Here is a 121,896-nt window from a genome sequence, read left to right as displayed (position 1 = left end):
CATTTGAATCAAGATAAATTTTGAGAGTATAGTGTGGTAGCCTAGTGGCTAAAGTCCTCACCTTGCACAAGCTGGGATCCCATATGGGTGTTAGTTCTAATCCTGGTGGCTCTATTTCCCATCCAGCTCCCTGCTTGTTGCCTGAGAAGGCCATCAAGGAGTTCCCTGAACCCACCTGGGAGACCTGGAAGAAGCTCCTGGCTCTTGGTTTCAGATTGGCTCAGCTCTGGCTATTGTGCCCACTTGGGGAGTGAATCAATAGATGGACTATCTTCTTCTCTGTCTCTCCTCCTCTCTGTATATCTGGCTTTCCAATAAAAATAAATAAAATCTTTTTTTTTTTTAATATCAAAAGATAAATCTTGAAGCAGCAGAAGGTTCTCCGGGAGTCTGTGAGCCTCAGGAGGGAGCTCTGCAGGGTGAGCCATTTGCTTTCCAGGCTGACCTGGTCTGTCTGCTGTTACGCCCCCAGGGATGTTCAAACCACAGCTTTCTGGGAGAGAGCTGGCTGGGAACTCCCCAGAGTCCTTCCTGATCCATGTCCAGACAGTGCACTACGCTCACACACCACACATGTGTGTGGATACCATGCACCACCTGCACACACACAAGCTCGCGGGGCAGGTGGATCAAAAGCAGTTCGTGAGTGTGCAGCCCCCAGGGGACTTCTGTGAGTGTCCCCGGGTGCCCTTCCCGCTCTGTGCAGTGGCATCCAATCCAAGGCCAGGGAGCCTGGAGCTGAGCCGCATGCACTGTGGGGAGTGAAAGTCATCCTGCAGCCGTGCCCACCTCTGGGGTCACCTGCAGCTGGGAGGAGGCCCCAGGACTCAGCATCCCGCTTCCGTCCCAGCTGGGGGAAAGGTGGGGCAGAGGGAACAGCCTTCCAGCTTTCTGCTCCAGGGTGGTGTCTGAAGCTGAGGTAGTTCCTCCACCTCCCCTCAAAGCACTGTCCAGGAGCGCCAGAACTCAGGCAGAAGACACCTGCCACCGGGGACCAGCCTTTCACAGGCAGCGTGGTGTGCACCTCAGAAGCTGGGGGATCTGGCTCTGCCTCCCTGACCAGCCCACAGCCCTGACAGTGAGAACACACTGTCTTACAGGTTACTCCTCCACCCAGTCCTGGAAGATCCTTAAGCCACCTGCCTCCAGCTCACTCCTGCTCTGCTTTGGCTGTGATGCACTGAGGGCACACACAGCAGGATGTGTGGTGGTGATGACCCCTTCTCTCCTGTGGGCCAGGCCCTGCAATGGCGGGGGAGGGAATGCCAAGTGCTGGGAGGAGGCTGGCACTGCTAGGGATGGGCAGCAGGAGGGACCAGAGCTCAGGAACACTTTCTTTCTGCTTTGGCAGAATGTCCCAGGGTTCGGGGGTGGGGGGAGGCGGCAGACTGATGTCCCTAATTGCATTTGGCTCAAGCTGGTATTAAGTGTCTGTCTCACGCTCAGAACCCACACCAATGGCAGATGGGGGGTGAGGGAGAACAGTGACTAGAGGCAGGCTGGAGCACGCAGCATGGCAATCTGGGACCTGCCAGAGAGCAAGGTGCACAGGTCTGAGCTGGGGTGCAGGCAGACCAAGGGCACCCTGCGAGTCTGTTCTCTAAGGGCTTCTAGCGGGGTCTAGGCGCTTCGGGGGGGCGCTGGGAAGAGCTGGAGTCCCGTGGTCCTGCCTTGACGCTGACCTTGCCCAAGAACCTACACAGGCTCTTTGAGGGCAGCGCTGGCGCGGGCTTCGCTATAAAAGTAAATGTTGCCTGCTGTGTCCTTGGTGGCATTCAGGACTTGCTGAGTGCCCAGGGGTTCACAGGAAATGACGCCTTCTGCCCTTGCATGTGTGCAGTGGCTAGCTGGCTCCATCCAGTTGGGAAACCCAGGGAAATGAGCCCAGGGAACTGAAGGCAGCGGGAGAGACGGACAGAGGCTGGAGTTGCCCCTGTGAGAATTGGGGTGTATCCAAGGGGATGCCTGAGACTGGGGTACATCTGCTGTTTAAGGGTTAGCAAGGCCAGGAACTCCCCAGCGGGCACTCGCGGAGCCCCAGCTACCCGCCTGCCAAGACAGGTGTGAGGCTGCAGAGTAACAGCAGGTGGAAAGGAGTCCTGGAATCCACCTGCTGTTAAAGCACCGTGCTGTTCCAGTTCTGCCTGGGCCACTGTGGACCAGCATTCAGCCCCTCTGTTCCTCTGAACCGCTTTTGATCCACTCACCAGCCAAGCCCGGGTATAGGGTCAGGGGTTGGGAGGTTGCATTTAGGGTGCGCCACTCTGGTGTGAGGCTCTCATTCACACAGGGGTCTCCTTTCAGGACGCCCTGAGACCTCTTCTGCTAGCGGCCACTTCCTGGTCTCTGCCATTCCGGTTCTGCCCAGGTCCTCCGGAAGGGCAGGCCTTTCTCAGGACGCGAGGTCGCCTTCAGGCGAGGATCCTTCAGGCCCTGGCCACAGGTCCAGGCCAGGGCGTGGCCCAGCCCAGGATGGACTCAGCGCAGGGGGTGCACCTGTATGGTCTCCACCTCCATCTCAGGGCAGCGCACGCACACCTAGAGCAGGGCCCCGCCAGTCCTGATCCCGGATCGCAGCAGGAGTCGCCCCGGGCTGCCTTCGGGGTAGATCTACGAAGTGTTCTCCGGCAGGTAGGGGTGAGTGCCCGGGTCCAAGTCCCGGTCCATTGTCCTCTGTTGCCGCTTCTGTAAATCCCCGTGCGCGGGGCTTAGGGCGAGCGGCTGGCTGCAGGCGCTGGACCTCGAGCAGGGCGCGTAGGCGAGCCCGCCGGGCCACCCGTGCCATGGGGCTACGCGGTGGTGCGACCGGGACTCCGGGATCCGCAGGAGACGAGCCCCTTCGTCCTTCCGTCCCGTGCGCAATTACAAGAACCCATTCCCAGGCCTCTGACCCGGGGTCGCCGCCCCCTCCCTGTGCTTGTGCCGGCAGGTGCCAGACAGCTGAGGACCCGAAAGAGTTAAGGCCACGGGCCCCAGCGCTGCCCTGAGCCCCGGGCGCGGCAGTGGCCGGCTGCTGGCCGTCGAGCGCGGAGGCGCGGGGGCCACGGTGGCGGGCGGGTTGCGCTTCCTCCTCCTCCTCCCTCCGCCTCCGCCTTTGTAACGAGTTCCCGGCCCCTCTCCTCCCCCGCCCCCAGCCCGGGCCCGCTCGCTCCCTCGCTCCCTTTCTTCCTGCCTCGCCTTCCTGCAGCGAAGGAGGCTCATCTATTATAAATGCACAGTCGGGGCTGACATCAGCGGCGACGAGCGGTCCCCGCGCGCTGCCCGCTCGGAGCGCAGCCCCCAGGCTCGGCCCAGCCGCCGGCGGGGCGCAGGGAGCGCGTCAGACCCTTCCCGCCGCCCGCACCGCTGCCCGCTTTCCTGCATGACTGTCACAAAGGTAAGTGCCGCTCGCCCCGGGACCCGCCGGCGCCTGCAGCCGGATGCCTGGGCTGGTGGGGGCGCGGGGGTGTGGGCGCGGGCAGGCGGGGGGTGAGCACCGGCGGGGGCCTGGCGCCCCGCGCATCCCGGGTCGCCCGAGTCCCTCCAGCCCCCAGCACTGCGGAGGCCTCTTAGGCAGCCCTGCGGGTTTGGACCGCGTCCCTCTGCGCCCGGCCCGACCCGGGACTGCATTTTTAACCCTTGTTTAGGATGCTGCAGTTTTAACCCCTGGAGAACTGGGCTGGGCGGGAAGCGCGGGGGGGGGGGCAGTGGCGGGGAGCGTGGCCGCGGACTGGGACCACAAAAGGGGCAGGGTCGGGAGTTGCGAGTGGACAAGGGTTAGCATCCACTAGGACAGAAACCGGGCGTCACCTGCGGGCCTCGGCCGCCCACTCCGGGTCAGAGCGCTCCTCTGTCCCGCGTTGCCGCGCCTCCCCGAGGAACCTGCGCTGCACATCCAGGAGTTGCTTCCCAGGAGAGGGAAGGTTCCGCGGTGACCGGCTTGGCAGGTGGGCATCTCGGCAGCCCTCCCACCCAGTGGCCAGTCCCTCCTGGGAGCCCAGCTTTGTAGGTGAGCTCGCAGCTGCTGTTCTAAGAAGGAAAGTAGCTGGAGCCTTGGCAACAGACGTGGCTCCCACCCCCACCCCCGCCGTCTTCCCCTCCCCCCTCAGCTGTAGCCCGAAGCCATGGGCTGACCTCTGGAGGGGGTCCCTCCTTTGGGGGCTTCAGTTTACTCCCTTGGCCTGGAGGTGGTGGCAGGCAGCAAAGAGCCAGGGAGATGAAGAGAACTCAGATGTTACAGAGAGCTCTGCCCCCATGCAGCACTCACAGCCTGGCCTGGGCCTGGGCAGTCTGTGGTCTCAGGTTCATGCCCCAAGGGCCAGGCCCTGTCCTTTCAGGCTGCCCAGAGTGCTCCTGTGATTAAGGAGTTGGAGGCCAAAGCGGCCCATTTGTGGACAGAGCGTGTAGCCAAATGGAGAGTCAGGGCACAGGGGATGGCGAGGTGGCCTCTTGGCCTCTCTATAGAGGCCGTCAGCTGCGCCTGCCCCTGCAATGTCTGTCCCAGGTCAGCCCAGGCATTTGGGCTCCTTGCTGTGGTTCTGGGACTTGGGGGACACTGTGGAAGATGGGGCTGAGGGATGCACTGCTCACAGCTGGCAGGATGGTTAAGGCTCCGATATAATGCACTTGCTGTTAGGCTGCAAGCGATGGTGCTCTGTAGGGTTACAGACCTGAGGTACAGTGTCCAGGGCAGCCGAGAGGGCAGGGCCTGGCCAGGAAGCAAAGGAGGTGGCGTTTGTCATGGCAGCACCAACGCTGGCCTCCTGTGTGTCTTTACGCAGAGGAAGGCAGGCAGTCTTCCTTCCTGAGGGGCCTGTGAGGAAGGGACATCCAGTCATGGGGAGAAACTTAGGCTCAGAGAGGCAGGGGACTGCCTGGGGTCTCATGGCAGGTGCATGCCCAAGGTTGCCTTCATTCAGCCTTCTCTTTTCTTTCCTCCGAACCTTGGAGACTGGGGAAGTCGCCTGGTTGGGGGCGGGGGCACTTGCCTGGTGGCCTGTCCCAGAGGCAGGTGGGGAAGGCAGTGGACTTGTTAGTTAAGTCCACGGGCAGTCCCACCTCCTGACCACAGGTGATTATTCCCTAACAGTCCCAGCCCCCAACAAGGCTCTCCCCTCCTGCTCTATCCTGTGTGGCTTCTCCTAAGCCAGCTCAAAGGATTACATACCACCTGCACCTTAACCCTCTCTACTTTCCCTTCACCCAGCAGCAGCCTTTCTGTGAGGGCTTTCCTGGCTCGCCCCAGGCCTGGATTCCACCTGCTGCAGACTTGTGACCTGCAGCTGCTGACTCCCCTGGCCCAACTTTTTCTCTGCTCCCCCAACCCACTATCGTCCTCCGTCCTCCGTTCACTGCTTTTCCACCTATGGAAGGCAGGAACTGGTTCCCACGCTTCTGAGGGATCAGCCCTGCTAAGGAGGCCAGTTCCTGCTAAGGAGGGAGACTCCTTTTTTTTTTTTTTTTTTAAAGATTCATTTTATTTTTATTACAAAGTCAGATACACTGAGAGGAGGAGAGACAGAGAGGAAGTGGAGCTGCCGGGATTAGAACCAGCGGCCACATGGGATCAAGGCGAGGACCTTAGCCACTAGGCCACACCACCGACTCCTGCTGCCTTCCCCCCTGGGGGGAAGGGCGCACATCAGCAGGAAACACAATGAATGTCAACCCAGGTCCTCGGGTGGGATGTGGCCGTCTCCAGGGGTGTCTTCATCATGACTCCAAATATCTGCTTCTGATTATCATGTTTTAAAATTGATTTTATGATATGCATTTGAATAAGTTACATTCTGTATGGGAGGGAGAAAAGAGCAAGAAGGAAGGAAGGGCCAACGGGAAGGCTGACTGCTGGCAGAGGTCAAAGTGCAATGCTGCCTTGGTCTCAGCCCAGCAGGCAAGGCAGGGCGGTGAAGTCACTTCCCCAGGACAGGCAGCTCCTTTCACAACGTTCTGTCTCATTGATGCTTCTCCACTGCTGTTTCTAAACTGCTGTCACATGGGCAAGCATGGGGGCAGAATCCTCTAGATGTGTGTGTGTGTGTGTGTGTGTGTGTGTGTGTGTGTGTGTGTAGCCTGTATGTAATGTGGGCCCTGGCAACCCGTGGTTGGCTCTCTGTACCTGGCTGCTATGAGGGCAACAGGTAGCTTGAATAGGATGCATACACCTGTCTTATTGAGGTCTGGACTGGTTTGTTTTTGTAAAGATTTATGTATCTATTTGAAAGACAGATACTCACAGAAAGAGATAATCTACCATCCACTGGTTCACTTCCTGGATGACTACAACATCCAAGGCTGGGCCAGGTTAAAGCCAGGAGCCTGGAATCCCATCTAGTTTTCCCATAGTGTCGGGGTTCAAAACTTGAGCTATCCTCTGCTATTTTTCTCAGGCACTTTAACAGAGAGCTGAATCAGAAGTGGAGCAGCCAGGACATGAACCAGCGCCCACATGGGATTCCGACATTGCAGTTGGTAGCTTAACTTACTGTGCGTAAAGTCAGCCCCTGGCATCTGGGTGTTCCTCTGCTAGGCAGTTTCCACCCTTGGAAAAAAAGTACAGGAGGTCCCAGTACCAGGGAGTTCTGGCTGTACGCGAGGGGCAGCATACTGAAGGAGGACTGCAAGGGACTTGGCTTCTGGTTCCCAGGCCTGGGATCTAACCTGTCCAGAAGATGCCTGCAGCCCAGATGTTCTCCATGCATGCACTGCTAAGCCCTCTGGCTCTTTCACTGGAGGAGTGAGAGAGGCAGCACCTCAGGGCAGCCACAGGTACCAGCCTAGACCCGCCCCCTGACACTGGGATAGGGGCGGGGGAGCTGTTCCTCTGCCCACTCACCATTACACCTCCTCCTCCCTCTCAGTCCTTTGCACACCTGCCATTTCTATACCAGGAGGTGCGTGGCTAATAGCTCATCCTCCTTCCCTCCTCCCCTCCCTTGCTTCCTTTCTTCTTCCCTCCCTCCCTTCCTTCCTTCTTTCCTTCCGCCATCACCTCTGAGCACCGTGTCACACTCCCTGACATCCAGGATGACGCAGATGGCAGGGGCAGTGCTGGGTCTGGAGTGAGGAGGCTGCAGGACCTACAGACACAAGCCAGGCAAGGTCTGCATTGCTGCATGCTGTAAGTGCTCGTTCGGTGCAGGCTCCTTTCTGTCTTCCCTCCAAGCCGTGACCCTCTCCTCTACAAAAGCTCTGTCACTTTTTTTTTTTCTGAAAATTACTCATTCTTATTGGAGAGGCAGATTTACACAGAGGAGAGAAAGAGAAAAATCTTCCATCAGCTGGTTCACTCCGCAGTTGGTCACAGTGGCCAGAGCTGAGCCAGTCTAACGCCAGGAACCAGGATCTGTATCTGGGTCTCAAGGACAGCATAAACCGGCTCCCATTTGGGATGCTGGCGCTTGTAGGTGAAGGATTAGCCAATTGAACAATCTTACTGGCCCCAGCTCTGTCACTTTTTCTTCTGGGTGTATCCTCTTTCTCCAGGGTGTGGGTCACTTTGGGAAGAATTGGGGAGGGGGGCTCCTGAGGTGGAGAAGTGGATGGCCCAGCCTATAATGTCTCTGCAAACTTGAATGTGGCTGCTTGGGGTCCAGGTGCTGACTGGACCCAGGGCCTGGCAGCCTCAGGCCCTGGCAGCTGCGCCACACCATGAGCTGAGTTTTTCCACTCCTCTCCCAAGCTGGGGCAGACGTGGCCCGAGCCGCACAGTCTTGGCTGCTGGCATCGTGGGCCGCCTCAATTCTGACTTGGATGCGCCGGCCCCAGAACTTGTCTGGTGTTCAGGAGACAAGAGAATACACACCACATTCCCCTCTGTGCCGGGGCCCCATCTCCTTCCCTCTACTCCTCTCAACCCTGCAGACTCAGACCCTGGAGTCTGGCACTGCAGCCTGGGCGGTTTGGCCTGGAGCAGCTGGCATGGGGCAGGCCCTGCCAGGGAAGACAGATGCAAATCCAGTGGCAGCCACTTGAAAGGAACTCTTTGGAATGAGCCTCTCCTTTGTGGCCTGGAGTGTGGGACCAGCTGGGAAGGAAGGAGGCTGGAGGCAGGGGGAGGGCGGGGGAGGAGCTGACTGGAGCGCCCTTCCTGCCCCTGCCCCCTCTCTGCTCCCAGCACTCACCCCTGGAGGGGCTTTGTAATTGGTTTCTGGCTGGCACCCTTTTTCCACTTAATTAAGGAAGAGCCTGGGAGGCTCTCCAGACTGCTGGGCTGCTCTGTGCACACACACACACTCACGCACGCACCCACACAAGGGTCCCCACAGGGCTGATCCCTCGCCCTCCACCAACAAGGGCAGGGTCCCCTGTTTGTGAATGAATAAACAGAGCCCTGGAGCGAGAGGACCACACCCTATCTGGAACTCGTGTGTGTTGGAGGAGAACTGTACATCCAGCTCCTCGGATTTGGAGCCAAGCTTTCCAGCCGGACCACAGAGCAGTCTGCCTGCTGAAAGATCAACTCCTTTCCGCCATGCTAATAGTAGATATTAGGCAGGCATGGGGCACATGTGTGTGCTGTGTGCCATCCTGCAAAGTGAAGGCATGGGGATTATGCTATTAACTCCATTTCCCAGAGGAGAAAACCGAGGCTTGTTGATAGAAGGTGTGAACCAGCTGAGGTCACAGATTTTAGTGGGTGGGGAGCAGGGACTTGGGCCTGGGCTGACTCCTGAAAACACACTGGTGTTACTCTCACACTGGCCCTGGCCAGGTCTGTAACCCCATTCTACTTCCCATACCTCCAGGCAGTTTGCTCAAGTCTGTTGTGCCTGTGGCCAGCTTGCCTCCAGGGCTGGGGGGTGTGTGGCCCCAGCTGGAGCAGGGAGCCATGCCCAGAGCTTGAGCAGGTGCTGGTGGGGAGGGGAGGGGAGTGTCCTGCATATGGTGGCTTGAACAGGGCAGAAGCAGAGCCACCTCCACATCTGGGAAGCTGGCCTTGTTCGGGGACTGCTGGCCCCTGGAACGCTCATGCTGCCCTTACCAGGCACACCTTCTCTTGCGGTCCCTGGTAATGGGGTGGGGAGGGGGAAGGGACAACAGTGTCAACAGCGTCTAGGAATCCAGGTTTCACTGCCAGACAGATGGTCCTGAGTCAATGCTTGCTGTGTGTTCCCAGACAAGTTGCCTGGCTTCTCTGAACAATTTTCTCTATTAATTGGGGTTGATTATAGTAGCACTTAAAAGGATAATCATTGGGACTAAGAGAGCTGGTTCCTGTAGTTGCCCTGACCACAGGCCTGGAAGTGAGAGTGAGCTGTTAATACATCAGGAAGATGCAAAGTGAATGAGTGTCCTGGGGGTGAGGAGGTGGGCAGAATTCTGGGGCTGAACCAGCTTCTGTTCTGCCTCCAGCAACACCTTGATCTGGTCTTGGGTGAGGAAACAATGATTTGTTGTTGTTGTTTTGTTTTAAGACTTATTTTTATTGGGAAGTCAGATTTACAGAGAGAAGGAGATATGGAGAGAAAGATCTTTCGTCTATTGGTTTACTTCTAAGGCTGCAATGGCCAGAGCTGAGCTGATCCGAAGCCAAGAGCCAGGAACTTCTTCCGGGTCTCCCACACAGGTGCAGGGTCCCAAGGCTTTGGCTCATCCTCTATTGCTTTCTCAGGCCACAAGCAGGGAGCTGGAAGGGAAGTGGAGTAGCTGGGATTAGAACCAGTTCCCATATAGGATCCTGGCGTGTGCAAGGTGAGGACTTTAGCCACTAGATAACTACTGTGCTGGGCCAGAACCTTTTTATTATTATTATTATTATTATTATTATTATTATTATTACTATTATTATTATTAAGTCAGTAACAGAGGAAGAGAGAGAAAGATCGCTCCCCAAATGGTTCAAGTGGCTGGTACTAATGCTATCCAGTCTCCCTTGTGGGTGCAGGGGCCCAAGTACTTGGGCCATCCTCTGCTCCTTTTCCAGGTCCATTAACGAGAAGCTGGATGGAAAGTGGAGCAGCTGGGACTTGAACCAGTGCCAACTTCATGCACTGTGCCACTGTAGCTGCCCCCAACCACACACCCGCCTGTCCCCCAGCTCTGCCCTCCTGAGCTCACAGAAGGTGGTGGTGTTCACGCTGCAGCCTTACACCTGCTGGCTCCAGCCTGACCCGGAGGGCTGCCTTTGGACACTCTGACCACCAGGAAGGGTGGTGCTCTGCTAACTCCTGCTCCTCTGGCCCAGCCCTCTGCCTCTGCAATCCTCTGGACTTCCTGGGATTGGAAAGCTGACTCCTGGGGGTGGATGGAGATGAGATTCGGGTTTACCACTTCCTGGGTGGGCAGGTGCCAACCTCCCACTACATGCTAGGGCTGCCACAGGGGAAGTGACTGATTCTTTCAGACCTTAATAGTATTAATTCATTTAATCTCTAGGACAGGCTAGGGGGTCCACACTGTTGTTAGTTCTCTTTCTCTAGTTGTAGAAACAGGCCAGGGAAGGAGGAGGGTGGGATCACTTCCCAAAGTCAGAATGACCTTGAAATGTGGTCAGAGCAGGGAACCTGGAAGCTGCAGACCCAGGCTTTGTACTGAAGTCTGCTCCTGGCTGGGTGCCCTGCGATTAGTCCTTGGCCCTTCTGAGCCTCCATTGTCCGTAAGCACAGGACGGGGACTCAGCCTCACGAGGGGTTGTGACGTGTCAGTAGCGTGAATAGATTAACCAAGGAACGTTTTAGACTGTTAGGGTGGGAGATGTTTCTTGTCATATCTAATTGGCACCTGCTGCCCCCAGCCCCCCAGGGTTTTGAAGCCTTCAGGTCAAGAAGCAAGCCAGCCTCCTCCCTTGCTGTAATCATGACTTAAGATTTGAGTCATGCTTTGTGGGTGGAAGAGAAAAATTCATGTCTTTCCAACGGCCTCTGTCTGCTTGGTCCCTGTTGAATGAGTTTGGGAGAGATGAAGCTGTTCTCGTGGGGCTGGTTTCATTGCTGGGGACAAGCTTTCCAGCTGCAGGAGTGAGCTGCCTGCTGGACATAGGCTGGTGCTATCTTGGGAAAATGGACTCCTGTGGCCTTGACTTTTGCTCCTGCCATATCTGCCGCCCCTGGGTGGACGTTCAGCACATTTTCTAGACCTGGGACCGCTGATGGGAGGAGAGTGTTGAAGCAGGTGACACAGGGGTCTTATGCTGAGTGTGGAACTCATGTGGACACCGCCACTCATGGCCTCCAGGTGGAAGATGAGTTTGTGGGAATGCGTGGGGGAGATTTGTGATTCCCAGAAATTTGGGGGGAAGCTGGGACAAAGGAGGTTTCTGCTCACCTGAGGAGTCTTCAGGTGAAGTTCACTGTCACCAGTCTGTCTTGGGAAGGTCCTGAGTGAGGGTGTCTGGGAATTAATCCAGGGTGCAGTGGTGGTTATCAGAGTGGGGGACAGCCAGAGTTGTCCTGTCCAGTTGTCCTGTCCTGTTCCCAAGCCCATATCGCCCTGGCTCAGGGACCTCTGTGGCCAGGTCGTCCCCAGCTGCAGGGAGAGGCCAGGCAGTGTGCTATTTGCTGGCAATTTCATGTGCTTGACCTTTGGCTCCCTCGCTTCCACATGTCTGACTCGAGCCTTTCCAAGGCACCCAGCCAATGGCTGTGCAGGGCAGTGAGCATGCATTCTATGGCAGGTATGATGCCAGCTTTGGCCTGCCCAGGGCTGCCTAGTGACTCTGAGACTGCTGAGCCAGAGGGGATCCTGAAGAGATCAGGACTGCCCCCTCCCCTTGTTTTGCAAGAGGGAAAACCCAGCCTATGGTCAGAGGCAGGCAGGATGTGGCCCAGTAGGGATGGGACTCCCCTCCTCCATGTTCACAGCAGGTTGTATTGGGGAGGGGGATAGTTGATTGTCTGGGCTTCCAGTGCTTGCCTAGGCAGGCCAAAGACTCATTTGAAAGTAGAAGAAAGTGGGAGAAAGTTCCAGAAAGGAGATGCCGGGCATTCAGCCTAGGCAGGAGGGGCCTTCTCACTGCAAGAGGAGTGATCTGGTTTCCAGAGAGCCTGCTTGGTGTGGTGGCAGAGGCAGGAGGGCTCTTCCCAGCTCCCTCTGCTCAGTGCCAGGCGGTGAGTTCTGAGGCCTGGCAGCCTCCAGGCCTACGTGCCCGGCTGCCACCTTAGCACCTGCCGTGGCCTGTGACCCTGCTCTACTTCCTGGCACATGGAACCGCAGGCCATCTCATCTCACTTTGTCTCAGAGAACCAGGTGCAGGGCCACTGCATGGGTTGCTAAGAGCTGTCTGCGGGCCAAGCCTTATCGCAGCTTGTTGCCAAGTTTTTCTGGGACTGCAGCTCACAAGGAGGAGGGGGTGGTTGGGAGCCACAAACAAAGTTGCCTTCTGTGGCAGGCTGACCAGGGACAGGGCCAGAATCACACGGCTGGTGTGGTCGGGGAGCTTGGCTTAGGAATGTGGTGGAAGCTACTGTGCTGTGCTGGTCCTATGCCCCACGTTGTGCAGTGTGCACACGTTGCCTCCTGGAGTCCCTGAAATACCTGCTGTTGTGATCCCCACTGAGGCTCAGAGAAGATGCTACTGTACCCTGGGGGCAGAAGGGAGAGTCACCTGGCAGGGAAGGGGGACCAGGACCCAACTCAGATGTCTGACTGCAGAAGCTGGCAGCCCCTGACTTGAGGGGTGGCACACGATGCTGTGTGGTTAGTCTTTTCCACCATGCCTGCTCTGAGTTTGTGTCCTGCCATGAACTGCCCATGCCTTCACCTGGGTCCATGGATGCTGGATGGCTGGATGCCAGCCAGAAGGGAGTTTTGTGCTTCAGTCTCTGTCTTGAGTATAGTTATGTGTCTCCCACTTCCTGCAGCCTGAGAGCCTTTCTCTGATGAACTTCTTCCCAGTGCTCCTTAGGATGGGTAGCAGAACCTTCTAGAAGGCCAGTGTTGATGTGAATATACACTTGTGCATAGCTGCAGCAGGCTGACCACTTGAAGCTGGTGCAACGTAGGCCTCACATAATCTTTCACTTCCATCTGAAAAGTAGAGAAAAGACGTCTTACAGCTCTCTGACTGAAGCCACCTCTGCTGACACATCCATTCATTCCTTCGTTCTTTCTGCAGGTGTGTATGTGCGTGTATGTACATGTGCTGGAGGCACAGCCCTGGCACGTGACGTGGAGAAGCCCGTCCAGGTGCCACTGACTATGGAACCTTCAGGGCACTCTCACTGCCCAGAATGGGGATTGTCGCCCTGGCTACAGCTGCCCTGGAGGTGTCAGTGCCTATGTGGTCCCTGCGTGTGGCCCAGGGAAGCCTTGCTTTCCTTGCTCTTGTCCCTGGCCTGAATGGGAGATTCAATTGGATGCTCTGGCAGGGGAGGGGCCCAGGCATCTGTATCTCAAATATATATACAATATATATATGTATGTATTGTATATATTGGAAAGGCAGATTTACAGAGAGGAGAGACAGAGAGAAAGATCTATCAGCTGGCTGGCTCACTTCCCAAATGGCTGCAACAGCCAGACCTGAGCCCAGCTGAAGCCAGGAGCTCCCATGTGGGTGCAGGGTCCCAAGGACTTGGGTCATCTTCTGTTGCTTTTCCAGGTCATAAACAGGGAGCTGGATGGAAAGTGGAGCAGCAAAGACTCGAACCGGTTCCCGTATGGGATGCTGGCACCACAGGGTGGAGGATTAGCCTGCTGCGTCACGGCATCAGTTCTACATCAGTATTTCTTTAGAGCTGATCTTCTCTTGGGAGCAGTTGGTGCAGAGGTGGCCCCAGTCCTCAGATGCTTGCTGGAGCCTGGTTTCCTATCTGTCGGTAGCTGAGTTGGAACAGTAGCACCTCTTTTGCGAGAGGTTCCCAAGAGCAGGCCGTGGGCAGTGGGATCAGAGAGCCCAAGGGAGCTCAGGTGGCAAGGGGATGGGCTGGTCAGGGAAGGCTTCCTGGAGGTGTGGCACATGAGCCGTGCCACTGCGCGAAGCACCTGAGATGACCCTCTGAGAGGTCAGATCCACTCAGGCATGGAGACCATTGCAGATAGTCGGAGTGAAACCGAAGTGAGTGTTTGGGGGCTGCTGGGGCTTCCGCCTGTTCCCAGAGGCACCACACCCTCCTTCTCCCAGGCAGTGTCGGCTGTGTGGGAACCTGCACCCCCATCCTACCCCGGCCCCTGGGATTGACGCCCCCAGAAACCACAAACCATTTCCTCTCATTTCTAGGAAAGCCCAGTGGTGGAGGTGGGGTTGGAATGTATGGAATAAAACAAAACACTACAGAAAACATTCCCCCCACCACACTCCCCTCCCAGTTGTCAGCAGGTGCCAGCCTAGGAGTAGGTGCTGTCTGTCCTGGGTATCCCAGGGCCCGAGCAGAGCTGGGACAGAGGGGCTGGGGTGGGAATGGAAGGGGCCTCGCCTGGGAGAGAGTGGCCCTGTTCCCGAATTGGCTGCAGCACATCAAAAGCACTTCCGTCTCCTGTGATATTTGCCGGAAGATGGGAACCAGGCTCTGTTTATGGAGCCGATCCCCTAGGGAGCCCAGATAACGTTTCTGTGGTTGGAGGTCAGCCTGAGTTCGGGCGCTCCTGGGAGGAACAGGGTGCAATTTGTCAGGGGGAAGAGGTGAGGGAGAATGGAACCCCCTCCCAGCCTCCTGACTCCAGCTCCACTTGCTTTCCTGGCTGCTCTGAATGATACCAGTTGACATCCCAGCCTGGTTTCTGTTCCCAGCTCTGCCTTTCATGTGCAGCTGTGTGAACCTGGGAGAGTTGCTTAGCCTCTCTGGGTCTTGGTTAGCAGTTCAGAAGAAGGAGATTTCTGTCCAGACCCCCTGTCCCTTGCAGTGTCTGGAGTTTAGGAAGCACTGCACCTTGCAAGGTTCCCCACCATGTAGCTGCGTTCAAGGCCAGAGAGTTGGCCGAGTGGGTGGCCCTGTCACAGCCTTGGCTGTGCCCTGTGGGTCAGAGCTGAGGGAGTGCCCCTGGACCCAGTCCCCACCCTCTGCCCCAGGGGTTGGGACCAAGGGGCCCTTTTCCCTCTCCCCACCCCCAAAGGAGCCTCCTGTCTCTGGGAATGCTGGCCGGATTTCCTCCCAGGAAGAGGCCGCCGGTGTCCGGTTCTTCTCCCCTGGGAGGCAATGGCACTGAGCAGCTAGTAGCATTTGCCCCTGACAATGGGGTGCACCTTGTCTGCAGGACTGTATGCCGGGCACCGTGCCCCAAGCCACGTGGCAGGCCTGGGATCATCGTCTGTGCACACGTAGGGGCCTGGGACCCTGTGCTCTCGGCTAAGCTCCTTGGGCAGAGCTCCAAGTCAGCTCATTCTTCCTGTTTCCTGTGCGAGGAGCAAAGTGAATGGTAGTTATCAGCACTGGAAGGAGCCCATCTTAATAAAAGTACCATGACCTGGGCATCTGCTCCATGCCCAGCTCTGTGCTGGCTCAGGGCAACCAGAGGAAACCCACTATGAGGATTCCCACAGAGCGACAGTCTGGATAAGGCCCTGGGGAGCTCCAGGGGAAGGCAGGGCTTGAACTTGACTTTGTGCTTGAACTTGAACTTGGAGGGAAGTCAGATTTGAGGAAGGATTGAGGTGGGAGAGGAGGATGGGGGTCGGGAGAACATTATGGGTGAAGGTCGAGATGCCTACAGCCAAGAGGTTTGGGCAGGGGGGCAAGGACAGCAAGGGTGTGGCTGGAGGGGTGGGAAGCGGGGAATCAGGCTGCTAATGCCATGAGTTTGTGGCCTGCACCATCGTGCGCTGTGACAGGGCATGCTCCAGGCCGTGGAACCCTTCAGTGCCAGCAGAACATCAGGGCAGAGAACTCATCCACCACGCTGTCAGGTCCTGGAAATGCTCTCAAGAGAGGTACATAGAGCAGGGCTGGGGCCAGCTGAGATGCAGATGGCGGAGTCCACTGCCTTGGAGGCAAAAGTTTTTGAGTAGAGGTCTAGTTCTGGGGTGAGGGGTTGGGAGGGAGAGGCTGGAGGAAGAGTTGGGCCTGCCTCCATGGAAACTGCATGTACTACCTGCTCGCTAGTGTTTGCTGACTGGCTGAGAACCACCCCCACCAGAAGCCACTGGGAGGACAGAGAGAGGGGAGCTAAGGCTTGATGCCCAACCACCTTGAGCTGATGAGTGCGTGACCCAGCGCAAAGGCAGTTAGTGGGCCCTGGAAGGGTGACTCAGCAGGTGCCCCTGGAGCTCTCCAGGGAGGAGCTGGATCCGTAGGTCTGTGGGGCTGGCTGTGTCCTGTGATGGAGGGGTTCCACACACTGACCTAGGGCCTTCCTCCTGTGCAACCTGAGGCTCCTGCAAACTGGGCCAAGTCCTCCTGCAGGGCCTGCTGGGCTCAGCCCACGTCCTCCATGGCCACCCTCCCCTGCAAACCTCACCTCATTAGTATTTTGAGCAGAAGCAGATTTTTTTTCTCCCCCTGCAGGGAAATGATGCCCTGCTCATTTCAAATTGAGTTAAACCAGTGAGCAATTAAGAGGCGCAGCCTGGTTGGGTCAAGGAGAAGCAGAGAGAGCAGTGGTTTTGTCTCCCACCATGCTGCTGGGCATGGCAGGGACCGGAGACACTGTGGAACTTAAATTCATCCCAATGTGAGGACAGTCCAGTGTCTTGGACACCTTGATCCTGGGGGAACTGGGTTAGATATGGCATGTGGCCCCTGTCATGAGAAAGAGTCAAAGAGAGAGAACATTCAACTGCTGGTTCACTCCCCAAATGGTCACAACAGCTAGACCCTAGCTTCTGGAAAGTATCGCATCTAGCCCACTGTGCCAGAAAGACCAAGCAGAGAGAAGCCTCCCCTGCCTGGGCACACAGGGGCGACCCTGGATTGGCTGTGGTGAGCTGGGGCAAAGGGACAACCTGGGCCCAAGTCCCACCCTGTCCCTCCTCCAGGCACCTGCATGGCCGGAGCAGGTCTGGAGCAGCTGTCCAGGCTAGAAGCCACCGTGGTAGGAGGGCAGGTGCAGGGTGCAGGGTGCAGGGTTTTGAAGGCGAAGAAGGAAATGATTATGGCCCGGAAGTCCGTGGAGGACGTGGTTCCTGGCCACAAGGTCCGGTGTCATGGGCAAACTGGGAGGGAGGGGCGGTGCTGGTACAAACCCGCCCCCTAGCCAGATCTTCTGTCTGCATCCACACTCTCCCCTAGCCAGAAAATCAGGCCTGAGGGGCTGAAGTCCTGTGCCCCAGGCTCCAGGGGCTGCTGCAGGAGCAGGAATTGGCCATGGTGCAGGATCCTGGCTGACCTGATTCCCAGGGGCTTCTGGCCCCACCATGCTCGGTATACAGGATTTGGGGTTTTAGCATCATGGGTTCCCTCCATAACTCAAACCAGAAGTTTTGCCTGCCCTGTTCTTCTGTCATCCATAGGTAAGGCCAGTCGTCCAATTCTCCCCAGAGAGCAGTCTGCTTTCTACAAAGACCTTGACTTTGGAGTAGCTGGGGGTGTTCAGTGTTCCTGGGAGAAGAGTTCCCGGTGCCCAGGCTGCTCCCTGGCCCCAGAGTCTGCCCTCAGCTTTGGTCCCCTAGCCCCGGCATAGCCTACCTCAGCTCCCTGCCTTCTCTTCTCCTTGCCACACCCTTTTCTAGGCACTGAGGGGCTGATGGGTGAATGGGTCTGCGTCTGCATGTGGACATCCGGGAGTGGTGTCTGGATGTGAGCTTCTATCTGGATCATTCGTCTGGAGGCCTGCAAGGGAAGCTGAGGGGAGTGGGGGGATGGAGCTGGACCAGCTGTCCTGGACACAGCCCAAGCAGGCCTGGGCCAGGCCTGCCTTAGGATGGTGGGGCTGGGGCTTGGGGGATCTCCTTAGCTTAATTCTTTGATGCCCTGCTGCTTCAGGCCACTTAACTGGGCATCTGACACCTTCCCTCTTTGGTCAGCCTTTGCCCCCTGCCTTTTCCCAGGCCGAGCAGCAGCCTGCTGGCTACCTCCAAACTTGTTTTTCTGCTCACTTCCAGCTGGCTGGGCATCCTAATTCCTGCTCTCAAAGAATCCCATCAAAGGCCACCTCCTAACTTGATCCCTCATGGTTTCTAACCCCTGTCCTCCTCATGCAATGGGAGTTCTGTCTGAGCTCCACCAATCACCCCTTGCCAGGGGGGAGGAGGGAGGAGCTTTTGCTGCTCCTACTCCCTCTCTGCTCTCCCCCGCCCTTCACTGCTCAGATCCAGGCTGAGTTTCCTTTGAGGGATTCTAGAGCAGGGGAAGTGTTCCCCAGGGACCCTGGCAACCCCTGGGACAGCAGTGCGCCCTCCCTAGGTTGTGTGTTCCCCTGGGAGGTGGCTGGATACTTCTAAACATCTGGGTCTCATTATGTGCCAATTTGAAACCTCTACTTGTGCTCAAGCCCCTACATTCAGACTGTTGGCCAGGCTTTGTGGGCCCAGGGTCTCCATGGCAACAGGAGGATGCGTCTTAATGAACCCCGTTCTTGGAGACCGTCCTTGGAGGATCTTGAATGGTTGCTGGTGTCCATGGCTTCTTGGGAGAGACCTTCCAGAGAGGACTTGGGGCTGGAGACTGGGGTTTGATGGGGGCAGGCTGGAGGGAGCCCCTGTGTGTAACCTGTTGGTCCTGCCTGCAGTGGTAGCAGACACCTGTGATGCCTTCCTCATTGCTTACCCCTTCATGCAAACACCACTTAGCCACTCCACAGCACCCAAGCTCCAGCAGCTGAGCTGGACTTATAGGTAAGGAGCTTGGATGGGCCCTCTGACCCCACCCAAGGGAACAGGTGAACCCAAACCTCAGGAAGGGAAGGAGGGAAGGGAGGAGAAGGGGAGAAGAGTAAGCTGGGCAAGTCTGACCCTGGTCCTTCCCTAGGGGTAGACCATGCAGCAGGCAGCGTGGGAGGAGGGTGGGAGTTAAAGATGCAAACCCAGCAATTCCTGCCCGACCTGCTGACGCCGATACTCTCCACTCTCCCAGTGGCCTGGCCAGAGAGGCAGTGGTGGGGAGGAGACCGCCTGCCTGCCTAGTAATTAAAATGGAAGGAGCGCCTCCCAGACAGGACTCTGGTGAGGGTGTGGGGGCAAGGGTCCCCCGAGGGGCACAGGTGGCAGCCTGCAGGTGAGTGGATGCGGGCACGGCTGAGGAAGATTCCACTGCAAAAGCTGAATTACAGCCCTCTTCCCGCAGCACAACAAACAGTTTTGAGTGGCCCCCTGGCATGGTGGGCTGGCAGGAAGGTGGACACGGAGCATAAGGGGCCTGCTTGTCCCTGGCGGCACTCAGCCGGTGTCTCCTGAGCAATGCCATGTGCCCTGACTATCACTAGGCACTGAGGATAAAAGATCAAAGTCAGCAGAGGACCTGGCCCTGGATGCCCACAGTCTAGGCTGTGCAGGTGGCGACTGTGGGTCCAATACTCCACCCCGTTTACAGCAGTGGTCACAGGGCAGGGTGGAGGTGGAGCTAACAACCCAGGGCACAGATCAGCCTTGTCCTCAGGGGACATCGTATCTAAGCAGAGAGCTGAGGGAAGAGGAGGAAGGTCAGGTAGGGGGAAGCAGGGCCCATAGAAGTTGAGCACAGCAGGGTTGTATTTGGGGTGCAGCCCAAAGCAGGAGGTACGCCTGTGCTGTGAAAGCAAAATGCCTGAAACTGTGCAGTTTATCGTACAATTTGTGGTGTACACAAGGTCTGGAGGTTGGGAAGTTCAAGTTCAAGGCCGCAGAAAGTTTTGTTGTGGAGGGCTGTATGGTGAAAGGGGAAAGACAGGAGACATAGTGCAGCTAAAGCCTCATTTGTGTAAGGGTTTTAACACCACTTGCAAGGGAGGAATCCCCAGGCCTGATCACCTCTTCATGTTCCTCCTTCTCGTGTCTGAGCAGCATCTGAGTTTTGAAAGGACCCCGTTTGGTCTGTGAGGCCCATGCGCAGCTGAGGAAGGACACCAGAGCTGTAAGTTTCAGACTGCTGTGACCTGTCGTGTTTATGATTAAAACTCAAGAATAGTCTCAGGTTTATGATGTGGTTGCCCTTGAAGCTGTGCAAGGGAGGGAGTGTCGCTGGGGCTGAGACTGTGCACCTGCTCAGATTAGGGACCCGTTCTGGATGGACACACACACACACGAGATTGTGCACCTGTACAGATTAGGACACACACACACACACACACAGCGCAGCTGCTCAGATTAGTTACCCATCCTAGATGGATATACACATAGACACACACACATGCACATACACACTGTGTAGCCCCATCCTTGGGGACCATGGCTGCATGGGCTGGATACCATTTGCTTCTCTGAGCAGGAAGGCACCAGAGAGCTCCCTGTTGCAGTTGGGGCTTGAGTGGAGTTGTGGTGCAGCGGAGTAAGGCTTTTTTGGGATGCAGCACCCTGTATGCAAGTGCCTGGGTTCAAGGCCAACAGCTCTACTTCCGAATGAACAGATAAGCCCCGGCAGCAAAGGGTCCCACTCAAAGCTGTGTATCCAGGCAGAGTCACCTGAAGATTTCCCACCGCAGGCAGAGGAGCTGAAGTGCTGGGGGTGTGGTGGGCAGCAGCATTTACCCAGGATTTCTCAGCTCAGTCCAGTGCCAGGAAGAACGGTGCTGTGTCACAGAGGAGCAGCTAAGCCAAAGCCTGATGACAGGTGTAGGGCAAGAGCCTTAACAGGTGTGGCCAACGGAAGGCGCAGGAGCATGCAGGGATCGCCCGTGTCTATTGTCCGAGGGCAGGTGAGAAGAGGCCTTGGCCTCCGATGGAGCCTTTCCTGGATAGGAGTCCATGACCTACAACAGACTGAAGGCTGCGTGGAACACCTACCTCCAGCCTTCCTGTGTCCGGGCACAGGTTCCCATGAGGCTGAGTTGAGTTTATGGTCAGTTGATTTCCTGAAAATAAACATTTTCCATACCTGAAATCTTGGCCCTTGGTCGGGTAGGACTTCTGAGCTGCTTCTGGCCAGAAAGGATCATGCAGAAAACACAATTTGAATACAGAAGCGTGAATACAGAATATTTACAGTTTGAATACAGAAAAGAGAAGGATGTTATGGTAGCTCATGGGAGCAGTAGGGCAGGTTATCTGAAACTGAGAAAGACACAAACACACCTGGAGTGTGCCAGAACATGGCATTACATTTCCTTGGACCTCTCGTTTGCTGTAATGACTCAGGTGGTGGGGTGGGGCAGGGAGGCATTCAAGGGTCATGAGTACAGGAGGCCAGGGGTGGCTGTGGAGGCCTTGGTGTGCATCCCCAGGAGCAGGTGCCACGGAGCCAGCCTGAGGACAGGCTACTGGAAGCAAGCATATCTCAGTTTCTTCCTGGCTCACCAGGGTCAGCAGGATCTCAGACTTGGAAGGAGCATATGGAGGGGGTGGCATGGGATCTCCTGGACTCTGCGGGTCAGACACAGAGCACACTGCTTTCCTCTATCCCACACGGCTGGAACAACTTGATTGACCTGAATGCGGGACAGGCTACAGCCATTTGAAGTTCCTTTGCACTTGTGTGTAGTGCCTGAACTGGGAGGTCTCCAAGCCAGGATGTGACTGAGACTGTCGTCAGGAGTGTATACCTGGGACATCTCTGGGGGAGCTGGGACTGTCTCAGCTCCTGAGCAGGTGCTGCTGCTTGCCACAAGCCAGGGCTTCAGGACCGAGGGTCCTGACAAACAAGGCAGGAAGGTGGAACCAGCCCAGCCATAGAGTATCGCTTGCATAACTTGGGTTCTATGGAGAAGACGAAGAACTTTCTAGAAAGAATTTCTCTACAAAACAAACCTCATCCACATTTACGACTGGCTTTCTTGAGACCAGGGACCCTTTATCATTTTTTTTTTTTGTCAAAATCACTTGCCGCTGGATCGTCTGCAATAGAAGCCTGGGAGTGAAGGGTGCACATGACCTTGGGCTGAGGGGCAGCTCTAGTCCACAGCTCACCCAGGGCAATGTGGACTGGGAAATGCCAACAACATGGCACGGGAGAGTGGGGGTCAAATATGCACTTTTCACTGTGCACTCCCACCCCTGGGGCAGGGTTCCCTTCCATGGGCTCAGGCACCCACAGCAGACCCCCTGTAGGCTCAGAGCCCCAAGTCTGTCTTGCTGTGGCTGACTGCACATGGCCAAGGCTGAGAGGCCTTCTGAGATGAGGGCCAGCAGGGCAGACTGGGCCTCCCCCACTCTGTTCTTGGAGGGCTGCAGGGGGGGCCCCAAGGACGCTCCCCTGGCCAGCCTGCTCAGCACAAGCTGACCTGCACGCTGGACAGGAGCCCAGCTCTCTCTCTCAGGGAGCCTCCAGCCACTTCCTGGCCTGGCCCAGCTGGCTGTGTAAGTGTATACATGTGCATGAGTGTGTGTGTGTGTGTGTCCCAGGAAGCCTCTATGCTGCCAGGCTTGGCTCTGTGCAGCCAGGGGCATGCTGGAGAAGGGAGTGAGGCCCTGGGTCAGGCAACAACCTCCCTCCTCTTCCCAGTCCCCCAACCAGGGAGGGAACCCCTTTTCCCCCACCAACAGAGAACTTGAATTCCTGCTTCCCTAGGGGTTGAGCTTTGTTCTCTGTTCCTCCCCTGAATGCCTGTTCTCACACTTCCAGGCTTCCCAGGCTGGCTTTGGCTTCAATGGGCTCTGAAAGGGCACTTGGCATTCCTCATCCTGGCAGCACCACCCTCCTCCTCCAATCTCTGCTTGTTGTTCCAGCCCTACATTTAGCCATTCAGGTATTCACTGCATCTCCTACACAGTGTCAGAAGTGCAGAGAAAGAGAAAGAGTGTGTGTGTGTGAGAGAGAACCTACTTTCACGGGCAGCCAGGAGGAAGCAGCAGCTGGTTAGGGGGCACAGATGTGAGCAGCAGCATGGACACGGGCCTTGCGAGGACCAGGAGCCTGAGGGGCATGTTTGCTGTGTCAGGGACTTACCCTAACTCCACCGCACCCCCAAATCTGCCCCACCATTTCCCTCTGCACCTGCTGTGGTAGAGACTCTGGACCCTCCTTCTCCTGGTCATGTTTATAAGGTCTGAAGCAGGGGTCTGCTGTGGCCACATCGTCACCTAGGTTTGTGGTCACAAGGCCGTGAACCACATCTGGATCAGTGGAGAGAAAAGGCAAGGCATCCTTTTTCCAGAAGATTCTGTGACTTAATCAAAAACCTTTTTCATAAGAAAGATTTATTTATTTTCATTTATTTGAAAAGGTACAGGGAGGGAGAAAAGAGAAAAACTTCATCTGTTGATTTGCTCTCCAAATGACTGCTGTTATCAAGGTTGAGCTAGGTAGAAGCCAGAACCTGGCACTTCATCCTGGTCTCGCACGTGAGTGCAACAGCTCAAGCTCTTGGACTGTTCTCTGCTGCTTTCCCAGGCACATTTGCAAGGAGCTGGGTGGGAAGTGGAGCAGCCAGGACTAGAACGGATTCCCTTATGGGACGCTGGTGTTGCCGGTGAATGCTTAACCTGCTATGCCACAATGCTGCCCCTCCGCCTTTAAGATTTCTGTTTTCTTAAAAACTACTGAGGCAGCCAAGGTAAGCAGAGTCAGTGAGTGGCAGGGGCTGCAATGGCAGAGCCGGTGAGATTGAAAGAGGGAATGGACATCTGTGCTTCTCAGTGGATCTGCCTGAGTCGTCTGATTGGCCAGCAAGCCCCTTTGTGACCGGTGAAGCCCACCCAGAGGTTCCAGCATGGGGAGCAAAGGGAGGCCGTGATCAGAAAGCAAATAGGATTGTGTTCTTCTCCAGTGGGCACTGAGGGGTGCAGAGGCCTGTGGGCTGTGACTTCTGACCCCAGGGGCTCAACCTCAAGCAGTGGAGACTTGGTCAGTCAGCCTCTGCTGTCCCCCGCTGCAGCAGGTAGCTGAGCCCCTCCCCGCTCCGCAGTGGCGTGCTTCCTTCCAGCCCTGGAGAACAGGGCCACAGCTGGCTCAGAGCCTGGGCGCCACGCTGCCTGCCCCTTGGTTTCACATCTAAGACTCTTTGCTGTCTGTCCCCTCCCCCATCTTCCAGGGTTTGTCTTTCTTTGCAGAGCTCCAGATGCCCTTGTTGCCGAAACAAAGCCCCCTTGGTCTCTACCTCGTGTTTCCTTCCCCCCTCCCCACTGTCCTTGTGCCTGCAGGTGCTGCCTGTGGACATAGGGGCCTCAGACTGACCTGGTGACTTCTACAGCAAAGCATCTATGACCCCCAGCCTCTGATGCCCACTGAATCTGTGTGTTTCAGTCAGTTTTTTAAAAAAGTTCTATTTATTTTTATTGATAGAGAGAAGGAGACAGAGAAAGATCTTTCATCCTCTAATTCACTCTCCAAGTGGCCACAGTGGCCAGAGCTGAGCCGATCTGAAGCTGGGAGCCAGGAGCTTCTTCCAGGTTGCCCACGTGGGCACGGGCCCCAAGGCTTTGGGCTTTTGGGCTTTCCCAGGCCACAAGCAGGGAGCTGGGTGGGAAGTGGAATAGCCGGGATTAGAACAGGAACCCATATGGGATCCTGGAGCTTGTAAGGTGAGGATTTAACCATTGAGCCATCATGCCGGGCCCACATTTCATTCATTAAAATGGCTTTATCACCTTCCTCAAGCTCCTTGGAAGCCCAAGGGAGGAATTTGATTCTCAATATGACATACTGAGGGAGGCCAGCATGGCATCAGGCCAGTGTTGCACACTCAGGGCAAGTGGACCTTGGCTGCCACACTGGTCCTCCGCTCTGGCAGAGCTGTGAGCTGCCACCCAGAGGTGGCACTGTCTACTCCATGGCCTGGGGACAGCCGAGGAGAGAACCTGAGGCGGGAAGGAAGTTCTTGGCATAGAATGCCTTTGCTCACGTTAGCCAAATATCAGGGAACATTCCACATCCTGATGGAGAACCCAGCTAAGGTAACTGTGCTCCCCTGGCTGCCGTGTGGCTCACAGGACTGGCTAGCTCTCTGTACTGTCAGGCCTGTAGGAAGTGACGGGCTAAGAAGGCAGAATCCAGATTAACATGGTCCTCACGATCACAGTTGTTCCCTCACTTGGTTTTTGGTATTTATCTTTGAGATAATGTCTTTTTCAGGTCATAAAAAATGATACATATTCATTCTAGAAAAAACGGAAAGATGCTAAAAATGAAATGAAGTCATGCTTGGAGCAAGCGCTTCGCCCACTCATTGAGTTGCCTCATCCTACATCCGAGTGGGTTCTGCTTCGAGCTCTTCCCCCTGATTCTGCTTCCTTGCTGCTACAGACCCTGGGACGGGCAGCGGTTGGGTCCTTGTCACTTGTGTGGGAGAACTGGCTAGAGTGCTGTGCTCCTTGCTTTGGCCTGGCCCACCCTGGCTGTTGTACGTGTTTAGGGGACGATGAAAGGGTGGGAGCGCTCTCTGCCTCTTTCTGTTGCCAACCCCTACATCTGTCCGCCCTTTGTCCTCAGCTCCCGACACCTGGCATCTGCCTGTTGTTGGGTGGAGATGATGAGTAGGTCATGCTGTGCCTGCCTTTAATATCACCACTTTGTACTGGGGGCACTTCCTCAGGGTGTTGCTTATCCCATATGTCACTGCTTTTGATATTTCACATTTTGGGATCTCCAACATTGGGATATGTCCTCAGTTGATAGCAAATCAGAATTAATCAGAACATGATTTTTCTTCACCAGAGGAACATAAATAATGATCAGCCTTACAACTGATTGAATTAGATGTGATGAAAATAGTATATGCTCCAAAAGCAGCATTTTACTACCTGTGTTTTATCATGGGAATATAACATTGTTATTTATCGACTTATTGAGTTGCTCCGTATTTCTGCCTTCGGAAAAGTTGTTCATCTGTTTGGAAGACAAAGTGGCAGAGAGAGCTAGGGAAAGAGAAAGAGAGACAGAGAGAGGTCAATCTATTCCCTGAGTGACTGTAACAGCCAAAGTTGAGCAGACAAAAGCCAGAATCCAGGAATTCCATCCTGGTCTCACATGTGGGTGGCAGGGGCCAAAGTACTTGGATCGTCATCTGCTGGCTTCCCAGGTGCATTAGCAGGGAGCTGGATCTGAAGTGCAGCAGCCAAGACTTGCACTGGTGCTCATATGGGATGCTGCTGTCACAAGGGGCTGCTTAACCCACTGTGTAAGAATGCCAGCCCCCTCTGTATTTCTACCTTTCTGAAATGTCTCTGTAGGTAGACAAAGCCAGTGAGGGTCTAGGATGCTCTGGCTGCAGATGTGTGTCTTTGTTAAGGGACAGTGTGACCACACAGCAGGGCAAAGCTGAGACCGAGGCTGTTCTATTCTCTATGACTTTCTTTGTGTGTAGACTGGAATCAGTAGCGAATGGCTGCATTCATTAGTGAGGGTATGTGAGAGAGAGAGAGAAAGAGAGAGAGAGAGAGAGAGAGAGCCATGTAGAAGAGCCATCAAGCACTGGAAGGCTTGAGGTGGAAATGCTCCAAGGCCTGGAGTCGGGTAGCGGGCCGAGAGAGCTGCAGATGTGAGAGGCGGATGTCTGGGGGCATACTACACTCCGCTGAGTTCCAGCAGTTGGAACACAAAGTCGAGAGAGCCTCAGCTTGCTGCTGTCTTGCACTGTCAATGGCCATGAGCTCCTGGCTTCCCGCCCTCACACCTGCATCTCCTTTTGAGTAGAAGAGGAAGTGAGACTGGATCATGTGCGGGCATCCTTGTGTTTCGCACATCTGTGACTTGGGCGTCCCCAGTTCTCCTCTGCCTCATAGCTCTTTACTAGCCTTCATACACCCCTCACCCAAATCTGAGTGTCAGATCGTCATCCTGCTGGGTCTGCCCCTGGAGCTAGTATGCTGGGGTGAGCCTGATGGGGGTGGGAGGAAGGGTGTTCCTTCGCCAACCTCACCCAGAATTCTTGCTGGTTCTTCAGAGAAACCTGCTGCTTCCCTGCCTTCCACAGGTGCACGGTTTGGGCGGGGTCTGGGGCAGACTTGTGTGACTTGTGTGCTTTTCAAGGTGATTGGGGCCCAAGTTCCTTCTCTCTTCTTGCTCAAAGTTCCACCTGTGGGAAGGAGGAAGTGGGAGGGCCCCTGCCTCTTTTTACAGATGCAGCTCACATCCTATTGGCCAGAGTTGCATCACAGGCCCGCACTAAGTTGCAAAGGCATCTGGGAATCTCTATTCTAGATGCTGAGCCTCTGATTACTTTGAGAAAGAACAAAACAGAATGGGGGGAGGGGATGAGCAATCTTTGCAGAGACAAAAAAAAATCCAAATTTCAGGATTCCCAATAGCTGTGCGATGTTAGCAGCAGCTTGTGGAGTGCTTGCTCAAAACAGTCACCATCCCCATCTGCTTCTCTCTGTGGGCAGCCAATCTTGAAGGGTCAGCCTTCTGTCCCTAGGTCAGCCTTCTCCCCAGCAGAAGATTTTCCCCACCAGCTTTGCTGGGACACCTGGGATGGCAAGTTCTTCCTGCACTGCACTATTACCCAGCTGTTATTTTAATTGTAAGGAAAAGTTGTTTGCAAACATATTTCCTCCTGAGTTAAATAAAGGTTGCCAGACCAGCAGATCTCTGGAACTGGGGAGGCTTCCGCACCAGTATTCTATGAAGACTCCTGGTGAAGCTCCAATAGTGCGCCCCTGTGTAGGTGGAGGGAACTCCAAAAATTCTAAGCAGAGGCATTTTGCCCTTTACAGCCCCTTGATGTGGCATCCCTATTTTTCTGTTTAAAGTTGCCGAGAGTTTAACTCCGTTATGGCAGAGTGAGTGTCACGGGTAGTTTCGTTGTCCCACCAGTGTGGTATGGTGTGGTACCTATGGAATATGGGAAACCCACACGTTTTCCTTAGCCATCATGTTTTGAAGGTACCCTGGTTGGGTCACCTGCACTGGAATCTCCGGGATGCTGATACAAATGCTCATTCCCAGGTGCCAACCCCTGCCTCCTGCATAGAGTCTCTAGGAAGCCAAAACAGGTGACCCCCTGCCAGGGAGACATTCAGACACCTTCAGTGTGTTTGCTAGGTGGCTCAGGAGACAATCTCAGGCCCTGGCTGAGAAGCCGCTGTCTCCAGGCTCCCTGAATCTGCTTATAGAGACAGGCTGGGCTGCATGTGGCTTTTTCTCCTTAAAATTCTTAGCGAGAGGACCTGGTGTGATGGCTCAATTGGATAATCCTCTCATTTCGAGCACCAACACCTTATCTGGGCACTAGTTCATGTCCCAGCTGCTCTACTTCCTATTCAGCTCCCTTCTTGTGACCTGGAAACACAGAGGAAGATGGCTCAAAGCCTTGGGACTCTTCACCTGCATGGGAGCCCCGGAAGAAAATCCTGGCTTTGAATCGGCTCAGCTCCAACCATTGCAGTAATTTGGGGAGTGAACCTGCAGATAGAGGATCTTCTCTGTCTCTCCTCTCTATAGATCTGCTTTCCAATAAAAATTTTTAAAAATATTTTTTAAAAATGCCTAGCAATAGAAAGGGAAGGGCTCTGTGTGATCTTGTTAGATGGTGCATAGCTTCTTCAGGAAGCATGTGGTCAGGGCTTCATGGTACACCCCCTGCCTGCCCCTTACTCCTCATTGTCCCGCTGGTGCCTGGGCATGGGTTGGAGGAGCCTCAGGGCAAGGCTGAGGTCAGAAACCAACTACTGCCTGAGACAGCGAGGAGCATTCCCGGTTCTGCTGGGGCAGGAACACCTGTGTGAGAGGTGTTTCCAGAAGGCAGGGGGTGGTTAGGAAAAGAAGGGGTCCTGCAGGGCCGTCCCCAGTGTCAGCTGCACAGCGGTGAGCAGCACTTCTGGGCTCCCTCCCTGATGCTGGGCGCCCCCCCAACCCTATGTGCTGTGGGCAGGGCTCTGTCTCCACCTCTCTGGGCTCTGACTAGAGCGCATTGTGTCTCGGCTGGTCCCGCTCTGCCTCTGAGTGACGGGCCTGTTGTCCAAGATGGCCTCGGGGCTGGTCGGGGCCTGGGCCCATGCACTGTGCAGCTGCCCTCAAACAAAGGTCCTGTGTGTGGGAGCAGGCGGGGGGGTGGGGGTGGGGAGCCTGCCGCTCTCACTGAGTCCTGTTTACCAGGCACTGCAAGGCGACAGGGTGGGATGGGGTGCTGGCGTAGAGATGAGTTCGTCCATGAAGCCCTTGAGCTTCATGGGAGGTGATGGTGTCCTGGACATCGTTTGCGGTAGGCCTTCCTGGCTGGTGCAGTGGGGGATGGCTCAGTTCAAGTTCAAGGCAGCCAGAGAAACAGCCCTCCCATCTCTCAGGGCTTCTGGGCCACTGTTTGGTCGTTATGAATCAGCCATAACTCCCTGGGGCATCTGTGGGGAGGCCCTAGGGCCATAGGCACTCAATTGACAGGACCAGTGTCCACTCTGCTTATGCAAGTAGACAGTCAGTCACTCGGCCTGCACAAAAGGCTGCAGCCGGGACTTGCTCTCCTCTGACCTCCTAGCCCTGGGGCCTGGAGTGGGGCTGGCACGCCGTGGCCATCTGCAGGACGCCAGCTGCCTGACTCAGCTTTAGCGCTGAAGCAAATACGTTCTGATGGGAACGTTAGCATTCACCTGTGTTCACCCATGTCCGCCCATGTGCGTGTGTTGAAATCCTCACCCTCAGGATGAGGGAGCAGGGCCGTAATTAGGCTCGTGGGTGGGATGAGTGTCCTAGAAAAGAGACCCCTGAGACACTGTCTCCGTTCCACTACTAGAGGATGCATCTAGAAAGTTCCACCAAGGAGGTGACCTTGGATCTGCCATACCCTGATCCTGATCTTTGCTGGCTTCCAGGATGGTCAGAAACCCCTGTCATTTACTAGCTAAGGGTCCCTGGTGCTTGGTAACGGGCCCAAATGAGAAGGAAGACCCCAGCCCTTCCCTCTGGATCTTTCTGCCCAATGGTGCAGACTTCTTCCAGGTGAGGTGAGCAAACAGGACCATGCCCTCCTCCCAGGGGCCTTAGTCCTAGTTGAGGGGCCTGGCTCGCAATGGTCAGGCCATTGTCCCAGGGCTGACCACAGCCTGCACTTCGATGGTCCACAGTGGAGTGTGGCGACCTGGAGCACATGACTAAACAGCGTTGGCTTGGGCTGCTTGATCGCATTTGAGGTCCTGCCTTTCCCCTGTCCCCTGCGTTCTCACATGGTCTTTTTGGGCGAAGAGGAGTAAGAATCGTGTCCTGAGTGGGTGGAGCTCCATAGAGTATTCTGGCTGTCCTACTTTCTTTCCTAGATGGGTGTGTAGCCTTATTCTTTATCTTATTTATAGCCTGTGGCTGCCACAGAAAGGGAAGGTCTCCTTCAAGGTCAGTCTTGCCCCCCAGGCTCCTTCACTGCCTGACCTATCAGCTTTCCAGCCTAGGCTGCCTTCCCTTTAAGGCAGGTGGGCCGTCTGCTGGGTGCCATGGGCAACTCTGGGTGTCCTGTAGATGGAGAATAATGACCGACAGGCTGTGGGCACGCCGTGGTCAGCTCTGAGGGCTCCCCTGCATCTTGTCCTCCCTCGGGGGTACTCAGTCTCCTGGGGGCCCTTTTCCACAGCATGTTGAATCTTGCTGGGTCCTGAAACCAGACTTCTGTGGTCAGTTTGATTCCAGTCCAGCTGGATGATGTGAACTGTGATTTTGCACGGAGCAGACAGTGTGTGTGTGTGTGCGTGCATGTGTGTGTGTACTGTGCCATCTCACGTGCCATGTAGCTAGTTCCTCAGCTTGACAGCACACAGCACTAGAGGCAGCAGAACAGGGTCCACTGATAAAGGGCTGGGCTGGGGAGTCGGACTTGATTCTCTTAGGGCACCGGAAACTTTGAGGATGGAAGGAAGGATTTTGAGTAAGACAAAGGGAGAGAGCGACAGCACGACCACGCTCTCTAAATACCTCCTGAGCATCTCACCTGCACATCACCCACCTCTCCTTATCCCAAGGTCGTGGGAATAGGGGGTGGGTTCTAGGGGAGGGGATGCAGAGACGGCCCAGCTGCAAACTCTGCTGTGAGGTGACACTTGCTCTCCCGTTGTTAGCAGCAGGACAGGATGCCATGCTTGCCTAGGTGGCTCTGGGGGTGGCAGCTGCGAATGGGTGAGAACTCTGAGTCAGTGGGATGGTGAGAGGCGGTGCTGTGGTAGCCTGTCTCTGCAGATGCTGAACCCAGGCTTGAGCATCACCTCCCATTGCCCGGGTGCACCTCCCAGATGTTTCTAACACTGCTACTGTATCATTTGTCCTCCTGACACTCTTTCTAAATATATTTTCTATATATTTTCTATATATATATATATATATATATTCTATATATTTTTCTAAATATATTTTATATATAATAAATATTTATTTAAAAGGCAGATTTCGGCTCAACATGATGACTCAGTGGCTCAATCCTCACCTTTCAGGTGCTGGGATCCCATGTGGACACGAGATCATGTCCTGGCTACTCCACTTCCCATTCAGTTCCCTACTTGTGGTCTCATAGGAGGACAGAGGAGGATGGCCCAAGGCCTTGAGACCCTGTGCCCATGTGGGAGACCTGGGGGAGGCTCCTGGCTTCAGATCGGCTCAGCTGTGGCAGTTGCATTCATTTGGAAAGTGAACCAGTAGATGGAAAATCTTTCTCTCTGTCCCTTCTTAGATTTGGAAAGGCAGATTTACAGAGCGAAGGAGAGACAGAGAGGGAACGATCTTTCATCTGCTGATTCACTGTCTAAATGACCATAATGGCCAGAGCTGAGCTGAAGTCAGGAGCCAGTAGCTTCTTCTTGGTCTACCACGGAGGTGCGGGGTTGTAAGGATTTGGGCCACCCTCTGCTGCCTTCCAGGACAGAAGCAGGGAGTTGGATGGAAAATACAGCAGCTGGGACATGAGCTGGTACCCAAAAAGGATGCTGGCACTTGAGGGTAGGGGTTAGCCTGCTGAGCCACAGCACTGCCCCTCCTGCTGTTGCTCTTGATCTGGGAGCTGAGAGGCTTGGTTCTGGGACCAGCTCTGCTGTTCACCTGCTCATGCTGGACCCCTGTGTCGATGCCTGCACAATGAAGAGGAGTGCTTGTGTGCGTGCTTGCTTGCATCTGTGTGCATTGCATGTGTATGGGCATAGCTCTATTTGCATGTATGAGTATCAGGGTGCATGTGTATACACACATAATATGCATGTATCCATGTATGTGTATTTATGTGCACATATATGCCTACAAGTGCATGGGGAATACATGTATATATGTATGCATGTGTGTGCATGTATGTGTGTGCTTGTACACGTATTTGCAAGTATGCACACCCATATGCATGCATGTCCATGTGTGTGCTTGTACATTTGCATGTGCTCAGCGTGAACAGTAGGGTCAGAAACACACTGGTCCTACACAGTGTGCCCCCTTGGCGCAGGGGCACAGCACGCTGGCATTCTCATTCCCGTTGTAGAGAAGAAGGAAGTGGAGCCTGAGAGCACCTCTAGGGTAAGCAGGCACCTCCATGGAATCCCCCCACAGTGGTTGTCCCCCACTGGCAGGCCTGGGCCTGTGGGGGACCTTCTGCAGCTGGGACTGAGCGTGGGGGTTGGCGGTTGACTCCCTGCCCCAACACACCCAGCAAGCGCACAGTTCCAGATTCCTGGAGCTGTCCAGTCACAACACAAGGAATAAGTGTTTGTGGAGCTTGCACGGTGCACCAGGTTTTGTAAGGCAGGCCTGTGTACAAAGGAGACCCAGGAGCAGTCCCTGCCCGCAGGATCCCACAGTTAGGGCTGTAGCTTCCACATTCTTTTTGGTTATAACTCCTAGTGAGAAAGTCATTTGATTATGATCCACCAAATGCAAATGCACACAGGTACAAAATGAAATCAGAAGGCATGTCAATCTTTTCTAGTCTTTTCTGTTTTGTTTCATTTTTCTTCTAAATTTTTATTTGAGGAGTAGGAAGACAGAAAGAGGGAGAGAGAGAGAGAAAGCGAGCTACCTGGGTCAGGGCTGAAGCCGGGAGCTAAGAAATCAATCCAGGTTTTGTAGTGTGGGCAGCGGGGGTTCAATTTCTTAAATCCTAATCACTTTCTTCAAGTCTGCATTAGCAGGAGGCTGGAGCCAAAAATTGAACTCAGGTGCTATAATATAGGATGTGGTGTCTTAACCGTCAGACCAAAATCCCACTCAGCTTCAGTTTTGAATTTTTAAAAAAGATTTATTTATTTTTATTGCAAAGTCAGATATATAGAGAGAAGAGGTGAGACAGAGAGGAAGATCTTCCGTCCGCTGATTCACTTCGCAAGTGACCACAATGGCTGGTGCTGCACCATTCCGAAGCTAGGAGCCAGGAACTTCTTCCAGGTCTCCCACATGGGCACAGGGTCACAAGGCTTTGGGCTGTCCTCAACTGCTTTCTCAGGCCACAAGCAGGGAGCAGGATGGGAAGTGGGACTGCCGGGATTAGAACCGGAGTCCATATAAGATCCTGGCATGTTCAAGGTGAGAACTTTAGCTGCTAAGCCACTGCACTGGGCCCCATTTTTGAATTTTTAAAATGTTGAATGGGTCCATTGCTATGGCAACACTGTCATTCCATATAGGCGCCAATTTGAGTCCTGGCTTTGGGTTTAGGCCGTCCCACCATGCTTCACAAAGAAGATTCCTGGAGGTGTGGCCCCCAGGGCACTTGGTGCTGGTTCATCAGGATGTGAGCAGCCAAGCCTGAAAACAGAACAGTGCCTGTGTTTGAGAAAGGGAAGTGAGATGATCCGTGCTTTGTTGTGAGGGGAGGGAGATCTCGGTGATGTGAGCCTAGGAGATGAACTCAGGCAGATGTGTGGTGCTGGCAAGAGTGCGTTGGTTGGTCAGGGTATGGATGAGAACATTTGGGGAACATGGATCCTACTGAGTCTGCTTGGAGAAGTGGTAGATTTGGAGCCTACAGCTCAGAACACTTAGTGGCGAGTCTGTGCAGGAATACAGGAACAGGAGGCCCTTCCCTTCCCAACATGGTTTGAAAGCCTGAGTTTCAGAGGGAGTAGTCACCTGCTCTTCCTCCTACCTTGCACTTCCAAACAGCTCATGATTCCAGAACTTCCTTTTATTATTTTCATCATCATCATCATTATTATTAAAGATACATATTTGTTGGAAAGGGAGAGACGGAGACAGACAAATGTTTTCCAACCACTGGTTCATTTTTTAAATGCCTGCAGCAGCTGAGGCTGGACCAGGCTGAAGCCAGGAGCCTGGAGCTCAATCCAGGTCTTTAGTGTAGGGCACAAAGACCCAAGCACTTGAGCTGTGACTTGCTGCCTCTCAGGGTGCATGCTTGCAGGAAGCTGGAACTGGATGTAGAGCCAGGACTTGAACCAGGCACTGTGGTATGGAGTGCGGGTACCCCAAGTGGCGGCTTAGCCCACTGAGCCAAACACGAATCCCTCACATTTTCTTTACATCTCAGCTCCCCACAAACAGATGTAGTATGGTTATTCTTTTTCCATTCTGTAGATGAATAAACTGAGGCCTGGGGAGAGGCTGGTGTACCTGCCCAGGACTCAGCCAGCCACAGAGGGCCTCAGGTTGAAGGTTCTTGTCCTTCCCCTGGTGTATATGGGACCTGGGAGATAGCAAGCCAGTTTCTGTGATAAAATCCACTGGTAACTGGTGGAGGGCATGTTAGACTGGGGGCAGGACAGCCTGGCAGCCACGCAGTGGGCACTACATGGCTGAGTCCCTGGTGCACATGAACAGGGAGTTAGTTTCACAGATGTTCTCCCGCCTGTGTGACAGCTCAGTGTGCATAGAGGTGCTCAGCCAGGCACTGTCTCAACTCCATGGCTGTGGTTGCCATGGCTGGAGCCCTAAGCATGGAGCCATGGCATTGCCTGGGTGGTATGATATCTTGCGGAGGGAGTAGAGGAAATGGGTGGAAGGTGCCCATGGCTACAGGAAGGGGTACACTCTGCATCTCTGGACCCTGAGAAACATGTAGTAATTGCTAGAATGAAGGCTGGGCTAGAATGAAGAGAGAATTCTTTCTTGGGTCTCAGGGTGAGGGGCAGAGCAGGAGGCCTTTGATCTGTCCCGGGATGCTGGAGGGTGGGGTGGGAGGTGTCAGCAAAGAATGGACATGCCATTCATGACACCATGTGAGCCGGGCCATCCATGCATGTGTCCTGAGGTGCCTGCATGCCTCTGCCTTCACCAGCCCTTCTTTGCACTGAGCGCGCCTCCACCTGGCTGCATTCCCAAGGTGAAAGAAGCCTGGTGAGCTCTGGCAGGGGTTTGCAGGTCTGCGAGGGGAGGCAGTGGGCCCAAGCATGGGCTTGGAGTGAGTCAGACTTGGATTCAAAGTGCAGCTCCCTGTGACCTCAACCAAGTTGTTGCCCCTGCTGAACCTTGCTTTTCTGTCTTTAAAATGGGGATAGTGCACTGAGCTGAGTTGGCTGAGTTGGAGAAGACTCCTTCACCCAAAGCCTGGTGTGCAGGCAGAACTGGAAGCGTTAAGCTGGAGGTGTTGAGCTGGTGGCCGCCGTGCTGTGTGCCTGGTACGGGCCGTGGGCCAGAGCTGGAGCGGAGAGCATCTGTCTGGGCCACGGATGTGAATGTGGTGGGAGGATGACAGGATTGGTTTCCCGCATATTTGAGTGGGCTGTCTGGGCAGGACCTGCCAGGGGAGGATTGTTGGGGCCTGGGGTTGGGGCCTATGGGAGGGGCCAGGTAGGCTGACATTGGTTCTGAGTTGGATGGGAGCCCTGCTGTGTCAATGAGCTCTGCCTGAATACTCCTTGACACCTGCCCAAGGCACCCTCTTCTTTTCTCTGAGTGCCTTCAGCGACAGGGACCTCAAACCTCCACAGAGCATCCCATGTTCCCTTCAGACTCAAGTGTGCACCCTCACTCACTCACCCACTCACCGCTTCATTCATTGGTGCATGCACTTACAGATGTTTGTCAAGCCCCTGTGGTGCCAGACATTCCTCAGTGTTGGGGATACACGGGGTCTGGGGGCAGACAAGCCCTTGGGGGCTTGGGGTTTGCTTGCCTTGTCCCACAGAACCCTATGGGTGAAGGTGGAGAGATGAGTGAAGAGATGTCCCCTGTTGGACAGATGAGGAAGCTGATGGAGATAGTGAGGGGAACAGGTGCTTCAAGTCCTGTCTGGACACCGTCCTCACATTAGCCCTATGGATAGCATCCGCATTTGATACATAAGGAGACAGAGACCCAGAGAGGTGATGTTACTTACTCAGGGTTGCACAGCCAGACCATGGAAGCAGGAAGCTGCTGCCTGGATGGCCTTTTGGATCAAGGCCATGACATGGGCCAGACCTCAGCTGCTGTCCTCAGGGCCATTGTCCTCAGCACCACATTGGAATACAGTGACATCCAGTCCGCCTCACCCCTTCCCCGCCCCACACAGCTGTGTTTACTCCTCCTCCTCTTCTGCACCCGGGCCCATCCCAGAGGGAGGAGTGAGGTCAGCCTGTGCCTCTCCCATCCTGGACATGAGCCGAGCCGCTGGAGAGGAGCAGAGGTCATCTCAGGGCAGATTCCTTTGTCCAGAGTCCTGTCGGGGCCTGTGTCCCAGCATCCAAAGGCCTCCCAGTTGCTCTCGGGTAGATGCCGCCATGCTGGATTCCAGCTCTGACAACATTTCTTTGTAACTCCCGCGAGGTGTGAGATTGGATGCAAGTGTGTTGGAGCAGCCAGGCCCTGCCCTGTGGATGCCAGTCAACCCTGCAGCCTGACGCGGGAGGCATAAACAGGTGTGTTGCCCTGCTCTCTGCCCAGCCCTGCTCAGTTCGGCCGCCATGAGAAGGGGGAGTCCTAGTCCTGACACAGGGCAAGGAGAAGGACTGGGCCATTTCATGCTGCTGCCTTGCCCTCTGCCTCTAATCCAGCTCCTCTTGCATCAGCAGCGGTGACTGCCTGGAGTCGGCAAGGCCGTCCCTGGTCAGGGTGCTCTGGACACTGGACACGCCCTACTGGCTTTAAGGAATTGAGTCAACAGTGAACACAGCTGTGAGCTTGGACAGTCAATAGCGCCTGGTGCGTCAGGGTCTCTAGGAGGAAGTGCTTGACGCTTTCCCCAGGCTGAGAGCAATCTGAGATCACTCTGGGAGGTTTGTGAACAAATGAGACTAAAAGAGAAATTCCGGGTGGCATTCTGTCTAACGGTTGAGATGCCATTTGGGACACCTGCAGTCCAGATCAGACAGCCTGCGTTGGAGTCCTGGCTGTGATCCAGACTCCTGCTGCTTGCTGCCATGCATCCCTGGAGGCAGCAGGTGATGGCTCAAGTACTTGGGTTCCTGTCACCTACATGGACACCTGGATGCAGCTCCTAGCTCCTAGCTCCAATCCCCAGTCCAGGGCTGTTGCAGGCACTTGGAGACTAAACCAATGGATAAGAATCATATCTCTCAAAAACAGGAATAATTTTTTTCGAAGATAAATTCATTTTGGTGCAAAACATACAAGTTTTGAAATCCATGCATTTCCTTCCAGAATCTGCATTTTCCGTTAACTGTTTGGAGACCCTGTGTGTTAGGTGCAGCTGCCTCTTAGAGTCTGAAACCAAACCACGATGCTTCAGCCATGCGCTGGGATCCCTGGAGGGCCTTGAGCCACATCAGAGCCAGGAGGATGCGTGCACCTGCACAGATTCCAGTTCGCATCCAGCTCCCTGCTTGTGGCCTGGGAAAGCAGCAGAGGATGGCCCAAACCCTTGGGCTCCTGCACTTGCGTGGGAGACCTGGAAGAAGCTGCTGGTTTCTCTCTCTCTCTGTCTCTGTAACTCTGCTTTTGACTCTCCTGCCTCCTGTACTGGAGTATCTGAGTTTAATTCCCAGCTCCAGCCTCCCACGCCAACTTTCTGCTCATGCAGATCTCAGGAGGCAGAAATGAGTATGCAGGTGGTTAGGGCCCTGTCACCTGCTTAGGAAACCTCTACTGATTCCCAACTCCTGGCTAAGGTACCTGCTGTGAGACCTTTGCAAACATTTGGTGATTGAGCCAGGCACTAAGAGCTCTCCTATCCCACATCTCAAAAACCTAAAAAACTTATAAAATGAGCTGGTATGTGCCAATGCTCAGGAGAGAGTTCCAGTACCGGCAGGGCTCAAGAGAGGACCCCAGGGGGAGGCGGCTTGAGCGGGACTGGAGTCCCCTACTTCTTTCTGAAAGGCAAAGGTAAGTGCGTGGGCCCACAGTGGATGGATTTTTCTCCTTGCTGGTTTTGTGAAAAAAGAAAGAAATCTGAATTTTTATATAAGTATCCTGATTAAAGAAAAAAAACAAGTGTTGGCAACTGGTGTAGAGTGTTTTAAGTCATGGTGCTGGCCCAGAACCTAGGGCTGCTGGCTAGGTGGCCCCCATATACGGCTATGTGCACAGGGCCAAGTGTTAGGGAGGCAGATGGCCAAGCAGAAACCACTGTGAGACTAGGGACTGGTCAAGTGGGGCTCTATGAGCAAGGTGAGAAGATGCTTAGAAGAAACGGTGATCTTTGTTGGAGCTTGCACTTATCAGGGAGGGCTCCACAGAGGAGGGGGCCCCACAGGGCCCACAGCAGGTGGGTGAGTTTGTGCAGCATGGGCCATGTGCTGTCCAGGAGGTCTGTGATGGGGAGGGGATGTGCGCACAGCAAAGATTGGCTCCCACAGAGAATGTGGGACTCGTTGGTGTGTGTGGGCACACTGGGTTGAGTCCTTGGAAACTGGTTTCACGGACTTAACCCTGGGCTGCTGTATTTCCAGACCAGTAAGTCCAAAGACCCTGGAGTGTAATGCCTGGAGGATTGGCCCTTCTGTGGGCCGCTGTGGCCTTGTTCCTCTCTGTTTTCCCTCTCTAACACCCATGACATACTTGGTGGATGTGAAGGTGCTTGGGACCCCACAATTCCCAGGGGAGGGAGGGTGCTGCTGTGGCCATGGCCAAAACGGCAGTGTTTGCCAGACAGCAGGGGGTGGTGCCTCATATTCTCAATGCAGATGCCCAGGTCTCATCGCCAGTGATCCCATATCATTGGTTGGGGAGAGGCCTGCTACTTAGAGAGGGAAAGCTCGCCGGGTGAATTTAAGGTGGTGCAGGGGAAGGCTCAGGGGTACCTGGGTCAGCCATCTGATAAGTCATGGCTTTGAGGAGCAGGTGGTACTGGGTCACAGGACACACAGCAGGTGCTGCTGAGAGCACAGTGAGCAGTTCTGAGCATGGCCCCTGGAGCCAGTCTCCCATGTTTACCTCCCTGCCCCTAACTGCGGGACCTGGGTGGGGGATTCACAGCCTCAGTATCTACATCTGCGAAATGGGTACAGTCAAGTTGGCCTCATCAGGACAGTGAGGACTCAGTGTTTTCCAAACAGCCTGGCACAAAGCAATAAGTGTTCCGATGCATTATGTTGGCAGCTTTATCTTTACTTCTTTGTTTTATTTGGGGGTGTCTAGGATTCTCTGCACCCTGGGCCAGCCTTTTGAGGGAGCCTCGGGGACAATAACACACAGTCTGGGAGCTGAATTGAGGGGAAGAATGCACAAGTGCAGGTGCACAGGGCTCCCAAGGAGGAAGTGTGCATCGGGAAGGGATGGGTAGGAGGCAGAGAGAAGAGGACAGGTGTCTTGGGAGCAATTGGAGCTGGGGAGGCACAGTGAGCCATGTGCCTGGGACCACGGGGTCAGTCTGCGCACAGCTCCCAGTCTGGGTGAAGAAACCCCACATCCTGGTGAGACCCTAGGGCTAGCCTGTGCTTCCTGCCCAGGCGTCCTGGGGAGAGATGGACAGGAAATGGCACTTGTTCCAGCCTATGGGATCGTGTCTGTTGCATCAGGGATCATTTGTGGAGCTGAGTCAGGCCGGAGCAGCATTGCCTCCCTCTGTCTGCTTTCCATGTCTATGGGGCCCAGGCTCACGGGCCCAGCCTCCTGCATGGCTCCCCACTGTTGCCAGCTCAGCTGGCTGAGCTCCTGGGATGCCAGATGGATGAGGCTCATGCCAAGGGAGTCACTCACGCTCTCTCCTGCGCCCCAGATCCTCCCTCCCTGCCCCCCTGGAAACCCACCATGAAGCATCTACAAAAAAAGTGTTGATGTGGAAGAGGGGCTAGAGCTGTGACTCAGCGGATAAAGCTGGTGCCTGCAGTGCCGCCATTTCAGGGAGTGCCAGTTCAAGTCCCAGCTGTTCCACTTACAGTCCAGATGCTGCTAACGTGCCCTAGAAAGTAGCAGAGAATGGTCCAAGAGCTTGAGCTCTGCACCCACATGGGAGGCCCAGATGGAGCTCCTGGCTTCGGGCTGGCTCAGCCCTGATCATTGTGGCCATTTGCACAGTGAAACAACAGATGGAGGATGTCTCTCTCTCTCTTTCTCTCTCTCTCTCTCTCTCTGGCTTTCAAATAAATAAATAAATCTGTAAAACCAAGTCTTGGAACTCCCCCCCCACCAACTACCACCCAAACCCATGGAGGAAGAAAAGCCTGCTGAATTCAGGCAGACATTAAGCAGATACAAGCACAAAGACTCCACCTTAATGGTCAGGAAACAGAATGACCCTACATTGCAAAGCCTGCTGTGTGCCAAGCACTTGGCATGTGTTAGTCCACTTCTCACAGTGGCTAGGGTACTCACACGCCTTTTGGAGCTCAGGGGTCTGGGTTTGAATCTTTTCTCTGCTCCTTTCTCTCTGGCCGAGTTCCTTAACACCTATGCCTCACTGTCTCCTCCTGCACCAAGGAGATGATGAGGGTACGTCCCACACTGAGGAGTCAGTAGACTCAGAGCAGTCAAGTGTTTAGGACAGGTGGGGCCTCGAGATGCTCATCAGCCGATTCATGAAATTGGTCAGCTCGTAGGAGAGACAGACCTCCAGCCAGGGCTGCCTCCTCTTGTCTGTCCCCTGAACCTGGCCCCAAGGGCTATTTGTCCACCAGACATTGCTCTCCTAGGGATATCCTGGGTTTCCAGTGTGCCTTGGGTCCAGGAGGAGAGATGGGGAGGGAAGCGGATAGGGACCGTGATGGCTGCTGGCATAGCTGCAGGACCGCCCTTTGTGCAGGATGGAGGAGTGGCCTGGAACGGATAGCCAAGGAGCTCTACCTTGCAGCCTTGGAAGTCTGAGTCTGAGGCTGCTGCCCTCTGAGCTGGTCTCCTGTGCATGGTCAGTTCTGGAGTTGCTGAGGTCTGGAAAGGGCCCGGAAAGGTGTGCTGTGCCCAGTGGTGCAGATTGTGCACTGAACAAGACAAGCAGATTGCCAAACTGGGGTTGTAATATAGTCTGCATCCCACACACCAAGCCTGTCTGGAGGGACACTTCTCAGCAGGAATCAGTGTCTTTTCCATCCTGTGGCCTGCAGAGACCTGGACAAGATGAGCATGGAAGTGAATCAATAAGGCTGGGTTGTGCCATCCCTGGGCAGTCGAGAAAACCCAGCTTGGGTTTTTGAAGTGACCAGGAAAGCTCAAAACCAAGATGTAGGCAGACCAGGCACTGGCCCTCTCCTGGGCTTCATAACCAGCTCATGAGACAGACAGGAAACCAGCATAAGTGTGGGCCCCCATGGGGGTACATCAGGAGGGTTTGGAGGAAGCCAAGGAAGGAATTTGGTGGGGAACCCTCACCTTGTGACTGGGGCATCAACCTACTGTGGATTGTCAGGGGATTGTGCCATGAACCTACTGTGTGTGTGTGTGTGCATCCTTGTGTGTATGTGTGTGCATATGCTTGTGTGCATGGATGGATGGATGAATGGTTGGATGCAAGCACTGTATATATGTGTGCACACATGCCTATGCAAGCATTGCATGTGCCCTGAATCTGAGTGAAGGAAAGGTTCCCCTAGAGAGAGCAGTGCAGAAGCTAAGTGTGCAGGAAGAATGGCAGGAGCAACTTGCCAGAGGCACCACCAGCCGCCAGGAGCTGCCCCAGGAGGTGCTTGGACCCTGCATGGAAGGAAAGGGAGGTGCTGGTGCTTGCTGTCCGCACACAGGCGCTGGGCCCAGGGCTTTGCATGTCTTCCCTTGTTCCCCATTGCAGCTTTTCCATGAAGCTTCTGTTGCAATGGCAGCTCACAGTGGAACCAAGGGAAGGAGGGAGAGTCCCATTACAGGCTTCTCAGAATCCCTGCCCTGAGAGGTGCTGTGAGTCCTGGCTCCGTAGCAACCGATGGTAGAAAGATGGCGACCATTTCCTTCCCCAGAGGTCTCTGTTGTCCCTAGAGCTGAGCCACTTTCCCAGGTATTGCAGGGCAGCTGCATGAGTTCAGCCTGGGGTATTGTGCAGTCAATGAGAGGAAAGTTGGGGAGGAAATGGGATGTGGAGGCTGAGCTTCCTGGTCCAGGCAGAGGCCAGCCTGTCAAGCTTGTGTGTGTGGCTTCTTTGGGCCTCCTTAGGATCTGGGGATCATTGCTTGGAAGGCAGGAAGCCCTTCTGGGGACAGGGCAGTGCCCAGAGACTTGAGCACCTACAGTCACAATGCTTTTGGCTGCAAGTAACAAAACAGTAACGGGCATGTTTATGGCTTAGCCGATACCAGGTCTGGAGGGAGGAGCATGCCGGTCCTTAAACAGCTGGCTGATAGCACTGAGTGTGGTTGGTCTGGTCCATCCCAGGGCACCCTCTGGGCACCTACAGCTGACAAACTTATGACCCTGGAGGCAGGGACCCCAACCCCAGCAGGCTGTTTGAACATTAGCAGAGAATTGGATTTTTTTGTTGAAGATTTATTTTATTTGAATTGGAGGAGAGACAGAGAGGAAGATCTTCCATCTGATGATTTACTCTCTAAGTGGCCGCAATGGCTGGAGCTGCACTGAACTGAAACTAGGAGCCTGGAACCTCTTCTGGGACTCCCACATGGGTACAGGATCCCAAGGCTTTGGACTGTCCTTGATTGCTTTCCCAGGTCACAAGCAGGGAGCTGGATGGGAAGCAGGGCTTCTGGGATTAGAGCCAGTGCCCATATTGGATCCCAGTGTGTGCAAGATGAGGACTTTAACCGCTAGGCTACCGCGCTGAGCCCAGGGAGTTGGATTGTAAGTGGAACAGCTAGGATTTGAACCTGTGTTCCCTGAAATGGTGGCACTGCAGGCATCACCTTCACCCGGTGAGTCACAGCTCTAGCCCCTCTTCCACATCAACACATTTTTTTGTAGATGCTTCCTGCTGGGTTTCGGGGGGGGCAGGGAGGGAGGACCTGAGGCGCAGGAGAGAGCGTGAGTGACTCCCTTGGCATAAGCCTCATCCATCTGGCATCCCAGGCGCTCAGCCAGCTGAGCTGGCAACAGTGGGGAGCCATGCAGGAGGCTGGGCTTGGGGGTGCTACTGCTGCACACCTCAGAGGGGACAGACTGCATCAGGGGCAGCCACCAAATACAGGACCCCAAACCGTGGCGAGGCCAGGAGGCCAAGGCGACAACAGCCTCAGGCTGGGCCATTGACCTCTATTACAGAAGAATCTATTCTCATGAACGTCTCAGCCTCGCCTGCTGAGAGCCAGAGACCACAGGGGAGGGCATAGAAGCACAGGCAGTGGGGCCAGCGCCATGGTGTGGTGTGTTAAGTCACAGCGTCCTTCCTATGTGGTCACCGGTTCTAGTCCCGAATGCTCCACTCCTTATCCACCTCCCTGCTAACCTGCCTGAGAAGGTAGGGGAAGATCATCCAAGTCTTTGGGCCCCTGCCACCCACATGGAAGACCTGAACCAAGGGTTTCAGCCTTCTGGTTTTAGCTTGGTCCAACTCCAGCTGCTGTGGCTGTGTAGGGCATGAACCAGCAAATGAAAGGTCTCTCTCCCATTCTCTGTGTCACTCTGCCTTGCAAATAAAATAATCATAATAATAAATCTTTAAAAGTTAAATAATTGTAGTTTTGTAGAGCAGTTTACAAAATGAACACTGTGTTGTTTCACTGGCTCCTCCAACTGTCCCAGGAAATAAATGGGGACTACATCCATGTCACAGATGGAGAAACTGGAAGTCAGGGAAGTCCAGGAATGTGGGAAAGGTCAGAGAGCCAGAGCCTCAGGGGCTCCGTGCCCCTTGCTCAGGGACTGGACTCTGCATTCCAGGACCAGGAGCTTCTGTGTCTTCTGGCAACCTGGGCGAAATGCAGATTCTCAGGCTCCATCCCAGACTTCCTGGGTCCCAGGCGTCATTAGCGGTGCCCAGCCCCTGCTTCTGGCAGGCCTACCCGTGGCTCTGCTGCACACTGAGGATGGAGAAGTGCCGCCCTCGAGCAGCGTCTCTGAGCTTGAGCATCTGAGTGAGGTCTGTCTTCGGCTGATGTTGTCCCAGGGTGGTCTGGCCCCTGGTACCTTAAATCACAAGGATCTCTCAGAAAGGAACCTCCTGGGGAGCTTGGTTAATAAAATACACATTCCTTGGTCCTCTTCCCCAGCCCCCTGAGTGTGATTTTGCAGGCCCGGGACCTAGGAACCTGCATTTGCACAAACATCACAGGTGATTCTCCAGTGCGTGGCTTGAGGTTCACTGTGGATTCCAATTTGCAGGCTACTCCCACTCTGGACCCTCAGCGAGCCTCATTTCCAAAGTTTTGCCCTGAATGTTCCATCTGATCTCCTGTCAGACCCTGGATTAGTGGTTGTGATGGTGGTGGTGTTGGGGTGGGTGTGAGTGGGAGGCCATGTCTGGGCCAGCAGGGCCCTTGGTTGCCCAGAATAGGTGCAGAATCTGGCATAGATCAGGCCCAGTGGCTGCCGATAGAAACCATCTGTGTGGGGCCTGTGCTTTGAGCTGCACCACCCACCCCTGCTGCTGGCTGGAGGAACACAAGAATAGGGATCCCAGAGGAGGTGGGTACTATCTTGGGTGAGGCTGGGGGCTGCTCTGCCACCACCGGTCCAGATGCCGCCACTGGATTGGCCTGCAGGGGACAGGTGTCAGCGTCAAATTTTATCTTCCCTGGGACAGGAGGCTGGCATGTGGATTGGTCATCAGGGGCTCTTGCTGTGTGAGGTGGGCAAATCACTTACCCTGTCTGGGCCTCTGTCTCTCAAATGAGAGGCTGGATTCCTGGGGACTGTGGGGGTGATCCTGTGGCCCCCCAGAGTGTCTGATTGGATCAGGGTCACAGGGAAGACAAGCTGAGCCTAGGGTCAGGCAGGGGAGAGGGCAGGCACTGCCTTCCCTCAGCTCCTTGCCAGGCTGCACACTGTGGGATCCTGTCCCATGGGTAATGGAAGGACAAGGTTTATGTCCCCTAGGTGGGCCAGCCCATTAGCATCTGGGAAGCCAAGGGTGGGTGTGTTTATTCTTTGGGGTCAGGGACTCCAAGAGGTTTTGAGTATGAACTGCTGAGCTCATTGTAAATATTGATACAAGTAATACGAGTGTCAAGCTAGGAGCTGAGGGAGGCCACACAGCACAGCACAGTGGCTGGGGGCTCCGGACGAAAGCCTGGTCCTGGAGTAGTCTCTTTGATGGCTGGTTGTGTGCTGGGAGATGGGCAGGCTACAATATCCCTAGTGGGGTGACCCAAATTCTCCACGAGCAGCCTGTTGAGAAGTTACCCCCAGCCAGGCCTGTTCCCCTGGACTTTGCTCCCTGATAGCTTAAGAGAGGCAGTCCCATTTCACAGATGAGAAGAATGAGGGGTTTAAAGAAGAGGCCCTGTGAGCTGGTGGCAGCTGACCCGGAACTTAGTTTCAGTGAGGGCTGGAGAGATTCAGTGCAGTGATTACAACTGTGGCCCTCCTTGGTCCTTGCACAACCCCAACCAGGCCCTGCTAGGCCTGTGGCCTCCGTGAAGTTCTTTGCCTGTAGGCTCAGAGACTGTTAGGGTGCTGCTGCCACCCGCTTGTGGCTTCCGAGCACTTGAGATGTAGTGTCTAACCCAGGAGCTATTGTGTCACAAGAACTAATTATCTTTTCAAAGATTTATTTATTTTTATTGCAAAGTCAGGTACACAGAGAGGAGGAGAGACAGAGAGGAAGATCTTTCATCTGATGATTCACTCCCCAAGTGACCGCAACAACTGGTGCTGCGCCAATCTGAAGCCAGGAGCCAGGAACTCTTTCAGGTCTCCCATGCAGGTGCAGAGTCCCAAGGCTCTGTGCCGTCCTCGACTGCTTTCCCAGGCCTCAAGCAGGGAGCTGGTTGGGAAGTGGGACAGCTGGAATTAGAACTGGCAGCCATATGGAATCCTGGCGTGTTTAAGGTGAGGACTTCAGCCGCTAGGCCATCGCGCCGGGCCCATGTGAACTAATTTTGATTCATCCAAGTTTAGGGATCCCCTGTGGCTAGCAGCTGCCACAGGGAATGGTACCACGTTAGCCTGCTCTCAGATGCATGTGCTGGGGCAGACACTCTGACATGTGGGCGTCTGTGGATTTCTGCTGTGGTAACGTTCACCACGGGGGGCCTGACGCCTGGCCAGATTTTTGACCAAAGTGCTGGGAGTTGCTGTCCAGAGGACCACACCTAGCCCACCTGTCCTCCGGCCCCGTGCCTCTGTCTGTCATCTCTGTGGCTTCCACCTCCCCTGCTAGCATCTTATGACTGTTCCTGTTTCACGCAGGTCACATTGGCAAGCCTGGAAATGTCATGATAGTAAGAGTTGCACCGGTGACCTTAGCAAACAGCAGCTTGTTGTTCAACATGAAGTAGCACACCACTGCTGCTGCCATGGACTCACTGGGCATCACCTTTGAGTGGGCACCTCAAGCCCACGGCTGTTTGAATCCTTGTGGATACAACAGTGGGCAAGAGGGACAGAAATTGAAGCTGATTCTTTATATATTTGAAAGGCAAAGTTATAAGACCAGTTCACTCTCCAAATGCCCGTAGTAGCCAGAGCTGGGTCTGTCCAGAGCCAGGAGCCTCCTCCAATCTCCCTCATGGGTGCAGGGGCACAAACCCTTGGGTCATCTCCACTGCCCCCCTCAGACCACTAGCAGGGAGCTGGATCAGAAGTAGAGCAGCCAGGACTCGACGGCAGCCCTACCTAGCACTGTGCCGCAGTGCTGGCCTCTGGCACTGACCTGCTAATGGGAGACACTGGATAAGTAGGTGGGCATCTTCTGCTTGATCTTGTGCTTATTTGGGGTGGGTGGGGCGGTGTGCTTGAGGAGCAGTTTAGAGAAGAACCTAAAGGAAGTGAACATAGCAGACACGCATGGGCAGTCCAGGCGTGGGTGGATGGTGGGCCAAGCAATCACAGGATGGCAGGCCGTGCAGTAGTGGGAGGCACAGCCAGGAACGGAGGCTGCCCAGCGCTCTGGCCCCTGATGGTGGTCAGAGTGAGCCCCCTCGCCCTGTACTCTTGCCGTTGGTCGCTGAAAACCCCGAGGATCTCCCCATGGATCCAGAAATCTCACACACGTGGAGACAGAGGGAGTGGCCCAGCTTCCCCTGGCTGGAAGCTTCTTCAATGCCTACAGTTTTTCAGGAGTCCTGGGGCCAGCAAGATCCTAGCATCCTGGGCTAACCCATGCCAAGGTTCATTTGGGTGGGGGTGTCACATGGCCCAAACAAGCAAGGGGGTCTTTTCAGTGAGCCAGCAACCCTGCCTTCTGGGGGGTTCTTAAGGCAGGCCGTGTGCAGCCCCGGGCCCTGGGCTCACAGGTACTTCCACCTTCTTCTGGCTCTGACTTTTCCTGCTGTGCCATCTGGAGTTCTGAATAAGATTTTGTTTGGAGGATGGCTCTGCCTGGGCTCAGAATGTGCTTGCAGCCCTTCATTTTTCCATGAGGAAATGAAAGCTTCCAGTCTACAGGGAGTTGACTGTTCTGCCTGGGACTTTTAGTTGGAACCAGACTGTGCATCTGCTAGAAAAGCAGAGCTGGCTGGGCTGGGGGGCTGCTCCTGCCCACAGATCTGGCGGGCTTCTGGGAAATGGGAACAGGGGTATTGGTGACAGTGTCTTACCCCATCACAGAGTCACCCACATTCCAGCTTCAGGTCTCAGGACCCGGGTGTGGGTGCCTGAGCCTGGCAGAGAAAGGAGGCCACACAGCTGGGCACCACATGGACAGGGCATGGCTCTCTCATGAGTCCTCTTGGGCTGGCCCATGCTCAGTGCACCTGCTCCCCAGCCTTTTGCCACGACTGTAGCAAGAAGTTGCTATCCTTCCCCAAGCCAGAGGCAGGGGAGAGACTTGCGCTTGGTCACTACAGCTCAGTTCACATCATCATCCCCTTGTAGACGGGGCAGCTGCTGGCTACCGTCAGTACTTTTTGCTCTCTCAGGCTAGGAGGTGATGTGCTCCCTGTAGGGTGAGCTCAACAATTGCCTCTGAGGGGGCCACCCAGCTGTTTCCTTCCAGGCCTTTCCCTCTCAGTGGAAGCTACAGGCAGCCCTGAATCTAGAGATGCCAGGGCTGTACACATGTGAAGACCAGAGCCTCGCCCTGAGCCTTGGCCTGGCCCAGCCTCAGCCTTCCTCTCCAAGAACACACCTGATTCCTTGAGGTCAGACTCTGAGCCCGGGAGGAAGGACAGGTGTGAGCTGTGCACATGACACCTGCTGAGCACTTTGCGTGTGCCAATATCCTCATGTCCAGTGAGCTGGGGGACAGTGATCCTTTCTGAATAACTGATCCGAAGTCATACAGCTGACGAGTGGCTGAACCAGACAGGAACCCCTGGATCCCCTAGCCCTCGGACACTGCTGACTGTCAGCTCTTTGTATTTCCACGTAGTTTTCTGTGTCTCTGGAGCAAGTAGAAAGAGGCGAGCATTTGGGTGCAGGGGTTGAGAGAAGATGTGTATTATGTTGGGAAGAACAGGAGATGAACAGTCAGATGTTCTTGGCTGAAATTGGATGTTCATCACCTCTGAGTTGCTTTCTCAGAAATTAATAGCAAAGCAGCTGAATGAGGTGGGGTCTTCAGGGCCTGTCCATGGATGGTGTCCATCCCTTGCTGACACAGTGCTGCCAACAGGACTCTTTCTCTGGCTGGTCCTGGAGAAGGTAGGACCTGTAAACACAGACTTAAGACACATTGGAGCTGCCTAAAGGCGGAACTTTGCATTTGAAATTCACGCATTGGTTTTATTTACTTGAAAGAGAGAAAGAAATTATCCAGTACTTGAGCTATCGTCTGCAGCCTTCCAAGGTGCATTAGCAGGAAGCTGGACCCGAAGCAGAGGCAAGACTTGAACACAGGTACTTGGATATAAAATGTGGGAGTTCCAAGCGTTAGCTTGACTCCCTGCACCACAATGCCTGCCCCCCAGACAGAGCTTTCTCACTGGTTAGGGAAGACGGGGGTGAAATGAAAACTGCCACGGTATGTCATGAACTTCTTGACCCTGCAGGAGGTTCAAGGTTGAGTCAGGTGACTCTGGTCAAGGGCAGTGTGGGACAATGGATGGAATGCCCAGTCCTTAGAGGATAGAGTTCCCCTGTGTCATTCAAGTCATACAGGCTTTTTGTGCTTGAACAGCATACCTGCTTTTGCCACCCCGGCTGGAGACCCTCCCCCATCCGTCCCCTCTTCCTGTGACAGGTCAAGGGTCAGATAGCAGGTCACCTTTTGGCTCCTGCCCTACCACACTGTTTTCTGTGTAACACTTCTTTAACTTGTGTCTGGAGTCCCAGCAGAGACAGCCTCAGAAGGAGACTCTTCTCTCCCTACACACCCTACTCCCTGCCCCCCAAGCCGCCTGTACCTGATGTGAGCCACTTGGAGGTAGGGGATGGAAAGTCAGAGCCCTGGGGTTCACACATGCCAGACCTTAACCCACAGTGTGTGTGTGCACATGTGTGCTGTTGTGTGGGCATGTGTCTGTTGTGTGCATGCATGTGTGTTGTCTGGGAGTGTAGGAGTTGTATGTTTGTGTGTACTTGAGAGCGTGTATGGGCACCTGTTCTGGCTTCTCAGACCCTTAAGCCTCCTGTCCACCACCCAGACCCCCGCTCAGGACAAAGCCTTGACCCCTGGCCTGTCACTGCCCTGGCTCACATGTTCCCTCGGCCTCGCCCCTCTCCTTCCCATCCCTTATCAAAGCCAAGAGACTGATGGAGGAGACATTTCAACTAGAATAAAATCCAGACTAAAGATTGAGAGGCTGGTTTTATAGGGAACCCTGGAATGAGTCTGAGAACAGCATGAGCCTACAGGAGACGGAACACTGGGACACTTTGTGAGGTCTTAGGACTTCAGAGTTGATGCCATCAGCATGTGTGTTACAGGTGAAAAGACACGTGAGAGGTCACAGCCACATACATCACATGGACCTCTCGATAAAATGTCATGGAATAGGTGACCCTTGGGAACTTTGAATGCAGGCAGATGTTAGAGGACATTAGGGAACAGTCTGTTTCTTTACTGATGACAGTGTGTGGCTGTGAGATGCATGCTGGTGGAATAAGCAGGCAGGGGCATGCTTTCGGCAAGGCTGTCCCTGGTAAAAATAAACACCAAAAACTACAGAAGAGAGAAGGCATGGGGAGGAGAGGGCATACAGGAAGGACAGGGACAGCTCAGGGAGGTGACAGGCCCGTTCCAGGGTGAGCAGAGATGTGGAGTGCAGGATGGCAGGCTCCCAGGGTGGTGCCGGGCTAGGAAAGCTTGGTGCAGACTTGTGTGCAGGCTTTGGGATGTGTGGGACCCACTCACCAGCCACTGGGGAACCCTACCCTCCCAGCCACTGTGGAGGGCCAGGCTGGGCCTGCAGCCAGCAAGTCCTGGACACGACACACTCCAGTGTCTCCAGGAAAGAGCTAGGGCCTGCCCAGGTCCATCCTGGGGGACAGATCGGTGAGAGAACATGCCTGCTGAGTGCAGACCCCAAGTCCAGGGAGGCAGCATCGATTTCAGCTAGTGCTGGCTGGGCTGGGGGTTAGGAGATGGCAACAATGAGAGGGTGGCAGAAGAGGCAGGGGAGGCTGGAAGAGGAAGGGGTGGCATCAGAAGGAGACGGGCAGGGTTGAATGTGGGTGCTGTGTATCAGCTTGGCTTGCCACATGCTGGGCACATCACGGGCAGCTTGCATTCATTCCCCCAAGCCCTGGCGGTGGCAGGTGAGTGGTATTAGCTTCTTCATATAGGCGTGGGTGGAGGTGGCACAAAGAGGTGAAGTGATTCGGCGAAGTCAGACTTCATGAGTGGCAAAGGTGGGATGTGCATGTTGGTCCGCCTGGTACCTAATGATACCTGTAAGAGGTCCTGCAGGGCCAGCTGCCCTGGGAGGCTTCAGCTTTAAGTGCTGGGCCACTGGGTCAGCCAACAGGCTCATGCTATCATCCTAAGGATCTAGCCCCTACCTGTGCTTGGGCTGCAGACGGACTTCGCGTCCTTTGTTCACTGGTCTGCACGTGCTTGTCCTGGGGAGGACAGAGTTGTCCTTGTCTATCTCCCCACCAGGTTGGGCTGCCTTTGGGGGTGCTTGGGCTGGCTCAAAAGGAGACTCAAACCATCCTGCAGTTGTGCTGAGCAGGCCCTACCATCACAGGCTGGACATCCCACATAGTTCTGCCTTCACAAAGGGCTAACCTGGAACAAGCAGGGACAAGGTGCCCAACAACAGGTGCTGCTTTCAGGACCACGGAGGTCCACCTGGAGCCAGGCCTGGTGTAGGAGGGGAACAAGCCCTCCCGTTGTTGTGCACCAGCTGGGAATTGGAGTGAACAAGCCCAGCACCTCCTCTCTCTGCAGCAGGAACTGTGCAATCTGGCCTGTTCCACCTGGAAGGGGCACACTGCCTCCTTGCTCAGACAGAACTTTCTTGCCAAGTCCACTAACCACCCGCAGTGGATGTGTTCTTCCTGCTAATTCACTCTTCTTCCCCTTAGCACTTAGGAAGTTCTCCAACTGACATACAATCTGCTTTATTTTTCTAATGCAAGTCAAAGTAAACATGTGACAGCATGAATTGAAAAGGTCACCTCTGTGTTAGGTAGAGGGACCTGGAGTGGCCACCTGGGCCTGTGTTTTGAGAGCCCACAGGGACCCACCGGGCCCCCATCCTGTGCTGTCATCTTTCTTGCATGACTTGGTCCAGAGGGCCTAGGACAGGGCTCAGAGCAGAGAAGGCAGGTGAAGAGGGGTGTGGTGTGGGCAGGGAGATGTGGGGAGCTGGGGCCTGGCCCTGCCGGAATGAAGCTGGCCTTGGGCGCCTGGAGGAGAGTTGTGGAGCTGGAGGAGAAGGATTTGTAGGAAGGTGAGGTGCCTTTCCCGAGCTTCTCTGTGTTAGATTCCAAGCCTTCCTCTGTGGCCCAGCTGCTGGCTTGACTGAAATCAGGATAAGGCTTTGTTGTCATTCAGATTCCCAGAGTTGGTTTCCTGAGTGGATGGAGGCATTTCCTCTCACCCCACTCCTTAGCTTGGGAAGTTCCAGGGAAGACAGGAGCTTGCCCCTGCAGTCCTGGGATGGCGTGGGAGGGAGGTATCTCAGGCGCATCAGAAAGAGGTCAGGGCAATGTCTGTGGGGCCAAGGGCATGTTCGTTTCAGAGCACACCAGTGAACCTCTCTGGACACCAGGTGGCCCCTGTGATGCATGTCTGCCCCAGGAGCCATGACCCAGCTCTGAACTCTCCCTCCACTGCGAAGCCAGACTCCATGGAGAGTTGCCTGTTCTGTCCTACAGCCAACCACACCTGCACTGCTGTGCCCAGCCAGGGGCGGGCACCAGTGGAGACAGAAACATCTGTCATTGGTTGGTTGGCACCCGTGTTGTCCTGGGTGAGCGTGGAGGGCTATGGAGGGTTCCTGCCCCTTTCTCTAGAATAGGTGCTCTTACATGTAAATGGGGTTCCATCCCAGCCAGAGGACGCGCAAGGAAATTGAAATGGTTCGTGCAACTGGGGCTGCCATTCTCCTCGCCCACGAATATTGAACTGAGAGTCTGGACTGGGACCCAGGAACTAGTATCTCTAATCAGAGGTGATTCATTGGTCTCCCATTGCCCCAGAAGGGCATGGGTGGGACTCTTGGATCTTTGTCAGTATTCATGGCCCTACTTAACTGTGTGGCCTTGGGCAAGTCACTCGACCTCTCTGTGCCCAGTGGTGGTGATGTATAGGACCAAGAGAAAGCTGGGATGGCCCTGTCTGTGCACTGGATACTCCAGAACCAGAGGAGGAGATGCTGAGTGACAGGTCTCCTGGAGCACAGAGAGACGCCCTCCCCTTCCCAGGCCCTGCCATCAGCATTGTGGCCCCATACCCCCATTTTTATGAGCATGAGCCTGAGCACAGTTTCAGAGTGCAGGAGGCAGTACCTCTGCGGTGCTGCTTTTCTGTGGTGGGAGGTCCCTGCGTTTCCAGAAGGTGGAGGACCTGTGGACTAGATGCAGGGAATGTTGAGAGCCTCAGCCCAGTCCCCGGAGGACTTCCTCAAAGGCTGAGTCCTCAGGCGAGCAGTGCACACACGGTGGTCCCGGAACTTCCTTCCTGCAGGAGGCAGGGTTTGGGGGCTGGCACCGGGGCTTGCCCACCTGCTGCTGCACCCCTCCTGCCAGTGTCTCGGCCCTTCACGACGTCACGGCCAGGCTGACCAGCGTCTCTCTGACCCCTGACAGATGTCCTGGCGTCCGCAGTACCGCAGCTCCAAGTTCCGAAACGTCTACGGGAAGGTGGCCAACCGTGAGCATTGCTTTGACGGCATCCCTATCACCAAGAATGTGCACGATAACCATTTCTGCGCTGTCAATGCCCGCTTCCTGGCCATCGTCACTGAGAGCGCTGGGGGCGGCTCCTTCCTCGTCATCCCCCTGGAGCAGGTAGGTAGGTGGATGGTCCTGGGGTTTTCCCCAAGGTGTGACCACAGGACCTGGGAGGCCTGAGATATCTTTCCAGAGCCTGGCATGAGTTGTCCATGGGCGCGAGGGAATGGGGTATGCCACGCCTCAAGACCAAGTGCAGCTCTATGGTTCTGCACCCTGGATGTCCTTTGTGTATGCAGCTGGATAAAGATTGAGCCCTGGGTGCCTTGGTCAGCTGCAGGACTGGCTTGGGGAGAGCTTGGAAGTGGTCCCCCTGTCCTCTACCTTGTGCCTCCAGGTCTCCCCACCCCTGCATGCATGGTTGCCTACGTGCACGGAGCCGATTAAATCTGCAAAGACTGGATCATGAAATTTTTAAGCTGCAACAGTTCAGGCGGAGTCCCCAGAGGCCGGTGGGAGGTCACACGCTTCAGGGAAGGTGCTCGCTGTCAGTTCCCCGTGTTTATGCCTGAGTTCCTCCTTCCCACCCTGACTCATCCGCACTCCTGCCCTGGGCCGGAGCACTGGCCGGGTGAGAGGGGGCAGCTGTGTGCAAATGGAAGCCCTGGTTCTCCACTCAGTTGGCAGCTGGTGGTGGAGCAGCCTTTCATCCCTACCTTCCCACAGGTGTGTGGGGCAGTGCGGGGCACAGGCTTGGACAAAGCTTAAGGCAGTGCTTCCTTCCACCCCAGGGGCCAGCAGCAGGGACACGGGGGACAGAGCCTTACAGGAACACAGGGGGCAGAGTGGGGGAGAGAGCTCGAGGGCTTGGGCAACAGTGGGGACTTGGCAACAGCTGGTCTGACTTTTGCCACTTGCCAGGCTCATGGCCTCTGCATCCTGTCGTGCTAAAATGGGCATCATAAATCCTTGTCTGCACCTGCGTCCCCCGGGTTGCTGTCTGGCAGGGCAGGGATGTGCAGGTTCCTGGTGAACACCCTTACACGTGTGGTGGTCGGTGGCTTTTTTGGGTGGGTGGGGGAAGTTGTTTGCTGAGCTCCTCAACTTTGCAACCCTCCCCCACCACAGAGACAGCAAAACTGCCTTCTCGCCGCTGGCCTGAGCCAGTGACCTCGGGCCATGTCGACCTGGGGACTGGCCCAGCGCCCTGCATCCACTGTGGGCTGAAAACCCATGGGCCGCTTCTCTCCCGGCTCCAGCTCCACAGCCAGCACCCTGCCATACCTCACTTCGTGGCTTACAAGGGTCAACTGTCAGTGCCTCACGTCATGACAAAATTGCTTGCAGATGGACTAAAGATCTAATCCTTAAAGGGAGAAAGATAAGCCACAATGCATTAGAAGAAAGCGGGGAGCAATTTAAAAATCGTGCAGCAAGTCAGGCTTCCCTAGCAAAACGAGAATTCCCAAAGATGTTCAGGACAGGATGAGCAATTTAGAATAAATCTTGTTTTTTTTTAGAAGATTTATTTATTTGAAAGGCATTACAACAGGGATGAGGGAAGAGACAGAGCTCTTTGATCTGCGGATTCGTTCCCCAAGTGACTGCAGCAGCCAATGTCTCAGTCAGGCTGAAGTCAGGAGTCAGGGGCTCACAAATACTTGGCCATCTCCCATTGCCTTCCCAGGTGTATTGGTAGGAGGTGGAGAAACCGGGAGAGGATCTAGCTCTCTGAATCGACTGTTAGGGACTTAACCCGCTGTGTCACCACATCAGTCCCTAGAAGATGTTAATTTTTTTTCAAACATAAAGTGAGTACACTCTAATGAAACAAATTTCAAAAACACCACCACGTACCTGAATACAATATTTGCAGAATATAATGGAAAAAAATTGTATCTAGAATTATGAAAACTTAAGAAGGAAAAAAGGAAAAGAACCTCCCCGCCTCCAAAAAAAAAAAAAAATGGGTAAGCCATAGGAACAGGCAATCCACAGGAGATAAAGTGTGTCTGTTTACCTGCTCATTGTGACCGTCTTCAGCACGGCCACAGTGAGATGGTGACAGGTGTGTGACCGTCTTCAGCACGGCCACAGTGAGATGGTGACAGGTGTGTGACCGTCTTTAGCACGGCCACAGTGAGATGGTGACGGGTGTGTGACCGTCTTCAGCACGGCCACAGTGAGATGGTGACAGGTGTGTGACCATCTTCAGCACGGCCACAGTGAGATAGTTCAGATCTCTCCTGGCCAGACGTTAAGTGAGGCGGTTTGGCAGGTTCTCCTTGTGTTCAGAGATGCACTTTCACCTCAAGAATGCATTCTGCAGAAATGTTCAGCATGTATAATACAGACAAGGAGAGGTCTTCCACGTGCTGGATCACTCCCACAAGCCCACCTAGCAGCTGCCACTGAAACCAGTAAGCCTGGACCTCAGGTCAGGTATCCCCCGTGGGTGGTCAGGAGCCAAGTATCTGCTCCCTCCTAGGCTGGGCCTCAGCAGGAAGCTGGAGCCAAGACTGGTGCCAGACTTGGATGCAAACCCTTGATATGGGGTGTGGGTGTCCATGGGACACTTCTGTGCCAAATACTTTCTTGATTCCTTTAAAATATCAACAGAAATAAATTTTTTTCTATCATTGCTTCAAAGTTCCTAACTGCTTCCTCTCAGTTGCGTAATGATAACAAAGTATTTCTATGCTGTTAGCAACACTGGTCTGGAGTGCGACCAGCTTTTATAAATACTCACGAACTATAGAAAAGAAAGTATTTTAAAAAGAAGGAAAGAAAAGCTTATTTAAAAGAAAGTTACAGAAAGAGAAAGGGAGGGGAGAAGAGAGACATTGAGAGTCTTTCATCTGCTGGTTCATTCCCCAAACGTCTGCTAGTAAATTCTGGTTGAAGTCAGGAACTTTTTAAAGATCTCTAAGGTGAGTATGGGGTCCCAAGCACTTGGATCATCTTCTGCCACTTTCATAGGAGCATCAGCAAGGAGCTGGATTCTAAGTGGAGCAGCCAGGACACCAACTGGCTCTCAAACAAGATGCCGGTCGCTTAACATACTGCACCACAACACTGGCCCCTAGAAAACTAACTACTATTGACAGGGTATAAGATGCTCTGTGTACAAGAAATCTTCAAAAAGTTCATGAAAGAGGCATACTATAAAAAACAAAACCAGGGTATTTCAAAATGTTTTTGCAACAAGGTAAATATATTTTAATTACATTTTTCCACAAACTTTTTGAAATCCCCTTTTAGAAATATTGATATCTTGGGGCCAGCTCAACAGGCTAATCTTCTGTCTGCCATTGCTGGCATCCCATATGGGCACCAGTTCCTATCCCAGCTATTCCACTTCCGATCCAGCTCCCAGCTTCTGACCTGGAAAGGTTATGGAGGATGACCCAAGTCCTTGAGACCCCGAGGGAGCTCCTGGCTTTGAATCAGCTCCACTTTGGCCATTGCAGCCACTTGAGGAGAGAACCAGCAGTCGGATGGTCTTTTCTCTAGCTCTCCTTTTCTCTATAAGTCAGCCTTTCAAATAAAAATAAATAAATTTTATTTTCAAAAGAAGGAAATATGTGACATCTACGTATGTATCCACTTATGTGGAACAGCCAAGTGTCTTCAATTGGATTCATTTTCCATGATCTATTTAGCGTGAGAGCATGGCTTACCTTCCCAGCTGACTTCTCTTGTTTCACTCATATTAAATTTTCACATCACAAAAGTACTCAATGATTTGTGCAACATCTTTGGAATAGTGGAAAAGCAGTGAACTACTGCCATTCAGGTGTCTGAAGAAGGAAGCGGGACTTCAGGCTTGGGACACCCACACAGAGGGATCCTGTGCAGTCCGCAAAAGTGAGGAAGCTGGAATGGTCATTCTTGAATGATCTGGCTCAGGACTGCTTTGCACTCTATTATCTATTTATCTATCTATCATCTGTTTACTTATTTGAAAAGTACAACCTTTATTAAGGAGAGAGAGAGATCTTCCCTACACTGATTCATTCCCCACCTGGCCAGGGTTGGGCCAAGTGGAAGCCAGCTTGAGCCAGGAATTCAATCTTGATCTCCTACATGGGTAGAAGGGGCCCAAGCTCCTGGGCCATCCTCTGCTGCTTTCCCAGGTACATCTGCAGGGAGCTAGACTGGAAGTGGAGAAGCTGGAACTTGAACTAGTGTTCTTATATGGGATCTGGGCCTCCCAAGCCATGGTTTTCCCCGTTACGCTGCAGCGCTGGCCCGGAATGGATCTCTTGATCTGCTGCCTGTATCTGCCATGCACCTGGGCACTCAGCACTGCTCCCAGTGCTTGTGCCAGAATCTGGCATTCAGTCGGAACTTGAAGCAGCCACAGGGAGAGGGTTTGGTGGAGAGGGGAGCCTCTGGCAGGGTGGGAGCATGAGGAAGGACCCCGGTGGCAGCGGTCTACATGGACAAGGGTTCAACTGGGCAAAGAGGAGCTGCCTAGCAATCTGGACCAAACCCTGCCCTTCGCACTTGGCAGTCTGCTGCCCCTTGCAGCCAGGGTTGAGCCTGCAGGCAAGGCGGGAAGAGCAGCTAATAACCATAGCTCTAAATTCAGAGCCCCCCTTGCATATCCGGCAGGGCCGGAGCTGTTGCACACTGGTCAATTTTCTAGGAGGAAGAAATTTATCCCATGTTTAGCTCCAGCTCGCTCCTGATAGGATTTCTCCCTGAAGGTAGTTTTCCGTAATAGTGAATACAAACACAGAGAGGATGGTCACCCCCGACATGCTCCAGGGGTGGGCATGAACTCAGCCCTCCCTTTGCTCCTCTGCAGCCCCAGAAGCACGTCAGCCTTGCTGGTTCTTTCGTGTGTCCTTGTCCCTCTATTGTCAAGGCTGTCTTCTGGTTCCCTGCTTGCTTTACTGGGACACTGGGAGGTTGGGGAAGGGGGAAGGTTCAGGACCCCCAAATCCCTGCCTGTAACCAAGCCTTTTGGGATGTTTTGAGGGAGCTTTTTTTGCCCTTTATGAGAGCACTGCAGAGTCAGTGAACAAAATGAACAACTCAGTTGGGTTCAAAGAATTTTGAAACCCAGGCATGGTGTTTGCATATTAAGCATCATCCCCAAGCTTTTTAAAGTCCTTTAGATTGTCCTCCCTAAGCCAGATGGCCTGAGATCTCAATATTTGGGGGATCACTCTTTTCTGCAAAGTCAGAGGATCTGTGTCCAGAAGAACGAGCAACAGCAGTCGTGATGCTTGGCTTTGCCAGTTCTAAGGATTCTTGTCTGAACAGATCCCCCCAGCTGGTAGGAACGGCCCCTGGGGGAGGCTGAGTCTGCAGACCAGGCAGGAGCTGAGCCTGAAGCCTGCTGCCTGGTCAGCGCAGTAGCTGGATCAATGCCAGCTTGCTTGGTTCTTGTCCCACGACTTGCTCACTGCCACGTTGCTGATGTGCACATGGCTTCTAGCTGGCAGATCTTGAAGGAGCAGACTTGCTTTTGCTGGTCGGAGCTCATGTCCAGGCTTCTGCCAAGAAGACCAAAGCCAGCTGCCAACTCCCCTGGCCTGGACTGGAATGTTAAGCTGCAGATGGGGGAGCAGTCAGATTTCTGGTTCCTGGCACAGCTTGGGGGGGCCCTTAGAAAGATTCCAGAGATGAGGCGCTGTGCCCAGCAGCTGATCCATCCCAGTTAGCCCAGGGCGCCCCAACCCTTTCCCTGCTGCCTTTCCCAGACCCAGGCCAGGCCTGGAAGCTCAGCTTCCCATGCCAAAGCTGTAGCCAGCTGCCCGGTACCCCAAATGGCACTGGCAGGAAGAGGCACAAAAGCTGGCTGGAAATCAGGAGTGTTCTGGGTTCTCCTGGCACCCAGCTGTTGTGAGCCCCACTTGGACACTGGAAGCCAGGAGAGCAGGCTCCTTAATCCCAGGCAAGAGCAGCAGATTTTGCAGGGACTTCCCATGTGAAGAAGCAAGGGAGAGAAGGAAAGAGGGAGAGAGAGAGAGAGAGAGGAAGGATTCCATGGCAACAGCAGCAGTAAGAGGCTGGGGAGGCGCCCTGGAGCAGGAGACCAGAGTGGTTGGCATCAATCCTTCAGAGCCTTGAGGTTGGTAAGGGGCCAGGCAGGCGTGCCATTAGTGGGTTTGGTAAGCAGGTGTTCCCTGAGAGGGTCAAGAAACCTGCCCCCTGCTGGGTAGAAGGAGTTTTGCAGCAGGTGCATTGCACAGGATCAGAGACCATGGGGGCAGCAACACCTTCTTGGCCCCAGGCTATCACAGGCCTAATCACTGCTGGGCATCCTCCCCAGGTCTCCCCAGCCCTGCAGGAGTGAGCGGAGTACAGATGAGCTGCAGCACAGAGAGGAGCAAAAGTGCAGGGGAAGGGCAGGACCTGGAGCAGGAGGTGGCACAGGGCAGCGGCTGGGGGCAGAGGCTCTCCAAGACAGCTCTCTGCCTCACCACTCAGCCTTGCTGTGCCACCAGCTTGGCTCTCTGCATGGTGCCAGGGTTTTGGACCACGTGACCTCAGGGGTTCATTGTAGCCCTAACGGCCTGTTCCCTTCCAACACCATTGCTTTCACCTGGGTCCTCCAGAGTACAGAATACAGAAAGGCCCCTGCAGCCCCCTCAAGGCCCTCTCAATGCTGCCAGCCTACCCCTTCCATGCTCTGGTTCCCATTCGGAGGTGTCTTACACTGTTGGAATGCCTTCTTACCTCTGCGTTCTTTACTTTTTCGTTAAGAGCATTATTTTCATTTAATTTGAAAGACGGGGAAAGGCGCAGAAAAGACAGAGAGGGATTCTCCATCCACTTGTTCACTCCCCCAGATACCTGAGGGGGTGGGGCAGACTGGAGCCAGGAGGACTGAGTTTTCCATGTCAGTGGTAGGGACTCAAGCATTGGAGCCAGCATTCTTAGGCTGTGTCTGAGCAGGAAGCTGGGTTGCAAGGGGAGGAACCGGGGCTGCAGTCCTGCACTCTGATGTGAGATGAGGGCGTCTCCAGTGGTAACTTTGCTCCTGTGCCAAATGCCCTCCCACCTCTTCCTTGTTTTCTAGACAATTGGTCCATCTCTCTGTCCATTTTATTGGACACTTATTGTAGTTCAATCATGGTTCTAGGCCAAGGCTGCCTCCGAATGCAAAGCCAAGTCCTTGTCCACCTGGAATTCGGTCCAGTTGGTGGCCTTTCCTGGACCACAAGGGCCGTTTCTGGTTTACGCAGGCTCCCATTTAGTGTGGCTGCTGTACAATGGGGCACAGGGCTGACGTGGGGCTCCATCTCCCCTGAGCTGGCAACGCCTCCCCTCCAGGCCCCTGCAGAGGCTGCCCAGACTGAAGGAGACCACATCCTCTCCTTTGAGCCCCATGGCCTGAGCTGCTCTTACAACTCGATCCAGGAGCGGAAGGGCCGGTTCCTCCATGGTGCCCATTGCGCTTGATAAATCATGGGAAAGGAAGCAGAGAAGATGCTCAGCCCAGGCTGAGGCCTTCGGTGCAGTCCCAGGTCCAAGGCCCCCACCACAGCTAGAACCGAGCCCCACGACTGGGAGACCCCAGGCCTCCTCCCTGCTCCCTTGGGTGCACAGTCTCCCCATCTGTGTGTGTAAGGTGTGTGTGTTGGGGAGGATTCAGAGAACATCTTCCAAATCCATGTTGCAGATCTTTCCTCACTCCTGCTTTGTTCTTCAGGCTGCCTTGCAAGCCTGCTGCAATTTGCATCTCAAAGCAGGTGACAGCATGAACGTACAGTGAGTGACTTTGGGAGAAAGGGGGAGAGGGACAAGTCCCAACTTCACTCCGTTTGACGGAGGCCTGAGATTGACAGCTTTGCCTCCTGTTTTTCCCTTTTTTGGAAGAATGGCTGCTTTTTTTTTTTTTTTTTTGAAAAGTGAGAGGCAAGCTTCTGCACAGAACTGGAAGTGCAGCTCCTTTATTTGAATTCAAGGACAAGGGGTGCAGGATCTGGAGCTGTGGCCCAATTGCTGGGCGTTCTGGGAGGTCAGACTCCACATCCCTCACAGTGTGCCCTGTGACTCTCGGCTGCGGCTCTAGGCAGTGTGGTGACCCTGAGAGCTGTGCACACTGTCACCCTGCCCAAGATGCCTGCTGGGATCTAACCCAGTTTGCCTCTCTGCTCTGCCCTTCAGTTCCCTTCCAAGACCTCACAACTCCATCCCTCGCTATGAAACCCTCCCTAGGCCCATGACCGCTCTGGCCCTGGCTTCCCATGTTTGTATAGTAGTAATGGCTCCTGGCTCACAGGTGCACTGGTGATTAAGGAGAAGCAGTGAGTGTGCAAGGTGTAAGTTGGTTACTGCAGCCTGGGTGCTCAAAACAGGGGAACCCCTGGGAGCAAGGAGCTGTAACCCCCATACACATCCCAGGCCTGCCTACTTCCCTAGAGCTGGGCTGTCACCAGGGTTCTATGAGATGTGGCAGAGCCAGGCTTTGCCACCGTGTTAGGCAGACAGCCTAATAAAGCTGAGTTTGCAGCACCCCCTGTTAATCTTCAGAGTAAGGCCCTGGTTGGTGGGAAGACAGGGGTGTGGGAACCAGGATAGCCCGGAGACTGGCTGGCTCCCCAGTAGGCACAGGCCTATTGGACTGGCGTGAGCTGAAGATTCATGCCCTGAGCTGGCCTGAATCCCTCCTGTGCTCCAGTCCGTGCCCTCGTGAGCCTATGCATGCACTGCCCCAACTGCGGCTGGCGTGGACACAGTGCCACATTCTCCAGGCATCTTTCCATGTGTGCCTGTGTAAGTCCGGCCCAGAGAGAAGGGTCCTAGCCTTGCCTGCCCAACCTGCCCAGCCGCTTGTTGGGAACCTTTGCCCTTTGTCACTCATCAGAGCCCCAGACCCCTCTCCCTGGATGTGAAGGGTTAACAGTGCCCTGCCTTCGCCAATGGCATTTGTGTCTGGTCAAGGTTAAGATAAGACTAAAGGGGCCACTGAGGAGTGGAATTTCAGTCTGCGGGGAGAATGTCCACCCAGGATACATCTACAAGCCCCTGAGAGAGGCCCACCAGGGACTGATTGTGGGGTCCACTGGCTCAGGGCTGCAACTCTGGGGATTCCCTGCAACCCTAGCAGCTGCGCCCAAGATCCAGCACTTCAGGGAACAGAGGTGACTAGGGCGAGTGGCACTAAGGTGGGCTGGCTTGAAGCAGAGCCTCTCTCCTAGAGCCAGGGGGACCAGAAGACCCCATCACAGGCTCTTCCTGCTGCAGCTTCCGGAACAACAGAGGGCTCTGGGGCCCCAGGGCAATTTCTGGGGTGCCCGGATGGCCTTGCTGCTGTCCCTGCCCCCATCTCCATCCTGAAGGTCACCTTGATGTGGGGAGGGAGGAGGGGGTTGTGTGCCCTGTTACCAGCCTCTTACACAGTCTCCATCTCTCTGTCCTCCTCCACTCCCTGTCTGTTCCGCTTGGCCAAGACCTTGATCGCAGTTGCTAAGCAACCTGTGCCTGAGTTTCCCAGTGGGTTGTCAGGTAAACCACGGAGGAGGAAGAAAGGGGGCAACAACACCTAGAACTCTGACAAGGCCCAGAGAGGGCAAGATACTTGTTCAAGGCTGCACAGCTGGTTTGTGCTCCACAGGTTGGATGATGGATCTGGGAAGCAAACCCTCAGGAAGCCTCACCCAGAAGACCCCCAGGCAGCAGCAAATCCTGAAGGATTTCCTGTGAGAAGTGCCCCCTCTCCTCAGGATGCCAGGTGCTTAGGTGCCCAGGGCCTGGGCTCCAATCCTGGTTCTGCCATTCACTGGCCACAAGCTGTGGGTAAAGCACTTCCCTGGTCTATGCCTGCTTCCTCCGATAGGAAATTGGAGGAGCGCTGGTTCCAAGTGACTCAGCAAGGGTCTTTGCACACACTGCAGGTGCCAGGCCAGGCATAAGCCCCCCCTCCGTGTGTGTCACGCACATGATGCCCTGATAGGCCCTGGCACCTCTTCCCCATCTGGGACCCAGGCCCCCACTCCGCCTCAGCGTTCTCCATCTCATAGCAATTCTGCCTCCATTTGATTTTTATTATTTTTTTTAGAAGATTTATTTATTTTTATTGGAAAGGCAGATGTACAGAGAGGAGGAGAGACAGAGAGGAAGATCTTCCACCCGATGATTCACTCCCCAAGTAGCCGCAACGGCCAGTGCTGCGCTGATCCGAAGCCAGGAGCCAGAAGCTTCTGGCCACGTCTCCCACGTGGGTGGAGGGTCCCAAGGCTTTGAGCCGTCCTCGACTGCTTTCCCAGGCCACAAGCAGGGAGCTGGATGGGAAGTGGAGCTGCCGGGATTAGAACAAGCACCCATATAGGATCCCAGCACATTCAAGGCGAGGACCTTAACCATTACTCTATCACGCCGGGCCCCCAAATAGCCTTTAATTCTGTTTTTCTATGACCTTTTAAAGTCTCCACGTCTGGTAAAACATTAGGGAAACTTCAGTTAATTAAATAAGAGCCATAGACACAGCCAACAATACGAAATGTGCTTGTCAACTGTGAGCCAGAAGGGTGATTGTCAGGTGGTGTTTGGGCCCTGAGTGCATTTGTTCAGGAAGTCACATGGTCAAATGCAAGTTCTCATTCACAACCCTGGTTTCCAAGCTGATGGGCGATGGGCCTGGACAGTGCTCTGGGTTAGTGGCCTCAGGTGGTGTGGGAAAGACCTCTGATATGCTCTGATGGCAGGTTCCCTCAACCCTTACTGGGGTCTGTTGCCTGTGGCTATCAACAGAAAAAAATGCAGCCTTTCCCATTGGGGCACTTGGCTTTTCCTCCCACCCAGGCTGGCAGATCTCTGATGAAGGAGGCCTGAGATGAAATCGGAGGGGGATGTGGTCACTGTAGAGCATCAGGAGAGGGGGTTGGCTGTGCTTGGAGTGTGGGGAAGAGGGGCGGTGCAAACAACCTGGGCTCCCCTTACCCCTCTGCACAGACTGTGACCCAGGTCAGTCCCTTTGGCCCATCTGTGCCTCAGTTTCCCCATCTGCAGAGCACGAGACGTTGGGCAGTCTTTCCAGTGTGGACGTTCTGGGAACCTGTGTCTCTCGCCTGGAGACAAAGGCCCCAGAAGCTTGCAGTTCTGCGGGAGTCCTGGACCAGCCAGAGGGAACAGCTGGGGCTGGGCTGGCCGGCTCCCAGTCGATTCAGGGAGGAGGAGGAGGAGGACGAGATGCGGGGTGCTCTCCAAAGCGACAGCTGGGTGAGCCTGGCTGGGGGCCCCCTCCTCGCCTGCCATCTGTGCCTGCTTCCAGTCCAAGGCCTCCAGGGGGGTTGTGAGAAGAGGGAGAAGAGAGGAGGGGAGAGCCTAGGGCTGGGGAGCCACCTGGGTAGAAGGGGGAGGGGCTGGCCAGAGAGAGTTTGGGGAGTTGCTGGCTCTTGGGTGCTTAACCCTTTCCACACTCCCCACCCCTTGCTGGTCTTAGAGATTTCTGGAGAGGGAAGGATTGTGAACGGCTTTGCTGCCTTGGACATGTTTCTTACCCTCTCTGGCCCTTGTTGTCCTCCTCTGTCCCACAGACATAATTTTTGAAGCCTGCTCTTGGGACCGGGACAAGGTTTAAGCAACAAAAGTAGACAAAATGCTCCCCAGTGTGGTTGCTGACAACGGCAGGCATCTCCCTGTGGGTTCAGGGGTCCAAAGAGATTCACACCTGGGTCTGTGTGCTGTTTCCTGTTTCTGGGAGTGCAGCCGCGAGGCCTGGTAAGCTCAGGGCCAGCGGGGGTGATGGACTCCCAGGCCCCCAGGCGCAGGGGACTGGGCTGTCCTCACCCAACACCCATAGGCGCATGCTCCCACTCACTTGGGGTGATTCATCAACTTATTAATGGATGCTTCTTTTCACATGGACAAAACCTTCATTCCCCCCCAGTTGAAACCTCCAGAGTAACAAAAAGGCATACAGTGAGGAGTCAGTCTCCCCCGCCACCCCAAACCTCGCTTCCACATGGTCCTTGGCTCCCTTATGGGAGGCCCCTGATGTCATTGGGGGTCCTGCCCCGAGCTGTGGGCAATGGGCCCTCTGTCCCTGCAGGTTCTGCAGTAGCAGATTCAACAAGCCGTGTCCTGGAAACTTTAGAAAGAAATCAGATATGCTGTGAGCATGGACAGACTTTTTACTTATTAGAAAGGCAGAGCACCAGAGAGAGAGGGAGGACAGAGAAAGAGTGATCGTTCATCAGCTGGTTCATCCCTCCAAGGATACAGCTGCCAGTGCGGATTCAGGCCAGAGCCAGGAGCCTGGAGCTCCATCTGGGGATCACATGTGAATCGTGGGGACCTAAGGGCTTGGGTCATCTTCTACTGATTTCCTAGACACCCTAACAACGAACTGCTTGGAAAGTGGGGCAGCTAGGACTTGAATCAGCGCCTTGATGCAGGATGCTACTGCTGCAGGCCGTAGCCTAACTCTCCATGCCATGTCGCCCTGCCATACCTTTCTCGTCACTGCCTGCTAGGCAGTATAGTGTAACACCTGTTTGCATAACATTTGCTTGTGTTGGGTCTCATAAGTAATGTAGAGATGATTGGAAGCATACGGGAGGACATTGTGATGACAGGGAAATGCCAAGTCCATTTGATGTGAGGGACTTGAGCGCTGGGAACTTTGGGTCAGTGCAGGGGTCCTAGAAGTGACCCCCCCCAAGAGGTTGGCTGCACCTGCACTTGTATATTCCAGTGCTAGTTAGCTTCTCATTCCTACAGTGAAATGCCCGAGACCATCAGTTTCTGAAGACAGAGGCTTTGGCTCCAGGTTCTGGTCCAGAGTCCTGACCCAGGCTCCTGTGTGGTCCCTGCACACAGTCACACCTGACAGGGGCACGCCTGACTCTAGCAGCTCTGCTCTGTGTGTGTGTGTGTGTATCTCCTTTTTTAAAAAAATAATTAATATTTACTTACTCTTACTGGAGAAGAAGATTTACAGAGAGAAGGAGAAACAGAGAGAAAGATCTTCCATCTACTGATTCACTTCCCAAATAGCTACAAAGGCCAGTGCTGAACCAGTCCAAAACTAGGAGCTTCTTCCAGGTCCCCCATGTGGGTGCAGGGTCCCAAGGCTTTGGGTCATCCTTGATTGCTTTTCCAGGCCACAAGCAGAGAGCTGGATGGGAAAGTGGAACAGCCAAGACACAAATGGGCACACATACAAGAGGTCAGCGCTTACAGGTGGAGGAGTAGCCAGTTGAGCCATTGTGTATCCCACCCCCCCACAGAGTCACCAGATTTTGATCCTGGGGAGGCTCCATTAGTGACCTGATCTAATCAGAGTCAATTCCCAAAGGTCTCCTCTAAGCATTGTCCTGGAGTAGGTGCGCTCCCACGCTCCTGTGGCATTGTTTGCATATGACTTCAGGGGTTGCACTTCTGCAGGTGTCCAGGAGCCAATGCGTGTGTCCCACAGCTCCATGCAGATGTGGTCAACGTCCGTGTCCACACAAAAGCGACCCACTGCTTGCACCATGCTCTCTGCCTGTGGCTCTCCTCCTTGAAGCTGAAGATCTTGGGCGTCTTGCCCTATCACATACAGCGAGAATTCCACGTTCGTGCTCACAGCCACCCGGCAGCCCACATACGTGTTTGGACCATCCCTGTGAAGCCCTACTTCTGCCAGGCTTCCAGGTTTGCAGCGTCATCAACAGTGCTCCAGGGGATCTGTTCAGTGTATCCACAGAAAACACGTGCAGACACAAGACACATGTAAACAGAGATGTGTGCACACACAGACACATACACACTCATGAACGCACAAGCACACACATACTCACACATACACATGTCTACACATGGACATGCACACATACCCTGATTTTATCTGACGTTGCCACAGGCAAAGACTTCATAACTGGACACAAGAAGGAAATAACTATCAAAAAAAAAAATCTGATCAGTCAAACTGTGTGACTAGGTTAAGCTTTTTGTCCTTAAGATCCATGAAGAAGGTGAACAGGCAGGTCACAGGCAGGACGGCCTTGGTCTTGCTGTCTGAGTGTGCTATCCATGCTGTGTGAAGAACTCAAACATGAGCAAGACTTGAACTTGGGCCAGAGTCGAACAAGCATTGGGTGAAAGTACTCCTGGGTCCTTTCTCAAGGAAAAGTTCAACTGGTGTATTCAATAAGAATGAGGTTTTCTGTGTTTAGGGCTAGTTTGCATTTATTTCTTGCTCTTTAGTTGTTGATTGCTTCTCACCTGCTTGTCAGCATGAACGTGCCCATCAGAATTACTCTGCACCTGCCAGGAAGGCCACAGCCTGAAACCCTGACAGCCTTGGGTGTTGCCGACGTTGGGGAGCAACTGCAAGTCCCATAGTCAGCTGGTGAGAGCCACTTTGCATGAACCTGTTACAGAAAATGTGTACACAGACCAATAAAAAGGCTTGTGTGGGTGACAGCATTGTGGCCTAGCACGTGAAGTTGCCTCCTGCGACCTCAGTGTCCTGTGTGCCGGCAATGTGGGGGGACTCAGATGAAGCTCCTGGCTTCAGCCTGGCCAGTGCTGGCTATTGCAGCCATCTGGGAAGTGAACCAGTGAATTCTATTAATCATTTCTTAGCTTGCCAACTTCAATGGCTTGGGGCATTGTTAGATAGGTAATCTTCCCACCGAGCCTTCCAGCACTCTGATGATTTCGTTTTGCATTTGACTTTGTGATGTGCCTAGAATTTATCTAGGTGTGCAACGTGAAGTGTGTGTTCAACTTAATTTCTCCCAGGTGGCTAACCAGTTTTGCACTGTATCGAGCCGTGGGTAAGCCACCTTCCCCCAGCACAGGTCTGAGAGACAGTCTCTGCCACATTCCCACATTCTGCATTTCTGTCTGTTGTAAGGGTGTTTCAAAGACTCTGCATTTTTTTCCACCACTGGTCTCCCTGTCCATGCCCTGGGACCCCAGTCTACTTTACTAAGGCTTTCATACCCGCAGGGCTGGTGACCACTCGTCGTTATCTCTCCCCAGACACTAGCTGGCTCTTTCTGCTTATTTTTCTACTGTATTTAATTTAATGTTTATTTATTGGATAGGCAGAAAGAAAGGAGCAAGAGTTCCCATTTGCTGGTTCACTCTGCAGATGCCTGCAACGAATGTGGGTGCTGAAGCCAGGAGCAACCAGGTCTCCCGTGCAGCGGGGAGGAACCCAATCCTTGAGCCATGCCTGGGGCCTCCGGAGGTCTGTGTGAGCCAGAAGCAGGAGTCAGAAGCTGGAGTTGGAGGCTTGAACCCAAGTGCAAATGGGCGTGCTAACTGGAAGCTGAGCTACGAGGCTGCAAGGCCAAATCCCAGTGTCTGTTTCTATAGATAGCCCCCCAAAAATCTTCTTGACAGTTTGATTGCGAATTATGCTCAATTTGAAAATCAAGGAGAATGGCAAGGCTTATAATGTTGAGTCTGACTATGAGGCTTGTTCACTTTTTCTAGTCTTTGTAATCATTTTTGTAGCATGTTAAAAAAAAAATTAGGTACGGTTCTTCCACTGTGCGTTTCTTACTACAGGTGTTTAAATCTTTGTGGCGCTCTGTCTGGAACTCCATCCCCACTGGGTCGGCTGTGCCTGGTTGTACTTGCCTAAACCTTGGAGTTTCTGAAGCTAATGAAGAGCGCAGTCCTCACTGACCACACGCTTTCCCTGTAGTAGTAGCTTTCAGGGGTTTGTCTCGGCTTTTCCAGGGATGCTGTTGGATCCTGGACAGACAGTGATTACTTGGCCTCAGTATTTGCCATTTTATGCCTCCGGTGTCTTTCCCATCTGTCTTGGCTGTCACCTACAGGGGAGTGTTTGATCAAGACGTTTTGTCTTTTTTTAAAGAGGTTTGTTGTTGTTGTTTTGTTTTGTTTTGTTTGGAAGGCAGATTCAATAGAGAAAGAGAGAGGTCTTCCATCTGCTGGCTTACTCCCCAAATGGCCACAATGGCGGGAGCTGGACTGATTCAAAGGCAGGAGATTTTTCTGGGTCTCCCACATGGGTGCACTTGGGCTATTCTCTACGGCTTCCCCAGGCCATAAATAGGGAGCTGGATCGGAAGTGGAGCAGCAGGGACTCAAACCGGCACCTTATGGAATGCAGCCACCACAGGCAGAGGCTTAATCTACTGCACCACAGCACTGGCCCCAGGTTCCTCTTGACTTGAACAGTAGTACATTGAAGGTGAACACTGACTTACTAAACACCGTGGGTTAAGAAAGATGGACTTTGCCCCACCTCTGACTACTAATGGTTTCAGACACATTGCAGCATTGAACAGCTTTGCGGTGAATGCAGCCCTAACCCATCTCCCCTCTTAGTGTGTCCCACAGCCAATGCCCCATTTGTTTGAACTGGAGGAGAGGTTTCTGGGGAACCCAAGGCCTGGAAAGTGTTCCAGAGAGGCCCAGGTGCCCTTTGGGGACCTGCCTTCCGTGTCACAGGGGCGGCAGCAGCTGAGGAGGCCCGCGGTAGGTGAGTGGGCAAGGGATGGCAGGCAGCCTGCCGGGCCCTCCAGGGCTCCGGGCTCCTGCAGGACTCCATGTGGGCTGGGCCTTCCAGGAGACAAGCTCTTCCAATGGTTCATGTGGCTCCCTTTGCCTCTTCTACGCTGTTGCTGTTGTCTTCCTAAAGAGTTACTCATTTCAAAGGCAGAGCAACAGAGGGACAGACAACATGGAGAGATCTTCCACAGGTCACTCCTCAGGCAGCAGCAGCAGCAGGGCTGGGCCAGGCTGAAGCCAGCAACTTGGAACGCCAGCTGGGTCTCCCACACGGGTGATGGGGGCCCAGCATCTTCTGCTGCTGCTGTACCCGTTTCTGTTTCCTGCGCTTGCCCACCCCACTGCTCCTGGCAGAGCCTTAGACCAGCAGAAGAAAATGTCCTGAAGAAGACCTTCCCTCCCCAGCCCCTCAGCTGAGCTATTCCGGCACACTTAGGGAGGCAGGCGTTGGGGTGCTGGGGGTTGGGGCTGTGCATTGGGTGCTGTGGGAGTTGGGAGATGCGTAAGAAAAGAACTGAATGGGGCTTTGGCCTCTCTCAGTGCTGTGGTGGACAGAGGGGTCTCCGCAGCACCATTTTAATCTACAAGGGTACTCATGGGAAGTCGAGTTAAAAGACAAACCTATGGGGCCAGCACTGTGGCGTAGCAGGGAAAGCTACTGCCCGCAGTGCTAGATTCCCGTATGAGCTCTGGTTCCGGTCCCAGCTGCTCCATTTATGATCCAGCTCCCTGCCAAAGCACCTAGGAACACAGTGAAGGGTGGCCCAAGTGTTTGGGCCCCTGAACCCATGTGGGAGACTAGGAAGAAGCTCCTGGGTTCAGATCAGTCCGGTTCTGGCCATTGCAGCCATTTGGGAAATGAACCAGGACATGGAAGACTTCTAAGTGTCTCTCTCTCTCTCTCTGTAACTCTGCACTTCAAGTGAAAAAAAAAAAAAGACATTTATTTTGGTATATCTAATTTATTAAATCCACACATGGTACATTGTGTATTCTTAGGATCCCCACACCGAGCAAACAACAGGAATTATAAAAGGGCCATAGGATTTTTAAAAACTTTTCTTTCTTTAATTTATTTGAGAGGCAGAGAGAGACCTCCAGACGCTGGTCAGAACCAGCATGAACTCAACCTCAGGTTCCCACGTGGGTGGCAAAAACACCCGCAGCGACGGCACCTACATTTGTAGGAAGTGGATGTAGGAGCCAGGGCCTGGACCCTGAACCAGGCCAGTGTGGAGCACAGGCACCTTCTCTGGCCTCTTACCTGCCAGGCCACGTGCCTCCTTCCCTTCCCCCTCCCCAAATTTAAATCCAGGCCCTGCCGGGAAGCAGGTGTGTGACCCTGGCTGAGTGAGGCTCTAGCCTCTTCCATGAGTGGGGAGAGGTGCCACCCTTGCCAGCTCACAGTGCATGCCACTCCTGCCTGCTGAAGCCCCTGGGCAACCAGCACTTCCCACTCCTTCCCCTCGCCTGCCCTGAAGCCCTCCAAGGCTTCCCCATCCCTTCCAGGGAGAGGCCACCCACCCGACCCACCCCAGTTCCCGTCTCTGTGCTGCCTCCTACCCAGCACCTGGGTCCACCCTGCTTCTCCAACTGCGTCCTTGTCATGGGGAGGCCCCGCTGTCTGCCCGCACTCCTGCTCTTGCCCTGGGGTGCTGGAGTGCTGGGCACCTTGAAGTCACGCAGGTCCCTTTGTCTACCCCCTCCCCCGACAGCTGGGCCTGGTGGCAGTGTTGTCGGGTAGCCTTAGGAGATTCACTTGTGATTTGTGCCTGTGGCGTTCCAGCTTTGAGGACCCTGTGTGGACAGCAAGCCCTCTAGACAACATTTCCCCACCCACGCCCCAGGACAGGCAGCCTGGCTGTAGTCTGCAGCTAGCAGCAGGTGTACTTGGAGTTGAGGCGCCAGAGTAGTACTCCTCCCACAGATGTCCCTTCTCAGCCTCCGTAGGCCCCACCTGTGGGATGGGTGCATGCAGGGAGCATGTGGAAGCCCATTACAGAGACACCATGGGTAGACTTAGAGTGTGAGGGTGTGGCAGCCAGGATCGTGGGGTGTGGTCCCAAGAACTCTGACTCAGCCATTTTCCAGCTGAGTCAGATGATTCAGTTTGCTTATTAGTAACCTTGGGTGACTCTACCCTGCCCAGCAGGTGCTTGGGAGGCGGGTAGTCCCCCACAACAGCTAGTGTGGAGCTGAGCTCCCTGTGGACCTGTGGTCACCCTGGCTCTCCTCCATCCATGGAGGGGAAGGAAGCAGTCACCGGGCATGGCAGAGAGGTGTTTGGGAGGAGCCAAGAGCAGGTGCAAGGACCCGGATGGAAGAGAGGCAAGTGGGTGAGCTGAGGGGAAGACCAAAAGGGGACAGGTGCCCCAGTCCCTGAGACTCCTCGCCGTGAATCTGGGTTTTCCTCTTGCTGCCAGGGGAAGCCCCAGATGATCTCAAGTTCAGGGATGCCTTTTCAGAGCAGTTAGGCAAAGCGAACAAGCAGTCACATATCCCTTACAAAGCCTGAGGCAGACTCATCCACCGTGGCTAACCCAGACCCTGTTGACCTTTGGCCTTCACACATCCGTGGTCATCACGTGCCCACAAATGGGCAGGTTCGCTAGAGGAAGCCATGACAGACCCTTGGTCTGGCCAGGAGCAGATGCAGGAAGTGGCGACGTGAAGAGTCTGGTGGTTCTCCCAGCCCAGGAACAGAAGTGGGGCACTCGTCCTCAGGCACAGACCCAGGAGTGCAGAACCTATACTCCCCAAGGAGGAGGGCTGAGGGATCATTATGTCCCTGAACTGGGGGGCTGGTGTTGGGGCGTAGCTAGTTAAGCCACTGCCTGCAGCATCAGCATTCCATATGAACACTGGTTCAGGTCCTGATCCAGCTCCCTGCTCATGCCCTTGGGGAAGCAGCAGAGATGACCCAAGGGCTTGGGCCCCTGCCACCTGCGTGGGAGACCTGTATGGAACTCCAAGTTCCTGGCTTTGGCCTGGCCCAGCCCCAGATGTTGCATGCAATTTGGCAGTGAATTCATGGATTGGGAAATTCTCTTCCTCTCTTTCTCGTTCTGTTACTCTGCCTTTAAATAATAAAACATCACTGTAGAAAGCCCTCCAAGGATGGTTTTTAGGCTCAACTAATCAATCTCCGATGTTTATTGCTAATAAGAACATAGACAGCCAACAAGGCAGAGGCCTAGATGGACAATCAAAAATATGTAGACGCACTGGTTTTTGTAGATGATCACAAACAGAAAGGGCCAATCAATGAAATGAAATATTCATACAGAGCTAATACCTCTGCTCCACAACTAGCCGTAAGTTGTTAAGATCAAGATGAACATACTGTTGGAAAAAAAAAATGAACTGCTTCCTATAATCGGGAAATCCACAAGCAAATGAATGCCAACACCCAACAAGCAGATGAAGATCACACGCAGTATGCATTAAAGGTTGTCACATAAAAGCAATGAAGTTTTTACTCCAAAAATAAACAAAAATTACAGTACCTTGTTTCATCACCGATGTTTTCAGTGGCTGATACGAGTACAAATTAGTAGAGTTGGTGGAGGCCATTTTAGAATTCATAATAAAAAGCAATTTTGTGGGGTTGGTTTGTGGTGTGCGGGTTAAGCCATCGCTTGCGACACCAGCATCCCATATGGGTGCCAGGTCGAGACCTAGCTGCTCCACTTCTGATGCAGCTCCCTGCTAATGTGCCTGGGACAGCAGTGGAGCATGGTCCAGATGTTGGGGTTCCTGCACACATGTAGAAGACTTGGAGGAGGCTCCTGGCTCGTGCCTTCAGCCTGGCCCATTTAGGGGGTAAACCACCACATGGACACTCTATCTCTGTGTCCATAAATGATCTCTCATATTTACAAACATGAGGAAATTCAGCCATAGTACTTCCCACAGGCTTCTCAGAGTAGTACAACTCACGGATCGCTGTGCCTCCGCCCACCTAGATGGCAGCGCAGCTGTACTGTGGAACACAGCGCAGCTCTGCAAGCAGTGATGTCAAGGATGGGGGTGGCAAAAGGTGGCACCTCTCTCTTTATCTGGGCATGAAACGGGGCATGCATCAGGACATAGTCGTAGCTACCCTCATCTGCAGTTCCCCATTGTCTCGGGTTTGTTTTTACTTTTTTTTTTTTCTTTAAATAGGAAGGAAGCCCTTGAATTTCAAGGATTTACCCTCTGTGTGGGACAAGGGAGGGCTGGCACATTTGGCCATGGACACCCCCAGCACTCCCCAGTCACAGGAGATGGCAGTCTGGTCCACTTGGCCTGTTTCTGCGGAGTCTCCACTGCCCGTGTGAGAATGCCTGTGCTGCCTCCCTCGCAGCAAATAGATTAGTCTGTGTGGGTCTCTTCCTGCTGCAAGATAGGTCACCCCAAATATTAGGTGGGCAGCGCTGGCTCGGGTCCCTCAGACGTGGCTGTTGATGGGGGCTGCCGCCATCTGAAGTGAGGGTCATGGGGCTGTCACGCTCGCTCTGATGGCAAAGGTTCTAGTTTGTGGCCACATGGACCCTTCCCTGCACTATGTAGGTCCTATGTCCCCACTAATGGCAACTTGTGCCTCCTTGTGGTGACCCAAGAGAGAGCAAGGGAGTCCCAAGGCGAAGCCAGAGGCCTTGTCTGGGCTCGGTTATAGCACTGACAGGTGTGTGTGTCAGCAGGTGGGCTCTGAGTTGCAGTGCGGGGTGGGGGCATGCTTGCAGTGTCCTGTGTGTGCCCAGCTCCAGTGTGATGGGGACCCATGCTCCAGGCACCCACCTAGTGCATACGTATCCAAAATGGACAGTGAACCCCCCTTGATAAATGACCATTGGGATGGGGGTGGGGAGGTTAGTCTGTGCTTCTCTCTGTCTGCTTTAAGTATGCAGACAAACAAAATGAGTTCTGGAAACCTTGAGTGACACAGCTTCCATACCTTGGCAAATGAGAAATGGAAATTGACCTGGGGAGGGGGGGAAGGCAAAGTAAGAAATCAAAGGAGTCAACTGGGATCTCCAGGCTGTGAGGCAGGGACCTGCTGCCACCAGGGCCAGGGCCGGCCCCTCCTGTCTCCACCAAAAGACCGTGGGAGCCAGGGCTGTGGACATGGCAGTTGGCAGAGAGGGTGCCCTGGATTGCAGACGAGCTACATGACAATAAGGACACACAGCTAAGGGGCGGAGAAAGGCTGCAGCCTGGGGTGCAGGGTAACAGGTGCGCTGCAGGCTGCGGGTGCTGGGGGCCACAGTCGCTGGCACAGGGGAAGTCATGCTGGGATCCGGCGTGGAGGAAGAAGCACGTGCCTTGGTCCCCTGGCCCCAGGTCTGCGCCTCCCCGTAGCCCCAGGAGCAGGTGCCTCTGGCCAAAGCTTCGAGAAGATGGATTTTCCACAGCGGTTGAGGGCCGCCAGAGTGGGCTCCGAGAGCAGGGCAGCCGCCGCCCTCTGCTGGTGGGTTGGCGGTAGTGCTGCGTCCTTGTTTGGCCACCACGCCCTGTCCAGCCTGGCAGGCAAAGCTTTCCAGATGAGAAGCCAAGCTCCGGGTGGGGTGCGTGGGGAGAGGCGTGGGGCCTCCCCCTGCACAGATACTGCAGGAAGACAGGGCGTCGCAGTGTCTGTAATAATGCAAGAGTGGTGCCAGGGCGGACCCCCAGTCATTGATGGGACCCTCTATCTTCTTGAGTGGAGGACCCTCACGGCCCCTGCTTGTGTCTTGGTCACCAGAACCAAGTCTCAGGACTAGGCACTGACCCTGATAGCTACCGGTTTGGGTGTGGAACTGGCAGAATCGTCACATGTTACCCACGGGGTGACCTTGTGCCGGGAGGGATGGGGTGGTGACGAGGTGTGTGGGAGAAAGTAGCTCCATCATGCACACCACCAAACCCTGTGGTGCCTGGTGACCTGGTCAGCCCAGTCTGAGCATCAGCGTCTGCACCGACCCCAATCACTGGATTCCTTCTCTCTAATCTCCCCAACCCACCCTCTCTCAGGGAAGACCCACCTTCCAGTGAGTTCCCAAAGCTCTTTCAGGATGAATCGATAATCTTGACCATGACTTGTTAATACCTCCCGCTGTGCTGTCATCGGGGTCCTTGTGTGTATGTGCAACACAGCCAGATGAAGGAGCAAAGGAACGGTGTTGGAGTGTCAGGCATCGGGCAGCTGGACGGCAGAACTCCCAAGCCAGGGCAGTGAGGCCGTGGGGTGGACAAAGAGGTCCTCTCCCCCTCCCTTTTGTGCTGAGCAGACCGCAGGCTGGAGGGGCAGTGTTAGGCAGTGTTGTTCTCAGTTCCGTGAGCCAGGCTGTAATTGGGAAATAGAGCAGAAGGTAATCTGAGGAAGGCCACCATGATGAGGAAAACACAGGCAGAAGAGGTTGGGGCATGCGCTGCAATCCCCCGCCGGCCGTGAGGCTCAGACGGTGAGGGACACAGGAATGAGTGCCTGTCGGTCCCTCGGCAGGTAGGGCGGGCATCTTCCACATCAAGGAGGCCTGTCCCAAGCCTGGGGCCTGGAGGGCGTGACAGCACGGCTTCCAGTTTCAGCTCTGCCACTCACCTGCAGCAAGTCCCTGATTTCAAGATTGATTTACTTACTTTGAAAGTCAGAGAGAGTGAGAGACAGAGATCTCCCACTTGCTGGTTCACTCTCCACATGGCCAGAGCTGGACCACGCTGAAGCCAGGAGCTTCAACTGCATCTCTCACGTGGGTGCAATGCCCATGCGCATGGGCCGTCTTCTGCTTCAGGCCTTTAGCAAAGGACTGTGGTGAAGTGGAACAGCCGGGACTCAAACCAGCACTTATACAGCATGCCGGTGTCACAGATGGTGGCTACACCCCAGTGCTGGCCACTCCCTGCCTCTCATTCTGAACGTCTGTCTTTAAGGTGAGGGATCCAAGCCTCCCACAAGGTGCAGGGACCCAGGTGCTGGAGCCAACACCTGCTGCCTCAGAGAGTGTGTGTCAGCAAGAAGCTGGGATCAGAAGTCGATCTAGGACTCGAACCCACGCACTGCACTGAACCAAGGCACCAATGTCCTTAGCGGCAGCTGCAGCCAACCAACCAAACACCCAAGCCAATTTGCTTCTTCTTTTATTTTATTTTATTTTTTTTTGAAGATGTATTTATTTTTACTGGAAAGATAGATTTACAGAGAGGAGACAGAGAAAGATCTTCCATCTGCTGATTCAATTCCCAAGTGGCCGCAACAGCCAAAGCTAATCTGAAGCCAGGAACCAGGAGCTTCCTCCAGATCTCCCACGTGGGTGCAGGGTCCCAAGGCTCTGTGGCATCCTATGCTACTTTCCCAGGCCACAAACAGGGAGCTGGATGGGAAGTGGAGCAGTTGGGATACAACCTGGTGCCCATAGGGGATCCCAATGCATGCAAGGTGAGGACTTCAGCCACTAGGCTACCGTGTCAGGCCCCCGCCCTTTTTTTAAAATGCATTTATTTTACTTGAAATTCAGTGTTAGAGAGAGGAAGAGAGAGAAATCTTCCATCCACCAGTTCACTCCCCAAATGGCTGCATTGGCTGGGCCAGTCCAAGTTGGGAGCCAAGAGCTTCTTCCAGATTCCCCATGTGGGTGCAGGATCCCAAGGACTTGGACCATCCTCTGCTGCTTTCCCAGGCCGTAAATACAGAGCTGCATCAGAAGTGGAGCAGCTGGGATATGAACCTGAGTCTATATGGGATGCTGACTTTGCAGACAGATTAGTGTACTATGCCACCACACTGGTCCCACAGTCTGTGTTTCTAACAATGCCTCTAACAGCCAGACTGGGAGTCCCAGAAACAAGCCCTCTCACTCCTTGGGCTGTCCGTCAGGGGTCCTCTGCTTGCTCTGGTCACTGCTGCTGCTCATCCCAACTGATTCTCCACAGAGGTACAGTGTGTAGAAGGTACAACTGAGGTCTGGAGAGGGACAGAGCTAGCTCAAGGCCACAGGGCAGCAGGTGGGCCTGAAACAGGCTTATGTGCAGGCCCGGTGGGCCACAGACAGGAAGTCCATGCCAGGTCAGTGGGGGCCAGAAGAGACACTGGGATCCCCTGATCCCTCATCATCTGGGATTTTCTTGTGCAGACAAAGCTTATTCCAGGACAGAGAGGAACGCCGCTCAGGCCTTGGAGACTTGGGGTTGGGACGTTGCCCAGCCTGGACCTGCTTCCCCACTAAGCACCAGCTCGTGGGGCACAGTGGCTGGCACCCACTGAATGCTCAATGCTGAGGTACTCGTGTAGCATGCCAGCAGGTGCAGGCTGACACCTTCCACCCCATGCTCTGCACACATCCTTCAAACCGTCTTATTGGGCTGTCCTCACCACTTGATGGGAAGCTCTCCAGTGCTGGGAGTGGGGGGGAGACACTGCACCCCTGCAGTGCAGGGAGAGAGCTGGGAGGGACCTTGATGTCCCTGTGCAAGCCCATGGCCTGGAAGATTCTGGTGGAGCTGCTCAGGGGCTATGGTAACCAGAGCTGTACCATACTACAGCTATGAGGAGACCGGCTGGGAGACTGCTGGGGTCCTGGCGGGGGGTGGGGGCAGAAAGGAAAGGACAGATGTGAGGGCATTTGTAGGGATTAACGTGGCAGGGGCCTCTGGGAATCCGGATGGAGTGGTCTGGAGTCCCAGCAGCTTACAGTGGGCCTCCATGTTAGCAGCTGTCAGAGCTCTAGCCATCACATCGGCGCCAGCTGATGAGCAGACTTCATCCGATGGACTGGCCGGGAGCCCAGGGCCCTGTGTTGAGCACCAGTGAGGCTCAGACAGGACTCTGCGAGTGACTGGCCATGCCTGCTACAGCTCCCAAAGCCCTCAGGAGCAGCAGGTGGACCCTGTGTGGTCGCCCTACCCCCTGACAGCATCCCCACTTCGCAGAGGGAGAAGCCAAGATCCAGAAGCTTGGGGGCACAGACAGTACCACGGCCTGGGGAAGCATCGCTGAGCTGAGGAGCTAGGTCTTCTGCCTGCCAGGCTACAGCCATGGTCCCTGTGGTGCTGGCCTGGCAGTGCCCCCAGATTCCAGACGGACTGGGCACAGTTGAAGGCTCCCAATGGGTTGCCTTGGATAGCACAGTGGATGTGTGAAGGGTCAGGGCAGGAGGATGCCCCTGTCCTCCTCCCCTGGACCACATGACAGAGGGTACAGGGGAGCTTTAGCCTCTCATTATGCAAAAGTCTGCCTGGTTGCTATATTAGGGCCCCTGGAAGCCAGAGGACCGACCTGGGACCTTGACCAAGTTGCACCTGCTCAGCATCGTGGGATCCTGTGTCTCTCCCAGGCTGCTCTCACACAGCACGGATTCCTCTGGCTCCACAAGGCATCGTGGAAGCAATCATTGTGTCCTGAGGTGGAGGTGGCAGCCTGCAGGAGCATGGCCCGTTTGGAACTGACCACCCCACAGCGGTCCCAACCCTGTGTCCCCAGCATGCCCACCTGCTCACAGGACACAGTGCCTGTGTGGATAGTCTCGGCTAGGCATTTATCCTTTTTGTGGTTTTTGTTTTTTGTTTTTTTTGTTTTGTTTTTTTGTTTTTTTTGCCTGAACTAGCGACGTGCCTTTCTCTGAAGCATAAAACAAACCAAACACAATCATTCTGCACAGTCTGCGCCGATGCTCTCCTGTGTTCTGCCATGGACATGACGGGGAGTGGGGGTGGGAGATTCACTTTCCCCCTGCAATCCTCCTACCCATCACAGCCGAGGCCTGGCATGCCGGGAAAGGAAACAGCATTCCGCCCCCTCGGCGTGCTCACAGCCTCACTCCCTTCCTGCAGGGCTTGTCTTACCTCCCGTGCCAGTGCTGGCTGCCCTGCTGTCTGTTTGTTTGCAGGACCTTGGGCAGGGTGGCCACTGGCTGGAGGCACAGGCTCCCTGTCTGTGAAATGGAGGGAACATGCTGAAACTCAGTTGACCCACCCACAGGTGATGGAGCGTTCCCAGCTGGGGTGTTACCTGAGTCAGGAGCCAAGTGCGGGTGCAGTTGCTGGCTCTATCCCCTTTGGAATTCCACTGAGCTGGCTCTCCTCTTCCATGACCTGGGCTGTTCCACGAGGCTTGTAAGGATCTCATGAAGCCTCATAGGGTCGCTGTGAAGCACTGCCGAGCATCAGGCCCAGCAATCCATGTTGGTGTCCGTGTCTCATTCACGGTCATCGGCCTGCCGCATGCCTGCCTCGCCAGCCACGGGGCCCTCTGCTTGGTGTGGCTACACACATGCCTGGCAGCACAGAGGGGAGGCCAGGAAGAAGCAGGAAGGGAATCTGGGCAGCCCAGAGAGCTGGAACTGAGTGGGGGAACCCTGCCTCCTGTCTGGCGAAGCTGATTGGTTGCTTCCCTCGGGAGGAAAACACTGTGGAGGGGGCTGAAGCTGCAGTGCCCTCGCTGTGCTCACTGGGTTCAAATGCAGCCTGCACAGGAGAGTGAGGGGTCGCAGCACCTACGCAGCCTGCTGCATGAGCCAGACCCACACACTCTCACACCGCTGCCCTGTGCGCGCCATGCCTGCATCCACTCCCAGTTCATCCTGCAGTTTTATTCAATACCAGGGATCTGATTTCCCTGCCCTGTGAGCAGGTGCATTTTCGTATAACAGCCAGTGGGCCTTGTGCTCCACGCTGTACTCCAATCTTGTCTTTCTGATGTGTTTGGAAACAGGTGTTTTTCAACCAAAGCTGTGAAGTGTTGGGTTATTAATTTTTTTAAAAATAACTCTCTCTTTTAAATGAAAGATCAGCATGCCCACTGCAGAAGCCTTGGGAGCCGCTGGTAATGTCCAGCAGACAGAGGTTGTCACCAGTAACTTCCTAATGGATTACATTTGAAGATCTTGTGTGTGGCTTTTTTTGTTTATTTTGGCTTGAAAGAGTTAACAGGGAGACATAGAAAGCAAGACACACACACACACACACACACACACACACACACAGACAGAGAGATCTTCTATTTGCCAGTTCACTTCCCCAAATGTTCGAAATGGCCATAGCTGGGCAGGTCCAAAGCTGAGAGCCAAGAGAAACTTGAGAGAATCAAGATCTTCCTCTTGAACCAGGGTCTTCCACCTGGGTGCAGGTGCCCAAGATGTTGGACCATCCTCTGCTGCCTTCCCAGACCACTGGCAGGGAGTTGGATGGGAAGTAAAACAGCCAGGACTCGAACTGACGCCTGTATGAGACGCTGGCACTGCATGTGAAGATCAGCGTGTTGTGCCACCATGCAGGCCCCAGATTGTGTGTTTTTGACACAGGAAGTGTTACATATGATTCTGCCTCACTAATTGTTAGAACTTTAGCAATTAACATACCTGTAGCTGTTTTTTGAAACTATAATTTTATTTTTCTAAGATTTATTTTTATTTATTTGAAGAATAGAGTGACAAGGAGAGGAGAGATACAGAGAGAAAGAGATGTTCTATCTGCTGATTTACTCCCAGTTGCCACATCCATTAGGACTGGGCCAGGCTGAAAGTCAAGAGCCTACAGTTCCATTTAGGCCTCTTGCGTGTGTGACCAGGGCCCCTAGGCTCGGGCCCATCTCCTCAGGCCATTTTATGCTGCCATCTCGGGAGCATTAGCAGGAAGCTGGGCGGAAGCAGAGCAGCCAGGACTTGACCCGAGCTCTGGTGTGGGATGCCCGTGTCACAGGCAGCAGCTTGACTTCTCTGATATTTACATCTGTCCAAGTCGTCCGTGGCAGTGCTTATGCATCTGATCATGGCACGGCGCTATGGTACACACGGGATGTGCTGGGCTCAGTTTGTGCCCATGCACGGGGGCCTGTTCTCAAATCTTCAGGAGTTTTGCAGGCTGATTGTTACAGTTGACCTTATTAGAAACTAAACTGTATTATCATAGAATTAAGTAATTATCCTAAAACAGAGGCACTAAATATTAAGGATTTGTCAGTTCCTAATTTTGTTTTTGCTATTCTGTGCTCTGGTTACATGTATCACAGCCATGTAGTGTGAATACTGTATAATGGTGCACCACCAAGTCTCTTTGATGAAACACTTATTTATTTGAAAAAGCAGAATGAAAGAGAGAGAAAGATCTTCCATCTGCTGGTCCATTCCTCAAATGGCTGTCTTCCTGGTCTCCCACACAGGTGCAGGGTCCCAAGGACTTGGGCTGTCCTCCTCTGCCTTTCCAGGCCACAAACAGAGAGCTGGATCGGAAGTGGGGAGCAGCCACTGGCACTCCTATGGGATGTTGGTGTCTCAAGTGTCAGCTTGACTGGCTCTGCTACAGTGTCTTCCATACTAACTCAGCAACATCACCTTTTTACATCCCAGTAGCTGGAAACACTGCAAATCAGGGCCTTTTTGTCCCAGAGACCATGTGGTTAAATACTGGCCAGCCTACCTGTGTTCCTGTCTCCCCAGGCCACTCCCCTTGCTGCCTGCTCCCTAGCAGTAATGACTGTCATTGCTTTTAGCTGTTTGTTTTTTTTTTTTTGTACTTATCCTGGAATTCTTAGATACATGCATTCCCAAGCATCCTGACTTTTCAAACTGAGCATTGCCTATATATTTTTAAGGGTTTATTCACTTTTATTTGATAGACAGATTTACAGAAAGAAGGAAAGACACAGAGAAAGATCTTCCATTCACTGGTTCATTCCCCAAATGGCCACAATGGCTAAAGCTGAGTTGATCCGAAGCCAGGAACCAGGAGCTTCTTCTGGGTCTCTCACACACGTGCAGGGTCCCAAGGCTTTGGGCCATCCTCAACTGCTTTCCCAGGCCACAAGCAGAGAGCTGGATGGGAAGTGGAGCAGCCTGGACACAAATCAGCACCTTTATGGAATGTTGTACTTGAAGGTGGAGGATTAGCCAGTTGGGCCATTACACTGGGCTCTGAGCACTGCCTGTTGACTTCCTTTTGTGGAAAATGAGAGTTTTCCAACTCCGTCCCCCTTCTTACCACACAGGTACACACACTCATTGTCCCTCCTGTCCTACAACACAACTGTTGTTTAAATACATATTTAGGTTTTCCATTATTACAACTATGTAAATATTACATCTAAGTCTCTAGGCACTATGATTATATTTGCTTTGTCAGGCGATATATATATATATATTTTTCCTGGAATTAGAGTGTGTGTTTTAATTTGCTCAGTCTCTTTGTAGACTGAGGGGCAAACATTTGGCCTAGCAGTTAAGATGTCCATATCTGCAATAGGAGGGGCTGGGTTCGGTTCCCAGCTCCTGCTCTGAATTCCCAAGTTCCCACTCACAGACCTGGGAGACAGCAGTGATGGCTCAAATAACTGGGCTCTCTCTCTCTCCTTCTCTCCTTCCCTCGCTCCCTCCCTGCCTGAACTTACCTGGGAGACCTGGAAGAAGCTCCAGCTCCCTGCTAATGCACTTGGGAAGGCAGTGGAGGATGGCCCATGTGCTTGGACACTTGCTACCCGCGTGGGACACACAGATGACTCTCCCGACTTCTGCCTTCAACCTGGCTCAGCCCCAGGCTGAAATAAATGAGTGGCTGGAAACTCTCTCTGTGTCATGCTACCTCTCAACTAAATAAATTTCAGAAAGATTTATTTTATTTGGAAAGCAGAGTGAGTGAAAGAGAGAGAAATCTTCCTTTTACTAGTTCACTCCCCAAATGGCCTCAACAGCCAGGACTGGGCCAGGGCAAAGCCAAGGGCCAGGAACTTCATGCAGGTCTCCCACACAGGTGGCAGGACCTCAAGCACTTCTGCTGTTTTCTGAAACATATTAGCAGGAAGCTAGAGAGGGGGAGCAGCTGGGACTCAAACCAGTGCCCACATGAGATGGGATATGGCTGGCAATGGTTAAACTCCCTGCACCACACGGCAGTGGATTTTTGAGTTCAAAGCTAGAATAAGCAGTGCATGATCAGTGCCTGTGTGTGTCTCTGGTTGGTCTGCTTTGCCCATGAACTCCCTTTAATTGGCCAGTGAAGGGGGCCAGCATGTTCTGGGTGTGGCAAAGGTGGACTGAGGGCTGCTGGCTTTGAGGTTGGACTGGGAACTGCTTTGTATGACCACGGCTCGTGAATTCCTGCCACACTCCTGAACTATTAGGCAGCACCACCATGTTTGCCAAAATGGAGGCTTGTGGGGAGGGCAAGTCCAGTCTCCATGGCTCTGGGGCTTGGCCTTTGTGCCCACCCCCCCTTAAATGTGGAGAGTGGCTCCCCACAGAAGAGGTGAGAGCCAAGGCAGTGATTCCGGGGTCTGACAGTGTCTGTATCCCACGTCTGACATCCTCACTGTAGACACGAAGAATCTGGGGCTCCCAGCAACTCACCAGGTAGCTGGAACATGGCAGAGCTGTGCTACAAACACAGGCCTATGTGGTTGTAAAAGCTCTGCTCTCAGCCATGGGGTCCTCTGTTCAGATGTCCAGGATGCACCCAGCACAGGATGCCCAGCAACACAGCAGACAGGAGTGTAGAGGTGGGACCTGCCTGCAGGCCTCTCTGCTGACTCTCACACAGCAGGAAAGAATCGCCGTGTTAGGGTGCAGGGTTAGGATGCTGCCTGTGACACTGGCAGCACCTGTGTGCGTCTTGGCTGCACTGTTTCGGATGCAGCTCCTTGCTAATGCATCTAGATAGGCAACAGACAATGGTGCAAGTCCTTGGGTCCTTGCCACTCATATGGGAGACCTGGATGGAGTTTCAAGCGCTGGTCTGATTGTTGTGGCCCTTTGGGGAACAAACCAGCCAATGGGAGAACTCTCTGTTACTCTGCCTTTCAAATAAATAAGTAAATGGTGCAACTGGAAAGAGTGTGGGCTCAAGGTTGAAGTTAACTGGTGCTTTGGGTGACCACCTAAACACCAGGTTACATTCCTGGCAATGTTCAAGGCCTGCTGGGAGACACCTGCCGTGGGCTGGGTCACACAAAAGTCAAAGAGCAGGTGAAGGAGGAGCACTGGCGACATGGCAAAGAAGCCCAGGGAAAAGGCCAGGGCCACCATTCTAACCCTCTGTCCCCTCTCTCCTTGGCAGACAGGTAGGATCGAGCCCAACTACCCCAAGGTCTGCGGCCATCAGGGCAACGTGCTGGACATCAAATGGAACCCCTTCATCGACAACATCATCGCCTCATGCTCCGAGGACACGTCAGTGAGTGCAGGGGGCTCACCCTCCTCCTCCTGGAGCCTCCCTCCCTGCCCACTCCAGGCAGCCCCAGGAGAGGGAGGATAGGAAGGACAGGGAGGGGGGTGGTGAGGGCGGGGTGAATCCGTGGAGGATCTGACAGGTCTGTGCATTCCGCGTGATTGCACTGGGAGGTGCTGATTTTGGAGGTGAGAATTAAAATCAAGAAATTCTAACATGTGAATCAGTACCCTGGCTGTGCTCCCCAAAGGAGAGGGTGGCCACTGAGGCAGGAGCCTGTGCCTCCCTGTCAGTCAACTGGGCATCCTGGAACAGAGGCTGGGCTGAGAGAACCCTAGATTCCACAGTAGTGGCCCCAAGTTTCAGCCCCCATGTCCCTGCCACCACTCCATGGGAAAAGAAGCAACAGAAGGCTAACAATTGAGAGGGAAGTGGCCGAGAGAGGACAAGAAGGAAGCTGTGGAGGGGAGGGTGGGATTGGAAGCTGCTTTCTGGCCATCGTGTCCTGGGGCTCTGCTGCTCTCCCGGGTGGTACTCGGGGTGCAGGCCCCGGCTTCCATGTCTCTGAGGAGAGGTCCACTGTGGTCCTCCTCACTGCCCACAAGCAATGGGTTGCATCAGCTTAGAAGCCAGAAGGACTCCCACGGCCTCTGCTGAGCTGCTGGGAGGGGCCTGCTGATCCTGAGGAAGGTAGGTCACCTCTTAGGCTGCCCACAAGCCTTGACCTAGGTGCTGGCCAGTCTCCCAGGATCCTGGAATCAGAAGGAACTGCAACACTGTTTGTTTCCCCGACACTGACTGTGAGCTTCTGCAAGCAGAGACCATGGCCTGCTTGGTTCTGGACCTAGTGCAGGGTCTGATACCTAGGAAATGCTGGATTGGGTGGATGGGTGGATTTAGTACTAGGTGGGTCACTGGATGAATAGTTGATGGGTAAAGAGATGAGTGGATGGAAGGATAACTGGTCAAACAGGTGATTATACCAGTGGGTTGGATCGATGGATGAGTAAAAAGATGGGTGGGTGAACGAACCAATGAAGGAGGCCTAACTGACTTACCCAAAGAAAACAAGAGTTGAAATGAATAGTCCCATGGGCTCACAACATCAGGTCAGCTGACATGGTCTGCAGCATGCGAGGCAGCAGAGTATGCTTGTCCAGCTCCTGGTGTCTGTTGGAGAGGATTCCGGACAGGGCAGGGCCTGGTTGAACCAAGTGAGAAACCAAGAATGAATAGTGAAGATGCCCCCCCTTTTTCTGCCCCGCCCCCAGCCCAAGAAACCAGGGGACAGCCATCTGGGGCAAGGACCCAGGCAGACCAGAGCTGCAGCATAGAGCCTGGGAAAGCTGATCAGGTGTCTTTGGGGCTGGAAAGGAGGTAGATGGGGCTGGCCAGGTGTCTTTGGGGCTGGAAAGGAGGTAGATGGGGCTGGCAGGGGCTGGGGTGCTCAGTGGTCAGTGTGTGAGAGGAGCTGGGTTTAACTGGAATGAGTGCCAGCAAACATACTGCCCATCCAACTCCCAGACACACGCCAGTCCAGCAAGCACAGCACCGACCACTGCTGGCTCTGTCCCCATGATTGTCACCAATCCAGAGGGAGCTAACACCCTTGGAAGGCAGCACTGCCTCCAGCCACTCTGAACTGGGCACTTTATGTATACACTTAGTACCCTTGGCCCTGCTGGCGGTCAGGCCACATGTTTCTCAAGCCACGTGAGCCAAAGACGGAGTCCACCAGTTGTGGTATATGGGAAAGCCATTGATTCCCAAGCATCAAGAATGGGGGCTATGGGGCTGCATGGGTGTGAGGGGAGAGGCGTCCCAGCCAGCTTCCTGAGGGGTGGGACCCCAGCTAGCTGCACACAGTCTGCAATGCACACAGCAGTGCAGAGAGGGGAGGTGGTGGAGAGGGGAAGGGGGGCTGCCTGGCAAGGGTGAGGGAAGAGGGCTGAGTGAGCCAGGGATGGGGAGCTAAAATCTCCAGATCCTAAAGGAGCTAAAACGCTTTGACTCCGCCCCGCAGGCTAGCTGCCCAGCTGCAACCACTCTGCCACACCTCAGCCCTGGGATGTCTGCCACCCCTGTCTGGGGTGGGGGAGGTAAGGGAGGAGCAGCAGTAGGCTAGGATCTTGGCACCAGAGCACCTGGCCCTAGCTGAGAAGGGCACACAGAGAAAAGGTGGGCCCGTATTCTGGAGGGGAGCAAATGGACTCAGAGTTGGGCCCAGGCTGGCAGCACAGCTCCATGACACACCCTGGGCTCCCACAGGACGGCATCCATGGCCATTGCCTGAGGGCTGTGGTTCCAGAGGTGCCCCCTGCCTCGCTCCACCTCTGAGATGCCCTCCCTTTGCCCACTCCAGCTGGTGGACTGCGTTCCCGTGAGAGCATCAGAACCAGGGCTGGAAGGCGAATGGGCACAGGCAGCACACTCCTTCCGGGGCTGGACTAGGTCCCAGTGGCAGCGGCCCAGACAGATGCTTTCCCACCTCTCTCACCCCCTCCTGAACGTTGGCCTTCCCTGGAGGGGTGTGATCCGTGCCCCACCACGTCCCTGGCTTCTTTCCCACCACCCCCACCCTGAAAGATAACATCCATCTCTGAATCTCCAGATCTGCCCCACCCCTGTCCACCCCAGCATCCCCCACCAAGTGCACCCTGCACCCCTTCCTCCACCAGGTCCTGTGGAGCACCCCACAGCCCCTTCCCCGGAGCCTCCTTCCTAAGGGACAGCCGGGTGGGGGCCCTAACTCTCTCTGGCAGCTGGCAGAATCCGGTTCTCACTGCCTCTGGGTGATGTCACCTATTGTTGAAGGGCTGTGCTTTTTATAGCTACTGCGGCAGCCAGGGAGGGCGGTGGGCAGGCAGCGGGAAAGGCCCTGTGGGCTTCCAAGCCTCTTGCTCCCAGCCCTTCCTGGGCACCCCGCAGCCGCAGAGTGGGTGGGGAGAGCAGAGGGGGAGCTCCTGACATCTCAAGGAGAGGGCCAGAGGGACCCCAGGAGAGAGGCAGGGAGGCAGGCAGGCAGGAGCTAGGGTTGGGTGGCGCAGGACGCCAGCCCTTCCTTCCCCACCTAATCTCCCCACGCCTCCACCCAAGGTCAAGAGCCTCTAATGGGAGCCCTGAGTACCTTCAGAGATAGAGGAGAGGAAGCCCTGGGGAGCCAGTGATGTCACCAGGTCCTTTCCAAGGGAGCTGGCAGCTGCAGAGAAAACAGCAGTATGGTTCAGTGGTTAGACAGCCAGGTTCCAGAATCTACGGGTTCGATTGACAGCTTGGCCCCTTCCCAGCCCTGCATTCTTAGGCCAGTTTCTTTACCACAGCAGACCTCAGCTGCTGTACTGTGAAATAGAAATTCTGTTGTACTTGTGAGAACTGAATGAAGATGACAGGGCTTCCTGTCTGCAGAGAGCCCTCCGTGCATTAACTGCTCCTCTCTGCTCCCTGAGTGGAAACAGGGAGTTTGAAAAGTTTGAATGGCTGGAGGGCTAGGGTCTGGGGTTGTCTTGCAGGCCAGTGGTCTCCCCACTCGATCTCAGCCTGCACTCAAGGAGCCCCCAAACAGGCTTTCCAGTGCTGTTCTCCTAAAGTGGCCGGGCGCTGGGCATGCTTGGGTGCTTAGGATGCCACATCTGATGTTAAGAGGGTCCCGGCTCTGCTCCCAAGCCCAGCTTCTGGCTAAGGTTCCTCTGGGGAGGCAGCAGGTGACGGACATTCCATGTGGATGGCAGGGACTCGAGGACTTGGGCCATCATCTTCTGCTTTCCAGAGTGTATTAGCCGGAGGCTAGATCAGAAGCAGAGTAGCCCGGATTCAAACCAACTCTCCAACAGCGAGTGCAGATGTTGTAAACCATCTGCAGTGGCTTAGCCACTGCATCACAATACTGACTCCTGTACCTTAGGGGTTTTTGTTTTTTAACAGTTAAAAAAAAATTTTTTTGAAATTTTAAAATGGAGGGCCCAGCGCAGTAGCCTAGCAGCTAAAGTCTTCACCTTGCATGCACCAGGATCCCATGCGGGGGCACCTCTAATCCCAGAGGTCCTGCTTCCCATCCAGCTCCCTGCTCATGGCCTGGGAAAGCAGTCGAAGACAGCCCAAAGCCTTGGGACCCTCCACCCACGTGGGAGACCCGGAAGAAGCTCCAGGCTTCTGGCTTCGGTTCAACTTAGCTCCAGCTGTTGTGGTCACTTGGGGAGTGAATCAACAGACGAAAGATCTTCCTCTCTGTCTCTCCTCCTCTGTATATATCTACCTTTCCAATAAAAATAAATAAATCTTTTAAAAATTTAAAAATGGAAAGAACTGGCGCTGACACAGTGGTATAGCAGGTGGGGCCACCTTCTGTGGCACCAGCATCCCATGTGGATGTGTGTTCATGTCCGGGGCTGTTCCACTTCTGATCCGGCTCCCTGCCAATGTGCCTGGGAAAGCAGCGAAGGATGGCCCAACTGCTTTGGTTCCTGTCACATAGGAGACCTGGAAGAAGCTCCTGGCTCCTGGCTTCAGACTGACCCAGCTCTTGTCACTGTGGCCATTTGGGGCGTGAACTAGAGGGTGGAAAAATCTCTTCCTCTTTCTCTGTAAGTTCTGCCTTTCAAATAAAATCTAAATACATAAATCTTGAAAAAAATACAAAAAAATATACAGGCTCAGGATATGAAGACAAATTTCATAATGTGTTTGTGTTTTAAACAGTTAATACAAAAATTTAAAAAAAGTTCGAGCAGTTTATAAGATTAAAAAGTTCCAGCAAGCTAGTATTGCTTTACTGTTGAACAGGAAAAGCATGTTTGATAAATTCCACCTAGCCTAAGTGTTTGCAGTCTGCAGTGTACACAGCCCAGCGCCATGCCTTCTCTCCCCACTCAACCACCTAGCCAGAGCCAGAGCAAGCTCCCTTCCCAGCAGGTGCCAGGACAGGTGTGGACACGCTGCATGGCACACCGCGTTGCCGATGCCCGCAGTGCACAGGACAGCAGCCAGAGTGCAGCAGCTGGCGCCCACACCGCTGGCAGAAATGCCTAATGATGTCATTCTCTGAACCTGCCATGTCGCTAGGTGATACACGTCTCTCCTTGGGGCCAGGGGTACTGTTTCCTGGAAAAGATAAGCCGAAGGGGAGGCCATGCCCCCGCCCCACCTAGTTGTCGGCTGCTTTCAGGGGTCAGAGGGAGGGATTGGCAGAGGCAGGGTTTAGGGGACAGGAGGAGGAAGGCAGTTTGCTTGATTTCAGATCCCGGCTCCTCCATTCCTAGCTGTGTGACCCAGGCATGTTTTCTAACCTCTCTGTGCCTTGTGCCCTTGTAAACATTAGGGGCTTGTGTATCTTGATATTCATTCCAAGTTCTTGCTCCCACAGAGATCAGAATTCAAAGCAGAGGCATAATATAGTGACCAGTGGGGGTGGGACTAAAAATGAGTACAGCACCTGCACAATCATTAAGCCTCTCCAGCATCCCACGTGAGCACCAGCTGCTCCACTTCCAATCCAGCTGTGGAAGATGGCCCAAGTGCTGGGTCCCTGTCAGCTGTGTGGGAGACCTGAAGGAGCTCCTGGCTTCTGGCTGACCCAGCTCTAGCCATTAGGGCCATTTGGGAAGTGAGCTAGTGGATGGAAGATTCTCTCTCTCTCTATCTCTCCATGTCTGTAACTCTGCCTTTCAAATAAATGAATCTTAAAAAGTAAAAGTGAGAGTGAATACACATTCACGTATGAGTGTGGGTGACCCCACATAGAAGGATAACCATCATGAGTGGGCCAGAGAGCTGCCCAAAGGAGAGAGAATGGTAGGAGGGCAGAGAAGGACCCAGAACAGGGGTCACAGGGGGTGTCTCCACCTGGAGCAGTCCCCTTTATGGGGTAGGAGTGGCACCCTAACTGAATATGCAATTGGGGTACAGTCTGGGCTGGGTTCAGTGTGCATGAGCTTTCTGGGAGTTTTGTGGCACCCACACAAGGAATTTAACTTCCGCATTGACCATCACAGCCTCTCCTCATTTCTGGTCTTAGATGAGACACATGTGCATCATGGGAAAGTGGGTGCACTGGATTGATGGGTGAAGGGGTGAAGTGAAAATGAGGGGCTGTGCAGAAATTGTGGGAAAATCTTCCAACTAACTGTGGGTGCCTGAACTTTCTGCTAGTTCCCCCATAGCCTAAGAATGACAGCATATATGACAATGGTGACAATAAGTAAGACAACTGTCCTTGCAGGTGCCCAATTACATTTTGCTATTGCCCTGACAGCCTCCTCCCAGGAGTCTCACTCTACATCCAGAATCTCTAGATTCTGGGTCTCAGGTGGCCTTCCCACCTGTTTGGGTTTGGAGTGATTTGTGTCCCACGGTGAGAAGCAGTGATTGGGTGACAAACACCAACAGGAAGGTCTTGAAGTCTCTCGAAGGGCAGGCAAGGGACAGGAGATGGATTTGCTCTTGGCCCCAGCGTCCTGCCTGGGGCATGCCGAGTTGCAATCCTGGAGCTGTGTGCTGTGTTGCAGCTAACCTGGACACGTCTAGAAGGCAGAACCGGAGCTATGCACTCCTCTCCCATAGCACCCAGAGGTGTGTGTACATGCATTGTAAAGCAGACACTAAGGAGCTGGGATTCAGATCTCCTTGTTATATACTGGTCCACTGTGAATGCAGGCTCCTCATTGGAATGCCTATACTGTATCCAGCTAACAAGAATTGTCTAGCTGTGAAAGAAGCAGAGATGCCAACTAGGAATGGCGTCTTCAGGTGCTCGTTGGACCATGGCTGTAAGTGCCAGCACCCAGAGCATCAGAGAGCAGAGATCCTGTTGGAACTGTGGGAGCATGTTATGAGGACCAACTTCATTGGACTTTCCAGGGACAACAAAAACAGACTAAGGACTGTCCCCCAACATGTCACAGAGAGGTGCTGGCTTTGTCCTGCTGAACTGAGTGCAGGCCTGACCCGGGGAGCTGTGTGTGAAGGGGACAGTCCCAGGCCCAGCTGGCCAGCTGCAGAGAAAGTAGACACTTTTGCCCTTGTCCCCACCCCTTCCTTCCAGAAATCCGGTCTGGGGATCCTCCTGGATTTCCTGTTGAATGGAAATGACCTCCTAGAGCAGGCCCACAGTCTCCTCCTATGCCCTGGCCACTCTTTTTTTCCAGCAGATCACTTGAGTGCCAAGTGGCTACTGTTCCTTTCCCAGTTACGGGGCCCATTCACATTGTGCCAGCTGCGTGCTGCAGCTGAGGTTGGAGCCAAGCCCGGCTCCTACCCTGAGTGATGGCAGAAGCCGAGACATGTGGGAGATGAGCAGATAGCAGGGTCAGGTCACTGGAGGGGGTAGAGTGGGACATGATGCCAGGATAACAGCCTGGCTGTGGGGGGTGTGTTTATTCTGGGACCTCAGGCCCTGCTTCACCTTAGCACATGGCGCCCAAGGCCTCTACGAGCTGGGCTGCTTGTTTTTCTGAGATTCTGTGCTCAAGCAAGCCTTCTTGAAGCCATGATGACAAGTGTGACACAGAGCCCCAGATCTCCTCTGCTCCATCCTGCTGAGCTAAACTGCCTCAGTTTCCCCTCTGTGCCCAGGCCCACACACTCCTCAGTTTTCTGCCTCCTCTCCCCTCCCACAGCCCCAACCTTGTCTTTTCAACCTTGGCCCAGTGCTCACTCTTTCTAACCCTGCTCCTCCCTGATTCCTTCACATGTATCCAGCTGCTTGACTGCAGCCAGGCTCTCCCCGACTCTGCTCCAGGGGGTTCACTGTGTGCTGCCCAACAAGGAACCCAACACACTCACCCCAGCACCCCACTGGCTCACAGGAAGCTTGGATTTTGGTATTAGAGAACTTTCTCGATGACCAGAGGCAGATTTCTACCTTTGTCAATATTTTGGCCGCAAGGGCCTTGATCTTCTGTGGGCATATGCTGTCTTCCACCCTCAAACTACAGCAGGACACACCCCATCATATCCCATAAATATGCACCAGTAATTAACTTTGAAATAAAGTGTTAGATATCCACAAAGAGAACTCTCTGCCCCAAAACTTCTCCCCAGTGGGCTCTCTTTCCACTTCCTTGCATCCAAAAGTTTCTAGAGCTTCCAGTGCAGGTGTAAGTGAAGATAACTAAGCAATAGGGCAGAAGATGCCCCTTAGAAACCAAAGAGAATTCAAACAAAGGTGAGAAGTTATGTTTGATCTATTGAATGGGGGGAAAATGACACACCAGGTTTTCAAAAGATGCAGTTCTAGGGGCTGGCGTCATGGCATCATAGGCTGGCTGCATATGGGCACCTGTTGTTGTCCCGGCTGCTCCACTTCCCATTCAGCTTCTGCCTATGGACTGGGAAAACAGAGAAGGATGGTTCAAGTCCTTGGGCACCCACATAAGAGATCTGGAAGAAGCCCCTGGTGCTTCCAGCTTCAATCTGAGCCAAGGACTACGTGGAGGGCTGGCCTTCCTGGGGGCCTGGGGCCACCAAAGGGTATTGCCATGTGGAAACTGCCCCCCATTGGAAATGTCTCTCAAATCAGCTTTGGAAACAGAAAAATGGCTTAAAGCAGATCCTCCTCACCTGAACCTACCTTTCTCACCCTGAAACTTCCCGGTCAACAGAAGCATGAGCCAGGTCTAGGGGACCACACATGTGGGACTGGTGCGATTCTGTAGCCTGAGGAGGAAGCACCATCCCGGGCAGGGAGCTTGGCCAAGGAGTCCCCTTCACGCCCAATCCATGTCTTAGTACTAAGCCAAATGTCTGCACCATTTTTGTTGTTGTTGTTGATTTTGAAAGGCAGAGTCAGAGACACACAGAGAGAGAGGTGTCTTCCATCTACTGGTTTACTCCCCAATATGCCACAATAGCTTAGACTGAGCCAGGTTGAAGCTAGCAGCCAGGAGCTTCCTCTGGGTCTCTCACATGGGTGCAGGGGCTAAGGACTTCAGCTGTCTTCTCCAGCCTTCCCAGGCACAGCAGGGAACTAGATGAGAAGTAGGGCAGCCGAGATTCAAACTGGTGCCCCGTACAGGATGTGCTGGCACCACAGGTAGTGGCTTGCCATGATGCTAGCATCCATACCTCAGTTTTGTTTGTTTATTTGTTTGTTTGATGTGCTTATTTACATGAAAGGCAGTTAAAGACTGGGATAAGTCAAGGAAAACGGATCTGGGCATGGAGGAAGGGAGTGGGCTCCCATCCACTATTACCCTCAGCAGCCAAGTCAGAAGCCAGCAATTCATTCCTGGGTCTCCTGAGTGTGGGCAGCAGGGACCCAACTACCTGCTGTCTCTCATGGCACACATTAGCAGGAAGCTGAGATGGGGAATAGAGTCGGTCATCGAACCCAGTCAGTCACCCCCATGTGAGACGCAGGCATCCCCAAAAGCATCTTAACCACTGCCTCTGTTGCCTGCCCCCTCTGGCTGTATTCACTGTACTCTTCATGGTCTTCATCTGTGGCCCGCAGTGTGACCATCCAACAGCCCACTGCACGCATCAGTAGGACTTTAAATCACGTCCTTGGTGTTGGCCACGTAGAGTGTGTCTGGTGGCATTGCCGTGAACGTCCTCAGACCTGGAGACTATTGCTGATGTTACACAAGCAAAGTTACTGGGTGAGAGTGTAACCCACAGGGCTTGTGGCTCCTAGCGAAGATGCCAGCTCACTTCCACAGGGAGGCTACTGACGCATGTCGGGCTGCCAATACCAGCTGAGTCTTCGGTCCTCACTAGCGTTTGCTAACCTTGGTTTGTTTTTGTTTTACTAGGTGGCTGCTTATATATATATATATATATATATATATATATATATATATATATATATATATAATGTTTATATATAAAAGGTATCTCAACGCTGGTTTTCCTGCTCTCCTCCTCCTTACAAGCAAGGTTTTTGGGGAAGGGAAGGTCAGGCCTACAAAAGGCTGATGAGGCCTTAGCTGTCATCACAGGGGCTCCTGTCGCCCCATCCTGTTACACGATTGTCAATACCGACAGGTCCTAAACTGTCACCACAGTGATCTCATCTGATGCTACTGCCAGCAAGCCAGGCTAGGCTCCCAATGTGTGTGTGAGAGATGGCACAGTTGGGTCTGCAAGGTGTGGCCTGAGTGACTGAAGCCCATGGAGCCTCATGGAAGGGATCAGGAGACAGGCTGGGGTGAGGTGGGGGCAGAGAAACAACCTTGGGCCCCCTGTTCTCAGTGTGCTCACCCCCCCACTCTCATCTGCAGGAGATGTCTTCCTGTTTCCTCAAGAACTGGCGCAAGACTGGCGGCAGCAACTGCAGCCAGGCTCTGTGCGTCTAGGTAGCAACAACAAAACAAAAATGGTGCAGACATTTGACTTAGTACTAAGACATGGATTGGGCGTGAAGGGGACTCCTTGGCCACCCCAGAGCCCATCAGCTCAGCGGCCTGCTGCCAAGCCCTCTGCTCAGACACCCAGCCTGGGTCAGGGACAGAGCAGGGGACAAGGCCAAGTGGTGCGACACGGGAACTGGGGCTGAGCAGAGCCTGGACAGGGCATGCGATGACTAGCAGGGGCTGCGGGTTGGAGGGTCCTCCAGCTAGCTAGGCTGAGGCAGCTACCACACACCCATACGCCTAGTTCTCTATAGTCCTCCTGCCCAAAGGAGCAGCCCCAATGTCTCACTCAAACTGTGCTCTGAGAAGCAAGACCACTCTCAGAAAGCCAGGCATCCTAGGGCTAGGAGCGCCTCCCTGCCCCTGTTCACCCCTGGGTCCCCCTCTGCAGGTGCGGATCTGGGAGATCCCCGAGGGCGGGCTGAAGCGGAACATGACAGAGGCGCTCCTGGAGCTGCATGGGCACAGCCGACGCGTGGGGCTGGTCGAGTGGCACCCTACCACCAACAACATCCTCTTCAGTGCTGGCTATGACTACAAGGTGCATACCCCGGGGCCCACAGGCCACCTCCCGGGGGAGGCACAGGGAGTGAGAAGTGGTGGGAGGGTCCCTGGGGGACTTGTCAGGAGCACTGTTACTTCCTAACCGTGCTATCCAAGATTGTCTCACCTGCTTCTTTGCTCGTTCATTCATTCACATTTGCTCATTCATTTATTCACACACAAACTCTCTTTCCCTTTACCCCTACCATACACTCTAAAGATGTTCCAGCCAACTGGTACCCACCTGGGAACTGGGTTCTTCTCATTAGCTGGGGAAACTGAGTACCAGGGCTGGGACCTGCCAAAGACAGTGACACCAGCACCTTGCCACATAGAACTCAGCCTCATGCCCCAACTGCCTGCACACCTGGGGCACTGCCAGGAAGGGCAGATGTAGGGGGGCAGCCATGGGAGGAGTTGATTCTCCCAAGGCTGAGGGATCCAGCCAGGTGTGGCCTTTACCTCCCGCACGTCTGCCCCTGCAGGTACTCATCTGGAACCTGGACGTGGGCGAGCCAGTGAAGATGATCGACTGCCACACGGACGTGATCCTCTGCCTGTCCTTCAACACAGACGGCAGCCTGCTTACCACCACATGCAAGGACAAGAAGCTACGCGTCATTGAGCCCCGCTCAGGCCGCGTTTTGCAGGTGGAGCCTCACGTGGTTCCCAGCTGGCTGGGGAGGTGTTGTCGAGCTCACTCCAGCTTTCAGCCCAGCCTGAGGCACAGGCCACGTGCCTGGACACTGACCAGGAACCCCACTGTGTTCTGGGTTGAGAAGGAACCCAGGGTCCTTTTCTGCCCCTCTCCCACTGTGGCAATGCCCTCCCTCCTCTACAGCACATACATGTCCTGGTGTTTACCAAGTCCCACACTGACCCAGAGGAAGGAATTTGGGGTCTAGTGAACACAGCCCAGAGAGTTGTCCCCATCCACAGATGGCTGCAAGTGGGGAATCTGACAGTGAGCTGAGCCCCGCTGTTGGCCTTGGAATCTCTTGGGTGGTGGGTATGAGGAAGGGAGTGGGGATAAACCATGAGGATTTCCTGAGCATCTGTTGGGTGCCAGCCACAGGGCTGGGTGGGCTGGGAAATATGTCAACATTTGAAGTTTGTCTCCTAAACCAGAAAGGGCTGATGGTAGGCCCGGTGGAGGAGCCCAGCATTGCAAGTGTACCACCACCAACTTCCAGAAAGTTCATGAGCAAAAGTATGCATGAGCAACACATGTTTGCACCAAAAAATTTAATTCTTAGTTCCATGGTGCAGGAACTTTTTGAAGTCCTCAGCCCATGAGTATAAAAATCACAGTTGTCAGAGTCATCCGTATTCAAGCTCATTACATGACACACGCTGTTTTCATAGCCTTCAGTGCAGCCCTCTTCCGTGGGCCCAGTTCATGCATGGGAACATTGAGCCTGGACAAGTGTAAGTTTGCAGTGCATGGTTCTAGGAGGAGCCCAGCTGACCAGGAAGGGTGGTGGAGAGTGGACAGAATCTGGCCTCCAGCCCACACAAAGGGACACGAGTCCAGAAAGGGTGAGGGACTTCTCCCGGGGGCACTTCCCTGCCCCCCCCCGGTCTCCCTCTGACCTGAGGCTGATTCACCTGGAGGAGGCAAGGCCGGCTATGTGCCAGGAAGAACATGAGGTGTGGTAAGCCGAGGGGCAAGAGAGGGCTGAGAGCCACCCAGCGAAGCGGGGAGTCCCCCGGGGAGCCAGCAGATGAGCCTCATCCTTGGAGTGGGGATGGCAAGCCCTTCCAGGCAGTGCTGTTGTCAGGATTAAAAGGGGGCGTTCCTTGTGCCAGTACCACGCCTTTTCTGGTACCTGCCAGGATTCTCAGTCAAGACTGGCTCCCCCTTTCTCTGGTGCCCAGCTATGTCAGAAAAAAATACACAGGCCTGGATCCCCAACTCCCAGCACCCCATTGCTCCCAGCCTCCATGTTGGTGCCCTGGGCTGCTTTCACAACTGACCACAAACTGGGAGGAGGGCTTCAGTCAGTGGGAAGTGGAGGCCGGAGGTCACAAACCACAGAGGCAGCAGGGCCCTGCTCCCTCCAAAGCCGGGGACAGCGTGGGTGCCTCCTGCCTCTGACTCCTGCTGTAGGCTGCCTGTTTCCTTGGCTCATGGCCCCATCACTGCAGTCTCCGCCTCCGTGGTCGCAGCTGCTGTGGCTCCGTGCAGCCACATCACCTTACCCTCTTACAGAAACATGGGAAACAGCAGTGGGTTCCCCCAGGCTAATCATGTTATTTCAGGATCCTTAACTTGGTTGTACCTGCCTGGAAGTTTCCTCCAAAAATAAATAAATAAATAAAAACAAAGGAAGCCTTGCCAGGACCCAGGAATGGAAGTAGAGGCAGCACTTTTGGGGAGCCGCCCCCAGCCCTGATGAGTGCTAGGGCCCTGGCTTACTGCATGCTCTCTCTGTTGCCCATCAGGAGGCAAACTGCAAAAACCACAGAGTGAACCGAGTGGTGTTCCTGGGAAACACAAAGCGGCTCCTCACCACGGGGGTCTCCAGGTGGAACACAAGACAGATTGCTCTCTGGGACCAGGTCAGTGTGGGGCCCGGGACTGGCCAGGAAGCTGGGCTGGGCATTCTCAGAGGAGGGAGCAGACCACACAGAGCTGAGCTCATGTACTCTGTGTTTCCCATTGGGGCACGAGGGTAAGGTGAGGGCATCTGAGTTCCTCACAGCCTCTGCTCCAGGTGTAGGGTAGGAAGAGATGTCAGAGCAGCAAAGGGCCAGAATCAACTCCCGTGACGCCAGAATCAGCTTCCGTGGGGTGGGCCTGGAGGGGTCAGCCCCGGTCCTGTACTTGCTTAGGGAGTGTATCAGGCAGTGCTCCTCGGTGCAGCTGGGACTCCACCAGCGGGTATGAGGTCCACTGGGCTTGGGCAGCCCTCAGGCCACCCCTGACTTGGGTCCCTCTGAACCCCCTGGGCGTGGAGGGCAGGTGCAGAGCTGGGCTCCCCAACAGTCATTGCTCCAGGTTTTAGGCCTGGCTGCCTGGGATTCTGGGCTGGCACTCCTTGGGAACCAGGGTCCTGTTCGCTTCTTTCCTGCTCCCACTGCTGAGCACCGGGTGCCCAGTTCTGTGTGTGACCTCAGGCAGGCCCATGTCCTCCCCTTGGTTAAACAAAGGGCTTGGGTGAGGGCGGGGTTGGACGGTCCTGGCGGCTGCAGAGCCTGTGTTCCCAGCAGAACTGCTGAGGGCACAGCAGGACAGAGCGGAAGCAGAATGGAGGAAGGGGCAGAGGGCAGAGGAACGGCCTGCTGGGTTGGGGAGCCTGGGCCTGCATAGCCGCCTCTGACAGCACCACCAGCCTGGCCTCTGCGAGAGTGGAGCCTGATGGGGAAGTCCTTCAAAGGGGGTGGGAACTTGGGTGTAACCCTGAAGCCATCGCCTGGACTGCCTGCATCCTTGCTGATGCACAGCCTCGAGGCAGCAGGTGATGCCACCACCCACACGGGAGACCTAGGTTAAGTTCTCTGCTCTTGGCTTCAGCCTGGCCTCGTCCTGGCTGTTGTGTGTGTTTAGGGAATAAGCCAGCAGGTGGAGAATCTCTCTCTCTCCCTACAACTCAGATGAGTCTTTGAAAGGTCTTCAAGGGCCAATGTCCCGCCAGCCATACCTGAATGATGGTCACTCGCTTTCCAGAACTCGGAGGCTGAACCCCACAGGGTGCACAGGAAGCAGTATGTGGGGAGGGGGTACTGAGGTAAGCCCCTGCCCTGGGCTGGCCATCACATCCAGGGACTCAGCCTCGTGCTGTCCTGTAGCACACACTTTTGAACATCTATGGGGGTATTTTTAAAAATCATCTGTTTGAAGGCATGAGTGATAGAGAGATCTCTCATTTGCAGGCTCATTCCCCAGATGGCTGTAACAGTTGGGGTTAGGTCAGACTGAAGCCAAAAGTCAGGAACTCTATGTGGGGCTCCCACCTGGGTGGCAGGGGATCCCACATCAGTGGTAGGGGCTCCAGCATGTGGGCCACCATCTGCTGCTTTCTCAGGGAGCTGGCTCTCCATTATTTCATTCTGACACCGCAGGTGGCAACCTGACCCACCATGCCACAGCACCAGCCCTGTCCACAGGGGCCTCAACACACAGAAGGCAGAGCCCCCGCGGTCCTGTCAGGATCTGGGGAGGTGATGGTGCCACATCCTCTTGTCACTCCCCCTCTCCTGTCCACACAGGAGGACCTGTCGATGCCCCTGATTGAGGAGGAGATTGACGGCCTCTCTGGTCTCCTGTTCCCCTTCTACGACGCCGATACTCATATGCTCTACCTGGCAGGAAAGGTAGTGGGGAATGGGGACCCTTAATGCCATTGTACCCCTGTTCCTCCTGACGTATTCTCCTAAATGGAGCCTGACTGGGTTCTCTGTCTTCCCCATGGCAGCCCAGGTGCAGGTCTCACCTTCGTTTGCCTGCCCCCTTCTTGTACCCCGTGACCCTCGCCCTCATGAAAGTGCTGGAGAACACAGCTGGAGGGAGGGCAGGTTGAAACACCTGCCAGGAGACTCCTGTCCATCGTACACACACAGGCCTGCCCGGCCCACTTCACCAGCCAGGGCTAGAGGCCAGGTGTTTCCCCACTCCTGTCCCCAAGGCACAGGGCAGTGGTGTCCGGCAGTCCCTGAGCCCTGCCTGCCCTTTCTTGCCTGTGTCTCTCTGGCCTGTAGGGGGATGGAAACATCCGATACTACGAGATCAGCACGGAGAAGCCCTACCTGAGTTACCTCATGGAGTTCCGCTCCCCAGCCCCACAGAAGGGCCTAGGTAAGGATCTGAGCTTCCATACCTGTGGTGGTGGCAAGGAGGGGGTCACCGACTCAGGGCACCTCCCTACCTTGCAGGGGAAAGCTGCCCCCCTGTTCAAGGCTGTAGCTCCCGAGCAAGGCAGGCTGAGCCCTCCTGCAGGGCTGTGCTTGGGCGGTCAGCAACCTCCCGGCCGCCTGTAACTTTGCACCTTGCTCCATGCACCCATCTGCCCTCATCTCTGTTGGGCATGGTGAGTTGGGGAGTGGGGGTAGAGGAACATGCAGGCAGAGGCAGGGATCAGGTGGTCCTCGACCCCCACAGTCTCCTATCTCTCAGTCCTACATCATTGTCCTCCAGTCAGCTGCCGTTGGCCATGAACTTCTGCATCTGGACTCGTGTCCCCCAGGTGGCCATTCTCTCCAGGGTCCCTGCTTTCAGCTCTCTGGGTACCTTTGCCCTTGGAGTACGCATCCAAACTTGGCGGATCTGTGTGCTAGATGGGGTCAGCTGTGTGTCTGAGAGTCCGTTCCAGGGACGCACCACAGAACAGAAACCCCAGTGACTGCTCCATCCACCTCACCTTGCCCCCAAGCCCAATGTGCCCCTTCACTCAGAGTGTATTGAAAGTAGCCTGGACTTGGGAGTTGGGCCTGGATCTGCTCTCTGTCCTGATTGTGCACTGAATCCCTCCAGCCTCCGTGTTCGTATCTGTAAGATGCTCTTCCTGCAGGGACGATGGAGAGCTTGGGGCCTGTGTGCATAAAGCACCTGGTGCAGCACTTGGCTCCTCCTACGCCCTCATGTGTGGCACTTATTAGATACCCACTTGGTACCAGGCCCTGCCTGCTAGGTCCAGGGGTCCAGAGCAGCTCACACGGGAGATAAGCAGATGAGCCCTAGGCAGACTACCTAGTGGGGTGAGTGCCTGGGGGATGCTTTTGAGCAGGGAGTAGCCAGGGAGCTTGCTGTGTACGGACAATGACATTTCAAGATGAGATCTAAAAGGCAGCAGGGGAAAAATCATCCATGCCAAGGCCCTGTGGTCAATGCGAGGTCGGCATGTTCTGAGACCTGGGGAAGTTAGTGTGGCTGAGTGTGAAGGAGGCTGCACGACCAGCCAGAGTTAGGAAGGGCAACTTGGTCCAAGAAGGGGCAGGGGCTGAGTTCCACGGAATGTGGTAACCAATAAGAGGAGCTCGGAATTTACTGAGATGTGATAGGGCGAGGATGAGGAGGGAGGTGAGGATGAGCGCTTGCCCTCACTCTGGATCCAGAGAAGTTACATAGCTGACTCCAGGCAGGCCGCGTGGCTGCTCGGCAGCAGAGGCAGGATTGAAGCCCATGTTTGCAGACTTCAAATGCTACCTGGGTGACCACCCCTCCCCGAGCCCCTTTATCTTGGGGCACAGCTTTTGGTCCAGTGGGCAGAGATGAAGCCCCCACTCAGGTTCCCATTCCCTGTGCCCCCTTCCACCATGGCGCCAGGCAGACCACACTCCCTGCCCTGCCATCTCCGGTGGGGCCAATGACAGTCCAGAGACCCAGAAGTTCAGCGAGTTAGGGATACCAGCTGGAATAAGGGGCAGAGTCAGGGCTCACACCAGTGCTGTGTCTTCCAACCCCTGCCACCGCACACTGTCAGCCTTCCCTTGGTGGGTGACCAGCAGATACTGCTGCTGGGGACCCCATGGAAGGGGATCTCACACAGACAGCTTCCATATGCATGTGCAGTTGATGGGGGAAGATACAGCAGCTGGGAAGCCCTGAAGCCTGGGGTATGGGGCCTGGTTTCTCTCTGTTTCTGCTCTCTATGCCTGGAAACAGAGGTTGGGGAGATTGTGTATTTCAGAATGGCACCCCTTTTGCCCTCTGCGCCCCAGGAAGCCCATCTGTAAAAGCACGGATCAGGGGCTGGTGCCATGGGGTAGCAGGCTAAGCCTCTGCCTGCAGTGCATTCTTTATGGGTGCTGATCCAAAACTTGGCTGTTCCACTTCTAATGCCGCTCCCTGCTGATGGCCTAGGAAGGCAGCAGAGGATGGAACAAGGCCTTGGGATCCTGCATCCATGTGGGAGACCCAAATGAAGCTCTAGCCATTGTGACCATTTGGGGAGTGAACCAGCAAATGAGAGCTTACTCTTCTCTCTCTCTCCCCTTCTCTCTCTCTCTGTAGCTTTGCTTTTCAAATAAAATAGAGCAGAGAAAATGCAGGGCCCGTTCTAAAAGGCCCCTGCATAAAGTATGCAACCATGGGGAGGCAGGACTTGTAAGGAAGCCTTCAGATTGTCATCCTCACTCCCACCCTGGCTGAGAACATCAGGGGTCGCAGAGGGGAGCTGCAAGGAGAGCCCTGGGCCCCTCGCAGACCGTGTGTGTCTGTCCACAGGGGTCATGCCCAAACATGGCCTGGACGTGTCAGCCTGCGAGGTGTTCCGCTTCTACAAGCTGGTCACGCTCAAGGGCCTCATCGAGCCCATTTCCATGATCGTGCCCCGGAGGGTGAGTGGGACTTGCCCCGGGCAGCCCTGATGGAGGAAGTGCTGTGGGTGAGGGAAGCGAGGGGTGGGAGACATGCTTAGGGCACAGTGAGGGGGGCTACAGAGGTGGTATTCCAGGCCGGAGAGACTGTGTGTGTGCAAACGCTTGGAGACAGGGAAGCAGGTGGCATGGTGGGAGACCAGCAAGCAGAGGCCTGGCTGGACAGCAGGACCCTTCTCAGCAGCCACCCGCTATCTGCCCTTCTGCTCCCTGCCCTGCAGTCGGATTCCTACCAGGAAGACATTTACCCCATGACTCCAGGCACGGAGCCAGCTCTGACCCCGGATGAGTGGCTGGGAGGCATCAACCGAGGTACCATAAGGAGTGGGCTTTGCAGGAGGGTTCAGGGGCTGCCTTCTGAGCCTCCAGCCCAGCTCATTCAGTTCCCCAGTGCTCCCCACTACCACACATCCACTACCACCCCTCCCCCCACCATGCTGCTGCAGTCCGTGTCCCTCATGTCCCCCTCCTCCACCACCACCTTGGCTTCCTCAGATCCTGTACTGATGTCTTTGAAAGAAGGCTACAAGAAGTCCTCCAAACTGGTATTCAAGGCCCCCATCAAAGAGAAGAAGAGCGTTGTGGTCAATGGCATCGATTTATTAGAGAATGTCCCGCCCAGGACGGAGAACGAGGTAAGGAGTTCAAGTTATGGGCCTTGTGAGCCCTGGGAGAGTGAGGCCTTGACATGTCAGCCTCCCCAAGCCAGCTCCCTGCACAGGTTCATAACCTGCTGGTGGCCCACCCATCTGACCACCAGACTGCTCACTCAGGATGTTGTACCTCCCCCTGTAAATCCACTCCCAAATGCTGCCATTGATTGGGTTTACGAGAGCCATAAGCGCCTGCCCTCCTCGCTGGCACCGAGGCAGTGATGGGCTCTGACACCATCTGACTCAGAGGAAGCGACTGGCCTGGTGTTCATAAAAGTGTCCTGTGTAACATTTGTCCCAGCTCATTCAGGTTCATCTGTCACCCATCGTGTTTTTGAAAGCAGCTGTTTGGAACTCCCAGCCGCAGTCCCTAGGGCTGGTGCTATTCAGCTCAGCCGGAGAGTCACAGGATGCCGATCACCTGGGCCTGTCGTGGAGGGCCACAGAGGCTGAAACAGCGATGGCTGCAGGAGTCCTCTGCCATGAGAGCCTGGCAGTGCTGATCCCCAAGCTCTCTAGATCCTCTTCCTCAAGGGAAAATGGCACTTCAAATGCCAGGACCATCAAAGGGTGGACTCCTGGGTGTCCCACACTGTGTCCACTTGGAGGAAGTGGCTGCCTGCAGTTGCTGCCCATTGCCATGTAACAGCTGACCCAGAACTCAGTGACCTAAAGCTACACACACCAGCGACCTCCCAGTTGTTGCGGTGCTGGTGGGCGACCACCTGGAGGCTCTAGCAGAGTTCCACTGTCAGCCAGGGCTGCCGTTGCAGCTGAAGGTCAACAGAGGAAGGCTCTACTTCTATGTCACGAACGTGACCGGTGCTCAGGGCCTCAGGGCCTCAGGGTTGGTCAGCCGAAACATCCCATGATGGGTCACGAGGACTCTTGCCATGGGCAGCTCATAGCCAGGCCTGTCAGGAGCCAGAGAAGCGGTCTAAGGGAAGAGCTGCAGTCTGCTCACCGTCTGACATGGGAAATGATGTGCTGTTGCTTCCTTCACACTGTTCTAGCCGTCAGGTGCAGCCCATCCTTGAGGGCAGGCAATAACCTGGGGACTGTCTTAGCAGCCACCTGTTCCATCAAGTTAAAGTGAAACTCTTGTTTAATCAAAATGAGGCCATTCTAGACCTCTAAGATCTTAAAGGGAAGATTGGCAGGTGGTTAAGGGAGGCCATAACCGATGCTTGTGCCATTGTGATGAGATGCTCGGGTGTCTAGGGTCACGTGACAAATGGGATCTGCCCCCACACCATCCCTGAGGGACGTGGTATGTGGGGAAGTGGGTAGGGTCATGGTGAAGCAAAAACAGCCACAGATTGTTCATTGATGCTGGGTAAAGGCACTCGAGGGTTCATGATGCTACAATTCTTTCTACTTTTACATACAGCTAACCTTTACCCATTTAAAAAAAAGTCCCCTTGCTTTTTAATATTCTCTTTTAAAAAAAAACATTAATTTTATTTATTTGAAAGGCAGAATTACACATGGAGAAAGAGGGTGGAGGAGAGAGAGAGAAAGATTGATCTTCCAGTCTCGAAATGGTTGCAACAGCCACAGCTGGGCCAGGCTGAAGCCAGGAGTCTGAAACTACAATCCAATCCATGGGGACATGGATGTCAGGGGCCCAAATACTGGAACAGTCCTCTGGTGCATAAGTAGGAGGCACCCATACTCATATGAGATGGTTGCATTGCAGACAACAGTTTAAGCCATGGCACTATGAGGCCAGCCTTTGGGGCCCTACTTTTTTTGTTTGTGTTGTTTTAAAGCACTTAAGTTTTTTGTTTTTTTTGTTTTTTTTGTTTTTTTTTTTTCCGAAAGTCGGAGTTACACAGAGAGAGAGAGAGATCTTCCATTTGCTGGTTCACGCTCCAAATGGCTCCTATAGCTGGGACAGGGCCAGGTCAAAGCCAGGAGCCAGGAACTTCTTCAGGGTCTCCCATGTGGGTGCAGGAGCACAAACACTTAAGCCGTCTTCCGCTGCTTTTTCCAGGCCATTAACAGGAAGCTAGATGGGAAGTGGAGCATCTGAAACATGAACCAGCACCCACATAAAATGCCAGTGTTGCAGGTGGCTTAACGCACTAGGCCATAGCACAAGCCCCAGTTCCCTAGTATTTGGAGCCATGACCTTGTCCTCTGAGTCAGAGCTGAGAGTCTAGCAGAAAATCTCGAGAGGCTCTGAGCAGACCATGCAGATGTTGCGGTGCCTCTCCACGAAAACTGGGCGGCTTGCTCCTCACAGCCTACAGAGTGTGCTTGGGGAACAGTCCCCGGGGAACAGTGGGTCAGGAAGAGGCGTTGTGGCTGGGAGATACAGGGTCCAGGTAGGAAGAAACACTTGACAGCAGATCCACCAGGAGGCCATGTCCCACTTAAGAACTGTGCTCAGAGCCACTGAACTGTACACTTAACAAAGGCAATATTTACGCTATGTGCCTCACACCTCAAAAAGCTGTAGTTTGACAAAAGCAGACCCCTTCTCCTGCAGAAAAAACAGCTATGAAGAAAAATGTTCAGAACTTGGACGGTATAAGTGTGTGTAGAACCATTCCATGTAAGGACAAGTAGTGAGTCGCTCCTTTTGAGCAGAAGCAGCCGGGCTGGGGTGGGCATGATGATGCAGCAGTGCTGGCCACCACTTGGGATGCCCGCATCCTATACCACAGTGCCTGGTTCAGATCACTGCCCTTTCAATCCAGCCCCCTGCTAATGCACCGAGGAAGGCATTAGGGGGCATGGCAGCTGCCACTCACACGGGAGACCCAGTTGGAGTTCCAGGCTCCTCCTTGCTTCTGCCTGGCTCAGCCTGGCTTTGCTACTATTTGGGGAGTGAACCAGTGAACGGGAGGGCTCTCTGCTTCTTGAGCAAAACAAACAGGCTAACAAGCAGGTTTCACTCATTCTTTGCATGAATGTAGTAAGATAATTTAAAACAATGGAAAGATCAGAAAAACTGGGAATTCTGGCTACTTTAGTTGTATCTTCAAAACACTGAGACCAGAGGCTGTACTGTGGTGCCATCCATGGCAGGGTACTGGTTGGTGTCCCAGCTGCCTCACTCCCCACCCAGCTCCCTGCTACTGTGCGTGGGAAGACAGTGGAAGATGACCTGAGTGGCTGAGATCCTACCATTCACGTGGGAGACCAGGATGGAGCTCCTGGCTCTGGTTTGCCCCTACCCACTCCTCCACCCCACCCCCACCGCCCCACCAATCTCCTGCGGATGGCATTGGCCATATCTTGTTTGCATAAATCTCCTCTCCACTCCAATGTTCAGCTCCTTTTAGGTGGGACAAGAGCTTCAAGTCCACCAGGAAGCAAAGCCCTGGCTTTTACAACGTGTTCCCAGGGATTTGATAGAGTCCAAGTGACCTGAGGAATCACTTCCCAGTGGTATAGTTCATGCTTGTGTGTCATTCTGTGAGTTCTTACGCACACACACACACACACACACACCCCTCCCTACCAGCTTCTGCTGCAGTGTAGTTTGTTTTTGAACATTGTCGCCTTTTATCAGGATCTTTCTAAAGCATTTCACTCAGTGTTTATACAAACAGCACCTCTGTCTTCATGCCCCTTCCATCCAATTGCAAGCTGGTGAGTTCAGTTATGCGATAGCCCCATCCCGTGTCACTCACAACGAAAGAGCTGGGAGCCAACGCAGGCCCTGCAAGTCACACTCAGCCAACACATGTAGGAGTTGCCAGAGCCTCCTGGTTGGCTGTGTCTCACATACCAGAGACTGCTTGGCCTGGGAGTTGTGAAGGGTTGCACAGCCACTCCAGCGTATGCATTGCTGTCACGGCCACGCGGCAGCAGAGACAAAATCAGGTTGCATTCCATGCCCTGAGCCTGTCCAAGCAGATGGAGGCCAGTGTTCTATCGAGATGGGCAAAGAAAACACTGAGAGAGGTTAGCTTTGTGGTATGGAGGGTAAAAGCTACCACCTACGAGACTGGCATCCTGGCAGTCCCAGCTGCTCCATTTCTCATACAGCTCCCTGCTAATGCGCCTGGGAAAACAGTGGAAGAAGGTCCAAGAGCTTGGACCCCAGCACCCATATGGGAGACCCAGATGGAATTCCTGGTTTCTGGTTTTGGCTTGGTCCAGCCCAGCCTGTAGTGGCCATCTGGGCAGTGAACCAGCAGATGGAAGACCCCTTTCTCGTTATATATATATATTACTCTGCCTTTCAAATAAATACATAATTTTTTAAAAGAAAGAAAAAAAAATGAGAGCGAGAGAGAAGTACTAAATGTGGTCCCTTTAAAGGGTAAGCTTGGGATATTTGGTAAACTGGACTATGCTTCTGCCTCAAGGACCCTGAATCCGTGAATGACCGATTCAGCTGGGGGCCACTGTTGTCAGTTTCTCCTCCCCAGCCAAAGCTGAACCCAGTGAAGGGATAGTGATGATGATGCTACTGAAGGGGGCGGGGAGGCCTGGGGGAGGCGGGCTGGAGACCCCACCCCTCAGGCGACCCCTGCCTTCTCACCACCCCACCCTGTCTTGCCCCCAACTCCCCAGCTCCTGCGCATGTTCTTCCGGCAGCAGGATGAAATCCGGCGGCTGAAGGAGGAGCTAGGCCAGAAGGACATCCGCATTCGGCAGCTGCAGCTGGAGCTCAAGAACTTGCGCAACAGCCCCAAGAACTGCTAGCTTCCGCGGGGGCTGCCGCGCCCGCCCGTCGCCGCCGTGTCTCCACTTGCTGGGACCTTCCCCTTTCTCCCCGGCCCCAGCCGCGCAGCTAGGAGTGGAGCCCACAGTGGTGGGCTGGAAGAGAACTGGGACCTCCTGAGGCCTGCCCTCCTTTCCTGGAGACCGCCAGCTGGCAGCCCCCTTCCCTGCCACTACGCTCGCCACACACACACACACACTCCTGACAACGCCCTCCCCCTTGACTGGGTGAAGACCGCAGTTCTCACAGTGGATCAGGCAGCAGGGGGAGGAATGGGACCGCAGCTGGACTTGAACTCTTTCCCCTCCCCGCCAAAGGGGCTTCTGGGATAAGTGGAGATGTTCCCAGCAGAGTGAGGGCTCGCTGCAGGCTGCGTCCTCCTGCTCTTCCCCACTGGGCGCTCTCCCCAGCTCCACCCCGTCTCCCCCTGCCCTGCCCCTCTTGTCTTCAGGGAACGGAGAGGACGCTCTCCAAGGCCATAATGACCCCTTGCCTTCCCGTGATTCGGCTCAGAGCCCTTGCACACTCTTTCCCCATTCACGGTGTGAGCCAGGCAGCCTAGGGACGAGGGCCCCCAAGAGTGATGGGCACATTGCAGAACTGAGGGTCGAACAGTGGGCCCAGGCTCGGACCCTCGGCTGTCCAGTCCCCACAGCCAAGACCTGCCCCCTACATCAAGATGCCAATCCCATGGTGGGCTTCCCCAGAAAGTGACTGGAAGCTGCTCTTTCTGACTGCTTGACAGCATTCATGCCAACGTGCCACACTGCCGTCAGACCCCACACCCCCTGCTTGCAACCCTGTGGGGGCTCCCTCTAAGATGAGGCCCTCTTCCTCCTGGAAATTAGGCTGAAAAGGATGGAGCTCGGCCCCCCTGGGGAAGGCAGAACAGGGCTCCAGTGATTGCTGGGCATGTTCTGCATGCCCCCACCCCCACACGATCTCAGCCACAGCCTTACTCCCCATGGAACAACCTTGTTCCCTCACATCTGTACAGCACTTTAAAGTTTACATGGCACGTCTCAGGGAGCCCTGAACCTGCTCTGTCAGCAGGTGAGAATGCTCAGGGGCATGTCCCCAGGTCACAGGGCTCCTTAAGATGCCACCACATTGCATTGGGTCTGCCCCACATTTTCTTTTCTTTTTCTGTCTGCCCCCTCCCCTCTTTTCTCCTTCCATTTCCACTCCATGCAGAGTCCGGAGTCACTGTTCTTAGAAAAGTCACATTTTAGAGGTGAGATCTGAGCATCGAGACAGGGGTGCCCACACTGCACTCCCTTTAGCCGGGAGCCATCTGACATGCTTGATGCGCACCTGCCCTGCCCCGGCCACCGTGCAGGGCATCCTCTGCACAGGGCCAGGTGTGCCAGGTGAGGAGGAGCCCCTCAGCCCTTGGGTCTTTCCGCCAAAGCCCTTGTACCCTCCCAGGCGGCTAAGGCAAGGTTTCCTCGCCCTCCCCTAGGTCCACATCTGGACAGCATCAGCTCTCATCTGCCCACTGCACACCTTGTGAGCTTTTTTTTTTTCCACTGACCTTGTGGTCTTCTGAGATTATTTATGCTGCCTCTTAAGGATAGAATTGAAATAAAAGGTTTTCAACTTAGCAGATCCTGCCTGGCTGCAGCTCTTGGTCACCGTGGTCTCTTGATGAGCGAGACCCCCATCCACACACAGCTCCATTTGCCTTTCTGGAATAGCAACCTGGGTCTGCCTGTGCAGAAATCACTCCACGCCGTCATTCATCTGAGCCCCTTCTTTAGGCCAGATAGCCCTTGCCATGGGGTTGTTCTGTGTGAGCTAAGATGTCCAGTAGTTTTTGTAACTGACACTGGAGCAGTGTTCAGCCAGCGTGGTGGCTGGAAATGACTGGAGATACTGACCGGTGTCCCCTGGGGTGAAGAAAGGGACTTTTGTCTGAGAACTTCTGATGTACAGCTGTGCTGTTCAGTGGACACGTGATCTGATCTAAACCTGCACTGGAGCCTGAGAGACACAGCACGACACACCACCGCGACCCATCATGGTTTACAAGACACATTCACATGGCTCGCCAGCAGCCCTGATTGGTGGGCACTATTGTTTTTCCCACGTTCTAGAGAACTGTCAGGCCCAGAGCTGACTAGCCTGTGCTGGACTGGGCCTGGGCCCACTGTAAGATGGGAAGGTGAGACCCCCTGCAACCCCACCGCACTGGGGTCACCTTGGAGAAGAGCCATTAGAGTGGACTGAGAACAGACTGGAAGTGGGGTACCCCCTCCCCACCACAGGAAGCTCAAGAAGGCAACTGGAGGAGGCCATGATGATCAGCTTCCTTGGTGGGAGGGACACTGGGAGGAGTCATGAAGTCCCGCCCCACTAAGATAGTGTGTTGTTAAGTAAGTCACTTATCCTCTCTGGGCCACGCTTTCTCCATCTGCACAGTGAAGCGGGGTTGCTGTCTGGCCTAGCAGTCATGATGCCTGTGTCGCCCCTCAGAGAGCCTGGGCCCTATTCTTCCTTTCTCTCTTGGGTCCATCTTCCTGCTGCTACTACAGACCCTGTGGGGGCAGCCATTATGGCTCCCATGGTTGGGTTCCTACAACCCACCTGGATGACCTCAACTGAGTTCCCAGCTTCTGGCTTTGACCTTGGTCCAACCCTGACTTGTGAGCAAACCAGCAGATGGGAGTGCAAGCTCTTCTCTGCCACTAGTGGTGCAGAGAAGGGGACATGTGCCCAGGGCTACCCACCAGGCAACACAGCTGGCGCCAGCAAGAAATTTACCAGAAGGGAGGCAAGGACAGCTCCCTCTGGTGCTTATGTGTAGCAAAGACTTCGCCTGAACAGGGGCTTGAACAAGGACATCCCTGGAATTTCTGCTCTGGTTAATTCAGGGCCGAAAAGAACGTAAGACTGGCCGCCGTAGGATGTGGGAGAAAAACTAATGAGTGACCTGCCTAGGCCCAGGGAAACATATAACTGCACAAAGCAATCTGCTGGCTCCAAGCTCTTTGTCTCACGCAGCACCTAACTTTGACCCCGGCAGGGTCATCCTTTCTGTCTTTGCTATGGGAAGTTGTCTAAGGTCAAGGTAGAAATCACTGCAACCCGTTCCTGCATTGCCCTCCTCCCACCCCCTGCCACAGCCCACTCTCCCACAGCGTTTGCTGAATCACCAATTCTCTGTTGGCTGGCTCTGTGCCCTTTGGCTCTTCATGTGCTGGGATGAACTGTATCTCTCATGTCTTCCCCGGCTCCCTCTGCCAAGTGCAGCTTCGCCCTCCAGGCAGCTTCCCTTCTCCAGTGATGGCCACTGATGTCAGGAGCCAGCCCCACAGCTCCCCAGGCCCTCCCCACTGCCAGCCTCCTTGCTGGCTGCTGGCACCCTGCCTGTTCCAGGCAAGGACAAGTCTTCAGGCTGGCCTCCAGACCCTTGTCCTCTATGAAGGGGTCCCTGATACCCCTGTACCAGCAAAGGCACCCTCATCTTGGCCACATCTCCCCTGACACCTTGTTGGAGTTCTAGCTCACACTTTGCACTGGGGTGCTGGGAATGCGGAGGTGCCACTGCCAGTGGCCTGTGTGTGGGCATCACATCAGTCAGCAAGATATGGCGCCTAAAGGGGGCTGGGCTGAGCGCCACCCTCCACCCCAGCTGCCCACTCCCCACTACTCAGCATGGCATGGCGGCAGGGGCCAGTCCTCTTGGCACTAACTGGCCTCTGGCTTGTCCCCCAGCAGCCTCCTGAGATCCCAAGATGGGCTTGGGCATTTTTAGACGCTCTCCTGGTGCTGGGCAGGCATCCCAGACTGCCGTGCAGAATGTGGCTGCCGCTTCTCTGTGGGAAATGACTTCATATTGAAAACACCCCCACCACAGGGCCCTGCCCCCAGCCTGCCTTGCTGGGAAAGTGCTGGGTGACAGTGATGGTAACTGGAGGGGGGGGCCAGGAAGCGTGGGGGGAAGAACTTCAGCCTCAGGCATTGTGGCCCTGCACCTCTTCTCACAGCCTGCAGTACGGGGAGGGGAGAGGCTCCAGTCTGGGAGGTTGGCAGCAGTTCCTGGTTCTCCCTGGATGTGCGTTTCCTATTGGACGCAAACTGCAGGCTGTCTCGCCTTGGCATTTGTACTCTGCAACAAGTACAAATGGGTCAACCTCTTGCAGAGGGAGAAGGTGAGCAGCTAAGGGGTTGAGTGGGAGGAGCCCGGGGTCCTCTATGGAGTCGGGGTGGCACTGCCCTATGTCCAGTCAGCGCATAGCCTTGGAGGGGTAGGTGGTCAGGCAGTGATCCCTCTGGGGTTGGGAATGCGCCTGTGAATAGAGTTAACTGATGGAAGGGGACTGGGTACACTGCAAAGGATGAACCCCAAGGGAGAGAGGAACAGTAGGGAGGCTGAGGCTGGAGATTCTAAATTTCAAGGTCACAGCAAGCTTCAAAGACCAGGAAGAGATAGCTGGAAACTTGAAGGCAGCCAGCAGGTGGCAGATTATGGCCTTCCTAGGGAGCCCAGTCTTTCTTAGCAGAGGCTGTCCTGTCCACCACGCCCCAGGGCACCAGGCCTCATGGCAAAATGGGTACAGACAAGGACAAAGCCGGAAATGCCTTGAGTGGGAGAAGGGAGGGCCCCAAGGGACCAGCCCCATGCGAGGTTGCCCTGGAGGATGGCTGTCTCAGCCTCTTCCCTCTGATGCTACAGATGCTGCCCAGTCCAGCCCTGACCTGCTCGTGACCTTGAGCATAGTCCCACAGGATGGGCTCCCTGCTCTCCTGGAGAGGCTGCATTTCATCAGGCTTGAGGTTGAGGAAGTGGCAGGAGAAAGTGACAGAAAGGGAAGGTAAGGGGGCATCAGGGGTCCAGGCAGGCCAGCAGCCTGTGGTGGGCAGGGCCTGGGGGAAGGGGGAATGAGTAAAGAGGGGATGTCACAGCCCTGCCCAGCCTGGGGTGCTCCAGCTCTAGCCACTTTGTCTCCAGGAAACCACTGCTGAGGAAAACAGGAGTCACTGTCCCAGGTGTCTGTTCATCCCCGGCCAGGGGACAACCCCCAGGGACCAGTTAGACTGCTGGGTCCAGGGCCAGAAAGCCCTGAATCCACTCCCAGCAGCCAGGGAGGGGCTAGGAAAGGAGTGGGCACTCCCCTCTGCCTGGTTCCAAGGGGAAGGAACCACAGAGCCACATGTGGGGGGCACCAGATGCAGGAGGCAGTTGCTGTTGGCCTGGCCTGGAGCTGTGGTCAGGGTAGACTGAAGATAACAAATCAGCCTTGACCCAGGAGTGAGGTGGAAGGGGAAAGATTTGTTGGGAGAAGCCCCAGAAACAGAGGCAGAGCTGGCTTCCTGCAGACAGAGGTTCTTTCCCTAATCCCTTACAAATCCCAGGCACCTGGGACCGAGGACAGCACCAGCCACTACTGACTCAGCAAATGTCCTTGTGGTTTCTTGAAACGGGCAGGGCCTGTGTTAGGACACTTGTCAGATCCTTTTGATTTTAATTGTACTTATTTGCAAGACAGAGGAAAAAGAAAGGCAGATCTCCCATCTGCTGGTTCACTGCCCAAATGCCAGGCCTATGCCAGGCTGAAGCCTGGAGCCAAGAACTCAAGCTGGGTATCCCATGTGGGAAGCAAAAACCCATGTTCTTGAGCCATCCCCTGCTGTGTCCCAAGGTCACACCAGTAGGAAGCTGGATGGAAAGTGGAGCCTGGACTTGACTCCCAGGCATTCCATTATGGGATGTTATCATCCAAGCAATGGTTTAACTACTAGACCAAATGTCCACCTGCTGATTGGGTATTTCTGTCACTGGGAGACTGTCCCAAGCTGTCCCTTGGGGTTCCGTGGCAGTTTGAGTTGAGAGCCCCCTGTTCCCCATGGCTCTTTCATCTTATCACCCACCAGCCTCTCAGGGTACCTGAAGTCCATGCTGTTGTCCAGCAGTCATTTGTAACAACAGGGAGATTGATCATTGCTATTTTGCCTACCAGGATTTTCAGACAGTTTTCACCCCAAACTTTCTATTACATCACTCTCTCAAACAGTTTCTGCATCCAGCTATTGTCCTAGATACTGGGACTATGGAGATGGAGATGTGTGTAGTTCATGATTAAAAATTCATTCCTCTTGCAAAGAGAAGTGTCAGGAGTACTGGATTTCTTTTGAAAGTTTTTATTTGTTTGTTTTTTAAATCTACTTGAAAGGCAGAGAGAGAGACAGAGCTCTTCCGTTTGTCACTTCACTCCCCAAATGTTTACAGCAGCCAGGGTGGGCTGGGCCAGGCTGAAGCCAGGGGCCCAGAAACCCATACAGGACCCTTGCAATGTGGCAGGGACTCAGGGAACATGTCAGCAGGAAGCTGGAATCAGAGCAAGGTCAGGAATTGAACCCAGGTCTTCTGAAATGAGATGTCCCACGTGGCCTCTTAACTGCTGAGCCAATGGGCCTCCACAGAACTGAGATGAGTAGTAGTCATTATCTCAAGGTAAGGAGATAATAGATGGACTCCATTTTTTTTTAAATATCTATACTGTGCTACCAAAAGCAATCTCACAGCAAGAGAGAAAGGCATGTTACACACCTGTTAGTACTTGAGGCCGGCAAAGTTGCTCAACAGGCTAATCCTTCCCCTGCTAATGCCAGCATCCCATATGGACACTGGTTCGTGTCCCGGATGCTCCACTTCCCATCCACCTCCTTGCTTATGGCCTAGGAAAGCAGTAGAGAATGGTTTAAGTTCTTGGGCTGCTATACCCACGTGGGAGACCTGGAAGAAACTTTTGGCTCCCAGTTCCAGATCCGCTCAGCTCTTGCCATTGTAGCCATTTGCAGATGAAAGATCTCTCTTAAAAAAAATTGTTTTGTTTTGTTTTTTAATCTTTGACTCTTTCCCTTGGAATCTAATCTTGCCCTTGTTCTGGAGTGAGGTCTGGACTTTCCTGCCAATATCACCACTGCCCCTCTGGACCAGAGGAGGGAATGGCCTATGTGGGTAGCCAGACAGGGAGCGCAGGCTTGGTGTTGACCCAATGTCACTTCGGCTGACCCTTGAGCGGCACAGAGTCTTCCTGGGACTAAGCTCCCCACCAAGGAGATGTCCAGCTTCTGTGAGCCCAGTGCAGGCCGAGACAGTGACCTGCTGTGGAGATGCTGTGCCAGCTAGCTCAACTGGTCCCCAGCTCAAGGCATCATTAACTTAAACTCTTCCATTCGGTGTGGTCTTGATCTCTGGCCAGTTTGAGAAAATGTGAGAGAGAGACTGAGAGAGAGAGAGACCCCATTTGCTGGTTCACTCTTCTAACACCTGTGGCAGCCAGGACTAAGCCAAGGCAGAAGCCTCCCATGGGGGTGACAGGGACCTAGTTACTTGAGCCACCATCACAGCCTTCCAGGGTCTATCTGCCTTGGCTGGAAGCTGGAGTCAGCAGCCAGAGCCAGGCTGCCCCTGCCCATTGCTCCCTGCCTCCATTCTAAGGGATGCCAGTGGCCTTGGGCCTTCTTCTTGCCTTTGGTGGGGTATGTTGGCTCCTGACCCACAATCTTCAAAACCTGCTATGGTATAAGAAAAGTTAAACCAATGCCTGTGGCACCAACATTCCGTATAGGTGCTGGTTCAAGTACTGGCTGCTCCACTTCCCATTCAACTCCCTGATAATGTGCCTGGAAAAGCAGTGGAAGTTGGCCAAGTTCTTGGGCCCATGTACCCACACGGGAGACCTAGAAGAAGCCCTTGGCTCTTGGCTTTGGGTTGACCCACCTCTGTCCATTGCAGCCATTTGGGGAGTGAAAAGAAGATTCTCTCTCTCTCTCTCTCTCTCTCTCTCTCTCTCTCTCCTTCTTCTTTCTGTAATTGTACTTTTAAAATAAAAATAAATAAGTCTTTTTAAAAAGAAGTTGAAGAATTGAGCTCATTTAGGCATTCCAGCTGCCTAGCTCCTGGTCCTCCCTCTCTCCTTCACTCCTGGCTGGATTGGGCTGCAGGCACTTCACAAACTACAGAATTAACAACTTCTTTCCTGAATCTGCTTCTCACTGCACACACATATATAACTAACTGGGTCATTGAAATGACCAGAGATGGGCAGGTATTAGCCAACAGCTTGAGACACCTGTGTCCACCATCAGGGATGGCTTCACAGTGGATAGTACTGGGCTTTCCAGGGTGATGGGGAGTGGCGGGAAGAGCACGAGCAGAGGGGTCCTTTACTAGTGGGTCCCCATGCAGGCCTTTGGGTCCTTCCTGAGCCCCACACTGATTGTCTTGAGAAGATAACATTTCAGTCTCAACACAGAATGGCAGAGAGAGGGCAGATTATTGAAAGATCTTCCATCTGCTGGTTCACTCCCCAGATGGTCACAATAGCCAGATCTGAGCCAGGCCAAAGATAATGAGCCAGGAATTCCATCTGGGTCTTGTACATGGGTAACAGGGACTCAATGACTCGGGCCCTCTTCTACTGTCCTTCCCCCACCCCACCACCACCCGCCAGGTGCATTATCAGGAAGTTGGATTGGAATCAGAGCAGCCAGGACTCAAGTCAGTACTCCAGTAGGGATGGCAGCAGCTTAACCCACTGTGCCACAATGCCAGGTCCTTGATACCCCACTTCTGCCCATCATTGAATGGGTTGATGAGGAGAATCCAGCTTTCCTCCCAATCTCCGTGAGATTAAGGCCCAAACCTCAGCAGCAAGAGTGCCCGCTAGTTCCTTCCCCAAAAACCAGACGGCCCCAGGAATGTCCGAACTCACACACAGCAAGTGCGACTTGGCAGCCCTGGCCCTGTTGTCACAGAGTAAGGGACTTTATTACTTTATCAGCTGATACCAGAGTTCCTTTACAGGAAGGAAGCATTTGTTTGTTTAGAAAAATTCCTTGATAGGCCCCTTGAGGGTAGAAGGTGAAGCGCTGAGAACAAGGGTTAAGAGGAAAAAACAAAGAGAGTGGAGTGGCCTGGCCAAAGAAATGCCCAGGGACCCGGGCAGGAGAGCAGAGGGAGAGCGCCAGCCAGGCAGCACAACGGGAAGCTACCGCCCCGGGAGGCAGGAAGTGGGGCACCCAGCAGATCTCAAGCTACTTGATCTGGGCTCTGGCTCTGTCTGCCAATCCTTCGCTCCAATACAAGACAACGCCCCCAATCCCTAATACTCATTTGTCGCACAGGCTGTCTCACAGGGGAAGTGGGTGGCAAGGTAGAAGAGGCTGTTCTGGGAGACTATTCTGGGAGAGATATGGGGTGGCCGCTACACTGTCAAGAAGGAGAATTAGGGGCTGGCACTGCAGCTCAGCAAGTGAAACTGCTGCCTGCAGCAGTGTGGCATTCCACGTTGAGTGATGGTTGGCTCCACTTCCAATCCAGCTCCTCGCTAATGGGCCGGAGACTGCAGCGGGCAGGGGTGGAGGTGGCCCAAGTACTTACGCCCTTGAACCCATGCAGGAGATTGGCTGTGGTCCAGCCTAGCTCTGGTCATCGCAGCCATTTGGAGAATGAACCAGTGGGCAGATTTCTCTCTCTCTCTCTCTCTCTCTCTCTTTGCTGTCCACATAAATAAAATAATGTTTCCAAAAAAATAGCCTATTCTAGCTTCATGCTATTTAAAACCACTTCAATTGAGCTGCTGCTTACAACCCTAACATCCCATATGGGAGTGCTGGTTCACATCCGGCTGCTTCACGTGTAACACAGTTCCCTGGGCTCCTGCTACCCACGTTGGAGACCCAAATGCAACTCATGGCTCCTGGCTTCAACCTGACCCACACTTGGTTGCAGTGACCATTTGGGGAAGTGAGCCAGTGGTTGGAAAAATGTCTTGGTTTCTCCGCCCCCGCCCCCTACCCCCATGTCTCACTCTGCCTTTTAAATAAATAAATCGTGAGCCCAACACAGTAGCCTAGTGACTAAATCCTCACCTTGCATCCATTGGAATCCCATATGGGCACAAGTTCATGTCCTGGCTGCTCCATTTCCTACCCAACTCCCTGCTTGTGGCTTGGGAAAACAGTGGAGGATGGCCCAAAGCCTTGGGCCCCTGCACCCGTGTAGGAAAACTGAAAGAAGCCCCTGGCTCCTGGCTTCGGATCCGCTCAGCTCTGGCTGTAACAGCCGCTTGGGGAGTGAACCTGTGGATGAAAGATCTTTCTCTCTGCATCTCCTGCTCTCTGTAACTCTGCCTTTCTAAAAACAAAATGAATCTCAGATATATATATATATACATACACAAATACATTAATTTTTTTAAATTCCATTGCCTTATTGTCTTCCCTCGCTGGACACTGGATCTTTACAATACTCCCTCAGAGGAGGAGAGACACGAACTCCCTGGGTTTGTAACGCGGAAACTGGACCCAAAGAATCAAAAGGTCCATTTGTGTTAGGCAGGAGAGACGATCTCTGATCTTGAGGAATGTTGAGAAGACAAGATATACACACACGGAAAACACCATCGAAAAGGGAGGAATAAATTTAAAAAATCAGTGTTTTAAGGCCAAGCATGATTAACTGCTTCAAAGATGACAAGCTACCCAAAACCAAAGTCAAATCAGCTCTACTGTCCACGACCCCCACTTTGTCCCATCTCCTGTCCATCCCCGCCACCATCAACCCCTGCTGCACAGTACCCCCGCAGCTTCTGCAGCCGCCTCCCTGAGCCCAGGAGCGCCCCAGCCACTGCAGTGAGCTTCGTAACCTGCAAGGCTCGTCCAGTAGAGCCTTGCTCCTACTCTAAAGAATGCTTTAACCTTTGGCCCAGCTCAACGATCTCCCAGCGCCCAGCTGCCTGAAATTCTCTGCTTATACTCCTTGTGTGCACAATGACAGGGAATGCACCCTCTGGATGATTCTATCACTGTGCGATCATGTGTGTGTCTACACAGGCCTGCATGGTCCAGGCCAAACCCCGCAAGGCCTATTTTCCTTCCTCTCCCCACCCCGTCCCTTCATTCTTTCTTCCTTCCTTCTTTGCGCAGAAAGAGAGAGAACACCCATCCCCTTACTCCCCCAAATCCAGCACAGCCAGGGCTGAGCCAGGCTGAAGCTGTGTCTCCAGGTATCCCACAGAGATGAGGACTGCTAGAGCAATCACCATGGCCTCCCAGCGTCTGCATCGGCAGGAAGCTGGAGCCAGGAGCCAGAGCTGGGACTTGAACCAAGGCACTCCGATGTGGGACGTGGGCATCTCAACCACCAGACCGAAAGCCTGCTGCCAACATGGTCTCTTGATGTCCTCTCAACAGGGAAGCCCAAGATGTGTGAAGTTGCTGCTGGCCTCAGGTGGCACCCAAGTGCTGGACAGTAAATTGATTGTAGGTAGTGAAAGACGACACTCTTTGATAAGGATGAGGAACTGGCACCATGGCATAACAAACCAAGCTTCTGTGTGTGGTGCTGGCTTCCCATATGGGTGCCAGTTCGGGTCCTAGCTGCTCCACTTCCAACCCAGCTCCTCGCTAATGAGCTGGGAAACCAATAAACAATGACTCGAGTCCTTGGACCTCTGAAGCCACACGGGAGACCCAGAAGAAGCTCCTGACTCCTGTCTTTAGACCAGGCTAGACTGGCTATGGCAGCTATTTAGGGAGTGAATCAGAAAATGGAAGACCCCTCTATTGTTCCTTCTCTCTGTTAACTCTGCTTTTCAAGTTAATAAATAAATCTTGAAAAAAAAAAGACCAATAGAATAGGATGAAGATGAGAAGTATGGTAGGATAGAGAGGTGTTTTCTATCAAGGGTTCTGTGGCTGCACGGTGGCGTGTGCTGCTTTTAGACGCTCCATCAGCAGCTGGACGGCTTTGGCTGCAGCAGCAGCACTGCCAGCACGTGAGTCATGCATGGCGCTGAGATCTTGCCAGACAGTAGGGTCATTCAGCTCCAGTGTGATCTCAGGGAACTGTCCCAGCCTGTGCATCTGTCCTTGACCGGAGCATCAGCTGGTCACACACAATAGGATGTGGTCTCTGCTCCTGGCCTGGAGAGCCCCCAAACCTCTGGAATGGCAGTGTTACAAGGAGCTCCTTCAGTCACACCTGAATCTATGCTGTTGAGTGACTTCAGGTGGGTCCTGAGGTAGCCTCAGGCTGCAGTTGGTCATCAGAAAAATCAAGGATTCTGAAGGCAGGAGCATTAGCAGCCCACTGCCCTGTAGCAGGGTGAGAGCTGCAGGGAGCACTGCAGCATTTGCGAATCTGGAAGCTGGTGAGGGCTTCTCCTGGACGGTGCACAATCACAGCCTAGGCATGCAGGCTCCTGCACTCTGGACTCTCACCAAACACCTCTTCATCAGCCATTGGCTCTGTGTCTTTGATAATGACCTCTCACAGACCCGGAAAGAATATCCTATATAAGAAGTCTTACATATCAATGGTGTGCCTCGCTAAGTTCTTGCAGCATTCTAGTAAAATGATCCAATTTGAACAGAGGTCTTGGGGACCTCAGGGTCTAAGTGCTTGGTCATAAGTACAGGTGGACTGGCGGCTGGAGTGGAAGCATCTTGGCTGGGCTGAACCCATAGGCTGTGGACTCCTTGCAAATTCTGCCTGGTGACTGTCTGAACTGAACTGAATTGCTGTCCATGCAGATGGCATCAGAGAATTGGCTGTGTCAGAAAAGGTCCCAAATAGCCCTCCGTCTTGTCCTGTGTGTGCCCATTTCCAGAACTTTTTCCAGGAACTCTCTTTCCTCCTGTTTTGGACATCATATTCTCCTTGGTTTACTTCTTTCTGCCCTTTCTCAGTTTGGCCAATTTTAATCTCATCCTTCAATGCCACTTCCACAGCAGGTTCTCCTTCATTAACATTGATCAGAACCTGCTGCCAGTTGGACCCCTCAGATCCACAACTCCCACCATAACACCTCACCTCATGCCTGTCCCTTGCATTATTCCCAGTGTTTAAGCATCTTAGACTCCCTGAGGTCTGGGCTGCATTTGTCTGGTTCACACTCAGTCCCTGACACGGGGATGTGAACTGTCATCCTTGCCATGCAAGGTGGGTTGGTTCTGGGACCCCCTGGATTTCCAAGTCCCAATCATAACATAGTACTAGGGACCAGTGCTAAGCTAGAGTGGATTAAACTGTTGCCTGCAGCACGAGCATCCTTGTTGGGCACTGGTTAGATTCCCGGCTGCTCCACTTCCCATGCAGCTTCCTGCTAATGCACCTGGGAAGGCAGTGGAGAAGGTCCCGAGTCTTTGGAGTCCTGCACCCATGTGGGAGGCCCAAGAAAAGTGTCAGGATCCTGGCTTCAGCCTGGCCCAGCTCTGACCATTGCGGCCACCTGGGAAGTGAACCAGCAGATAGAAGATCTCTCTTTCTCTCTCCCTGGAACTCTGCATTTCAAATAAATAAATAATTGTAAAAGCACAGTGTTTACATCTAAGCTATTTGTATCCTTTAAACCACCCCCAGACAGATGTCTAATGCAGTAATGCTCTGTAAGTAGCTGTTACACTGTATTATTTAGGGAATAGTGAGGAAGGGGAACAAGCAATGGGAGCGACCCCTTGGAAGT

At 54.1% G+C, this 121,896-nt stretch overlaps 1 protein-coding gene across 2 annotated transcripts; it reads left to right on the top strand.

Annotated features, from left to right (window-relative positions):
• The first annotated feature begins 2,555 nt into the window (after positions 1–2,555).
• On the top strand, positions 2,556–108,579 carry CORO2B (coronin 2B). 2 transcript variants are annotated; one of them, XM_058665328.1, is made up of 12 exons: positions 2,556–3,376; positions 53,247–53,447; positions 84,765–84,881; positions 95,613–95,762; positions 96,250–96,414; positions 98,210–98,326; positions 99,977–100,081; positions 100,466–100,562; positions 102,930–103,042; positions 103,303–103,393; positions 103,577–103,716; positions 108,268–108,579. In XM_058665328.1, the coding sequence occupies exons 1-12, from the start codon at positions 3,362–3,364 to the stop codon at positions 108,397–108,399; spliced, it is 1,443 nt and encodes a 480-aa protein (XP_058521311.1). In that variant the 5' UTR covers positions 2,556–3,361; the 3' UTR covers positions 108,400–108,579. The 2 variants fall into 2 exon arrangements, with proteins under 2 accessions (XP_058521311.1, XP_004578004.1); XM_004577947.2 differs by lacking the exon at positions 2,556–3,376 and adding an exon at positions 52,353–52,456.
• The last annotated feature ends 13,317 nt before the right edge of the window (positions 108,580–121,896 follow it).

This window comes from Ochotona princeps, chromosome 6, assembly GCF_030435755.1.
Source record: "Ochotona princeps isolate mOchPri1 chromosome 6, mOchPri1.hap1, whole genome shotgun sequence".
NCBI lineage: Eukaryota > Metazoa > Chordata > Mammalia > Lagomorpha > Ochotonidae > Ochotona > Ochotona princeps.
Note: the sequence above shows the minus strand (reverse complement) of the source record. Positions and strands in the feature narration are given on the sequence as shown.

Bases quoted from the DNA above. Each gene is read 5' to 3' on its own strand.
- CORO2B (XM_058665328.1), top strand. The intron at 84,882-95,612 runs GTGAGTGCAGGG...CCCCCTCTGCAG, and splicing joins CATGCTCCGAGGACACGTCA to GTGCGGATCTGGGAGATCCC. The intron at 100,563-102,929 runs GTAAGGATCTGA...GTCTGTCCACAG, and splicing joins AGCCCCACAGAAGGGCCTAG to GGGTCATGCCCAAACATGGC.